We start from the raw sequence: 124218 nt of genomic DNA, 5'->3' as shown, positions 1-124218 counted from the left end.
ATAATAATAATAATAATAATAATAATAATAATAATATTGTTTCAGCCAAGGAGAAACCTCTATTCACCAGGAAGTTCCTGCAGTGGAATTGTTATTGTTACTGTTATTATTATTATCATCAAAAAGGGATATTAATGTTAATAATATTAATATCCCTTTTTTCTTTAAAAAGTGGCCCACCAGTAAAAGCAATACAATTTAAAACCTAAAAATATACAAACATTAAAATAGAATTAAACATGAACAGTATTAAAAAGAAACAAAGATCTGTTCATGGAGCAAAAACCACACCTATATTGTTCTAATTTTTGTGCACAGGGCCTTGGAGATGAAGATGATGCAGAAGACATTGAGAGCATCCTGGTGAGGATTGAGACTCCTGATGGACCTTCATGCCAGAGCCAAAGCAGGGTGCCCACAGACAGTCGGCCTCTGTTGTACGTAGAGCACAGGTAAGATATTTTTGCGTTATCCTGTTTGAAAACTTCATCACTTCATGAACTGTCAGTCTGAACAAACTGTCAGGTTCCTGAAGAGGATCAGCTGTGTTTCTATTGGAGAGATGCTTTGTTGTTAAAGGATTCTCTGAGATGACACAGTTATTTTGCTGGTATTAAAGCATTTATTGTTCATACTAACAAATACTGCTCTAAGGCTCAACATATATATATAGCTCATACAGTAATTATACCAGGGTCATACGACACACAGATCTTCTGATCCCCAGGCCTTTGTTTCTCGCAAACCATGAACAATTGATTATTTATGTCAATAAAACTTCCCAGTTCCTTCCCATTTGGTCGCTACATAGCCCTGTGTTCATTTGTCAATATCCATTTGGGTTCACCTGAACATTAGGAAGAACTACCTGATCATGAGAGCTGTTCAACAGTGGAACTCACTGCCACGGAGTTTGGTGGAGGCTCCTTTGGAGACTTTTAACTAGAGTCTGGGTGGCCATCTGTCAGGGGTGCTTTGATTGTGCTTTTCGTAAATGGCAAGGGCTTGGACTAGGTGGCCAGTATCGTCTCTTCCAATTCTATGTTTTGTCAGTGTCATGCAGACTACACATGGGATGTCATAACCAAATAACTAATGGTTGTGGCATCAACAGTCTTACCATATTTTGCAATTGTTGGCTAAGGATTCTGGAAACTGTAGTGCAGGAAGTCCCTTTTATCAGTCTGTGCTTGTGTGAACCTGTTCCTCCCTTTGTGGGAGATAGTGTTTGTCTTCCCAGCCTACATGTCTTAAGTGGTTTTAATTCTGAGAAGGAATTGTAGAACTGCAGGCCGGGAGGAAAGCGCAGCTCCATCTGAGTTCAGTGGCCTAGTAAATTACTACACTGTTTGTCCAAGAAGGGGCAGTAGGAGTGTTTTATGTCCGGACCAGTAGTTCTCAACCTTTTCTTCACCAAGGCCCCCCTTTTAAATACATTTTAGGGCCGCAGACCCGCCAAAACTCAAGATTTAAGGCACTAGGCCACATCAAATAATGATTTCAATTTTCCCATGAGGGTCCTTCAAATTTATAGAGAAGGGGATATAAATTAATCTGTTAACGCCTACACTCGTAATATAATATTTTGGTTGTAATTATTCCATACTAATTCAAAATAATAACATCAACACTAGTAATAGTTAATAATTTAACAATACTAATAGTAGTGAGAGCAGAACAGTGATAATGTTTTGTAGTCTGTCTGTGCGATTTTCTTACAGCAGCTGAGGATATGATCCATGGTTTCGTCGGTTTCCTTGCACAGTCTGCATTTTGGGTCATCAGCTGATTTTTCGATCTTGGCCTTAATTGCATTTGTTCTGATGGCTTGCTCCTGGGCTGCAAGGATCAGGCCTTCCGTTTCCTTCTTCAGTGTCCCATTTGTGAAGCACAAGCAAAGCACCCCCGACAGATGGCCACCCAGCCTCAATGTTGTTATTGTGCTTTTGGTGCACAAAGGCAGAAGGGGTTGGACTAAATGGCCCAAGGGGTCTCTTCCAACCCTCTTTATTATTTTTATGATGATGATGATGATTAACATTGGGGCTGTATTTGTTCCCGTTTTGTTTGTTTACTTCAAAATAAGGTATGTGCAGTCTGCATAGGAATTTGTTCATAGTTTTTTTTTTAAACTATGGTCCGGCCCTCCAACGGGCTGAGGGACTGTGAACTGGCCCCCAGTTTTAAAAGTTTGGGGATCCTTGATGTAGCCTGTTATAAGTTAAGGGAGGCTCTTGGTATGCCTGAGGTTTGATCCTAGAAGAGGGCTACTCGAAGGCAGGAGAAGTTGTAGTTCCCCCATCTCCAGATTCAGCAGTAGGTTAAAAGGTGAATGGACATCTCTGAGTTCTGCTCTAACATCCCAGTTTATGTTCAAATAAAGCCCAGAGAGGGTGAAAAGAGTCCTTTGTTTCTAAGACCATAATAACGGGTTCAGCATAGTGCTCAAAATGTGCTTCTCTTCCACATTCCATCCCTCTGGTTTGCATGACAGCCTAGAAAATCCACAGTAAGGGCATCTCTCTGCATGGTGACAATGTTTTTTCCACAATGATTCAGGGAATATCATTCTGAAGTCTTTACAGTCAATATGTATTTGGGTTAATTAACTGAAAACACAATGGCACTGTCTAGCTCCCTTCTCCAATTCTCTGATTAACCAGTCTCAATTTCAGCATGTGGCCTGCAGCATTTCTATTTTTAGCACAAATTGAAGACTCTTAAATTGCTTATTTTCTGTTTACTAAAGTTTTTCTGTTTGTTCCCATGGAAACTGTGGCAAGTGTCACAGATAAACTGGTTTATTAAATGGACGGAAGCACAGTTGCAAGATTGGAAAAGAAAGGCCTGTTGGATTTTATGCACAACTTGTAGTGTCATAAATATGACACAAAAGGGGAAAAATACTAAATACATCATGTGAATCTATATTAGATCAGAGCATCCTTCCACCAGCCAGCAGTCTCTGGATATTTTAAACTATCAAATGTATATTATCCCCAGCACAACATGGCCAACAATGGCTCAAGGTGATGGTGATTGTTTTGCAACACATTTGGAAGTTGTCAGCTTGGAGCAAAACAAGAGTATATTTGAAACATGTTCTCCAGTGTGTTTAAATTTCTTTCCATTGGCACTGTGAAACCAGGTTTAAAGAACTCCATTAATGATTAATGACTATAATGGAATGGATAAATTGCAGATCATCTGCATTAGTTTCAGCCTCTTGTGATTATGGCCAGATAATTCTCTCACGGATGTATCCATGTACAACTGGGAGCTAAACTGTCTCTTGGTGCTTATTACCACAATCACATTACTATTGGAATGGATCTCTCCTGCTACAGAAGCAGTCTAATGGCCATGTTAAAATACAACTTGTACAAGGAAACATTTGAAAGTAAGGAAACATGGTTGAGATATTTCCTTTTCAACCATTTGATGAAGCATCCAGCGAGTTTGATGTAAAGGTACAAAATAAAAATTATTTGCTTTGACATGACTATATAATAGGGTAGAAAGGTGTGTGTGTATGTAGGTATCTATCTATAGATATAGATATGAGATGTGAAATAAAGCATATTTCAGAATGAGATATGGCAAAGGTTCTAGGAAAGAGACCCAAAAATGCTGGCAAAACACTAGCTGTAATTCTTTCCTTTTCTTGTTTTCTCCATTCGTTGAGTAGAGATAAGTTATAAGCAAGTTTACTCAGGTGTTTACTCAGCTTCCTGACCTGAAAAGCAAAACAACAGCTCTTCAAGTATTGCTTATCTCTAATCACTGGTTGGACATGACAACAGATGAAAGAAGAGGTTCCCGTGTAGGGACCACAAGCCAGAAAAATAGTAAACTATTGTCTAACATAGCTTTGCCTCTACATAAATCATATAGCCCTTATATAGATAATATAAGCACTTTGTATGAACCAAAGTAGTATGTGCAACACAGGGCTTGTACCCCTCCCTTCCTGTGGGCTGGTGACTTCCTTCAGGAAGTTCCAGAGAGAGAAGAAAGCTCAGAGTAAACAAGTTAGGTCATTGGTATCACTTGTGCCAAAGTAGGTGTGGAAGGTGAGGAAGACCCTCAGCCTTTGGTGAATTCTAGATAAGGCCAAGATATACAATTCTTTGTTTGCTACGACATGCTTTGCGATGGCCATTTGCATTGTACGGACCCACAAAAGTGGGTACTTATGGCTGTTTTGCCTTATCATCAGCTGTGATAATAAAAGGCTTGTTTTATTGCTCTCCTGGAATTCTCTCCTTTACTCCCCCGCTGGGCTAGTCTCTAACTCCCATGCCTGCATTATGTAGTACATTTCAATGATTTCAAGTGCAGATCATATGCTACGGTCTTTTTTTTCCCCCCATATCAACATTGGTAGTCTCCATGGAAAATTGGTGATATGCGTTTATAGCACAGCACAATCATTTATAGAGATTAGTTTATGGAGTTATTCTACGTAGTTTTGTTTATTGAAATCAAGCCAACTTTGAATGAGACATCACACAGTCTTTCTATCATAAACTGTTCTTCTCAGGTCTTGCAGACTCAGGGTCTTGGCCTTCTGTATTGAGTCTATCTATCTGAAATGCAGTGTTCCTCTTTTCTTATTGCCTTCTACCTTACCAAACATTTGTGTGTATGAATGAATTGTATCTTCTTATGATATGGTCAAAGTATGATAGCCTCGGTTTAGTCATCTTGACTTCTAGGCAAAGTTCAGACTTGATTTGCTCTAGGACTCATTTATGAGTCATTTTAGCAGTCGAATTTTCTGCAGCACCATCTTTCAAATGAGTTGATTTTCTTTCTATCATTTTACTTCACTTTTCAGCTTTCACAATCATACATAAACATGGGAAATGGACAGTATGACTAAACAGACCCATTGTCATGACTCTTAATCTGAAATGGGGCCTTCCTCTTTTTCTGTTGCCTTTTAGCATACCAAGAATTGTGACTGTGTGAATGTAAATTGTGTCTTCTCATGATTTGGCCAAAGTACAACAGCCTCTGTTCGGTCAACTTAGCTTCTAGGGAGAGTTCAGTTTGGATTTCCTCTAAGACCCATTTATGTTTCATTTTAGCAGTCAACTTTTCTCCAGCACCATGCATATTCTTTCCACCAGCTTTTTTCAGTTTCACACATAAATAGAAATGGGAAATACAATAGTATTTTTCACTTCCTTAATTGTTTATCCGTAAAATATTTTCTTGCATTTTATAAAAGGTAATATTATTCACTTGTTTCTAGCTATTGGGTGAGCTTTTGTAAAGAAGAAAAGAAACCAGGGAAGGAAGACAAAAGGCTACTATTACAGCACTAAAATAAAAAGTACAAAGACGTTAGTGTCAAAAATGACCATTATTGCTTAATGATATAGCATTTGAAGGTATTTTATGCATTTAAAGATTTAAGATTTTGCATTATAGATGTACTGAAGTTTCATAGTTACTTTATTGCTGTAATATGTGCTGGTGGCACAGTGCATTAAAGCGCTGAGCTGCTGAACTTGCGGACCAAAAGGTGCCAGGTTCAAATCCCGGGAGCGGAATGAGCGCCCACTGTTAGCCCTAGCTCCTGCCAACCTAGCAGTTCGAAAACATGCAAATGTGAGTAGATCAATAGGTACCGCTCCGGCGGGAAGGTAAGGGTGCTCCATGCAGTCATGCCGGCCACATGACCTTGGAGGTGTCTATGGACAACGCCGGCTCTTCGGCTTAGAAATGGAGATGAGCACCAACCCCCAGAGTCGGTCACGACTGGACTTGATGTCAGGGGAAAACCTTTACCTGACCTATGTGGCCATTGTAATTAATAAAATGAAATGAACAACAAGAAATCCAGTATCTAACCATTCTCACAATATTTATCTGGATGATGAGCAACCAACTGCTTTGTGGCTCACTCTCGCTTTCTCTCTCTCTTTTTCACTCTCTCACACACGTTTGTAAGCCTGTTATTGGATCATTAACAGGACATTGTCCCTGGATGGAACTGAAATCCTTAATAAGCCTATACTCTGACTAAAACTGGTGATGTTTCAAAAGACCTTCTCTGTCTGCAGGGCATATCAAAAGGAGCCTGTCTTTCAATCCAATCATTATTCTTGGAGTAGGTGAGGAAAAGAAGGTTGATAACAAAGGAAATAATTAGCTCAACAATGCTAGCAAAAATCTTGGATCAAGAGATGCACCAAATCTGTGTAACTGTAAAACATCTCTTACCCTCCATCCTCCAAAGAAAAGAAAAAAAACCCTGGAGAATAGTAAAGGAACACTGTGATAGGCATCTGATGGGACCTCAGAGGAGTCTTCCTTGGGCCACTGAGGATAAGATCACTGCTGTTTATCAAAGTGTAGAAACATGACCAGATGCTTCTCTGCCACTCTACCTACTCTCCACCAGCCAGTAAATGGTAGTAATGGGTGGCTGTAGCAAAGAAAGGTAATTTGGTGGAGAATTTTGCAGACTGAAAGGTCCCAGGTTCAAATCCCGGGAGCGGAATGAGCGCCCGCTGTTAGCCCCATCAGGGGCTAATCGCCGGGGGGGGGGGGGTGTGTGTGTCTGATGGTAACTTTTTTACTGCACTTATTACAAAATGAATTAAAGGGGCCCCTGGTGGCACAGTGTGTTAAAGCGCTGAGCTGCTGAACTTGCGGACCAAAGGTGCCAGGTTCACATCCTGGGAGCGGAATGAGCGCCTGCTGTTAGCCCCAGCTCCTGCCAACCTAGCAGTTCGAAAACATGCTAATGTGAGTAGATCAATAGGTATCTCTCAGGAGGGAAGGTAACAGCGCTCTATGCATTCATGCCGGCCACATGACATTGGAGGTGTCTACGGACAATGCCGGCTCTTCGGCTTAGAAATGGAGATGAGCACCAACCCCCAGAGTCGGTCACGACTGGACTTAACGTCAGAGGAAAACCTTTACCTTACCTATAGGTAGTACAGAATTTTGGCAACTACCAAAAAAGTTAGTCATGATGGCATAAATATGGACTTAACACCTTTTTGAGACGGTGCCCACCAGTATTTTTATGAAGCTCAAAAATAGAGTTGGCTGCTTGACTTTTTGCAATCAATCGTCCTTTTTTAATCCAACTAGTAGTCATCTGTAAAGACAACATTCATTCTAACATGTATAAATACAGTAGAGTCTCACTTATCCAAGACTCACTTATCCAAGGTTCTGGTTTATCCAAGGCATTTTTGTAGTCAATTTTTTCAATATATCGTGATATTTTGGTTCTAAATTCATAAATACAGTAATTACAACATAACGTTACTGCGTATTGAACTACCTTTTCTGTCAAATTTGTTATATAACATGATGTTTTGGTGCTTAATTTGTAAAATCATAACCTAATTTGATGTTTAATAGGCTTTTCTTTAATCCCTCCTTATTATCCAAGATATTCGCTTATCCAAGGTTCTGCCTGCCCGTTTAGCTTGGATAAGTGAGACTCTACTGTATGTGAGGGGAAGTCATAGGGAGGAGGGAGCAAGCTTGTTTTCTGCTGCTCTGGAGACTATAACGTGGAACAATGACTTTAAACTTCAGGAAAGGAGATTCCACCTGAACATTAGGAAGAACTTCCTCACTGTGAGAGCTGTTCAGCACTGGAGTGTGGTGGAGGCTCCTTCTTTGGAGGCTTTTAAGCAGAGGCTGGATGGCCATCTGTCAGGGGTGCTTTGAATGCAATGTCCTGCTTCTTGGCAGGGGGTTGGACAGGATGGCCCATGAGGTCTCTTTCAACTCTATGATTCTGTGATTCTATAAGGATTAAAATATAACATAAAATTAATGGGTTCCGTAGGGAAGGATGTACAGACAGCACCACAGAGAGCTAAATAGAAAGCTGTATATTTTGAGGCAGCATTTTCTATTTAGCCTAGTCCTAAATTTCACTTTTATACTGCTGACATTTAAGAGAATTGTGGGGCATTTTTCATACTAAGCTTCAACTGGTGATGGTGAATTGCAGGGGGTGTTTGACTCTGGATATTATCCCAGTATGATGCTATTATATGTGTCTTAAGGCTATCCAGTGAACAAAAAAGCCAGGGAAAATAGGGTACCATTTTACACTCACTTACTTAGGAATAATTCATATTGAATTCACTTAGCTTTGCTTCTTTGTGCATAAGATTAGAATGGCAGTGGTGTAAGAGCGCTTCTTGAAATTAATATACAGATCATGATTTGCCAGAAGTGAGAAGAATTCTTACCACTTTCAGTGAAACACTAATATGGATATTAATTCTAATATGGATATTCATACTAATATGGATGGAGCTGGAGAAGGATTTCACTCACTAACCTTTATTTATGTTTCTTCTCCTTTAGGGTCTACCTTCATTTGCAACACCCACATCATCCCAGTGAAAAATCAAGACGGAGTGGCCATGATGTTTATTATTAGCTTTGAATATGTAACAGATGAGGATAATATAGAGTGTCCAGAGAAACTTAACCAGATACTGGCAGCCAAAGTCACAAACCGTAAGTGCATGTTTGATTATTGTGGAAGCGGGGCAGAGGAAATGGAATATATTGATATGTTCAATTTATACCCTGTTTCCCCGAAAATAAGACATCCCCTGAAAATAAGACCTAGTAGAGGTTTTGCTGAGTTGCTAAATATAAGGCCTCCCCCAAAATTAAGACCTAGCAAAGTTTTTGTTTGGAAACATGCCCATCAAACAAAACACCAGAGCATGCAGGATTGGTCAATGTACATACCATAGATTGTTGTACATGGAAATAATGTACAAAATCTTGATAGAATTCACAGTTTGTCTGGTTATGCTGGTTTGTTATGACAGCTACTGTACAGTATATAATAAATGTTCATTTTTTTCAACGATAAATGTGAATTCTTCATGGAAAAGTAAGACATCCCCTGAAAATAAGACCTAACGCATCTTTGGTAGCAAAAATTAATATAAGACACTGGCTTATTTTCGGGGAAACACGGTAGGAGTCTGATCTCTAATGTGTTCCCTGGAAAACCTCAAAATCCATATTATAATAACACCTCTATTAAAGCAACTCATAGTTCCCCAAACAAGCTTTTGAGTTTTCTGGTATTACAAGATAGTAAACTAAAAGATGGAGACATTGTTGATGTTACAATAATAATATTAATATTATTATTAATAATAATACTTCATTTATATCCCCCACCATATCCTAAAAAGGACTCGGGATAGCTTACAGAAGCACACACAAGTGTCATAAACACAAAAAATACAGGCAAAATCAACATATCAGACAATGACAATATCAGTTCACATAAAAACAGCACATTACAAAAATAAAAGATGGATCATAAAATCAATAAAACATATTACAAATTGGCGTTAAAATGACTAGGACAACAAGTACTACTTGTTTAGTACAACAAGTACTACTTGTTGATCAAGTGTAGTCTGCATTTAGATACCCTGTCTCCACGAAAATAAGACATCCAGTGAAAATAAGACCTAGTAGAGGTTTTGCTGAATTGCTAAATATAAGGCCTCCCCTAAAAGTAAGACCTAGCAAAGTTTCTACTTGCAAGCATGTCCTCTGAACAGAACACCAGAGCATCAGGATCAGTAAATGTACGTACCATTGATTTTTGCACATGGAAATAATGGCAGTAACAAGAAATTCTTGATAGGATTCACAGTTTGTCTGGTCATGCTGGTTTGTGTTGACAACTACTGTGCAGTATTTAATAAATGTTCCTTTTTTTTGTTCAACAATAAATGTGAATTCTTCTTCATGAAAAAATAAGACATCTTTGGGAGCCAAAATTAATATTAGGCACTGTCTTATTTTCGGGGAAACAGGGTACAATCATACGGAAGAAAGTGCAAGATACTACCACAGGCATGGGAAAACTCTGGCCTCCAAGATGCTGTTCTATTGCAGCCCCCATCATCTGTGTTGGCTACATTTAATGGTATCTACATTTCAGTAAAATACAGAGGGCCACACATTCCTTGCTGTCATTTTACCATGCGCTGTGATGATTCCAGCAGGTTGTATCTTGAACTGTCTGTAAGACTGCTGGGATAACATGCAGGTGTAGCTCATATTTGAAGAAGTAGATGTGTTCCTTGCCATCATTTCTTCAGCAAAAGTATTGGGTCTGGAGATAGAAACAGCATGGAAAGAGTAAGAATAGGGTCCTACACCACAAACAGAAAATAAGAGATAGTCAATTTGTTTCCCCATAGCTAACTACAGTAGAGTCTCGCTTATCCAACCTTCATTCGTCCAACATTCTATATTATCCAACGCAGTCTGCCTTTTAGTAGTCAATGTTTTGTAGTCAGTGTTTTCAATACATTGCGATGTTTTTCGTAAGGAATTACTACATTACGCTACCATGTATTGAACTGCTTTTTCTGTCGATTTGTTGTAAAACATAATATTTTGGTGCTTAATTTGTTAAATCATAACATAATTTGATGTATAATGGGCTTTTCCTTAATCCCTCCTTATTATCCAACATTTTTGCTTATCCAATGTTTATGTTGGATAAACGAGACTCTACTGTAATTGTGAAATTAAATAACAAGACCAGGCAAGCCTTGCATAAGTACACAGGGACATTTTTAGAGACCTCCCAAAGGCATCTTCCATAATGCATCAGGGAATGACTATATATCTTACTTATATCCAACTTTGGGAGCCAAAATTACTTATTATTATTTTATTGTATGACACAGCAAACAAGATAGACATGCTGGATTTCATATCACAAAATTACAAGTCGAACACTTCCCAAGTGTTTAGGACTGTGTGATGTATTTTCGGATGATGCGCGCAGATCCCAGTAGGGTGGCCTTTTGCAGTTGGCAGATCGTAATTTTGTCAAATGCCGGCTGAGATCTTGTGCCAAATCACCACCGGGACCACCTGCACTGGTTTCTGCCAGAGTCTTTGAAGTTCAATCTTGAGGTCCTGATAGCGGTTTTAGTTTGTAAACAGCTCTAGTTTGTAGTGCGGTTTTTCTGGTACTTATTATTATTATTATTTCTCCTCCTCCTCCTCCTCCTCCTCCTCCTCCTCCTCCTCCTCCTCCTTCTTCCTGATACCAGAGGGGGTGGGGGCTTCTAAGACAAGCTTATCTTACTCTGTCCATATTCTCCTATTTTGCTTATCTTTGTCAGCTGTGTAGAATTGCTTTTCTGATTCCAATGTTGTCTATTGCATTGTTTGTATTGTTTATTGCATGGTTCTGCAACCCGACAGTAAATGTCTGTCCTTCTCCAGTCTTCTTTCAAAAACCTCTACAACCTGTGAATGCTGCTAAAAACCCTCTAGGCAGACAAAGAATAAAGGCTAAAAGTGGAGATGGGCAAGCATAAGACGCTATAAACATAACAAGCAGAATCTCTAAAATCTTTGCTAAAAGAAGCTTTTTTTAGCAGACATTATTAACTGAAATTTTATTATATAAACTATAGTTGATTGAGTTTTGAAAATTTCAAATCCTGCTGTTACTCAGAATTCTCCTCATCTTTATCTTTATGTGAAACATCTGTATTCTTGAACTGAAGTATCCTTGTTCACTTCTAGTAACCACAGTTGGGGGGAAAAAACCTGGTACACTGGCTTTAAAAGACAATACTGAACTATTAAAGAATGGAAATGTTTTATTGGCATTCATCTTTAATACATTTTCCATGATCACACAAGACTTCAAGCCAAAAATCCGCCTCTCAGTGACATGGATCTGACGTATACAATCAATACATTTATTTTGGTCACAGACCTGAAATGTCTGATGTATACAATCCTGTTTCTCCTGCATTTGTCCTCCTTCCTTACAAACCAACTTTCAACTTTTCAGAGCTCCAGAGGACTCACACCAGAAGTGACTTGCAGTTTCTCAAGTTGCTTCTGATGTGAAAAAGAACACTGAAAGATGGAGATTTTTTAAAAGGGAATAGGGGAAAGACATTGGAGCTCATAATGCCCCTACCTGACTGCCCCCCGAATGATGTGAAAACGCAGAATTATGGCTAAGACATCATATTTATTTATTTATTTATTTATTTATTTATTTACAGTATTTATATTCCGCCCTTCTCACCCCAAAGGGGACTCAGGGCAGATCACATTACACATATAAGGCAAACATTCAATGCCTTAACATAGAACAAAGACAAGACAAACACGGGGCTCCAAGCTGGCCTCGAACTCATGACCTCTTGGTCAGAGTGATTTGTTGCAGCTGGCTGCAGCTGGTTGCTCAACAGCCTGCGCCACAGCTCGGGCCCAACCTGAGAGCCAGGAAGATAGTTCCATCTTCTCTCCTGTGCCATAGCAACATGCTATGCTTATATATATATATAATATATATGCTTATATATATATATATATATATATATATATATATATATATATAAATTATAATAATGTATAAATATATAATATATTGTATATACATATAATGTTGATAATAATATTATAATGTAATACAATAGTATACTAATAATAATAGGTAAAGGTAAAGGTTTTCCCCTGACGTTAAGTCCAGTCGTGACCGACTCTGGGGGTTGGTGCTCATCTCCATTTCTAGGCTGAAGAGCCGGCATTGTCCATAGACACTTCCAAGGTCATGTGGCCAGCATGACTGCATGGAGCGCCGTTACCTTCCCGCCGGAGCGGTACCTATTGATCTACTCACATTTGCATGTTTTCGAACTGCTAGGTTGGCAGGAGCTGGAGCTAACAGCAGGCGCTCATTCCACTCCCGGGATTTGAACCTGGGACCTTTCGGTCTGGAAGTTCAGCAACTCAGCGCTTTAACACACTGCACCACCACCAGGGGCCCCCACTAATAATAAAACAATATAATAATATTAATTATATATTAAATGTAATATTACTAATAATATTACCATATAATGATATAGTACAATATAGTAATTTAATGCTTATATTGTGCTATGCTAATAATATATTGTATGTTCATTTGATTTGTAAGCCGCTCTGAGTCCCCTTCGGGGTGAGAAGAACGGGATATAAATGTAGTAAATAAATAAATAATTGCAGCCAAACATACCAGCATTATAAAGTGGTTGAAAACACTGGTTTGAAGCTGGTTTATAATCATTGCTTGCTTTGGTGAACTGAACCATAACATTTCATTCAAAAGTCACTCTTAGCATTTCTTGCCTGGTTTCTTGCTTTTCTCATATCAAGAGATGAACAAACAAGAGCACAACTCACCACTCCTTTTAAGAAGTCAGGGTTCCTGACTTTAAGAAACACAGACAGTGAATGACATGTTTCCATTCGTTGACAAAGAAAAATGAATTGAATGTATCTTACATGTGACAAATAAACATGATATGGGATCCATACAGTCCCATGCACTAGTGCATGGAGGAAAGGGGTAAATGTGGACTCTGCTTCCTATGAGGTACAATGAGAACTCCCATATCCATGGGGTCATGTTCTTAGCCAGATCACAGTACATAAAACCTGAGTCCCCTCGAAGCCACCCTGAGTCCCCTCGGGTGAGAAGGGCAGGGTATAAATGTTGTAAATAAATAAGTAAATAAATAAATAAAACCATGGACATAATTGAAAGTTTGGATGGTTCATGTTTCAGAAATGTTTTAGCTATGCTTTCCCGCATGGTGAGAGATTGGGCTTGGTGGCTGTAATGACGCCACCAGGTTGCAATGAGAAGTTTACTTTTCCTTTGATGTGTAGCGTAGCTTGACTTAAAAATATACGTAGCAGAGGCTTGGATGTAAGAAAACTGTAATAAGTTTATTGATGTACAGAAGCTTAACGTTTTCAATGTTTCTTCACTCTTAGAGGTACATTTCTTTAATGGTTACATTGATAACATTTCATGAAACAACTCTCAAGGGGATTATTCCTTCTACTAAACAGGTTTTAAACTTTTTTTCCTTTAAACTGATGTTTTTTGCTTTAACTGATCACTCTATGCACTAGCTTTCTCTATCTTTCTGTTAACTTTGTTACAGTACAGACTCCTACTGGGGTTTTCTTCCCTTTGTTGCTCAAACCCTTGCTACTAATCTAAATAAGTCAACTTGACCTATTTAAACTACACAGGCTAGTAGCCTAAACTTTCCTGATTCTCAACACCGTAGATCCAGCCTTCCCTGTGGTTCCCTGACCACAGACTGACTACTTTTTAAAAAAATGTGCCTCCTCTTGCCTAGTGGCAGTTGGCTCCTCCCTTGTTTCTATGGCAACCCATCTCGGAATGAACTGAGCTGGCTACCATCCCTCAAGTAATGCTATCTCAAATACTTACCCTTTTAAAACATCTACCTATAATTAAGCATAACTGTAAATTAAAAATCACACTTCACCATAGTGGCCCTTGAAGTCTCATCCAATTCTGATACTTCTGATATGGAACTTCCCTCCAGAATTTATGAGGTGTTCCTCTGGAGTAAGATACAAGCTTGGGAAGGGGCTTTGAAAGATTATTATCACTGGAAAAAGGAATCTGAGTAGCTCCCAACCATGAACAGATAAGTGGTTTCGTTGCTCTGGATCTTGGTCACAATGCCATGCATGTTAAAAGTTGGGCTGATGGACGTCTTGGTTTTCAACCATACATACATACTTTCAGCTTAAAAAAATTAAAGAAAATGTACAAATGAAAGGATGTTGTCTGATCTGATTTGATCAGATACTTCGTAATGGGTATGTGACAAAGGAGGAGCATTTCTGCAGTCCTCTGCTACAGATTCTCCACAGGGTGTAATTTAATTTCTGTTCTGTGTCTTACAAATACTGTAGAAAGTCTTCATGCATTTCTGGCCATTGTACTTTTATTCCCTCTTGTTATAGGAAAGAATGCTTTTGCATGGTTATAGCTGCAAAATGCAAATCATAGCTGAAAGCAAAGACCTCATAGAAATCCAATTTTAAACTTACATACACAAATATCCATATCAGGAGCATATGAATGGTTATCCAATTTGCCTGCCGTATTCAAAGTTGGCCATTTTGGATCGGTGTACCAAGTGTGGTCCAGATCTGTCGTTAGCTTGTCATCGCCTGGCTGCTGTGCTCTCTGGATGGGGGCGAACTACTACAACTCCCAGATTCCTGGGGCAATTGTCCCAAAACATTTGTCAGTATCCACATTTGTCAGTATAGGCTATAGTTAGTCTGTGTGCCAAGTTTGGTCCAGATCCGTTGTTGGCTGGGTTCAGTGCTCTTTGAATGCAGGTGAACTACAACTCCCAAAATCAAGGCCCATTCCCACAAACCCCTGCAGTATGTTCAGTTGGTCATGAGGCTTCTCTGTGCGAAGTTTGGTCCCAGGCCATTGTCGGTGGGGGTCACTGTTTCACTGGATGCAGGTGAACTATAACTCCCTTTTTCCCAAACTTGTCCAATATGTTCTGTTGGTTATGGGGGCTCTGTGTGGTCCTGGTTTATCATCGGTGGGGTTCGAAGTGCTCATTCATTGCAGGTAAACTATAAATCCCAGTACCTACAGCTCCCAAACGTCCAGGCCAATTCCCCTCAAAACCCACCAGTATTCAAATCTGGGCATATCGGGTATGCATGGCAAGTTTGGTCCAGGCCCGTCATTGTTTGGGTTTATTGTGTTCTGGGTGTAGGTGAACTACAACTCCTCTACATTCCCCAGTAGGAGTCACAGTGCTCTGACTTGATACAGGGTGAACTACAACTTCCACCATGTGGAATCAATCCCCCAAATTAAGGTCCAAATCATTTTTACATTTATACAAGCCCTAGCAGAATCAATGTAGGTCAATGTGACTTGCATTGCTTGACTTTTGAACACTGTAAATGTTCTTTTGGATCTGCATATTCGGCATATGAAAAATCTTTCATAGTTTTGGAGAATAGATCTCCCACTTCTAAGAGATCTCTTACTTACCAAGAAACAGACCTGGTCTTTGAGACATCTATACTAGCATTGTTTCTCAGTTGTTTCCAATTGAGTAGTCGTGGTGTCTTTCCACCTGCAGTTAAAACCTTTTTGCTTCCCATTCCATTTTCTACACCATATCTAAGACCCTCTTTATTCTTTGATAGTGCCAATCACTCCTGCAGTTAACTTCATAGCCTCATGCCCTGCATTTCCTTATAAGAAGCCAATGTACCAGGAAATTAAAGTAAAAGATTGGACTACACTGTTAGTTCTCACAGACCACTCATTTTTCTCCACAGCAAAAAGAATGGATCATAGAATTTTATGTGACAAGCTGGGATGTGACAAGCCTGGCTACTTACAGGGAAGGAATAATCCCCAATCTCCCAGTCATAGACCTGCCTCCAGTAGTAATGAACATGATATAATAGTGATGGTTTTAATCACTTATCAAGTGCAATTTTGTGTGGGAAAAGGATTAAATAGGAGCCCCGGTGGCGAAGTGTGTTAAAACACTGAGCTGCTGAACGTGCAGACTGAAAGGTCCCAGGTTCAAACCCCGGGAGTGGCGTGAGCGGCCGCTGTTAGCTCCAGCTTCTGCCAACCTAGCAGTTTGAAAACATGCCAATGTGAGTAGATCAATAGGTACCGCTCCGGCAGGAAGGTAACAGTGCTCCATGCAGTCATGCCGGCCACATGACCTTGGAGGTGTCTACGGACAACGCCTGCTCTTCGGCTTAGAAATGGAGATGAGCACCAACCCCCAGAGTCAGACATGACTGGACTTAAAGTCAGGGGAAACCTTTACCTACCTAACGCCTGAATTATAAAGATCACAATTTCTTGTCTTCTGCTACCATTTGCCAAAATAATTCCCACTTTGGGAGAACAGTGCGATGTTAATGAAATAAATGAAATGATATGAACAAATTTGGCAGGGCTGATGAGCAGAAACACCACAGCCCAACAACAACTGCACCAAACTCTTGGACTCCTTCCTTCCTTCCTTTTTTTAAAAATGAGGCAACAGTCACTTCCTACCACAAAAGGTCTAAATGTGACTTCACTAAACACTGTCAAATCAGGATGAGTTAATACCTTACTCCTATGTATGTTTACTCAGAGGTAAATCTCAATGTTTTAAATTCAACAGGAAATGTCAGTCATTGCTATGAATTAATCCACTAACTAGATAGTTTAAAGACTGGCACTAGGAGTAGTCTCAGAGAGTATAGCTGGCTTTCCACATTTTGCGGATTTGATTATTCATAGAATTGGGTTGTTGTATGTTTTCCGGGCTGTATGGCCATATTCCAGAAGTATTCTCTCCTGACGTTTCGCCCACATCTATGGCAGGCATCCTCAGAGGTTGTGAGGTATGCCTGCCATAGATGTGGGCGAAACATCAGGAGAGAATACTTCTTGAACATGGCCATACAGCCCGGAAAACATACAACAACCCTGTGATCCCAGCCATGAAAGCCTTCGACAACACATTCATAGAACTGATTAATATATTCTCTCCACTGGAAGTTGTCCATAGCGTCATGCTGGAAGATTAGAGATTCCTAGAGAAATGTCTCCCAAAAACAGTGGCTTTGTTTATGTGCTGTTTTTGCCCTTTCCCCTAATACCTCTCAAACTCGAATGCCTGCTGCTCTAAAATTCTTGTTGGGTGGTTGTTTGAGTGTTATTTATGTACAAGTACAATAAGGTTCACTGGAGGTGATGGGGTTGAGCATTGACACTAACCCCTCCTCAGATGCCCACTCTTTTTTCCAGAGTACAAGAGGACAGACTCTTGCCCCATACAATATTTTCTGATCTGCTTAAGAGGGTTCCAGGAATCAATAGAACTGTGACTATCCACGGCAACTGATGATCCAGAAGAGGTCTTCTCATTGCCTTTGAACTTTCTTTGCCCTGATTATTTGGCTTTGATTTGAAGGGACTGAGTTAAAGCAGGCTAGGAAAAACCTCTTATCTGAGATGATGGAAAGCTGCTCCCACTCACAGAAGATAGCAATAGGCCAGGTGGACTAACAGTTTGGCCTGTTAGAAAGCGGTTTCCTCGTGTATTTCCACGCACAAATGCTCCCTATTTAAGAGTGTCCTGTGGCCTTAAAGGATATTCCTGTTTGCAGTGATTATGCCATACTACCATTGATGCATTCCTTTCACTTATATCTGGATTAAACTTTCTATTTTTCTATCAATGAGTAACGGCTATATCTATAGAACAGAATGAAAATGAAGTCTTCCTTGTTTGAATCACAACTGGAATGAAGAAGCAGCTCAGCTGACAGTGTGCTAATGTTTTCAGAATGTTTTCATTGTATAGACCAGGCATGGGCAAACTTTGGCCCTCCAGGTGTTTTGGACTTAAACTCCAAAAAGTCCCAGCCAGCTTACTGACTAATAGAAATTTATTTATTTATATCAGTTATTTATACCTCGCCCTTCTCACCCGAGGGGACTCAGGGCGGCTTACAAGTGGCAATTGATGCCGTTACACCGTTATACAATGAACTAAAATGTTAAAACAGTTAAAACAGTCATAAAATACAATATACAAAGTTTAAAACAATGCAAAAAATTGTGGCAGTTGAAATCCAAAACACATGAAGGGCCGAAGTTTGCCCATGTCTGGATAGACTGTGATTCGCTACAAAAAAGGCTCTGTGCATAGAAGGGATGATAAGGACCATGGTACCATCCCAGGGCCCTTTCACACAACCATATAATCTGGAACATCAAGGCAGAAAATCCCACCATATCTGCTTTGAACTGGGTTATCTGAGTCCACACTGCCATATATTCCACTTCAAAGCTGATAATGTGGGATTTTATTCAGCTGTGTGGAAGGGGCCCCAGGTGCTATGTGGCTTTCCAGCTTCACTCACAATATCCATGTGTTTGTGTTGCTCATCCCATAGACACCATATTAGAAATCAAGATACAGTACACATACTCTTTCCCTAGTTTGATTTCCCACATGCCCAGTAGGAAAAGGCCTACCAAGCAGAAGTGTTTGAATTGTATACTTCATCATATATTTTCCACCTAATTTCCAGGTGTCCGGAGCTACACTACAGTCTCGGCGGAGGGGCCACTTGAATTTTATATCTGTACTATCCATCTTTTTTGTCAACCAGATTGGAAGAACAGTTAAATTGCTACATATTTTACACTGACAGGTTCCGATAGGGTCCTGGCACTGACTGTTACAAAGAAACAAGTATTCCTATGAGCGCAAAAAAAGTACTTTTGATTAAGGAGAGCCAGAATACAAAAAAGTGGCATCTTTTCCTTAATGTTTTTAATGAATTTAGAAAGGGGAATTGGGGAAAGATGGTAGTCCCTCAGAAGAAAGTATTAAGTGGTGGACAACTTAGATTGCACATGTCTCCTCTATATATAACTTCTATCCCGCCACTATCTCCCCGAAGGGACTTGGGGTGGGCCAACAAAATACAACAAAGTATTGCATATAGATAATACATAAATCTGAAACAATAAAAACCACAGAATTACAACCACACATGTACATAATTACAATGTGAAACATGAACATTCATAAAATGCAGCCATAGCTGCGGATAAAAACAAGTTGCTTCAATTGACATAACCCAGTGCCCTGGAGTTAGATGGGCTTCCTTGAAGGTAAATGTGTATAGGGCTCAGCCTTCATTTTTCTATATATATACAGTAGAGTCTCACTTATCCAACACTCGCTTATCCAACGTTCTGGATTATCCAATGCATTTTTGTAGTCAATGTTTTCAATACATCATGAAATTTTGGTGCTAAATTCGTAAATACAGTAATTACTACATAGCATTACTGTGTATTGAACTACTTTTTCTGTCAAATTTGTTGTATAACATGATGTTTTGGTGCTTAATTTGTAAAATCATAGCCTAATTTGATGTTTAATAGGCTTTTCCTTAATCTCTCCTTATTATCCAACCTATTCGCTTATCCAACGTTCTGCTGGCCCGTTTACGTTGGATAAGCGAGACACTACTGTTATTTTACTCTATCTTAGTCTGTGGTCCCCTGAGGTAGCAGTCTTTTTATATGCCTCAGTAAATCTATGAACCCAGATACAATGATGATTTTATTTTCCTCCTTCAATCTCCTTCTTGTTTGGGTTGCTATGAGTCTTTCGGTATGTATGGCCATGTTCCAGAAACCTTCTCTCCAAACAGCCCAAAAGACTTACAGCAACCCAGTGATTCTGGCCATGAAAGCCTTTGACAATCCTTCTTATTTCTTTGAAAATTATATTGAAGTGCTGTTTTTGCTGAAAAGGTGTTTCATGGGTTTCAAGAGATTTTCAAAGGGGGTCCACGACACCCTCAAAATGTAAGAATCATTGGGTTAAAGGCAGCCTATTATTCTTACTAAACTCCAAAACAAATATAATTGTGGCCTCTGATATGAACTACTGGAGTTGGAAAGTGACCATAGGTACCGGTAAATAGCAACATTTTTCCTCACATTGAGAGATGCTTCATGGCCCACAAGGAGGATGCAAGGAGAAAACAGACAACAGTGCTCTGCAGTTGCCCACTCCAATGTGAATGGATGGAAATATAAACTTTACTGTAGAGGGAGTCCACAGGGCTCAGTTCAAGGAAGGGATTTCAGTGTAGCAGCATCTAGGAGATTTTCTTGTGAACATCTTGTTCCAACAAGATCTGATTCCATTCCTGCACACACACACAACTCCACATCTTTCTATGAGGTGAAAACTTTAAAAGGATAACTTCTGGCTTGAAGCCTCACATTCCATCTCTCAAAGAGTTCATGCCAGACATAGTGCTGGTATTGACCCACTGGCTCTGTGGATGGTGGAGCTTTTGGAGATGCATGTACCAACAGAGTACTGAAACTGATCCAGGATGAAGTTGTTTGTCCTGGCTTGACATCCAGCTCAAGAGTCTGTGTCATCTCAGGGTTGATTTCATACAGAACCTATCTGTTGGCCCCACTGGTGATGCAGTTTCAGCATCTGACCTCGTAATTGCAGTGTAAATATAAAATAACCCAATGACTAACTTTGCAAATAAGTTACTAAAATAATCAGGTGAAGAATCTAGACATCCAAAAGGCATGTTCCTATAGGTCCACATTGGGTTCCACCATAGGTAGGGTGTGAAAACATGATTCAAAGTTCGATATGTTCACACAATTTATAGATCACCATGCATTCTCTACCGCGATAATCCACCGATTCCCTTTCAAAGCAGGCAAGTGAAATCACATTATGGATGTAAAAATATGTGTTTTAGGCAACATTATGCATTGTCTGGTGCAGGGTGGTGTTCAGGAGATGGGAATTTGCTTCCATAGAGTCTAAACAGTGGTGGCAACTTTTTCCATATCAATCAATCTTTGTTAGAAACAATATGAAGACCTGAACCTATTTTAGGGATAGGGTTCAGCACCTTGGATAGTTCCATTTACATATACTTTGCACTCTGCAAACCACTAACTGCCTCTGCCTATACATACTTCTGGCAGCTCTATGTGTATGAATGTGTGGCCTTTCTTTGGCTATGCCAGGGCTCCTCTATGTCATTGAGTGTATAGAGTGAAAATATCAGAAGCATCCTAGTAGCTGCTTAAAAGCTGACTTAGTGTATCTCATGAAGAACACTCTTTTCTGAAGTTTTTAGCTACTTCATTATACTCAGCACCACCAGCTTTTCAGAAATAGCTGAACCCCAGTTCAATTGCTTGATTGGAAATTTCAGATTTCCATGCAATGACAGTGGTCACTTTTTCAGTACTTCCTGATTATCTGAATCCATCCAAAGACCTTCCTGAATCTGGAATGGTATATATGTTTGAAACATTCAAGTACAGTAGAATCTCACTTATCCAAGCCTCGCTTATCCAAATTTCTGGATTATCCAAGCCATTTTTGTAGTCAATGTTTTCAATATATCATGATATTTTGGTGCTAAATTTGTAAATACAGTAATTACAACATAATATTACTGCGTATTGAACTGCTTTTTCTGTCAAATTTGTTGTAAAATATGATTTTTGGTGCTTAATTTGTAAAATCGTAACCCAATTTGACGTTTAATAGGCTTTTCCTTAATCCCTCCTTATTATCCAAAATATTCACTTATCCAAGCTTCTGCCAGCCCGTTTAGCTTGGATAAGTGAAACTCTACTGTATCTGAATTTGAGATTTCACTTGGGAACTCTAGATCAGGAAAGCAGACTGTTTCTGCTGCTACTGTTGTTAATTTGATGTTTGGGGCTAAACATTAGAACTAGGTGTTTTATTATTATTATTATTATTATTATTATTATTATTATTATTATTATTATTATTATTTTGTGGAGAGGTGGGATTTGGATCCTGCTCTCTGGGGTCATAGTCCTACACTCGAACCACTGCTTTTCCACAATCTGTCACGGAATGGGATCCAAACTAAGAAAGGAAACCCTTTGGGACTACAGCTGGCCCTCAGTGTTTGATTTTTGCAGATTAATTATTCACGGATTTGACTAAAATATTGTCTTTAGGAATCTTTAGGTCCTCTAGTGCAACTCTATGGTCAACTCCTCCTGATCATACTGGACAATCTAGAGCAGACCTGCACAACTTGTGACCCACCAAATGATTAGGCCTCCCAACCCCCAGAAATCCTGGCCATTGGACAATCTGGCTTGGGCTTCTGGAAGTTGGAGGTCAAAACAGCTAGAGAGCTTCAGGCTATGAAGACCTGATCTAGAGTTTTCTAGGTAGTTTTTTTTTTTTTTTTGAATCTCAAAAGCCTCTAGGGAAATTTGATGGTAAGCTTCCAGCAGAAGTTGGTCATAAAGTTATGCTAAAAATTCCAAGAGAGGTGTTCTTTTCAGTAAAAAAAGAGCAAGTTCCTTATTCACAGTTTTTCACTTTCATGGGAGTCCTGTGCCCTTAACCCCAGTGAATGTGGAGGGCTGACTGTATAACCTCCTGCAGGCTTCTTGTGATTGTGGGAACTGGAAATCAAAAAGGTAACTTTTGTTAACTCTGGCTAAGGTTTGTGACATATGAAAAAAGAAATTGCTGAAGAGAAACTGTCTAACAGCCAGGCTATTCCTTTTTGTTTTAATTGCACAGCAGTATAACATAACAAAATGTACCAGGCCTGCAAGTTAGTCTATATCAAGAGAAACTGTATCTCAGTGGGAAAGTGCAGTCTTTGCACAGTGGAAAAGCACAGAAGGTTGCAGGTCAAATCCCTGACATCTCCACTGATCCCTGACATCCCTCCCTCTTGGCCTTCAAAAAGAAAGCAAAGACATAGCTGTGGGACCAAGCCTTTGGTCAGTAAAGTGATGCAGTGCAAGAAATGAAGAGGGAATATTCGCAACTGACAAGTGGAATAGCTTTGGTTTACGATTTTGGATTATGTGATTCTAATGTTTATACTAAGTTTTAATTCTATGTCTTAATGTCTACATATTTGCTTATGTCTCATGCTTTAATATGGTTAATAGTTTTTAATTTCATAGAGATATGTTATAGTTTAGATATTGTGCTTTGGTTTTCACGTGTATGTTTGGCATTATTATGTTGGAAACCGCTTTGAGTCCCCACTGGGGTGAGAAAAGTGGTATAGAAATGCAATGAATCAATAAATAAAATACACACTTAGATCTAATCTAATGGTTCTCCTACACCTCTCTAGAACCCAGGGTTCTGTCCTGAGCCCGGTTTTGTTCAACATCTTTATTAACGACTTAGATGAAGGGTTAGAAGGCACGAAGTTTGCAGACGACACCAGACTGGGAGGGATAGTTAACACTCCAGAAGACAGGAGCAGAATTCAAAACGATCTTGACAGATTAGAGATATGTGCCGAAACTAACAAAATGAAGTTCAATAGGGACAAATGCAAGATACTTCCCTTAGGCAGAAAAAAATGAAATGCAAAAATACAGAATGGGGGACACCTGGCTCGACAGCAGTACCTGTGAAAAAGATCTTGGAGTCCTCATGGACAACAAGTTAAACATGAGCCTACAATGTGAAGCAGCGGTGAAAAAAGCTAATAGGATTTTGGCCTGCATAAATAGGGGTATACGTCTAGATCCAGGGAAGTCATGCTACCCCTCTAGTCTGCCTTGGTCAGACCACAATTCTGGGCACCGCAGATGAAGGGAGATGTTGGCAAGCTGGAAAGTGTCCAGAGGACGGCGACTAAAATGATTAAGGGTCTGAAGAACAATCCCTATGGGGAGCAGCTTAAAGAGCCGGGCATGTTTAGCCTGCAGAAGAGAAGGCTGAGAGGAGACATGATAGCCATGTACAAATATGTGAGGGGAAGCAATACGTGAGGAGGGAGCAAGCTTGTTTGCTGCTGCCCTGGAGACTAGGACATAATGGGACAATGGCTTCAAACTACAGGAAAGGAGATTCCATCTGAACATTAGGAAGAACTTCCTCACTGTGAGAGCTGTTTGGCAGTGGAACTCTCTGCCCCGGACTGTGGTGGAGGCTCCTTCTTTAGAGGCTTTTAAGCAGAGGCTGGATGGCCATATGTCGGGGGTGCTTTGAATGAGATTTTCCTAGGTCTTGCAGGGAGTTGGACTGGATGGCCCGTGAGGTCTCTTCCAACTCTATGATTCTATGACTCTATGAACCTATATTGTAGGTGCAGAAGAAATGGATGCAGAACATTTCCTTTCCACTAATAGAATCAGTTATGTCTGCAGAAAACAAAAGTGGATCCTAGGCCGGGTTAGCTTGAGCTTTCATATGAGAAACACAAATGCTGTACCAAGATCACACCAACTAAAATGTTAATATTTCCCTTTTAGGAACTGATTAATACACAGCCAGAATGGAAAAAGAAATGGAAACAAATAAGTTGGAAAATGGATCCCATCTCCAGTTCTTTATGGAAAAAAAGACTCCACCCAAGATCAGCAAAACAGCAGTGATAAAAAGCCAGCTGAGGAAAAACTGTTCCTGTAGCAGGGAAAGAATGAAAAAAACAGTCATGGACTTTTTCCCTGTGTTACAGTGGCTTCCCAAATACAAGTGTAAAGAGTATATTTGGGGAGACATTATGTCAGGCTTGGTCATCGGAATCATTTTAGTGCCGCAAGCAATAGCCTACTCCCTGCTAGCAGGCCTGAAGCCAATATACAGTCTTTACACATCTTTCTTTGCCAACATTGTCTACTTTCTCATGGGCACCTCCAGACACGTTTCAGTGGGCATTTTCAGTTTATTAAGCTTAATGGTTGGACAAGTTGTTGACAGGGAACTGCTGTTGGCAGGGTTTGACCTCAACGATGATCCTCATGAGGTCACTGGTGGCAGAAATCCTTTGAATGTCACCGTTCACAATTTAACCCTCGGCACAATGAGCATGGAATGTGGGAAAGAATGGAGTCCTCGTGGACAACAAGTTAAACATGAGCCAACAATGTGATGCAGCAGCTAAAAAAGCCAACGGGATTTTGGCCTGCATCAATAGGGGAATAGCGTCTAGATCCAGGGAAGTCCTGCTCCCCCTCTATTCTGCCTTGGTCAGACCACAACTGGAATACTGTGTCCAATTTTGGGCACCACAGTTGAAGGGAGATGTTGACAAGCTGGAAAGCGTCCAGAGGAGGGCGACTAAAATGATTAAGGGTCTGGAGAACAAGCCCTATGAGGAGCGGCTTAAAGAGCTTGGCATGTTTAGCCTGCAGAAGAGAAGGCTGAGAGGAGACATGTACAAATATGTGAAGGGAAGTCATAGGGAGGAGGGAGCAAGCTTGTTTTCTGCTGCCCTGCAGACTAGGACACGGAACAATGGCTTCAAACTACAGGAAAGGAGATTCCACCTGAACATCAGGAAGAACTTCCTCACTGTGAGAAGGGCTGTTCGACAGTGGAACTCTCTCCCCCGGGCTGTGGTGGAGGCTCCTTCCTTGGAGGCTTTTAAGCAGAGGCTGGATGGCCATCTGTCGGGGGTGCTTTGAATGCGATTTCCTGCTTCTTGGCAGGGGGTTGGACTGGATGGCCCATGAGGTCTCTTCCAACTCTACTATTCTATGATTCTATGATTCTATGATTCTATGCTATGCCATTGGGGTGGCTACAGCACTGACCTTCCTGGCTGGAGTTTATCAGGTAATGTCCTCCTCTACCACTTTCCAATACTTAGGCATTTGTTTATGTATGATGGTTTATATTTTACTTCTGAGAAAGAGGGTTTTTCAAGGTGGCAGTAGAGGAAAAGAAGAAAGAACTGCTGTTTCGTTTGTGTTTCTTTTTTTAAAAAAGGGATTTTTTTCCCATGTCAGGAGCAACCGGAGTTGCTTCTGGAGTGAGAGAATTGGCCGTCTGCAAGGACGTTGCCCAGGGGACGCCCAGATGTTTTGATGTTTTACCATCCTTGTGGGAGGCTTCTCTCATGTCCCCGCATGGAGCTGGAGCTGATAGAGGGAGCTCATCCGCGCTCTCCCCGGGTGGGATTCGAACCTGGCAGCCTTCAGGTCAGCAACCCAACCTTCAAGTCACGAGGCTTTTATCCCCTAGGCCACTGCAGGCTCCTGGCTAAAAAGGGGATTAGATTAGTGTAACTTATCATACATTCTTCTATGTATTTACGGCATATGATGCTAATAAACAATGATCTGGGAGAAGCTGCATCTTTATTTAGTGTACAATTAGCCCTCCATATCCATTGATTCTGTATCCATAGATTTCACCTGTCTCCACATTCCAAAAGGTAATGCTTGATTTTGCTATTTTAAACAAAGGGCACCATTTTATGATGCCGCTATATGCAGGGTGTTTGAAAAAGAACGCCCTAGTTTTAATGTACTTAAAACTAGGGAGTTCTTTTTCAAAACACCCTGTATAATCAGCAGCCAGATTACTAAGACTCCGTACAGGGAAAGAACCACTCCCATGTTACAGCAGCTCCACTGGCTGCTAGTCCACTTCCAGACTAAATACAAGTGCTGGTCGTTACCTATAAAGACCTAAATGGTTTGGGTCCAGGCTGTTTGTCTAATCACGTCTCCCTATATAGTCCATCTCTTGCACTGCGGTCAGCAGAGGAGGCCCTACTCTCAGTCCCACCCCCATCACAAGCGCGACTGGTGGGAACGAGAAAGGGGGCCTTCTCCATGACTGCTTCTTACCTCTGGAACTCCCTGCCCAAAGAAATAAAAATTGCCCCCACCCTCCTCTCCTTCAGGGAACTTTTGAAGACACACTTATGCACTTTAGCGTACAGAGAGGAGGAGGACTAGCATAATTTAATTAGCACTTTACAACTGCTACGGTCTATTTTAATCCACAATTAATACCAAGTTCTGTTTACATTTTAGTGGTTTAACTGTCTAATATATATGATTTTTTTGTGTAACTGTGTTTTTTGTGCAATCATGCTTTCTTTAATGTTTTTATGTTTTATTACTTTAATCTTAATTTTATTTACTGTTTATTATGCATTTTTGTTGTGTGATCTTAACGATAGTATTGAATGTATGCCTTTTATATGTATGTAAACCGCCCTGAGTCCCCATGGGGAGAGAGGGCAATCTAAAAATAAAGTATATTATAATAATTATTATTATTATTATTATTATTATTATTATTATTATTAGAAACGCAACAAGATGAGTCCACAGCAGACACTCTGCTTGCTGTTCTATTGGATCACATGTCGGACATTTCCCAAGTGTCTAGGACTGTGTGATGTATCGGCGAATAATGAGTGCAGATCCCAGTAACATGGCCTTCTGCAGCTGGCAGATAGTAATTTTGTCAGCGCCGATTGTGTTTAAGTGCAGGCCAAGGTCTTTAGACACTGCACCCAGTGCGTTGATCACCACTGGGACCACCTTGACTGGCTTGTGCCAGAGTCTTTGTAATTCGATCTTTGAATCCTATTATTATTTTTATTATTATTATTATTACAGTAGAGTCTCACTTATCCAACGTTCTGGATTATCCAACACATTTTTGTAGTCAATGTTTTCAATACATCGTGATATTTTGGTGCTAAATTCGTAAATACAGTAATTACTACATAGCATTACTGCGTATTGGTATCAACTAAGGGGTCCTGGAATCAAATCCTAGTGGATATCAAGGGCTCACTATGCAACAAACATTTGGTGGGAGGGAGAAGAAATTCAAGAAGGCATAAAGATAGGAGAGACATTCTGTTGTTACCCAATGTTTCTCTTTCCCACTTGTTCTTGTTTTTCTTCCAGGTTCTAATGGGAATCTTCCACTTGGGCTTTGTGTCGATGTATCTTTCAGAGCCAGTACTTGATGGCTTTGCAACGGGTGCTTCAGTAACCATTCTAACAGCTCAGGTTAAGTACCTTGTTGGCATCAAAATCCCTCGGGCCCAGGGATACGGTGTCTTAATCACCACCTGGGTTAATATTTTCAGCAACATTTCCCAGGCTAATGTCTGCGATGTGATCACAAGCACGATATGCATCACAGTGCTGGTCACTGCCAAGGAACTAGGGGACAGATATAAGGACAGGCTCAAGGTTCCTCTTCCTACAGAGCTGATAGTGATTGTGATGGCAACACTGGTTTCCCATTATGGACAGCTGAAGGAAATGTATGGCTCCAGTGTTTCAGGCGAAATCCCCACTGGATTTATTCCTCCCCAGGTGCCCAGCTTGACTCTCATGCAGAGAGTTGCTGTCGATGCCCTCCCTCTTGCCATCGTTGGCTTTGCCTTCACCATTTCACTCTCAGAAATGTTTGCCAAGAAATATGCCTACACGGTCAAGGCCAACCAGGAAATGTTTGCCATCGGCTTTTGCAACATCATCCCGGCTTTCTTCCACTGCTTTGCCACTAGTGCGGCCCTGGCAAAGAGCCTGGTCAAGGCATCGACAGGATGTCAGACACAGGTATCCAGCTTGGTGAGTGCTGTTGTGGTGCTTCTGGTGTTGCTTTTCTTTGCACCCCTCTTTTTCAGCTTGCAGAAGTGTGTCCTGGCATGCATTATCATTGTCAGCCTAAGAGGCGCCCTCAGGAAATTCAAAGACCTTCCGCAGCGATACCGCCTAGACCGAGTGGATGCCCTGGTGTGGTGTGTTACCATGCTCTCGTCTGCCTTGATCAGCACCGAAATGGGCCTTCTAGTTGGGGTTGTGTTTTCAATCCTGTGCATAATTGGCCGCACCCAGCGCCCTCATGCTGCCTTACTTGGGCAGATTGAGAATACTGTCTTCTATGAAGACGAGGAGGAATACACAAACCTCCTGCCTGTTCCAAGGGTGAAAATATTTCGCTTTGAAGCACCGCTTTATTATGCAAATAAAGATTTTTTCCTCAAGTGCCTCCACAACAAAACGGGGTTTGACCCTACGATTGAAATTGCCAGGAGAAAAAAGGCCAAGAAGAAAGGGCAGCCAAATTCTCACAAAGGACTTGAACATGGAGATACAGGTTTATCTCTTGTCACTAAACCCAGAGACATTCAGGCCATCATCATTGACTGCTCTTCCATTCCATTTTTGGACACAGCTGGTGTGAGCGCATTAAAAGAAACATTCAAAGACCACCAAGAATGGAAAGTCACGGTTCTTCTGGCTTGCTGCAGCCCCTGCGTGATAGCTTCCCTGGAAAGAGGGGGCTACTCAGCCAGTGCAAACAAAAACATGCATGAACTTGTGTTTCATAACATACACAGTGCTGTCCAATTTGTAAAAGAGAGGAAGACTACAGCAGACGATTCAGTTGTATAGCCCAGGGTCCCCATATTGTATCTTCAATAACCAGCAGTTGTGAGGATTCAGCATTCACTGCATTCATGTTGTGGCCTTCAAAATGTTCAGACTTAGGATCCTACTTGAATCTCAACATACACTATGGATCCTATTCTGTTTTTTAAATAACATTTTATAGGTACTCAGTGGTATAAACATAACATGAGATAATGTAATCGTAAAATGTAGGTACGATGAACTGTACAATACAAGTGGATCCAGTTTAGACATAATATGACATCATTGTTGAATGTTACAAGAATGTGCCAAGACTAGCCCATGACTAGTGTCCTCCTAGCTCTTCCCTTCCAACTTTTTGGTATCCAGAGTTCAGTACAGCAGTCCACGAGTTACAAACATCTCACTTACAAATGATTCTTATTTAAGAACAGGGGTGAAACAACAGGAAGTGAGAGACATCTACCCTCAGGAAGGGAAAATCATGCCTGGAAGAGTTATCATGGGGAAAGGGTGTCTCCACTGAAGATATTAACAATACTTGTTTCCACAACAAGCCATTTTTTTTTCAAAATCCAATTATTACAGGGACAGAAAGTGAGGGGAAGTCTTCTGAACAGGGCACAAACAGCAAAACAAACACCACTTTGTGATATCCAAAGTGTGTGTGTGTATATATGTGTGTGTGTATACACACACACACACACATATATATGGCTGAAGTTATATTTAAAAATGTACCTGTTCAGCTTAGGAACAATCCTATAGAATCTATTTTGTTTGTAACTTGGGGGCTGCCTCTATTAAATGAGCTGGAGCTTCTCTCCCCAGTGCTAAACAAATCAGTTTCTCTGTAGTTCCAAACCTAAGAAACTGTTGTTTAATCAAAGTACGGTCAGCCAAAACAAATCTGGATGAAAATATAGCATCTAATTGATTAATTCACCATAACCCATTTTTCTATTGCAATAGCATTCTTTCATGTTACAGCTGAGCCAGGCCACATTGTCCCAGTTCTCTTTTGAATAAAATGTATATCAGTTTTTTAAACTCTCTCGCTCCTGTGTGTATGTGCAGATCACTAAATCACTTGTTCCTTAATCAATTTCATCATGCAAGGTGATTTATACCTATGTACGCTGATGCGCATTATGAGATCTATTCCAGAGTAATAATAATAATAAACAACTTTATTTATACCCTGCCACCATCTCTTCGAAGGGACTCAGAGCACCTCACAGAAGCACTACAAGTGCTTCACATAAAATAAACAATAGATAAATATATAGACTATGACAACCTAAATTTACAACAGCAAACATACATAAAATGACACATAATAAAAAAATTAAAAATTCATAAAATGCAGCGGTGCCTGCAGATAAAACTGGCCTAGCAATCCAAGTGCTGGAGTGAAGCAATCACGAAGTCCACACGGCTAACCATTAAAATCTACTCAAGGTCAAAGGCCTGTCTAAAAAGCCATGTTTTTAGACTAGACCGAAAAGCCTGGAGAGTGGGGGGCTAACCTAATATCTCTAGGGAATATCTCCCAGTTTTGCTCTTAATTCACATCGTTATGTGAGTTCTCACCGTGTGTCATTTTAAACACTGCATTTTCAAGATGCCTTCAATCCACATTAAGGGGTCAGTGTAGATGTATCCCAAGTCCTCAAATGAATATGGAAAAGCTAAAGCACATGAATTACAATGGCCCTGCCTAAATTGAATGCAAAAAAATCACATGCCCACAAAAAAGGACATCAGCCTTGTTTCCTGTTGCTCGCTTAAACAGTCACTAAGCACACTGAAAGTAGAAGGAGAAAGAAGTAGCAACAATAACTCCTGCTGAAGACCTCTCAGCTGAAATATATAATAGCTTCTCCAGTCCTGCAGAGGTGCAATATATGAATGGAGCAACTATTTTGCTACCCTCATACTAGGTTTTAAAGGCTTTCAAGAAATATGCATACAGTCTCCCTTCTGCCCTGTTCCTCCAAAGCTCAGTGAGAAGTCAAGAGCAACCCCATCTTAGGGTTGTTGTATGTTTTCCGGGCTGTATGGCCATGTTCCATAAGTATTCTCTCCTGACGTTTCACCCACATCTATGGCAGGCATCTTCAAAGGTTGTGAGGATCTTAGCCATCTCCTGCGCCTGAAAATGGGGGGAGCAGATGTACTTCCTGGAATATCCAAAGTTTGTGCAGGTATGTGTTCTGCCTGCATTGTCAAAATCACTGAAAAGCCTTTCAAGGCCAGGCCAGACTAAGGCCACAGAGCTGTACCCAAATTTAGAGACAGGATGTATGTTCTCTAGGCCAGGGTCCCTTAGTACTCGATCTAGGACAACATTTGGAAAAATTACATTTTGGAGTTGACTCTCCATATCCACAGATCCCATCATCCATGGCTTTGAAATATTAAAATTAAATTCCAAAAAGGAAATCTTGATTTTGCAAAGAGGGAACACCATTTTACTATGTCATTATATATAATGGGACTTGAGATCCATGGATTGGGGCCAAACTGCAGCTGGTACCAAGAGCTAACTAGGCCTAATCAGAACTTGGAAACCATCAGTTACAAGCCAGTTAGGTGCTTATGGTTTCCTTTTCAGTTCCTTCTGATAACAGCAGCACAACAAAGTGACATTTCAAAATTAACATGATGAGAGGGAACAAGGATGCCCCTTTTGATCCTGGTTACTTTTAATTTTGAATAGAATGTTTCAATGTTTGTGCCAGTCATTTTCAGGAGGGGAAATTCACCTGTTTTAGCACAGAAAAGGCAATTTGAGCGAGTTGGGGGGGGGGGTGTGTGTGTGGTGAAAACAGCTTTGTAAGGGGCACATGCAGCCCCAGGGATAGCCTTTCTCCATCCTTCATGTAGAATCACCGGGCGTTTGCTGCTACATTGGCCCTTAGAACAAATTCCTAAGCTCAGAAAACAGAGTCCTTCCCATTTGCTGGGCTTACAGATGCAGCAATCTTGTGAAAGGAAACACCACAGATAAAGAAATTGTTAGGTTTTGTTTTTTAACTTAAGAACACCTCTCCAGAAATCTCTAGATCTTCCAGCATGACTGGAGGACATTGACCAAAGTAAGGAGGACTTTCAGACTCCTAAAAATGATATTTTAAAATAAATCCAGCAATAATCATACATGCAAACCTCAAAAACGCAAACGTGGAGGTACAACTGTACTGCAATTCTAAGTGTTTGTCTTTTTTTTTTTAACCAGGCTCCAACCCCACATTTCTGGGATTCTAGTAGTAAGGTAAAGGTAAAGGTTTCCCCTGACGTTAAATCGAGTCATGTCTGACTCTGGGGTGTGGTGCTCATTTCCATTTCTAAGCCGAAGAGCTGGCGTTGTCCGTAGACACCTCCAAGGTCATGTGGCCAGCATGACTGCATGGAGCGCCGTTACCTTCCCGCCGGAGCGGTACCTATTGATCACATCTGCATGTTTTCGAACTGCTAGGTTGGCAGGAGCTAACAGCGGCTGCTCACGCCGCTCCCGGGGTTTGAACCTGGGACCTTTTGGTCTGCAGCTCTAGTAGACATTCTACTAGGATTTCTAGTAGAAATGGAGAACTCCAGAAGTCTATCTGCTCCTATCTTCAAGTAAAACCTGCCCTTCCCACAACTGAAACTCCAGGGGAGATAAATATATGTGATGATCAGGAATTTTTTCAGGGGAATTTTTTCATGTCAGGAGCAACTTGAGAAACTGAAAGTCGCTTCCAGTGTGAGAGAACTGGCCGCCTGCAAGGACATTGCCCTGAGGATGCCCAGATGTTTTACCATCCTGTGGGAAGGCTTCTCTCATGTCCCTGCATGATTAGCTGGAAGTGACAGATGGAAGCTCACCCCACTCCCCAGATTCAAACCACCGACCTTTCAGTCAGCAGTCCTGCTAGCACAAGGGTTTAACCCAGTATGCCACTAGGGGCTCCTTAGAGGAACTAATATACAGTTCCCATTTTTACATATACAGTAGTTTCAGGATGGACTCCATAGCTAGATAACCAACTTAAAAGAACAGATGTGATTAGCTTAGGAAACAGGACTGTCAAGTCATCCAGACAAGACCAGAAAGAAAGAGCAAATTATTAAATACACAATATTACTTACCCAATTTCAACAAGTTCCAAAAGCCAGTGAATTCTTATTTGTCTGATGCCCTTGTGTGGTACAGAAGAAATGTAAGCCAGATTAATTATCTGGTCTTTACTGAGATCAAACAGATCTGCCTGGCTGTGTGGCAAAGGAGGGCTGAAAAGATGAGGAAAAACAATATTAATAATTTACACAGTACGGGCAATCCCTGAGTCCACGCTCTGGTTACAGCTCGTTTGGACTACTGCAACGCTCTCTACGTGGGGTTGCCTTTGAAGACGGCCCGGAAGCTCCAACTAGTACAACGGGCGGCAGCCAGATTAATAACTGGGGCAGCTTACAGGGAGCATACCACCCCCTTGTTAAGCCAGCTCCACTGGCTGCCGATATGCTACCGAGCCCAATTCAAAGTGCTGGTCTTGACCTATAAAGCCCTAAACGGTTCTGGCCCAATCTACTTGTCCGAACGTATCTCCTCCTATAAGCCAGGAAGATCCCTAAGGTCATCTGGAGAGGCCCTGCTCTCGGTCCCGCCTGCCTCACAGGCACGGCTGGTGGGGACGAGGGACAGGGCCTTCTCGGTGGTGGCTCCCCGGCTGTGGAACACCCTCCCCAGAGAAATACGGCACGCCCCAACCCTTCTGAGTTTTAGAAAAGCCCTGAAAACATGGCTATGTGCCCAGGCTTTCAAAGATTAAATGATAAAAGACGACCCTGGACTGATTTACGGCTACAGCACGAGGATTTTGGAGGAATGGATTTTAATCATATGTTTTATATTTTTCTATTGTTTAATTGTTTTATTGGATTTTCATTGCTGTTTTAATTATGTGCAGGCATTGAATTGTTGCCAATTTGTACGCCGCCCTGAGTCCCTTCGGGTGAGAAGGGCAGGATATAAATGTTGTAAATAAATAAATAAATAAATAAATAGTTCTCAACCTGGGGTCCCCAGATGTTTTTGGCCTACATCTCCCAGAAATCCCAGCCAGTTTACAAGCTGTTAGGATTTCTGGGAGTTGAAGGCCAAAAACATTTGGAGATCCCAGGTTGAGAACCACTGCAATACGTGATTCCTCAGAAGTAACTCTGCTGTATTCAATGGGGCTTACTAAAAGTTATATCCCATTTGCAGACGAAGTCATACCACTATGCAAATTCTGCTTTTTTGCAAAATAAACATTTTACTGTTTTCTTAAGCAACCTTTATTTTTTCTTTGTTACAATTATTTAAATAAGAATACTCTCCATTGAAACATGAATATGCTGGCCCATAAATGTGCTAGATTATGAAACATGAGAGGTAAAAGGCATGTATTCTATTTCAGGGCTACTCAAATTAGTGGTCAATGCTGTGTATTCTATATCAAGTGTCAGTAATTAGCAAGCCTACATGTAAGAAACAAACCATTATAGTCAGTGGGTACAAATGGACACACTGCATTTACCCTGGCTCACTAAATAATAGCATTGTTGGTCCCTACAACAGGTTGCTTGGGAAGTGCTAATTCGTATACAGGCAGTTAAAACATCCGACTTATAAATGACTCATAGGTGAAAAACAGAGAGTGAGAGAAATCTACTCCTCAGAAGGGAAATTCACTCCTGAAAGTTATCATGGGGGAAAACTGTCTCAGCTGAAGCTTCATCACTAGTCCTTGTTTCCACAACAAGCCATTGTTTCCATTTTCCCAAATGGACCAGATTCTGCCAATACACAGCAGACAAGCTACAATTTATCCTTTGGGTCCCTATGATTCTCATAGTTGCAGCGTATTTCTGTGGCTTTTGGAAAGACATCATTGCAATGTATACCTGCCTGCAGTTAAGTTTCACAAAACCAGTGGGATTTCTGAGCCAACAGAAACTACTGTTGGCGGAGTGCTATTTCAATTTCAGTATTCGGTATGCTCTGCAATGGGAATTATGACATCAACCTGCATAAAATGGGTCCTTTGCACAAAAGGAAACACAGAATCTGAAGAGCCAGAAGGGGCCACAAAGGCCATCTAGCCCACCCCTCATCATGAAGGAAAGTGCAGTTTACTCAGTTTTCCAAACATTTCAAGTCTGTGACATGTCTTGTTTTGCAACACAGTAATGTAGTTTTGCTAGTGAACTAGAGGTTAAATCAGGCATGGGCAAACTTCAGCCCTCCAAAACACCTGGAGGCAGGCCTCTACGGGGGTTAAAAAAAATCTGGTTTACTCATGAATTTTAACTGGTTAACCAAATCCCCATGCTAAGTCTATGAAATGCAAAAAAATAGGGGTCCCTCCAGAACTGCAAGCACTATCTCACGCAAATATTTTTTTTATCTTAAAAAAGAAATTTTTACTTTTTTCTTTTTTAAAAAAGAAAAAAAGCCCCACAAAATCATGACAATCGAGTTGGTTACTGTATTTGTATGTCACAGTCTGTGTTTTGGGGGAAATAACAGAAATGGTTGATTATTAATTTAAATCACACACCAGAAATGAGACTAAAAATCAGTCTGGGCACAAACTGTAATTCAAACGGCGGCCCGCTAGCTCTTTGGGCCTCCAACTCCCAGAAGCCTTAGCTAGCTTGTTCAATGGCCAGGAATCCTGGGAATTGGAGGAGATGCAAACAGATAAAGGGGCGGGCCTTAAACCCTGCGCGTGCTGTGTTTTGGCCTTCTCCGGATAGACCAATCAGCGCTCTGCCACTCCCTCTCCCCGTCACTCCAGCTATCTTCGACGAGAACGCCTCGCCTCCTAATCCCGCCGCGCGTTGTGATTGGTGGACCCATCAGGAAACGCTTTTGAAAAGCCTGGCGCACGTCGTTGTCCTTCACTTTGAGTTTTGGCGGCGGAAGTGGTGTTGGGTTTTTTTTCCTCTCTGAGGCGACGAGTTTTCAGATGCCGAGGCCGGTGAGAGAAAGGTAAGCAGATATGTGTTGTCGAAGGCTTTCATGGCCGGGATCACAGGGTTGTTGTATGTCTTTCGGGCTGTGTGGCCATGTTCCAGAAGCATTCTCTCCTGACGTTTCGCCCACATCTATGGCAGGCATCCATAGAGAATGCTTCTGGAACATGGCCACACAGCCCGAAAGACATACAACAACCCTGTAAGCAGATATGTTTGAGCTGCGTGGGAGGCGGGGCCAGGGCACGCTGGGCGGGAGGCGGGGCACCGCCCTGACGGTGCCCCGCCTCCCGCCCAGTGCGCCCTGGTCTAGCTGGCACCCCATTTTTAGACACACCCCATTTTTAGTTTGTATGGGAGGAAAGCATGTCTTAAAAGCAAAGAAACATAATAATAACAATAATGATAATAATTGTTGTTTTATGTTTGACGTTTTGTTCCTATGTATACACGCTACTGTAAGAAAATTGTGAGTTCGTTTACTATTTCTCTAAGGAAAGTAAAGCATTTAATGAGAGGGAAGATACAGTATTTATGTATTACGATACACAAACAGGAAAGATATTTCCTAAAATTCAAATGTCACATGTAAACATAAAAAGTGTTATTAATTATAATTAAAATTCCACTTTCATCTATATATATAAAAGAGTAATTAAATTTCGGCCTAGGACAAAACAACAAAACTACACATCCTAGAAACACTAAACTTGGCAGCACAACCCCTCATCCATGCCTCTACGTTCATACAACAAAAAGCTCCAGCTACTCCAGAAAATGGCCAGGCTTTGAGACTGCAAGGCTATTCACTGCTATTCCACCTGGCCAACAAAGGATTCCCATAAGGCACAGCAACGCGTGGCCAGGCAAAGCTAGTAATATATATTAATAGAATTTTAGATATATACAGTATTACATATTCCAGAAACTTGGTTACTTATTGGGATCTGATGAAAGAAACACAATCTACCTGTTTTGAAAAAGTTGTACCAGCACTCAATTCAGCCCCAGTATTTTGAAACCTTGAAACCGTCTGTCTATGCATATACACTTGAGAGCAGACATACTGTAATTCTATAGGACTTATTGCGAAGTAAACACACATAAGACTGCACCACAGATGTCTATCTATGGATAGACAGAAATCCATAGTGTTTTTTTTATTGTGCCAGAAGCTAACATACTACAAGTTGCTTCTGGTGTGAGAGAATCGGCTGCCTGCAAGGGCATTGCCCAGGGGACGCCTGGATGTGATACCATTCTGCTGGGAGGCTTCTCTTATGTCCCTGCATGCTAGGGCTGACAGATAGAAACTAACCCTTTAGGTCAGCAGTTCAGCCAGCACAAGGATTTAACCCATTGCGCCACTGCGGCTCCATAGGAGTGGTGATGCAAGCCAATTTTCCTTAAATAACTTCAAAACCAGACCACCCACCACATACATTTGTTTACTGTTAGGACCTACATCAAAGGTCTTTTTGTAGATCCCTTTGCTGCATTTGGATAGGTATGCCATGACTGATGACAGGGTTTTAGCCACTGTGGCCCCTTGTCTCTGGAACATTAGCCAGTTGATTTCCCCCCCTGCTATTTACCTAGGCTTCAGATGAGGAGCTCTGGTGTCCCTCCACATGTTTTGGCCCATTTCCTAAACCAGTCCTGGACAATACAGTCAACACTGAGCAATTAAGGGAGCCACAACAGCCAGTGTACTTTAGTGATTTGTGCACTGGACAACAACTCTAGAGTTGTTCCTGCTGAACAGCAGATTCAGTTCCTGCTGATCCATGGAAGCCCACTGGGTGACATTAGGTGAGTCACACTTTCTCAGCCTCAGTGATACATTGGCCTTAGGGTTTGCCATAAGTTGGAAATGGCTTGGAGACAACGCAACAAACAGGGCCACAGTTGCTCACTATAAAGAATGCTTTTAGTACATATGATTATTGTACTTACAATATGAATTTGCATTTTATTGTTGCTAGCCTTTCCATTACTGATTGAATTTAAATGCTATCCTTAAAATTTCTGTAAATGGCTTTGGGATTCTGTTTATACCTGAAAAAGGGTATACAGAAGTGTTAAGCAAGCATGTCTGAAATAAATCACAGATATATTGTACAAGACTCTGTTTTTCAATTTGCCAGGGAAGACTCAGAAGATGGTATTCACTCTTCTGGCAACATAAGATATGTTTGCACCTGGAACTTTTTCGTATGCAAAGTGGGTGCTGTGCCAGGGAGCTACAGTACATTGGGAAATGTGGGTGACAATACTGTAGTCATCTTTGTAGACTTATGGAAGATCTACACCACAGAATGAATGGTCTGGTACTACAGTACTTTAACTGCCATAGCTCAATGTTATGGGAAGTGTAGTTTGGGCAACAAAAGGAACCAGCATTCTTTGCAGAGAAAGCTACTTTGTAAAATCACAACTCCCATGATTCTATACCATTGAGCCATGGTAGTTAAAACGGTGTCAAACTGTATTACTTCTACAGTGTAGAAGATGCACTCTAAGTCACAAATAATCCTTAATTGTTTCTGATGCTTCCTCACTGTAAACGAAATAAAGGTATGTTGTCAAAGGCTTTCATGGCCAGAATAACTGGGTTGCTGTGTGTTTTCCTGGCTGTATGGCCATGTTCCAGAAGCATTCTCTCCTGACGTTTCACCCACATAAATGTCAGGCATTCTCAGAGGCTGTGAGGTCTGTTGGAAACTAGGCAAGTGGGGTTTATATAGCTGTGGAATGTCCAGGGTGGCAGAAAAAACTCTTGTCTGTCTGAGGCAGGTGTGAATGTTGCTATTGATCACCTTGATTAGCATTGAGTAGCCTTGCAGCTTCAAAGCCTGGCTGTGTCCTGCCAGGGTAAATCCTTTGTTGAGAGGTGTTAGCTGGCCCTGATTGATTCATGTCTGGAATTTCTCTGTTTTCAGAGTGTTGTTCCTTATGTACTGGCCTGATTTTATTTTTAAAAATACTGGTAGTCAGATTTTGTTCAATTTCATGGTTTCCTCCTTTCTGTCGAAACTGTCTACATGCTGTTGTTGAAGGCTTTAATGGCTGGAATCACTGGGTTGCTGTGAGTTTTCCGGGCTGTATGGCCATCTTCCAGAAGCATTCTCTCCTGACGTTTCACCCACATCTATGGCAAGCATCCTCAGAGGTTGTGAGGTCTGTTAGAAACTAGGCAAGTGGGTTTATATAATAATATCCAGGGTGGGAGAAAACTCTTGTCTGCCTGTGGCAAGTGTGAATGTTGCAATTGGCCACCTTGATTAGTTTGTGATTCCTTTATTTTATCACTTTTAAACTTATTTATCATGCAATTCTTTTGACACAAAATAAATAAATAAACCTTGATTAGCACTGAATAGCCTGGCAGCTTCATGCCTGGCTGTTTCCTGCATATGGGAATCCTTTGTTGGGAGGTATTAGCTAGCCCTGAATGTTTCTGAGTCTGGAATTCCCCACAGAAATGCTGGACCACTCTTAACAACCACAGTGTCAGTCTACACAGAGAAGCGATTGATATCCACAAGCATTTGGACAATTTCAGCAGAAAGGAGGAAAACATGAAACATGAAAACATTTCCTCCTGACCTCACAACTTCTGAGGATAGAATCACTATGCACAAACCTCTTTATTCCCCCACCCAGAACATTCTACATATATATAAACCTACTTGCCTAGTTTCCAGCAGACCTCACAAACTCTGAGGATGTCTGCCAGAAATGCAGGCGAAACGTCAGGAGAGAATGCTTCAAGAACATAGTCATACAGACAGGAAAAAACACAGCAACTCAGTATCCACATGCTTGTGTGATAATAAAATATAGAAATGTGTGCGCAAGCATGGAAACAATTTCCTCGCCTCATGTACTTCCAACTCTTCTTGAAGGCTACTTCCAACGAGTTGGGACTCTCGGCAAGCAGGACCCTCTCCGAATAATTTCAGAACGCCAGACCACGTTTTTCCACCGCCCAGGCTGCCTGGCTGCCTCTGGCGCAGTGTACTCTACCTTGCTTCCTACCCCCCCCCCCCCCGCCCCTCTCCCTGGCTGGTCCCGGCTCTGCTCGTGATTGGCGAACCGGGAGCAGCTCCAAAGGCGTGCAGCGCTCTCGTTGGCCGAGCCTGCCGCCCGTCTAACGGAGGGTGAAGGGGGAGGATCTGCGTGAGCATAGGCTGCAGGGCGGCCGCTGCCTGTGCCTGTCGGTGTCGGGGGCTGGTGCGCGAGGGGAGGAGGAGAGGGGCCGCGCACGCGCTCGGGTTTGGAGGAGGAGGAGGGGGGCTGCGTGCGCGCGCTGACTGGCTGGCTGGCAGGCAGGCTCTCGTGCCCTGTCTCGGCCAAGATGGCGGCAGGGGCGGCAGCAGCGGCGGCAGTGGCCCAGCTGGAAGGCCGCGAGTTCGAATACCTCATGAAGAAGCGCTCGGTGACCATCGGCCGTAACTCCTGGCAGGGCTCGGTGGACGTGAGCATGGGCCACTCCAGCTTCATCTCCCGGCGGCACCTCGAGATCTTCACCGCCCGCCCAGGCCCCGGCCGTTTCCAATAACAGCAAACGGGCGAGGGTGTGTAGCGCGGGAAGCGGGGCCAACCCTGGCCCCGCCTCCCACGGCGTCGACAGCGCCCCCTAGCGGCTGCGCCCGAGGCCACGGCTTTACGGGCCTCATAGGTCAAACCGGCCCTGGAATTCATTGAGATTCTATCAAATATTCATTAAAACTTATAGCAAAATATGCTGCAGATGTCCTGCAAAAACAAAGTTTTTGCAGTTTAATAAATTTTTCCATGTTTGTATGACAGAACCAATTGGGAAATGACATTTATAACCCAGGAACAAACATTGACTTACCTAGTGGTGTTGACGGCTTTCATGGCCAGGATCAGAGGGCTGTTGTGTGTTTTCTGGGCAGTAAGGCCATGTTCCAGAAGTATTCTCCTGACATTTTGCCCACATCTATGGCAGGCATCCTCAGAGGTGTTGAGGGTGAGATCCACTCCCTTGTTCAAGGAGCTCCATTGGCTGCCGTTTATTTTCCGGTCCCAATTCAAGGTGCAGACCATCACCTATAAAGCCCTAAACCAGGGGTCCCCAAACTTTTTAAACAGGGGGCCAGTTCACAATCCTTCGGATCGTTGGAGGGCTGGACTATGGTTGGCCACCGAGCAATAATAATAATAACAACAACAACAATAATAAAAAGAGGGTTGGCAGAGACCCTTTGGGCCATTGAGTCCAACCCCCTTCTGCCTCTGTGCACCAAAAGCACAAGCAAAGCATCCCTGACAGATGGTCACCCAGCCTCAATGTTAATAATAATAATAATAATGCAGGGTTTTGGAACACAATACTCCTGACCTCACAATCGTGTTAAAAAACAAAGTATAGATTGTCGATGTTGCAATCCCAGGTGACAGCAGGATTAAGGAGAAACAACTGGAAAAGCTGACATGATATGAGGATTTAAAGATCGAATTACAAAGACTCTGGCACAAGCCAGTCAAGGTGGTCCCAGTGGTGATCGGCACACTGGGTGCAGTGCCTAAAGGCCTTGGCCTGCACTTAAACACAATCGGCGCTGACAAAATTACCATCTGCCAGCTGCAGAAGGACACCTTACTGGGATCTGCGCGCATTATTCGCCGATACATCACACAGTCCTAGACACTTGGGAAGTGTCCGCCGTGTGATCCAATTCAACAGCCAGCAGAGTGTCTGCTGTGGACTCATCTTGTTGTGTTTCTAATAATAATAATAATAATAATAGGTTGTAAGAGAAGAAGAGACCTCTTGGGTCATTTAGCCCAACCCCCTTCTGCCCTTGTGCCGTAGGGGCCGGATAAATGGCTTCGATGGGCCGCATCCGGCCCCCGGGCCTTAGTTTGGGGACCCCTGCCCTAAACGGTTTGGGACCCACCTACCTTCGTGACCATATCTCCTATCATAAACCTGCCCGATCCCTTCGATCGTCAGGGGGAGGCTCTCCTGTCACCACTGCCAATATCTCAGGCCTGCCTTGTGGGAACAAGGGAGAGGGCCTTCTCTGCTGGATAAAGGTGAACTACAACTCCCAGATTCCCAGGTCAATCACCCCCCCCCTGCTGTGGCCCCCCGATTGTGTAACTCATTGCCCGGTGAGATTAGGCAAGCCCCCACACTAGCAGCCTCTAAGAAAGACCTGAAAACATGGCTCTTCCGTTGTGCCTTTGGAGAGTAATCACTACATACATCCCTTTATGCTGCTCTCCTTCAATATTTGTCCTCCATATCGCACCGCCACTTTATGACTCTGTCCTCTGTGGTTTTTACTCCTACTTCCTTTCTCACCTCGAGTTTTAATCTAGTGTTCATGTGGCCTGCCCATGGTTTTATTGTTCTTTTGATCTTGTTTAATGTAGTGTATAGTTTCTTTTATTGTGTTATAATTTTTCCTTTTTCTGGGGCATTTGTCTTTGTGACTTTGTGAAATTGTGACTTATCCAAGCTTACGAAATGGGTTGCCATAACTGAGCAGAAATTTGAACTTTATTCTTCAGAGTTGTAGTGCACTACTCTCTTTAAAGTTTTCTAAGACATAATCAGCTAGACAGTTGTAGCATCCATTATCTTGACTGAGTACTTACCTTGTTATCCATAACCTCTGAGGATGCCTGCCATAGATGTGGGCGAATCGTCAGGAGAGAATGCTTTGGAACATGGCCACACAGCCTGGAAAACACACAACAACCCAGCTTCATTAGCTTTCTCCTATAAAAACTATGTTCCAAACCTCTTGGTAGGGATCTGAGGCAGCAAAGATAATGATTATAACTTGATTTACTGTGTACTGACGGTGCTTGTTTATCTTATCTTAAGGAAACAAAGTTATAAGTGCTCAGTTGATGATCTGCCATCTGTCCAGAACATGCAAGATGAAAACAATTCCAGTCACAAAACGACATCCTCTCGTGCAAACAAGGTATTGCTCTCTTCTGACAAAGAAAGGCTAAAATTATCAAGGGCAAAAAATGTTCATTTTTCTTTTCCATCTCTGAGAAGGCACTAAAAATGTTCATACTCTTCTGACAGATCATACGACCATTCAAAAACTTCTTCCAGAAAAATCAACTACTCAAACCTTCAGGGTCACCAGTAAATAATAGTGTTAAACACAGCACACCCACTAGACCTCCCACCAAGGTAAGGAGGACTTCTCTCACTTGCTTTTAATAATATTTGAAATCTTGTTGGAGAATCACAAATGCATAAGAACTATAGTCATGGTGTTACACAGTGACTCCTGTCCTAATCTCAATGCTCACTTACTGGGCAGCAGGAGCTGCAATTGACGCGGATCTGATGGGGATTGGGAAGCAGCTGACTTACCAAACTCCACGGGTGCATAAGACAAAAGCAGGGCCCCTATTATAGTTCCCTCAAGCCAGAGATTGCTCATGCGAGAGGGCTGGACAATCAGACTGGTGCTTCCCAATAGAAACAGGGCACAGCAGTTGCTGGCTGAGAAGTAGGAGTTGCGAGGCTTTTATGATCCCTATGGCTCCCCTAAATTAGAGACTATGTAGGTATTGTGAGAATCAGAGTGGTCAGAAGTGTGTAATTCTTAGTCCTGCTACAGAAGACCCATTTAAGTTAAGTAATTTCCCTGATAATATCTTTTATATTAAGCCGGAATGCTTTTGGCCTGTTACTACTGCATAACCTAGATTCGTACACTCCTGATTGTTTGTTTCATGATCCCTGTATGTATATCTGGGAAGTTGCTCAAACTAAAAGGGTCTTTGTAGCAGGATTAAGATCTTCACATGAGATTCTGAAGAACTGCAACAAGATGTACATATATAGCATCAGGTTAGTGGACTGCAGTCTTACTTCACAGAAAGTAGCTTTGCAGGCTTATAAATCATTGGACTGGTTTATTGTAAGATCAAGATTAGCACTGTAAATATGGCCAGTTGAGGCCAACCAGCAAGAGAACCACCTCCTCTTGTAATGTGGTCTGATCTGTTTACCTTACTACTTGGGAAACAAAGTTGGAAGACAGGCCACAATAAATCTGCAAGAAAATACTTCACCTTGTTCAGACTCTTCTCTTGTCTGAAACAGAACTAAACTCTTTTTCATGGGGTGAGGTGAAGTCCAATAAAATAAAATTTAATATTGAAGACCATTTTGTCCATTAATCCTAGCGTCTTGAACATCACTAAGGCAGCAACTAGAGTTTGCCTTCAGCCTACCTCTCCCTAAGTTACTACTGGTGAGGTAAAGAAGCCTCTTATTTGGGCCCAGTTGTATCGTACCATTGTATGTGATCATTGTTATAATTTTATGTGTTACTGTTTTTATAACTTATGTACTGTTTTATGTTATATGCTGCACCATGGAGTGCCTTTGTAAGCTTCCCTGAGTCTCTTCGGGAGATGGTGGCAGGATATAAATAAAGATGATGATGATGATGATACTTCACCAAGGCAGAAAGAACTACTTTTAAGTATGACTTGGCTAGCTAGCACTTTGATTTCCCTAAACGGAACAATTTCATCTTTCTTTTTTCATATTCATCCTACAAAGGGCGATTTTGTTGTAAGTAACTATTTTTTCTTATTTTGTGGGTTGTGAAGCTTGTATGGTGAATGGTTTCTAAATACATGACTTGAATGCAGACCTTTTCTGGGGTGTTTCATGTTTATACTGCTACACCACTTGGTTTCTTTTAACTCACAGCAGGGACATTACTTAAAATATACTGTGCTGACTCTTGGGAGTGTATTGTACTGTAATCTAACCTTTTGCATATCTTAGGAAAAACAGCGACGGCGTCTGGAAAGTCTCAGGAAAAAGCAGGAAGCAGAGCAGCAGAGGAAGCAAAAAGTGGAGGAAGAAAAGAGACGACGATTGGAAGAAATAAAATTGTAAATAACGGTATCTAGATTTGCAATATAATGTAGGTGAATGCAGCTACTATTGGCACTAAGGTGACAGTCATTTATCTGAAAATATGACAGGATTATTCATACAACACTTTTGATAACAATAAAATTATATTATAATTACTATGTGAATTTTGCATATCCTACAGAAAGCGTGAAGAAAGGCTAAGAAAGGCACTCCAAGCCCGAGAGCGGGTGGAGCAGATGGAGGAAGAAAAGAAGAAGAGACTTGGACAGAAGTTGTCTCAACAGGAGGAAAAGAGTGAAAAGGTAAAAAATAATCCTAATCTCCTACGCACAAATCTCATAGTTTGTTCTTTTTATTAGATCTAGAGGCAATTGACTGTGACTTTACATACATGACAGAGCTTCCCCTCTCAAATCTACAAATTCCAGAGTCTTTCAGTTCTCAGGGCCACTACTGAAGAATAGGACACAAAATACTGAAACAACGCGGGGAGGAGCTATGGTAATGCTGCCTTACACAAGCAGAAATGATGTTCTGATTGCATAGCACATCATTGGGTTCCAGCTTTTGTATTTATGTAATTTGTTAATATCTTTGTCTGGGGCAATTATTATCCAGCAAAGGTGCTTTGGGAGCATCTCCTGTCTCTTCTTGAACCAATCATTGTGGCTTTGTGGTGTGCCTTATTTCATTTCTTTCTATCTATTATTTGAAACAGTTCTGTACAATGTAGGGAGTGCAAGCGAAAAGGCTTCAGTGTGCCAAGGAAAAGAGATTTTATTTCTCTGTTCCTTCCTGGAGAGATGAAAAAAGGTTATATGCTATGTCCAGCTAAGAAGTAACATGTTAAAAAGAACATGTTATGTCTTCGCTCTGGTCATGTTAAAAATAACATGTTGCCTTTACTAAGTTGTCCTCTCAAGTCGACACCAACCCCACCTTAGTAATAAAAGGAAAGAATAACTACATCACAAAAGTAATCAAACAAGTGAGGACAAACCTACTTTATTGATATTAAGACTTTCTCACTCAAAATATTTTTAACAAAATTAGCCTGAAATGAGACAAATATGTTACTCACATTATGTAATGAGAATGTATGGCTTTATCTACCAGAATGTTTTTGCATCAAAGATGCCGGTGTCATGTGGCTGTTATTACTGTTTCAGAGACAATATATATTGCCATCTTTGTTTTAGAAATCCTCCCTGAGTCCCTTTGGGGAAAGAGGGTGGATTAAAAACAAAGTTGTTGTTGTTGTTAATAATAACAACAACAGTAGTATATGGAATCTCCCAAATTAGTCATTACTGTCTGTCCATCTTTAGGATGTATATAGGAAAAATACAGACCCCACTCCTGATTTCACTCCATGAAGGATGAGAATCGAAGGGTATTTCTTTAATTAAGATCTTTACATGGAGGATGCAAGATACTTCACTTCGGCAGAAAAAATGGAATGCAAAGATACAGAATGGGGGATGCCTGGCTAGACAGCAGTACGTGTGAAAAAGATCTTGGAGTCCTTGTGGACAACAAGTTAAACATGAGCCAGCAATGTGATGCGGCTGCTAAGAAAGCCAATGGGATTTTGGCCTGCATCAATAGGGGTATAGCATCTAGATCCAGGGAAGTCATGCTCCCCCTCTATTCTTCCTTGGTCAGACCACACCTGGTGGGAGGTTTTAGCTGGCCCTGATTGTTTTCTGTGTGGAATTCCCCTATTTTCAGAGTATTGTTCTTTATTTAGTGTTCTGATTTTAGAGATTGTATTGTTCTGTTTTATTATACCACATTAATTTTTATATATTCTGATTTTAGTGTTTTTGAATACTTGGAGCCAGATTGTATTCATTTTCACGGTTGACCGCAACACAATAATAATAATAATAATAATAATAATAATAATAGTAAGGATAGTAATGATAGTAATAATAATGACTCTGGTAATACATAGTGCTTCACTGCCTTCTCAGCTTCCTTTCTGGAAGAATCCTTTCTTGGGAGGTGTTAGCTGGCCCTGATTGTTTCCTTTGTGGAATTTCCAATTTCCTTGCTTTATTTACTTTCTTTATTTCTTTATTTCTTTATTACTATCCTGGTTTTAGAGATTATATTGTTCTGCATTATTCTATCCTAGAAATTATTTCATATCAAAGTAGAATCTCACTTATCCAACATTCGATTATACAATGTTCTGGATTATCCAACACAGTCTGCCTTTTCATAATCAATGTTTTTGTAGTCAGTGTTTCAAATTCATTGTGATATTTTACTGGTAAATTTGTAAATACAGTACAGTAGAGTCTCACTTATCCAACATAAGTGGGCTGGCAAAATGTTGGATAACCGAATATGTTGGATAATAAAGAGGCATTAAGGAAAAGCCTATTAAATATCAAATTAGGTTATGATTTTACAAATGAAACACCAAAACATCATGTTAGACAACAAATTTGGTAGAAAAAGTAGTTCAATACGCAGTAATGCTATGTAGTAATTACTGTATTTATGAATTTAGCAATATATCATGATATATTGAAAACATTGACTACAAAAATGCGTTGGATAATCCAGAACGTTGGATAAGCGAGTGTTGGATAAGTGAGACTCTACTGTAATTACTACATAGCATTACTGCGCATGGAACTACCTTTTCTGTCAAATTTGCTGTATAATATGATGTTTTGATGCTTAATTTGTATAACGATTACCTAATTTGATGTTTAATCATCTTTTCCTGAATCCCTTCTTATTATCCAATATATTTACTTATCCTGCCGGCCTGTTTATGTTGGATAAGTGAGAGTCTACTGTATATTGATCATCTTATATTATCTGCTTAGAACTGGATTATATGAGGCCCCTTCTTCACAGCTGTATAAAATGCACACTGAAGTGGATTATATGGCAGTGTGGAGTCAAGATAATCCAGTGCAAAGCAGATAATATAAGATTATAAATGGGTTATATAGCTGTGTGGAAGGGCCTTGAGTCTACACTGCCATATAATCCAGTGCAAATTAGATAATCTGTGGAAGAAGTCTAAGTGAGGCCTAAATCGGCCTGTCCCCTAACTGAAACCTGGCTGTCCCTTGGTTGCTAGGCAACCAAGTGGGCAGAGATTAGCCCTCTAAACTGGCAGCAATTGGATAAAAAAAATTATTGCTCTCCCTCTAATTAGGACTTTATTTTTCTTTTCTTTTTGTTGTATCAACCTTGAGGCGTGGATGATGGGTTGTGTTGTCAAATTTTGAGGTTGGGGGGCCTGTACTTTTGTTGTTTTGTGAATTGCCGTGATGCCATCACTCTTTTATATATATAGATATACACATACAAATACAGAAATTCCCATATTTGGCCCATCTTTTTGTCTTGTCAAAATCTATCTCCAGTACTTTCCCTATTTGGTTTGCTTCAAAATAAATCTGGAGGCTAGGTACTCTCCACTCTCCATTTTGCTGCGAAGAGTAATATGCCGAATTGGAAATTTTACCTTTATTAGCCCGTACTACCCAAGTTTTAATTGATTTATCCCATTTCTTAATTACAGTGTTTCCTCACTAATTTGCGATTCACTTTTCACGGATTTGCTGTTTCACGGTTTTTCAATAAACTCTAAAAGACTATTATAAATCATAAAAATTACAATTTTACAGCCTAAGTAAGGGAGGAAGGAGAAGCCAGAGGGAGAGAAAAGCCCAAGCGGCAACAGGAGGAGGAGGCGATTTATCAACACACGATTGGTTGATAAAGACTTAAAATAATGTATAACTACTAAAATAATGTATAAATATTAAAATAAATATAGTGTCCCTACTTCGCAGATTTTCACTTATTGCGGGTGGTCCTGGAACCTAACCCCCACGATAAGTGAGGGAACACTGTATTTTGGTTGGAATACTATATGGTAAAGCTTGGAAAAGGAATAAAAACTTCGGTAAAATCATAATCTTTACTATCTTAATTCTATTTGTTATATCCCACTTACATTTTTTTCCAATTTTGCATTTGCTTGTTAACTTTTTTCCATAATTGGTTATAATTGGTTTGTGTTATATTGTTAAGGTTCTTGAGGATACAGACTCCCAAATATTTTTGCTTCTATATGCTCAATTTTGTGCCCAGAATGGTTTGAACTTCTTTTAACTCTTTTCAGGGTAGGTTTTTGTGTAAAATCTCAATTTTCAATTTTTATTGCTAGACCTGAAATATTTTCTAACTTTTTAATTATTTTTGTTACTTCCTTTACCTATTTCTTTGGAGAACCTAGTAATACTATAGCATCGTCTGCAAATAAATTTATTTCTATTTGTTCATCTCCAATCATACACGGTTTAATTTTTTTATCCTTCCTGATTAAGTAGGCTAACGTATTGCCATAGCAGATAGGACTGGGGAGAGAGGGCATTCCTTGCTTTGTGCCCCTTCTAATTTTGATGGTTCTTGATTTTGACCATTAATTTCTATTTCTGCCTGGTTGTCTTTATGTAGTTCTTTAATTACTTCACAAATATTTTCTCCCAATTTAAAGCCCTTGCATACTTGGTATGAATATTGATGGTTTACTGAATTAAAAACTTTATATATACCCAATTTTATCAATAAATTCTCTTTTTTTCTTGTTGCATGGTTGATTACGTTTAATATGTTCCTAATTGGGTCTTCTAAGTTCCTTTTCTGTATGAATCCATATTGGTCCTCTATTAAATATGGAGTAATATCTTTCAATATATCGGCTAAAATCTTTGTAAAATTGGTATAGTTCACATTGCATAGTGTTACTGGTTTATATGAATTGGGATTAGGACTAGGACATGAGCAATTCATTCAAAATTCAGGAAAATATTCTGCCTAAACATTATGAAGAACTTCCTGACCTGGTTGGCAGTGGAATATGCTGCCTCGGAGTGTAGTGGAGTCTCCTTCTCTGGGGGTTTTTAACAGTCTGGGTGGCCATCTGTTGGGAGTGCTTTGATTGTGTCTTGCTGCGTAGAATCATAGAATAATAGATGGCAAAGGTTTGACTAGTCTTTTCCAAGTATGATTCTATGATCATTATTGGAACAGTTGATACACATAGGTTTCTTCTGTCAAAGGCTGCTTCTTTAAAGGTGGCAGGCAAATATTCTACATAAATAAAATTATGGTTGAGTAGCAGGGACGATACCTGAAATCCACAGGTTACATTGAGCCTAACAGGCCATTTGTCCTGTTCACTAGAATTGCTGTATGGGAGTCATACAGCATTTGAGTATTACAGCTATCAGAAGTTCTCTTCAATAAACTGTGCTGGATTGGGCTTCTGGGAATTGTAGTTCAAGCATGAAGACTACGTCCGCTCTTGGGCAGTAAATAATCATATGACAAAACAACTAAACTAGAAAACTCTCCTGAAAGAGTGTTTAATATTTCTTTCTTTTTTAAGGTTCCTTGCATTCTTAATTTAAGAGTAAAATTGTTTTTATAACAAGTTTTGATCTGTCATAAGATTGTGTTTAACTATGTTTCACTTTATATGGGGCTATGCTGAGAATGTGTTTGCCTTACAGCATGCTATTGAAACCATGAGGACAACACCAAATTCACAGAAGGCCAGCATGACTGCAAATCTCCAAGCTCAAGAAGATCAGCAAAAAGGAGAACACAAGGGTCAGTGGATCAGGAATAATGGAGTTCACTGAGTAACGGAGAACTACAACTTGAGTTAAAAGAGCATCTTTAAGGAAGGGGAAGCTTGATATTTCCTAGAAGATGCTGGTTTGATAGTTAGGGGAAAGGATACATGTTGTTCACAGCTAGGACACAGATGGCGGATACACAGCCTTGTACATGTTGATCAGGTACTATTTCTCATCATTCCACATTTATATTCAAGCTGGCTGCTGCTGATGAGAATTGGAATCCACTGGTAGCCTTTAATTGTAGAATCTTGACTGAGTACTTACCTTGTTCTTGAAGTTGACTATGTAAAATGGAGCCAGTTGCTGTCTCAGCTGAAACTTTTGCAGAACTTTTTAAATCAGTGTGGACTGCTATGAATTCTAGGAAGAGATAGATAAACATGTAATAAAATCTCTACTATCATGTTTCACTAGGAAATAGTAATACTTTTCATTCCTTTTTTCTGGCTGAAAAGGTGAGTGTGTGACTATTGATGCCCTGGGTTCCCCAATTTGTTTTTTTTTTAACTGTCTTACCTCTGAGACAAAGAAGAAGGGGGGAGATATCAGTGCTTGATTAAGCAAGGAAAGGGTGAAAAAAACCATTTTGGGACCCAAAAAGGGGTGCAAATATTATAGAATCAGAGTTGGAAGAGACCACATAGGCCATTTAGTCCAATCCCCTGCCATGCAGGAAATGAGCACTCAAAGTACGCTTGACAGATGGCCATCCAGCCTCTTGTTTAAAAGCTTCCAAGGGAGGAGCTTCTACCACAGTCCGAGAAAGAGAGTTCCACTGTTGGACAGTTCTCTTGGTCAGGAAGTTCACCCTAATGGGTGAATCTCCTTTCCTATAATTTTCTCAGACTCATTGCTCTGAGTCCTGGTCTCCAGGGCAGCAGAAGACAAGCCTTCTCCTCCTTCTTTATGTCAGCCTTTCAAATGCGGTAAAATATGGTATATGCCACCCAAATAATAGAGGAATAACTGCACTGAGCCTATTCACTTCCTTCATATACATAATCATAACTCATATATTTGAATATGTAACTTAATCAAAATTCAATTCTATTTATGGGTGAATCAGTTTTTAGGATTGCATCTTCTAAACATGGCATTGATCTGAATCTTCAGAAGTGGATGAACTGTTTTTCCCTTTATAATGTTTGCTAACATAAAATGTGTTGCTGGTTTTTTTTTTAAGTAATCGTAGCCCAGTTGCTTTGCTTTGTTTGCCTTATAAACACTTAGGTAAAGGGATTAAAATAAGTTTTTTAAAAACCTCTATAAAATAGTAAATTATAAGCATATCTGTCCTGGCAATTACAAATGTTCATCGTCTTGATGATACAGTTTTCACCTCATGCTTTTATCACATAAAATAGTTCAGTGACCAGTAACTGTAGTTGCTTTTCTCTATGCAGTGGGCAGCCCTGAAAAGACTGAAGAAATTCGAAAACCATCCCAGAACGTTGGGTATGTTGTCTGTTGGGTCTTTTGACAAACTTCATGACCAGTATTCTTTTCTTAACCTTGGTATATTTACTCTTGTATCTATTGTTTGTGTATATGCCTGTGCATCACCTATGAGTAAGACTACCAGATCATTTCTATTTGTTTGTTACTGGGAGCAGGAACAAAGCTTCATTGCTTGTTATCTCACATGAGTGACCCAGTCATACACAGGTTCAAAGTGTTGGAAAATAAGATGAATGGAGGTACAGGGAAAGAAAAGAATGGGAAAAACATAAAATAGTATTCCTCTTTGTAGTTGAGGAAGGGAGAATTTTCAGGCTGGGTTACAAATAAGAGATAATGCCAAATTAGGTTCATGGATTTGAATCCCCTTCTATGTAAGGGAGACTTGGCTCCTTCTACACAACTGTATAAAATCCACATTGAACTGGATGATATGGCAGTGTGGACTCAGATAATCCAGGACCCTTCCACACAGCCATATCACCCAGAATATCAAGGCAGAAAATCCCACAGTATCGGCTTTGAACTACACATATGCCATATATTCCTGCTCAAAGCAGATAATGTGAGATTTTATTCAGCTGTGTGGAAGGGGACCCAGTTCAAAGCAGATATTGTAGGTTATCACTAAGGGCCCTTAGTGAAATCGAGATATATCCTTGAGCTGACATCTTGGTTGGGTTGCTGACCTGAAGGCTGCCAGGTTCAAATCCAGAGAAGCCTCTCACAAGGATGGTAAAAACATCAGGGTGTCCCCTGGGCAACATCCTTGCAGACGGCCAATTTTCTCACTCCAGAAGCAACTCCGGTTGCTCCTGACACACACACACACACAAAAGCTGACATCTTACCTAAGGATTCTTTTAAGCCCCTTAAAGGACTCAGAAAGAAGCCAAGGGATGGAAGATGCGTGGTGCTTTCAAGAGGACCGATGATAGAATATTGTACTGGTGTGTTCTGTATAATGAGTCCTCCGTTAATTTTTATATACAAAACTAAATTTACAGGAGACAAGCAAGTTATAAAAGAGCGCTTGGTGATCTAGAGGATGAACAAGAGAAGCTCTCTCCACCAAGAAAAAAGGTTCCGTCTCCTTACCTTGCCAGCAGTCTAGAGGCATAATCCTAAAACGTTTAGCTATGCAGCCTCTAATTATATTTCATGGAATTATATATTTTGGTTGGTACTTTCTATTCACATTGCTTATTTGAAGGCTGAGGCCTTATCAAGACACTCCTTTTTAAGGACTATTGTGATCTTACGTTATGTTTTTTATATGCTCAATTTTATGAAATATGAATATCATATCTGATGGCTGAAGAAATGCAAAGTATAATGCCACCAGATGTCTGTCCCTTAGACCAGGGCTTCTTAAACTTTTCCATTCATACTCCCTTTTGCCTGATAAATTTTACATGACTCCGGGTATATAGGTATATATAAAATAAGTATGAAAATCTAACATTTACTGATAAGAAATCAGCATTTGTAAGGTTTGCTAAACAGGCTGATTTTCCTTTTTATGAAGTACAGCTGACGCATCTGCATAGTCCACTGTAAACACTGCACAATAGATTTGTGTAAATGTCAAAAATAGCTACTATGTGGTGTTCAGAAAACTTATTGTTTCCAAATTTTTCAGTACCCCAACATTGAACTAAAGGGACCCCATTTGGGACCGGGAGCCACAGTTTAAGAAGCAGTGCCTTAGACTATGTGCAGAAAGCTTTCTCAAATTATAGATGAGTTTGGGTACATTGCCCAGGTCAGGAAACAGATAAGTATAGGTAAACATATTTTGGGTTCATCTACACACTTGACCATTCACAGGATGGCTTTCTTCCTTCAGGAAACAGTTAAAGACCTGGATGTTTCAGTTGGCCTTTGGTTAGACAGTCATTAGATAATCAGTCCCAGATGGTATTATTCTATCCTGTATTTTATTAGGTCCTTATTATCTATGCACTTAACTCATTATTTTATTCTTGCATTGCTGCTCCAGTTTCTCCACCTAAGTAGATGATAGAATTGCGCCTGGTGGTTGACTGATAACTATCAACTGTTTTAGTATTCTTGTTTTATACTGTATTACTGTATTTATCTTTTATACTATGAATTGTATTTATATTGTTTATTTTGTCAATGTTGTTTGGGCCTTTGCACCATGTAAGCCGCCCCAAGTCCCCACGGGGAGATGGTGGCGGGGTATAAATAAAGTTGTTGTTATTATTATTATAATAATAATAATAATATATATATATATATATATATATATATATATATATTATAATAATAATAATAATAATAATAATAATAATATCTCGTAATATCTATTAGCTTTACTTTTCAGTACACTTGTACCCTATCATTTTTCTGACAATGTCTTCCTTTTATTAGATTATCAAAAAGAAATGGTAACCAGGCAAGTCTGCAACATGAAAAAGATCTGACTATTTTTGCAGAGAATATATCACCTTGTTGCCGTGTGACTAGGTCTCGTGCTGCCAGGTCAGCCAGGACCTCAGAAAATTCTGTTAAGAAACCTACGGTTCCTTTAGCTAAAGGGAGGATAGCACTAGTGGAAATTAGTGCTAATGAGAGGCACAGTGCTGAATTGCACTTTAAAAAAACACCACCCCCGGAAAAGAAGGTTTCACTGAGCATCCCATTGTCATCTCAAGAGACCTCTACAAACAGAGAGCAACCTCTGTCCAGAGTTTCTTTTATTGTGATCCTAGCTACCCCTGAAGCACAAATAAAAAAAAAGGGGCGAGGAGCCTACAAGCTGAAAATTGCTAATGGGTCAATTGCCAAAACCACTAAAATTAAAGAACCCATCACAGATGAGAAGACTGCATGTGCTCAACAACAAGAGAATTGTCAACCTTCTGATATGGAAGTCAAGTTGTACCTCAGTGAAGATCCATGGACACCCCGAGTACCAAAAGAAAAACGTCAGTCAGTGCGGCGAAGCCTAATGGGTAGGCCATCCCTGAAACGACGCAGCACCTTTCTGGTTGCACGGTGCTCACTAAGTGCCAAAAGGAAAAGAGCTGTCCAGAAATCTATGTTGAAGCGTAAAGCATCCCAGCAGTCATCCAGTGCTTCTGGGCACCCAAGCTGTAAGTTTGTACACCATGAGATAGTATTACTTTTCTTCACTCCCTCTATTTTATCTGCCTGTCCATTGATGTGTTGAATCAAAATGTTGGGAAACTGAAATTATTATTATTATGTTTTAAGTAACCATGGATTTTTCAAGGAAGAGAATCCTCGTGTTAAAATATCTGTCTCAGTTCAAGGTCTTTGAAGCACTTTCAAAAGTAGAAAAAAATGAGGCCTGATAAATAGAGAAAGTCTTAATTTTTGGCAGGTTTGAGTGAAATGTGTGCATTTAACTTGCTGCTGCATTCTGCAACATAATGGGAACCATTAGATTTCACAGCATTCACATTCTAATATTCTAGAGTGCTAATAAGAAACATGAATTAGGATAGGATGTGTTAGAGGACAGAAGTCTTTTTGAAATAGGAATCCACCTACTGATCTATGATTTCAGAATAATCACAGTTTGTGATATATAATTTTTATTAAATGATTTTATATCAAGTGTACAGGGAAAGAGTGAGAACATAATTTATAGAAAAGTCCAGAAAAGAGTAGAATAGATAGGGAACTACATCTAGAAAAAGAATTAGAATAATCACAATTTAGTCATATTTTCTACTGCAGCTTGCTCCATTCAAATTTCTCTCAAGAAGAGAGGTCTTAATCTAAGTGATGGATATAATGTGTGTGTAAATTAGGAAGAAAGTTGCTGGGGTTTTTTTTCTAATTGTAGAGTTGTGTCCATTCACTAGTCTTGGAAAATATTTTCTTTTCTTTCAATTGGACCTTTTTTGTGCTTAAAAGCATTGTGACTAGCGTTGTAATCAAGATTCTACAGATCAAGAAAACAAATGTTTAAGTCTGTTACTAGTTTATTTTGTGTTTCCCTAACTTCCATCGGTTTTTTGGTTGGAAATTTAGAAAATTAGCATTTTGTTTCCCTTTTGGGGAGGACAGAACATCCAAACTGGATTGATTTGCTTGCTTCTCTGGAGGCATAAAACTGTGAGGTCACTCTAGCCCCTTCTACATTGCCATATAAAATCCAGATTATCTGTTTTTAACTGGATTATTTGACAATGTAGACTAATACAGTCCAGTTCAAAGTAATTTATGTAGATTATTGGATTTGATAATTTGGATTATATGACAGTGTAGAAGGGGCTTCTGTAGGCAGAATACTCCTACTTGCCAATTCAGTTTTGTCCCTGCCTTCTCTCTATTGGCATGTTGTGGCTAGTCTCCGCTCTGCCGTTTTACTTTATTTGATTTCCCTTTGTTCTATTTCCTTTCTATCCTTTCAAAGGAAACCTTTTCTGCGTCCGCCTCTCTTGAGTAGCCTTTTAAAAGTCTTTTTCTTAGCCTCATTCATTCACCCCCTTCCCCCCTCATCTGTCTGGGTTGCTACATGGATAAGGAAAAATAAGTCTATATGTGGAGTTGTTTCCTAAAAGTACCAAATCCATCTGAACACATTTTACAGGAATTAAAAACACATACTGAGGATATGCATTCTTTTGCTATAAATTCCTTTTTCCAAGCCCTGTATAGTAGTCTCGCTTATCCAAAGTAAATGGATAAATAATAAATTAGTAATAATAAATAATAATAATGGATAAATAATAAATGGATAATAAGGAGATATTAAGGAAAAGCCTATTAAACATTAAATTAGGTTATGATTTTACAAATTAAGCACCAAAACTTCGTGTTATACAACAAATTTGACAGTAAAAGTAATTCAACATACAGTAATGCTATGTAGTAATTACTGTATTTACGAATTTAGCACCAAAATATCACGATGTATTGAAAAATGCGTTGGATAATCCAGAATGTTGGATAAACGAGTGTTGGATAAGTGAGATTCAGGGCCGTAGCCAGAACAAAATTTCAGGGGGGGTGAAAATTTGGGGGGGGTGAACCCCTAGCACCCCCCACCCCCGCTACAAACCTGTCAATATCTGCTGGAGATAGTGCCTGGAGGGGACTCTTAATGTTTTGCGTCTCATAGATTTAGCATGGGGATTTGGTTAACCAGTTAAAATTCATGAGTAAACCAGATTTTTTTTTAATAACCTGAAAAATTTCGGGGGGGGGGGGGGTGAACCCCTAAATCCCCCCCCCCTCGCTACAGGCCTGGTGAGACTCTATTGTAATTTGATATATGCTCATAGTTTTGAGCTGTTCATAACATTTTACACTCCTAGCCAACAATGTGCTGCAGTCTGTAACTCATTTTCCAATTTATTTGGATTTGATAACATTGGGAAGCAAACTCCACATATGAGTTTCTTGTGTTTTTCTTGCATAGGCCAATGTGGTCCAACCTTTAGTTACGGAAGGGCCAATCAAACTTTAGTATAGGAATTTGAAGGCCAGAAACATTCCAGAAAGTAAACGAATTCTTAAAAACTTAAAGCAGTAAGAAGGGTAAACTATTTTTTTTCCAAATGTTAAATTAAAATATTTTTCCAGTAAAAAGGGCAAGGGCCAATAGAAATGAATTGGTGGGCCGCATGTGGCCCGTCGGTTGGACCACACTGGCTATGATAGAAATGAACATATTTATGTTTCTTGACCTATAGCCCCAGCAGCTGTGCATTCAGAAGATGAAGAAACATCAACCGAATCTACGTAAGTTGACTAAAATTTTCAGATTGTATCTAAAGTCTACAATAAAACTGCTGGCAACATTGTTCTCCCCTCTTTGCAGCCTTTTCAAGCCAACTCGGCTTGAAAAGGGGCCGGGCTGTGGCGCAGCTGTTGAGCAGCTGCCTTAAATCACTCTGACCATGAGGTCATGAGTTCGAGGCCAGCCCGTGGCGGGGTGAGCACCCGTCAATTAAAAATAAAAAATAGCCCCTGCTCGTTGCTGACCTAGCAACCCGAAAGATAGTTGCATCTATCAAGTAGGAGATAAGGTACCACTTATAAAGTGGGGAGGCAAGATTAACTAATTTACGACCTGGAATGAGGAAGTGTCGTCAGTGTGGATGATGAAGCAGCTGCTCCCCCCTGTGGCCAGAATCGAACATCCCCTCAGAAGAAGGTTAACTTGCCTCTGCGTGTGTCTCTCAGTCTCTGTTTGATGTGTTTATGGGCATTGAATGTTTGCCCTATGTGTGTTATAATGTGATCCGCCCTGAGTCCCCTTCGGGGTGAGAAGGGCGGAATATAAATACTGTAAATAAATAAATAAATAAACTCCCCAAGCTGCAAAAGCAGAATCACTGGGCTATAAGAGGGAGGGGGCTAAAGAAATGTGCTGTTGGATAAACTAACATCTGCTTGTGCACTGCTGAATGTAATCCGTTGACTTCTGAGAGTTCCAAATTCCCACATGAAAACAGGACAGCTGTTGAGCTTTTATAGGGCTTTGTGTAGTCTAATACAGAATGTGGGTAAGAGTTTAGCTGACAACGCTGGTCACTTCATTTCATTGCGTTAATGTATTTAGTGACAGAATGATAAAAAGGAAATAGTACTGTTTTATTTATATATTTATGTCTTATGTTTTTTCTCCCTAGGTCAGAGCTAGATCCCTCTTCTGATTCTCAAGGGGTAAGTTCTGAAAAGAGGGTAAAGTAAAGCTTAAAGATATAATTCTATATTGTACCTCCTTACCTAGAAGAATCAGATTAATCTAATCTTTTTAAAAATAAAATAGAATTACAAGCTTGGTAGATGAAGGGAGTTCTATGGCTATAGCATAACTTGATTTCAGTAAGGCCTTTGACAAGGTTCTCTATGATATTCTCATGAAGAAACAGTAAAACGTGGGCTAAACAATGCTTCCCAATGCTTCCTCATCATCCTGGAAAGAAGTGACTAGTGTGGTACCACAGGGATCTGTCCCGGGCTATGCTATGGAATCATGGGAGTTGTAGTGTTGCAAAGTCTTTCCTCTTCTCTGCCAAAGAGTGCTGCTGTCTCACCAAACTACAAATCCCAAGATTCAGTGGCATTGAACAATGGCAGTTAACATATCAAATTCCATTCATTCTATGCATCCTTGGACACAGAGCAACAGTTTCAAATTGAGAAAAACACGCCACCTAAACATTAGAAAGAATTTGTTAGAGTTGTTCAACAGCAGCATTTGGACTCTCAGAATATGATGGAGTGGTTTAGGAAGCTGGGTATGTTTAGCTTGGAGAAGAGAAGGCTAAGGGCACATGTTAGCCACCTTTCAATATTTGAAAGGATGTCACATTGAGGATGTGGCAAGTCGTTTTCTGCTGCTTTTGGAGACTAGGACATGAGCAATTCATTCAAAATTCAGGAAAATATTCTGCCTAAACATTATGAAGAACTTCCTGACCTGGTTGGCAGTGGAATATGCTGCTTCGGAGTGTAGTGGAGTCTCCTTCTCTGGGGGTTTTTAACAGTCTGGGTGGCCATCTGTTGGGAGTGCTTTGATTGTGTCTTGCTGCGTAGAATCATAGAATAATAGATGGCAAAGGTTTGACTAGTCTTTTCCAAGTATGATTCTATGATCATTATTGGAACAGTTGATACACATAGGTTTCTTCTGTCAAAGGCTGCTTCTTTAAAGGTGGCAGGCAAATATTCTACATAAATAAAATTATGGTTGAGTAGCAGGGACGATACCTGAAATCCACAGGTTACATTGAGCCTAACAGGCCATTTGTCCTGTTCACTAGAATTGCTGTATGGGAGTCATACAGCATTTGAGTATTACAGCTATCAGAAGTTCTCTTCAATAAACTGTGCTGGATTGGGCTTCTGGGAATTGTAGTTCAAGCATGAAGACTACGTCCGCTCTTGGGCAGTAAATAATCATATGACAAAACAACTAAACTAGAAAACTCTCCTGAAAGAGTGTTTAATATTTCTTTCTTTTTTAAGGTTCCTTGCATTCTTAATTTAAGAGTAAAATTGTTTTTATAACAAGTTTTGATCTGTCATAAGATTGTGTTTAACTATGTTTCACTTTATATGGGGCTATGCTGAGAATGTGTTTGCCTTACAGCATGCTATTGAAACCATGAGGACAACACCAAATTCACAGAAGGCCAGCATGACTGCAAATCTCCAAGCTCAAGAAGATCAGCAAAAAGGAGAACACAAGGGTCAGTGGATCAGGAATAATGGAGTTCACTGAGTAACGGAGAACTACAACTTGAGTTAAAAGAGCATCTTTAAGGAAGGGGAAGCTTGATATTTCCTAGAAGATGCTGGTTTGATAGTTAGGGGAAAGGATACATGTTGTTCACAGCTAGGACACAGATGGCGGATACACAGCCTTGTACATGTTGATCAGGTACTATTTCTCATCATTCCACATTTATATTCAAGCTGGCTGCTGCTGATGAGAATTGGAATCCACTGGTAGCCTTTAATTGTAGAATCTTGACTGAGTACTTACCTTGTTCTTGAAGTTGACTATGTAAAATGGAGCCAGTTGCTGTCTCAGCTGAAACTTTTGCAGAACTTTTTAAATCAGTGTGGACTGCTATGAATTCTAGGAAGAGATAGATAAACATGTAATAAAATCTCTACTATCATGTTTCACTAGGAAATAGTAATACTTTTCATTCCTTTTTTCTGGCTGAAAAGGTGAGTGTGTGACTATTGATGCCCTGGGTTCCCCAATTTGTTTTTTTTTTAACTGTCTTACCTCTGAGACAAAGAAGAAGGGGGGAGATATCAGTGCTTGATTAAGCAAGGAAAGGGTGAAAAAAACCATTTTGGGACCCAAAAAGGGGTGCAAATATTATAGAATCAGAGTTGGAAGAGACCACATAGGCCATTTAGTCCAATCCCCTGCCATGCAGGAAATGAGCACTCAAAGTACGCTTGACAGATGGCCATCCAGCCTCTTGTTTAAAAGCTTCCAAGGGAGGAGCTTCTACCACAGTCCGAGAAAGAGAGTTCCACTGTTGGACAGTTCTCTTGGTCAGGAAGTTCACCCTAATGGGTGAATCTCCTTTCCTATAATTTTCTCAGACTCATTGCTCTGAGTCCTGGTCTCCAGGGCAGCAGAAGACAAGCCTTCTCCTCCTTCTTTATGTCAGCCTTTCAAATGCGGTAAAATATGGTATATGCCACCCAAATAATAGAGGAATAACTGCACTGAGCCTATTCACTTCCTTCATATACATAATCATAACTCATATATTTGAATATGTAACTTAATCAAAATTCAATTCTATTTATGGGTGAATCAGTTTTTAGGATTGCATCTTCTAAACATGGCATTGATCTGAATCTTCAGAAGTGGATGAACTGTTTTTCCCTTTATAATGTTTGCTAACATAAAATGTGTTGCTGGTTTTTTTTTTAAGTAATCGTAGCCCAGTTGCTTTGCTTTGTTTGCCTTATAAACACTTAGGTAAAGGGATTAAAATAAGTTTTTTAAAAACCTCTATAAAATAGTAAATTATAAGCATATCTGTCCTGGCAATTACAAATGTTCATCGTCTTGATGATACAGTTTTCACCTCATGCTTTTATCACATAAAATAGTTCAGTGACCAGTAACTGTAGTTGCTTTTCTCTATGCAGTGGGCAGCCCTGAAAAGACTGAAGAAATTCGAAAACCATCCCAGAACGTTGGGTATGTTGTCTGTTGGGTCTTTTGACAAACTTCATGACCAGTATTCTTTTCTTAACCTTGGTATATTTACTCTTGTATCTATTGTTTGTGTATATGCCTGTGCATCACCTATGAGTAAGACTACCAGATCATTTCTATTTGTTTGTTACTGGGAGCAGGAACAAAGCTTCATTGCTTGTTATCTCACATGAGTGACCCAGTCATACACAGGTTCAAAGTGTTGGAAAATAAGATGAATGGAGGTACAGGGAAAGAAAAGAATGGGAAAAACATAAAATAGTATTCCTCTTTGTAGTTGAGGAAGGGAGAATTTTCAGGCTGGGTTACAAATAAGAGATAATGCCAAATTAGGTTCATGGATTTGAATCCCCTTCTATGTAAGGGAGACTTGGCTCCTTCTACACAACTGTATAAAATCCACATTGAACTGGATGATATGGCAGTGTGGACTCAGATAATCCAGGACCCTTCCACACAGCCATATCACCCAGAATATCAAGGCAGAAAATCCCACAGTATCGGCTTTGAACTACACATATGCCATATATTCCTGCTCAAAGCAGATAATGTGAGATTTTATTCAGCTGTGTGGAAGGGGACCCAGTTCAAAGCAGATATTGTAGGTTATCACTAAGGGCCCTTAGTGAAATCGAGATATATCCTTGAGCTGACATCTTGGTTGGGTTGCTGACCTGAAGGCTGCCAGGTTCAAATCCAGAGAAGCCTCCCACAAGGATGGTAAAAACATCAGGGTGTCCCCTGGGCAACATCCTTGCAGACGGCCAATTTTCTCACTCCAGAAGCAACTCCGGTTGCTCCTGACACACACACACACACAAAAGCTGACATCTTACCTAAGGATTCTTTTAAGCCCCTTAAAGGACTCAGAAAGAAGCCAAGGGATGGAAGATGCGTGGTGCTTTCAAGAGGACCGATGATAGAATATTGTACTGGTGTGTTCTGTATAATGAGTCCTCCGTTAATTTTTATATACAAAACTAAATTTACAGGAGACAAGCAAGTTATAAAAGAGCGCTTGGTGATCTAGAGGATGAACAAGAGAAGCTCTCTCCACCAAGAAAAAAGGTTCCGTCTCCTTACCTTGCCAGCAGTCTAGAGGCATAATCCTAAAACGTTTAGCTATGCAGCCTCTAATTATATTTCATGGAATTATATATTTTGGTTGGTACTTTCTATTCACATTGCTTATTTGAAGGCTGAGGCCTTATCAAGACACTCCTTTTTAAGGACTATTGTGATCTTACGTTATGTTTTTTATATGCTCAATTTTATGAAATATGAATATCATATCTGATGGCTGAAGAAATGCAAAGTATAATGCCACCAGATGTCTGTCCCTTAGACCAGGGCTTCTTAAACTTTTCCATTCATACTCCCTTTTGCCTGATAAATTTTACATGACTCCGGGTATATAGGTATATATAAAATAAGTATGAAAATCTAACATTTACTGATAAGAAATCAGCATTTGTAAGGTTTGCTAAACAGGCTGATTTTCCTTTTTATGAAGTACAGCTGACGCATCTGCATAGTCCACTGTAAACACTGCACAATAGATTTGTGTAAATGTCAAAAATAGCTACTATGTGGTGTTCAGAAAACTTATTGTTTCCAAATTTTTCAGTACCCCAACATTGAACTAAAGGGACCCCATTTGGGACCGGGAGCCACAGTTTAAGAAGCAGTGCCTTAGACTATGTGCAGAAAGCTTTCTCAAATTATAGATGAGTTTGGGTACATTGCCCAGGTCAGGAAACAGATAAGTATAGGTAAACATATTTTGGGTTCATCTACACACTTGACCATTCACAGGATGGCTTTCTTCCTTCAGGAAACAGTTAAAGACCTGGATGTTTCAGTTGGCCTTTGGTTAGACAGTCATTAGATAATCAGTCCCAGATGGTATTATTCTATCCTGTATTTTATTAGGTCCTTATTATCTATGCACTTAACTCATTATTTTATTCTTGCATTGCTGCTCCAGTTTCTCCACCTAAGTAGATGATAGAATTGCGCCTGGTGGTTGACTGATAACTATCAACTGTTTTAGTATTCTTGTTTTATACTGTATTACTGTATTTATCTTTTATACTATGAATTGTATTTATATTGTTTATTTTGTCAATGTTGTTTGGGCCTTTGCACCATGTAAGCCGCCCCAAGTCCCCACGGGGAGATGGTGGCGGGGTATAAATAAAGTTGTTGTTATTATTATAATAATAATAATAATAATAATATATATATATATATATATATATATATATATATATATATTATAATAATAATAATAATAATAATAATATCTCGTAATATCTATTAGCTTTACTTTTCAGTACACTTGTACCCTATCATTTTTCTGACAATGTCTTCCTTTTATTAGATTATCAAAAAGAAATGGTAACCAGGCAAGTCTGCAACATGAAAAAGATCTGACTATTTTTGCAGAGAATATATCACCTTGTTGCCGTGTGACTAGGTCTCGTGCTGCCAGGTCAGCCAGGACCTCAGAAAATTCTGTTAAGAAACCTACGGTTCCTTTAGCTAAAGGGAGGATAGCACTAGTGGAAATTAGTGCTAATGAGAGGCACAGTGCTGAATTGCACTTTAAAAAAACACCACCCCCGGAAAAGAAGGTTTCACTGAGCATCCCATTGTCATCTCAAGAGACCTCTACAAACAGAGAGCAACCTCTGTCCAGAGTTTCTTTTATTGTGATCCTAGCTACCCCTGAAGCACAAATAAAAAAAAAGGGGCGAGGAGCCTACAAGCTGAAAATTGCTAATGGGTCAATTGCCAAAACCACTAAAATTAAAGAACCCATCACAGATGAGAAGACTGCATGTGCTCAACAACAAGAGAATTGTCAACCTTCTGATATGGAAGTCAAGTTGTACCTCAGTGAAGATCCATGGACACCCCGAGTACCAAAAGAAAAACGTCAGTCAGTGCGGCGAAGCCTAATGGGTAGGCCATCCCTGAAACGACGCAGCACCTTTCTGGTTGCACGGTGCTCACTAAGTGCCAAAAGGAAAAGAGCTGTCCAGAAATCTATGTTGAAGCGTAAAGCATCCCAGCAGTCATCCAGTGCTTCTGGGCACCCAAGCTGTAAGTTTGTACACCATGAGATAGTATTACTTTTCTTCACTCCCTCTATTTTATCTGCCTGTCCATTGATGTGTTGAATCAAAATGTTGGGAAACTGAAATTATTATTATTATGTTTTAAGTAACCATGGATTTTTCAAGGAAGAGAATCCTCGTGTTAAAATATCTGTCTCAGTTCAAGGTCTTTGAAGCACTTTCAAAAGTAGAAAAAAATGAGGCCTGATAAATAGAGAAAGTCTTAATTTTTGGCAGGTTTGAGTGAAATGTGTGCATTTAACTTGCTGCTGCATTCTGCAACATAATGGGAACCATTAGATTTCACAGCATTCACATTCTAATATTCTAGAGTGCTAATAAGAAACATGAATTAGGATAGGATGTGTTAGAGGACAGAAGTCTTTTTGAAATAGGAATCCACCTACTGATCTATGATTTCAGAATAATCACAGTTTGTGATATATAATTTTTATTAAATGATTTTATATCAAGTGTACAGGGAAAGAGTGAGAACATAATTTATAGAAAAGTCCAGAAAAGAGTAGAATAGATAGGGAACTACATCTAGAAAAAGAATTAGAATAATCACAATTTAGTCATATTTTCTACTGCAGCTTGCTCCATTCAAATTTCTCTCAAGAAGAGAGGTCTTAATCTAAGTGATGGATATAATGTGTGTGTAAATTAGGAAGAAAGTTGCTGGGTTTTTTTTTCTAATTGTAGAGTTGTGTCCATTCACTAGTCTTGGAAAATATTTTCTTTTCTTTCAATTGGACCTTTTTTGTGCTTAAAAGCATTGTGACTAGCGTTGTAATCAAGATTCTACAGATCAAGAAAACAAATGTTTAAGTCTGTTACTAGTTTATTTTGTGTTTCCCTAACTTCCATCGGTTTTTTGGTTGGAAATTTAGAAAATTAGCATTTTGTTTCCCTTTTGGGGAGGACAGAACATCCAAACTGGATTGATTTGCTTGCTTCTCTGGAGGCATAAAACTGTGAGGTCACTCTAGCCCCTTCTACATTGCCATATAAAATCCAGATTATCTGTTTTTAACTGGATTATTTGACAATGTAGACTAATACAGTCCAGTTCAAAGTAATTTATGTAGATTATTGGATTTGATAATTTGGATTATATGACAGTGTAGAAGGGGCTTCTGTAGGCAGAATACTCCTACTTGCCAATTCAGTTTTGTCCCTGCCTTCTCTCTATTGGCATGTTGTGGCTAGTCTCCGCTCTGCCGTTTTACTTTATTTGATTTCCCTTTGTTCTATTTCCTTTCTATCCTTTCAAAGGAAACCTTTTCTGCGTCCGCCTCTCTTGAGTAGCCTTTTAAAAGTCTTTTTCTTAGCCTCATTCATTCACCCCCTTCCCCCCTCATCTGTCTGGGTTGCTACATGGATAAGGAAAAATAAGTCTATATGTGGAGTTGTTTCCTAAAAGTACCAAATCCATCTGAACACATTTTACAGGAATTAAAAACACATACTGAGGATATGCATTCTTTTGCTATAAATTCCTTTTTCCAAGCCCTGTATAGTAGTCTCGCTTATCCAAAGTAAATGGATAAATAATAAATTAGTAATAATAAATAATAATAATGGATAAATAATAAATGGATAATAAGGAGATATTAAGGAAAAGCCTATTAAACATTAAATTAGGTTATGATTTTACAAATTAAGCACCAAAACTTCGTGTTATACAACAAATTTGACAGTAAAAGTAATTCAACATACAGTAATGCTATGTAGTAATTACTGTATTTACGAATTTAGCACCAAAATATCACGATGTATTGAAAAATGCGTTGGATAATCCAGAATGTTGGATAAACGAGTGTTGGATAAGTGAGATTCAGGGCCGTAGCCAGAACAAAATTTCAGGGGGGGTGAAAATTTGGGGGGGGTGAACCCCTAGCACCCCCCACCCCCGCTACAAACCTGTCAATATCTGCTGGAGATAGTGCCTGGAGGGGACTCTTAATGTTTTGCGTCTCATAGATTTAGCATGGGGATTTGGTTAACCAGTTAAAATTCATGAGTAAACCAGATTTTTTTTTAATAACCTGAAAAATTTCGGGGGGGGGGGGTGAACCCCTAAATCCCCCCCCCCCCCCTCGCTACAGGCCTGGTGAGACTCTATTGTAATTTGATATATGCTCATAGTTTTGAGCTGTTCATAACATTTTACACTCCTAGCCAACAATGTGCTGCAGTCTGTAACTCATTTTCCAATTTATTTGGATTTGATAACATTGGGAAGCAAACTCCACATATGAGTTTCTTGTGTTTTTCTTGCATAGGCCAATGTGGTCCAACCTTTAGTTACGGAAGGGCCAATCAAACTTTAGTATAGGAATTTGAAGGCCAGAAACATTCCAGAAAGTAAACGAATTCTTAAAAACTTAAAGCAGTAAGAAGGGTAAACTATTTTTTTTCCAAATGTTAAATTAAAATATTTTTCCAGTAAAAAGGGCAAGGGCCAATAGAAATGAATTGGTGGGCCGCATGTGGCCCGTCGGTTGGACCACACTGGCTATGATAGAAATGAACATATTTATGTTTCTTGACCTATAGCCCCAGCAGCTGTGCATTCAGAAGATGAAGAAACATCAACCGAATCTACGTAAGTTGACTAAAATTTTCAGATTGTATCTAAAGTCTACAATAAAACTGCTGGCAACATTGTTCTCCCCTCTTTGCAGCCTTTTCAAGCCAACTCGGCTTGAAAAGGGGCCGGGCTGTGGCGCAGCTGTTGAGCAGCTGCCTTAAATCACTCTGACCATGAGGTCATGAGTTCGAGGCCAGCCCGTGGCGGGGTGAGCACCCGTCAATTAAAAATAAAAAATAGCCCCTGCTCGTTGCTGACCTAGCAACCCGAAAGATAGTTGCATCTATCAAGTAGGAGATAAGGTACCACTTATAAAGTGGGGAGGCAAGATTAACTAATTTACGACCTGGAATGAGGAAGTGTCGTCAGTGTGGATGATGAAGCAGCTGCTCCCCCCTGTGGCCAGAATCGAACATCCCCTCAGAAGAAGGTTAACTTGCCTCTGCGTGTGTCTCTCAGTCTCTGTTTGATGTGTTTATGGGCATTGAATGTTTGCCCTATGTGTGTTATAATGTGATCCGCCCTGAGTCCCCTTCGGGGTGAGAAGGGCGGAATATAAATACTGTAAATAAATAAATAAATAAACTCCCCAAGCTGCAAAAGCAGAATCACTGGGCTATAAGAGGGAGGGGGCTAAAGAAATGTGCTGTTGGATAAACTAACATCTGCTTGTGCACTGCTGAATGTAATCCGTTGACTTCTGAGAGTTCCAAATTCCCACATGAAAACAGGACAGCTGTTGAGCTTTTATAGGGCTTTGTGTAGTCTAATACAGAATGTGGGTAAGAGTTTAGCTGACAACGCTGGTCACTTCATTTCATTGCGTTAATGTATTTAGTGACAGAATGATAAAAAGGAAATAGTACTGTTTTATTTATATATTTATGTCTTATGTTTTTTCTCCCTAGGTCAGAGCTAGATCCCTCTTCTGATTCTCAAGGGGTAAGTTCTGAAAAGAGGGTAAAGTAAAGCTTAAAGATATAATTCTATATTGTACCTCCTTACCTAGAAGAATCAGATTAATCTAATCTTTTTAAAAATAAAATAGAATTACAAGCTTGGTAGATGAAGGGAGTTCTATGGCTATAGCATAACTTGATTTCAGTAAGGCCTTTGACAAGGTTCTCTATGATATTCTCATGAAGAAACAGTAAAACGTGGGCTAAACAATGCTTCCCAATGCTTCCTCATCATCCTGGAAAGAAGTGACTAGTGTGGTACCACAGGGATCTGTCCCGGGCTATGCTATGGAATCATGGGAGTTGTAGTGTTGCAAAGTCTTTCCTCTTCTCTGCCAAAGAGTGCTGCTGTCTCACCAAACTACAAATCCCAAGATTCAGTGGCATTGAACAATGGCAGTTAACATATCAAATTCCATTCATTCTATGCATCCTTGGACACAGAGCAACAGTTTCAAATTGAGAAAAACACGCCACCTAAACATTAGAAAGAATTTGTTAGAGTTGTTCAACAGCAGCATTTGGACTCTCAGAATATGATGGAGTGGTTTAGGAAGCTGGGTATGTTTAGCTTGGAGAAGAGAAGGCTAAGGGCACATGTTAGCCACCTTTCAATATTTGAAAGGATGTCACATTGAGGATGTGGCAAGTCGTTTTCTGCTGCTTTTGGAGACTAGGACATGAGCAATTCATTCAAAATTCAGGAAAATATTCTGCCTAAACATTATGAAGAACTTCCTGACCTGGTTGGCAGTGGAATATGCTGCTTCGGAGTGTAGTGGAGTCTCCTTCTCTGGGGGTTTTTAACAGTCTGGGTGGCCATCTGTTGGGAGTGCTTTGATTGTGTCTTGCTGCGTAGAATCATAGAATAATAGATGGCAAAGGTTTGACTAGTCTTTTCCAAGTATGATTCTATGATCATTATTGGAACAGTTGATACACATAGGTTTCTTCTGTCAAAGGCTGCTTCTTTAAAGGTGGCAGGCAAATATTCTACATAAATAAAATTATGGTTGAGTAGCAGGGACGATACCTGAAATCCACAGGTTACATTGAGCCTAACAGGCCATTTGTCCTGTTCACTAGAATTGCTGTATGGGAGTCATACAGCATTTGAGTATTACAGCTATCAGAAGTTCTCTTCAATAAACTGTGCTGGATTGGGCTTCTGGGAATTGTAGTTCAAGCATGAAGACTACGTCCGCTCTTGGGCAGTAAATAATCATATGACAAAACAACTAAACTAGAAAACTCTCCTGAAAGAGTGTTTAATATTTCTTTCTTTTTTAAGGTTTTTTAAGGTTTCAATCAAGCACAGATTTTGCTTGGTTGAAAGAATTCCTTTTCAGGTTTTCCCTTTTAAAAAAACAAAAACTAATAGTGATCTTTGAGTTGCAGTTTTCAAAAACAAAACCGAACATTTTGGTTGTGTTTGTTGATCCTGTGTGTCTCTCAGAACTGGCCCCAAATCTGCCAATGTTTCCCACTCCTACGGTTGCGTGTGTGAATGTATGTTTCTCTTTACACTGTGTCTGGCCTCAGTAACACAAGTCAGCATTTGATATTTATTTATTTATTTTATTTCCAATATTTATATCCCGCCCTTTTCACCCGAAGGGACTCAGGGTGGCTTACAACCCTGGCACAATTAGATGCCTATACAAAATCAATCAACAGTACATAAAATCAGTTAAAAAGCAATTAAATACAATATAAAATTACAATATATAAATTTTAAAATAACCAAATCTGAATGCATTGCAAGAATTGTTACATTGTGTTTTCATCTCATACACCTGACTCCAGGACATATGAAAAGAGTACAATTCATTAAGTCTGTTTCTCCTACAGACCAAATCTGTTAAATTCAATCGGCACAGATATTCTCCTTTGCTTCTAGCAATGATTCTCTAACATTTTCAGTCAAACCTGCATATTCTTTGTGACTTCAGTCTTGGTTGTCATTGCAGCCTTCTGTGTCAAACCGACTTGAGGGGAAAAGGACAAACTTTTTTTCTAAACTGGTTGGGGAAAAGAGAGACTGCAGATTAGGACGCGGAACAATGGCTTCAAACTATAGGAAATGAGATTCCACCTGGACATCAGGAGGAACTTCCTGACTGAGAAGTGTTCGGCAGTGGAACTCTCTGCCCCGGACTGTGGTGGAGGCTCCTCCTTTGGAGGCTTTTAAACAGGCTGGATGGCCATCTGTCGGGGGTGCTTTGAATGCGATTTCCTGCTTCTTGGCAGGGGGTGGACTGGATGGCCCATGAGGTCTTTTCCAACTCTACTATTCTATGATTCTATGCAATAGGTATCAAAAATAACAATTGCCAATCTGTTAGGGTTTTTGCTTTTCTCTTATTTGTTGATAGCAGATATGTTAGCCTATCCATATTCATGATTTCCATTATTTTCAAAATCCATTGATCCATTGCCAGTACTTCTTTGTCTCTCCACAATTTGGCATAAACTATCCTTGCATAAACTATCATTGTTCAAAGACTACTTAAAAATGAAAAGATGAAAATATTAATTTGAAACAAGAAAGAATGAGGATAGAAGAAAAATAGTTGTTCCTTAAGTGAAATGGTTAAAGAAAAGGGATGCCCGAAGGAAAAATATCAAATATACCAGGACTATGGAAAGTTTTTACCCAACACCATAAAGTAGATGGAAGTCAATAAGTATATCCTTTTTTAATTTTTTATTGTTATTACCACTGCTTTTTTGTAACACTCAGCAACTTCTTTTCTTTTTTGTTTTTCTTTTCTCTTTTTTTCTCCCTTTCTCTTCTTTTTTTCTAAGCACTTGGGTTTTTATATTTTATTTATTTGGAAAATTTCACTCTAATAAAAATATTTCAAAAAAGGTATCAAAAATAAAAACATCAACTTAATTCCATTAATGTCATTAAAATGGGGCAAGATGCATGTAGTCATTGGCTTATGGAACAAGAATGCCACTAGCAGACTACCTATAAAGATTGTGTATAAAGTCTAAAAGAAGGTATGCTTTTCTCAGATTTGAATGCTTGGAACATTGAAAGATACATCTTTCAACACACACACATACAAGCACAAAAATTAGCAATATCCAGCACAAAGTGTAAGGTGTGTCTTATATAGTCACTCATGAAATGCCTATTGGAATAGAAAATACTTTATTTGCCTTTTAAAAGAAAGTAGCGGTGGTGTCAGTCTAACTTTACTGGAAGAGAAAATAAGTAACTTATTGTTTGAAAAATGATGGAACCTCTCAGAAGCATGCTTGAGATTCTACCATGTTGCTACAACTTATCTAAGATTATCTGGTCTTAAATACAGTAATCAAATGTACCTTTCTGTCCAGAACTCACCTTGTAATTCATATGAGATGACACCACAGAGCCACAAGCACCCCAAGGTTAACATTGACGATTATGGGATGGATTTGAATAGTGATGACTCAACAGATGATGAAAGCCAGCCACGCAAGCCAATCCCTGCATGGGCTTCTGGTAAGTTTTTAATTCATCTGGTACTCATTTGCATGGTGGCAGAGCATTTCCCTATTTTTATTGTTGCTGCAATAACCACAATCTGATGATAGACAGATTCATATAGGATGTGTCTACCAACTGACATTTACCATGAAATCAAAGTAGGCTCCCTGTATATTATATCACTGAGGGACAGTTCTGGAGAAACAGTTTTGGGTAAGGCATTTGTTCTTGACAGCTTTCTGGAACCGTGTTTGGGTTAAATGAGTGTTCGGTGTGATCCAGAGCATTTTTAATGTTTAAATGTATGAGTCTCCAAATCTGGTCTTAACAATGCTTACTTAGAAGAAAATCTGGATTTACTGAAATTTAATATGAGAATTTAGGTAAGGTACTTTTCGATGATAACTCCCAGAAACTTCATAACCATGACCTCTAGCTCTGTTTAAGGTATTCAAAAGACTACAACCTTAGCTAATATAAGAATATATAAACATGTAATATTTGTCATGGGTTAGAAAATTAGACATTTTATTTTATATATTGTGTTTGAAATTTGTTCTATTGGTAAAGTGGTTTTTTCTTTTTCAAAATTTTCAAAACAATTTTTAAAGGGTTAGAAAGTAGCTCATTCATGCATTACGGCTTTGGGGGTTATACATGCATGTGTTCACTTCTTAATGACCAAATCTGAATGCATTGCAAGAATTGTTACATTGTGTTTTCATCTCATACACCTGACTCCAGGACATATGAAAAGAGTACAATTCATTAAGTCTGTTTCTCCTACAGACCAAATCTGTTAAATTCAATCTGCACAGATATTCTCCTTTGCTTCTAGCAATGATTCTCTAACATTTTCAATCAAACCTGCATATTCTTTGTGACTTCAGTCTTGGTTGTCATTGCAGCCTTCTGTGTCAAACTGACTTGAGGGAGAAAGGACAAACTTTTTTTCTAAACTGGTTGGGGAAAAGAGAGTTAATTCTTCCTTTTTTCTTCGTGTACTCTGTGAATGCACACTAATGGAGAACGCTGCGCCTGCGCAGGCTCCAACGGATACTCTTCCAAGCTAAAGTTTGAAATTTGGCGGTAACCCCGCCCCTCTTCCCGGAGGGTATAAAGGGCGCCCTCCGCGCCCGCTCTCCAGTTCCTTTTTTTCCGCCGCAAAGCTCACTTCGGACTCTTCGTTCTTATGTCAACCACGCGTTTTAAACGGTGCACTCAGTGTGCCGCTAAGATTCCAGATTCCGACGGCCACGCTAAGTGCCTTTTCTGCCTTGGCGAAAGCCACGTCGTCGGTACCTGCCGTTTTTGCCTGGCCTTTACAGCTCAGGCCAGAAGAAATAGAGCTGTGAGGCTCCGTGCAGCTCTTTACGAAAGAACTCTTGCTCCTGAGGCTTCCACTTCCACCTCAGCCTCGATGGCGTCCAGGCCTGCTCCGTCGGTATCATCTAAAACCTCGAAAACCTCGAGACCGCGACCGACCAAACCGCCCTGCACGGTGACCACCGCTACGGTATCCACCCGATCGGGCAAGATGGGCCCTTCATCAACTTCGAGTTCGGTGGCTTCGGCCGTTTCCACTCGATCCCGCCTGGCTGCGCCGCCATCTTCTTCCGCCATGAAGATTGCCTTCAAGAGGGCTCAGGAGGAATCCAGACGGGCTCAATCTGACTCGGCAGCTGTGTGCCCGATTCCCCCGACGCCGGGAAAATCGCTGAGGGTCGCGTCGAAACAACCCCCAGCAAAGAAAAGAATGATCCAGAGGTCGTCCTCCTCAGCGTCTTCGAAGAAGGACGTCCCCTCCTCTGGGCCTTCCTCTAGGAGATCCTCTCCTATCCAACCGGCACAACGCCTCCGCTCCTCTTCCTCTCCTCATGGTCAGTCCTCGGATGTGGACGCTCAAGCCTCCCCCGACCGGTCGGTCAGGACGGTTATTAAGGCTCCCCAGCCGGCACCATCTCGTCTTCCGGCTCGACAAGAACTTTTCCCCCCGGCTCAAACACCTGAGAGGGGTAGACAGATGACGCGCTTAGCCCGCGCCGCCCAGGCCTCCGCGTCCAAGAGCGTTCCTCCGCAGCCGGCTCTCCCTGCTCCTGGGGTTATGCCTCATCAGGACTCTGTGCTCGTTTCTCCTCCCCGGTCCCCTCAAGGGCCCGAGGAGGATGACCCCGATATCGAACGCCCCGAGTCGATACTCTCCGCCTCTGTGGTTTCTCTCGGTCTCGACCTCTCCCCGCCTCACGACGCCTACGAGGTCGACCCACCTTCCCCGACGGATAATATCCGGGCTTTCTCCGACCAGATGGTCAGAATGGCAGACGCTCTGGGGATGGAAATTAAACAAACTTCAAAGGCTGTTACCGACCCCGTTTTCAAGAGGGTTCAAGCCCAAGCCCCGCCGGCCACCTTGCTGCCTTTTCTTCCATACCTCCTGGACGTCATCCAGGCATCTTGGAAGACTCCATCTTCGATACCTCCAACCTCTAAGAAAATAGAGGCCTGGTACCGAACCGATGACGAAACCCTGGAATGGCTCAAGCATCACCCTGACCCAAACTCCATGGTGGTAAAGGCCTCCCAATCGTCGGGTCGACAATCCAACTCCCCGGCCGACAGAGAGGGCAAACGCTTCGATGCGGTAGGCCGCAAGCTATACTCCGGTGCTCTCCTCCTTTGCCGCATGGCAAACTACGGGGCCTGCATGGGCGCTTATCAGCAGATCCTCTGGGAGAAAGCCCAACCTTTCTTCGCCAAACTTTCTGACGAAGACCGATCAGTCCTTTCGACCCTCCAACAGGAGGCGGACTCTCTCGCACACCACCAAATTCAAATGGCTAAGCATACCGGTGATACCGCCGGAAAAATGATAGCCCACGCGGTCGCGATCAGACGGCATGCATGGCTTCGGTCCTCAGGACTCTCTTCTTCCTCTCGACAAGTGATCGAAGACCTTCCTTTCGACACCCAGGGCCTTTTCAATTCTGGTACTGATGACAAACTTAAGTCCAATCACGACTTCAAGATTCTCGCAACAAAGTGCGGGACCGATCAACCTCAGGCTCAGCGGACCCGATGGTTCCCGCAACGGTACCGTCGCTACCCTCAGCCTTTTCGTCACCAGCCGTTTCGACGCTCGTCGAGCTCGAGTCACCACAGTCATCAGCAACAACCTCACCGCCAGCACCAGGTCCCGAAAGGTCGGGGCAAAGGTCCTGCAGCCATGCCACAACCCTAACGCCTACTCTCTCGGGGATCTTTCTATCTCCACTACTACTGCCACTACCATGCCGTTCCTAGGCCCCGACCAGATCCTTCCTCTCTGCTCTTTCCTCGACCGCCTAGCTCCTTTCTACCGCGAATGGGAGTCTATCACCTCAGATGCCTGGGTTCTTCGCATTGTCAGAGACGGCTATGCCTTGGAATTCGAAACTTTGCCACCCACGGGTCACATCCTCCACACCGACCCTTCACCGGAAATATGTGCCGAGGTCGACTCCCTTCTGGCGAAGGGCGCAATCCAGCTTTCTCCTTCCGAGCAGGACACTCGAGGTTTCTTCTCGAGATACTTTACGGTTCCCAAGCGGGGCGGAGGCCTTCGGCCTATCCTCGATCTCCGGGCTCTAAACCTCTTCATTCTGCCTTCAAAATTTCGAATGGTTTCAGTAGCCTCCATCCTCCCGATGCTCCGACACGGAGACTTCTTCGCCTCTATAGACTTACGCGACGCGTATTTCCACGTCTCGGTGCGAAGATCCCACAGACGCTTCCTTTCCTTCAAGCTCCTGGGACAATCTTACCAGTTCACAGTTCTCCCTTTCGGCCTCGTCACGGCCCCAAGGGTCTTTACAAAGGTGGTCGCCGTGGTGGCAGCGCACCTCAGGAAACAGGGCATTATGGTCTTTCCTTATCTGGACGATTGGATGATTGTCGCGTCCGATCCCTCATCCCTTCAAAACCATGTCTCACAGACTCTTTCTCTCCTGCAACGGCTGGGCCTTCAGTTGAATGTCTCAAAGTCTCAACTCCTCCCAACCACAGAAATCCGTTTCATCGGAGCTCTCTTCAACTCCATCACGGAAACCGCCTCCCTACCGAAGGACAGGTTCCTAGCCCTTCAACAGCACCTTTCCCTCCTCCTTCGCAACCGCAGGATCCGAGCCCACGCGGTCCAAGTTCTCCTGGGTCACATGGCCTCCACGGTCATGGTTACTCCTTTTGCCAGACTACGTCTCAGACCTCTCCAAAGATGGTTCATAGACTCTTTCAAACCCCATCGGCACCCGAGCTCAATGTTTCTCACGGTACCGAACCAGGTTCGCCTCTCCCTTCGCTGGTGGCAGGACCCAGCGAATGTTTGTGTGGGACTTCCCTTCCATCCCTCCCTTCCGTCAGTCACCATCACGACCGACGCCTCCAATTTTGCCTGGGGAGCCCACATGTCGAACCTCACCGTCAGGGACCTGTGGTCCACCCAAGAGAGGTCTCACCACATAAACTTTCTAGAACTGTTATCAATCTTCAAAGCCCTCCGGGCGTTTGCCCGCTTTCTTCCCCACAAGACCGTTCTGATCCAAACGGACAACGTAGTAGCCATGTACTACATCAACAAACAAGGGGGTACGGGCTCGAGAAAACTCATGGCTCTCTCGATGGACATTTGGCTATGGTGCATAGCGAGACACATAACCCTGTCGGCAGTTCACCTTCCGGTGGCTCAAAATACTTTAGCAGACTCTCTAAGCAGAATAACGACCTCCCCCCACGAGTGGCGTCTCGATCCCGAGATCCTGAAATCCGTCTTCGACGATTGGGGCTGGCCAGCTCTGGACCTTTTTGCCTCCCCCTCGAACGCTCAACTTCCTCGATTCGGAGCGAGACTACCTCCAAACTCGACTCCGGGCTGTCTCGGAGACGCGTTTCTCCTCGACTGGACTCTCGAACCCGTCTATCTTTTTCCTCCCTTCCCTCTCATCTCGAGAGTGATAGAGAGACTCTATCTAACACCGACATCGGCCATCCTGATCGCCCCTGCATGGCCACGCCAGCCGTGGTATCCCACGCTGCTCCGGATGTGTGCGGATCCCCCCCGCACCCTCCCAATTCTCCCTCATCTACTATCTTCACAGAAGGGACAGGTTCTCCACCCCGACGTCCCATCCCTGCACCTGACTGCCTGGAGGATACTTCCTTAAACTCTCTCCACCCAGACCTGCAGGCGATCCTTCGCGCTGCTCACAAACCGGCCACATCGAAAGCCTATGCTTACAAGCTGGCAAAATTCCAAACTTTCCTTCGGGACTGACGCGTCGATCCCGCCTCTACTTCGATCCCGCTGGTCATGGACTTTCTACTTTCCCTTGCGGATCGTCAACTTTCTCTGGCCTCGATAAAATCCTATCTCGCTGCTCTCTCCTGGCATTTCCAACGTCAGGGACAACCCTCTCTCTTTTCTAACAACCTCATTAAGACCTTCCTTCGAGGCTACAACAACTTGCATCCTCCAGTCCAACCTCCGACTCCCGGATGGAGCCTCGAACTCGTCCTTTCTCAACTAGCTTCAGCTCCCTTCGAACCCATGGCCTCTGCAGACCTTCACCTTCTCTCTTGGAAGACTGCCTTCCTCATCGCTATCACCTCTGCCCGCAGGCCTTCGGAACTGGCTGCTCTCCGGGTGGACGAACCCTACCTCCGTTTCCACCACGACAGGGCTGTCCTTCGCCCGGACATCACCTTCCTACCTAAGGTGGTCTCTGCTTTTCATCTGAACCAGGACATAATACTTCCTGCTTTCTTCCCCAATCCTTCTTCTTCTCTAGAACGGAAACTCCATCTCCTCGATGTCAGGAGAGCCCTCCTTTTCTACAAGGACAGGACTAAGGACATACGTAAGTCACCTAGACTCTTTGTGGCCTACGCTACCCACAAACTGGGCGAACCTCTTTCTTCCCAAAGACTCTCACACTGGATTGCTCAGACCATTGAGCTCGCTTATCAGCTAGCCAAACGCCAGCCCCCCTCTTCGATCTGCCCTAGATCTACAAGGGGCCTTTCCACCTCTACGGCCTTCCTGAGGGGCGTCCCTCTCGACTCCATCTGTCGAGCGGCTATCTGGTCCACTCCATCCACCTTTGTTTCACACTACCGGATGGACTCAAAGAACCTCAAGGACTCGGCTTTTGCCAGGTCCGTCCTCTCCTCCTGCCTTACCTAATGTTGTTGCCTTACTCAAACCCTTTTTTTTCGGGTTTATCCTTCTTACAGGCTGACCGTTGTCATCCATCCCGTTTGTATTCAATGTGCTCAGGGTCTCTTTAACATAGTGCTTGTGTACTATACTTACCCACTGCACTGAAACTTAATTTTTGAATGCTTCTCCCTCTGTTTTCTGAGAATGAGTTTATGCCTACCTCTGTATTTTCTTACAGACTATTGCCTACTTACTATATTATGATTGTGTTATGGATCCTAACACAAGGATCGGTTTTATTGCACTATATGCTATTGCATCGCTTACTTGACCATTGCATTTGCCTGTTTTTTTGCACCTTGTGCTCAATAAATGTGTTTGGACACTAGACTGGTTATCGGGTTTGCTATCCCACCTACCTACACCTTAGCTTGCTAGTCTCCATTAGTGTGCATTCACAGAGTACACGAAGAAAAAGGACAGGTTGCTTACCTGTAACCGTGTTTCTTCGAGTGTACTCTGTGAATTCACACAATCCCGCCCTTCCTTCCCCACAGGCAAACCTCTCCCTTTCTCGCTGCCTTTGCGGCGTAGGAACTGGAGAGCGGGCGCGGAGGGCGCCCTTTATACCCTCCGGGAAGAGGGGCGGGGTTACCGCCAAATTTCAAACTTTAGCTTGGAAGAGTATCCGTTGGAGCCTGCGCAGGCGCAGCGTTCTCCATTAGTGTGAATTCACAGAGTACACTCGAAGAAACACAGTTACAGGTAAGCAACCTGTCCTTCAAATTTGTGCCGCCTCCTTTTAAGAGCTCTGAAACAATACAGCATGCATCTTAGATAAATAATTCCTAATGCTAGTAATATTGTGTTGTCTTCTCCTAGGAAATCAACTGACCCAAGCTGTCATGCACCAATATTACAATCCATCTAATGTCAGGAGGTTATTTGGTGTTGTGAAATGTCCAAACCTGGAAGAAATCTTCTATAAGAGCAAACCACGCTATTTTAAACGCACCAGTTCTGCATTTTGGAACTCTCCACCATTCCCAGACTGTATCATCTAATTTCAAGTGATGGTGATATATTTCAGAGCTGTTTGATATTTTAAACATTTTAAAACTGATATTTTAAACTGGTTTCACCTTATAATGTTAATAAAGTTTTTTCTATTTGAAACTCTTAAGGTTTTCTATGATGTTTTGTCTTTATTTGTGAGAGGAAGAGAACAAGAGCCTTTTGTCCAGTTTAATTTTCAGGGATGAGTAACTAAAAATAGTATTACGACCCAAATTCAGTTCATTCAGCCCTCATGGTATACAAGAGTATATTATCATTACATTTATTATTCTACTCTATTTATTATTACATGTATTATTTTCCTGTATTTAGTATTATTATTACATGTATTATTTTACTCTATTATTATTAAAAGGATACATAAGCACATTGAAATTGAAGAAGATGAGAATAATGATTTAATCAGAGTTGGACAGTCTTATCTTAAATTTGAGCTTGATGTAAATATTCAAAAACATTTAACCTACTGAGGCCTCAATTAATGTAATTTTTTGGGATCTATTTTTATTTCTGAAATTTACCACCCTCGGCTTATACTGGAGTCAATGATCTCCCAGTTTTTTTTTGTGGTAAAATTAGATGCCTCGGCTTATATTCGGGTCGACTTATATTCGAGTATATATGGTGACTTGAGAACATACCGCAAGTCGCTTCTGGTGTGAGAGAATAGGCTGTCTACTGAGATGTTGCCCAGGGGACGTCCGAATGTATTACCATCCTGCTGGAAGGCTTCCCTCATGTCTCCGCAAGCTAGAGCTGACAGATGGGAACTCACCCATTCGAACCGCCAGTCTTCAAATCAGCAACCCTATCCTTCAGGTCAGCAGTTCAGCCGGCACAAGTTTTAACCCATTGCGCCACCGCGGCTCCATGACACGCTGAAGTTGCATGAATTATTATGTACATGTATATGAACACATTGCACGCTTTCTTTCACACACAGACACACATGGAAGCAATCAAAAGGCCCCGACTTTCAAGCCAAGAGTTGCTTAATAATTGTGTTTACTGCTTCTCTTTCTTCTTCCCATACAGAAAAAAACAGGGCTTCCTCCAAAAAGAGACATAAGCAAGTAGGTGGCAGTGAGAAGTGGGATTATTATTATTATTATTATTATTATTATTATTATTATTATTGCAATTTTGGAACCCATCGCACCCCAATGCTCAAATGTTTCTTCTCTTTTTCAAGAACAGGCATTGTGCCTCCAAAAGCGTGGAAGAGCTGGACATCCTGGTCGAAGTCCTCCAGGAAGATTTAAATGCGAGCCAATCCAAATTTGGATTACAGATGCCAACACCGTACGGACAAGTGTCGGCCCCAGAATCTCAGAGTCCTTGGATAGAAAGGGTTGGAAACCCACCATCAGAAGAGCATTGGGAATCTATTCCATTTCAACCACGTTCCCCAGACATTTCGTGGCATCCGTTTGGTTGTGGAGCGATGGAAGGATGTCCAACTCCGACCAACATCTTCCGAAATCAATGCGAGGAAGAAAGACGTTGGCAGAAGGTACGTTTCCAAGTTCTGACCAAAGACGATCCACCTGGGAATCTCATCTTGAACAATGAAGGAAGGACACAGAAGCCATGCGCCGGGTCATTTTTGAAGCAGGAGGTTCCAAAGATATCTTTATTCCAGTTCCAGCTCCAACAGGAAGAAGCCCGGCTGAGGAACATCTCAATGGAGAAGCTTCTTGAGCCAGATCCACATGGAAATAGGTGAGACGATAGGTTTGGTTTTGCTCCTCTTTCAATAACTCACAGTAGAGATACCTTCATAAATAGTGGCTTCTTTACCATGGAGACTCCATTCTGGGTTTTAGTCTGAACTTCAAGCTGACACTGAACTTTCAGAGCCTTGAATAGTCCTGACTGTTGGAAGCAAAGAGGCATCAATGCTTGTATACATTGCCAAGTGACTGCCCTTTTGTTTCATCTCTCTGTTTCTTTCTTTGGACTTTTGCCCTCCACACTTTTGTCTTCCTGATGTTTTGGACATCATCTCCCAGAATTCCTGACCATTAGCCAAACTGGCTGGGAACTGAAGTCCAAAACAGCTAGAGAACCAAAGTTTAGGAACCATTGATCGTGGATCAAGGCTATTTCCTTGCTTCCTTCCTGCAAAACCTCCCAATTCTTCCAAAAATTAATCATTTGTAGCCCTTTGTCTGGAAAGGAATACTTCTCTCCTAATGTTTATCCCTGGTCCTTTCTCTGCCTGTTTTCTCAAACCTCAAGCTGTGAGTAACTCTGCACAAAGAGATCATCAAACGGCATCAAACAGGTGCAAACAGGTGGCAGATTTCTGCAGAACGAGGGACAATTGATTCACGAGAAGAAGCATCTGATAAGCTACTTCGGCTCAACAAGGCGTGTTGAGAAGGCAAATATTTGTCTCCTATATGTGCATTGAAAGGAAATCGCTCACTGAGCCAAATGAATGGGAGACAGTGGCAGGAATGGAGGCTTTGGAATGCTTGGCACCTTTTGGGAATGACATTCCAGACACAGCCTTTTTGAACCAGGATCAGGGATAGTTAGTAGACATGTCCAAAAAATCGTTTTGAATCGTATATCGGAATTATTTCGGATTGTTCTCGCTTTTTGATACGCATTCCGAGACATTGTCTCACAGCATAACAAGCAATGTAATTCGAACCATTGTTGGCCCATTCTCTAATTGTCTCTTAATGTTTTGTTATTTCCCCCCCCCCACACACACACACCAATTTTTTTTACATATTTTTAAAAATATTTTTTTTAAATTTTGTTTCTGCAACCTACCTTGAATGGGAGCTTAGCTCAGCCTAACATGGTTCTTTCTCTTAGCAAGGGAATTTCTAGTTTTCAAATTATCTTTGCATTCCTTGCCAGGGCATTGCTTGGCGTGGTGGTCACTGGTCCATTTCTAATTGAAGGCATTGGTTTGAGGCTTGTGGGATTACATAGCCAGAGACACCATTGATTTCCAGTGTCCTTCTTGCTTACAAATATAGCAAGGGAATTTCTAGTTTTCAAAGTATCTTTGCACAACTTGCAAGGGCATTGCAAATTTGATGAGGATAGCTCAAGAAATGAGGGCGGGAGAGCCCTGTAAAAGTCCCCCCCCCTTGGGTTCCCTTTTTTTTTTTTGGCGATTGCGCATGCGCATCCACTATTTTAGAAACATTTAGAATCATTACGAATTTTCGGAAATATTCGAAATTTTTGGGTGAAAAAATCGGAAATACTTTCTATATTGAAGCGCCAGCGCCCCCTACTTTAGAAATGAGAATTGAAACATTTTTTCATCGATCGGACATGCCTAATAGTTAGATCCCAAATTACAAATTGTATAAATTATGAGATGCGTCTCCATTGAGACATACAGCAAATCTTTGTCCTGTAGCAACCCTTCACGAATTATCTTGGAATGTTGCCCAATACACCCCGAACTCCAGGAAACAATCCCTCAAATTATCCAAATCCTTTTACATTGAACCAGGGAGACTCTGGAAAAACATACTACGAGCCTGCATCAGAACCACTGGGTCCTTTTCAATGTTTTGCCCATCCTTGTGACACCCATTGAGATAGCTGTCACCCTAAAGCACCCATTGTTTATCTGGATTAGCACCATTGTATCCACAGGAACTGGAATATTAAACCCATTATTGATTGCCCCACCCCATTCCTTTCTGATTGCAACCCTCTAAGGGGTGGATCAATAAGTTTTATTTATTTATTTATTTATTTATTTATTTATTTACAGTATTTATATTCCGCCCTTCTCATCCCGAAGGGGGCTCAGGACAGATCACATTGTACACATATAGGGCAAACATTCAATGCCATATAACGTAGAACAGAGACAGACGCAGAGGCAATTTAAACTTTTCCAGCTTCCAGCTTCCAGCAGATATGCTTGATTCCAGCCACAGGGGAGCAGCTGCCTCATCATCCAATGCAATGGCAACTTCCTCATTTCAATGGCGGCTGGATGATTTTTATGGTGTCATAAATTAGCCTCCCCACATATAAGTGGTACCTAAATTTCCTACTTGATAGATGCAACTATCTTTCGGGTTGCTTAGGTCAGCAATGAGCAGGGGCTATATATATATATATATATATATATATATATATATATATATATATATATCCAATATTTCTATCCCGCCCTTCTCACCCGAAGGGACTCAGGGCATCGTCGAAGGGACTCAGGGCCCAATAAAATTGTCAGGTGCTCACTCCGACACGGGCTGGCCTCGAACTCATGACCTCTTGGACAGAGTGATTTATTGCATGGACTCTTCCAAATAATCCAATGCCAGACCAACCAGCAATGATGTTGGAGGAAATCCCCAACCAATCAGGGAGCGGATCCTAGTTGGACACTTCCTGGGCGAATTAGGAGCTAGCACAGGAATCTTGAACAGCTCTCAAAATGTAATAAATATTTTCTATATTCACAATTGTAACATGTTCTTTGGAGTGCTTTCTCAGCTGACATCCTCTCTTGCCATTGAGAATTAAACTCTGATTTTGCCTTCCTCCTGATTGTGTCTCATTCACTGTCTGGGAAGGTAGACACTCTGGGCCCCAAATCTCCAAGGTTGCAAACCAGTGCTCAAATGACTACAATATGCTGCCCGTCATGTTCCTTCTATAACACTTTGAAGATGCACTGTTGGTTTATTTTGGGTGTAAGGATGAAATGATGAATCAAGTGTTTTTACTGTTTGCAACTGTGTATACCAGACATGTGTTCCAGCATCTTAAGTGTTAACGGCAGGACAGTTTGAGTGATAGCCTGAAACAACCTATAGGTCGTGACTTCCAGCCGGAGAGGACTTTCATCATTCTGTGCGGAATAATAATAATAATAATAATAATAATAATAATAATAATACTTTATTTATACCCCGCCACCATCTCCCCAACGGGGACTCGGGGCGGCTTACATGGGGCCATGCCCAGAACAGTACAATATAGCAAAATATAAAACAACATATCACAATACAATTAAACAATACAATAAATAATCATATACACTGTAACACAAAATCTATATATATTTTGTGCTCTCAGCAGTAGTGTGTGTGCTTTGCTGAACGGCAAGGAGAAAGTATGTCTGCAACGAGCGATGGATTTTGTATCTTGTAAATATCTTGTATATATATTTGGAATAAAGCCTTTGGACCGCTGTGTTCAGCTGATTTGCGGCTGAGGTGTCATTTGTCAGTACTGCTTCTCTGGACAGGCAAGCAGTCTGGCCAAGGATGAATTGGTGAGGGTCAAAGGATCACCAATAATCAGGGTGCTGCGGAGCTGATGTTTTTAAATCCCACCCTGTCATACACAACTTCTGTTTCCCCCCTTTGCTCCCCTAGACCTCTGCACGGGGCTGTGACACAAGGGAGAAGGGCTCTGGCCTATGCGCTGGCGTGGCGGATGGCATATCTGAACAAAATTGATGAGAAGGACACAGCAAAACAGGTGAGGATTGAAGATCAGTGTTGCAATGGAACCATGACTTGCAGGGTCAATGCACCAGAGATGACGGTGGTGGTGGTGGTGATGATGATGATGATGATGATTATTATTATTATTATTATCATCATCATCAAGAATTATTGCATCTTCTAACATGAACATACACACAGTCTTCCTTCCTTATTGTCTCTACAATCTTTACAATCATAGTTTCTGGGTTTTGGCCCCGAAATCCCATTCTTGTGGATCATCATGAACTAGGCTGAGATGAACTGCATTGGCCATTAACTTCCCCAAATGACATTATTAGAGGATTAATTGGAAGAGTTGGTAATAGAACTGGCAACACTATATCCATAATTCATGTTTCTCATCTCTCTATTTTTTTTTTTCTTAACCCCTTCAAGACTGCATTGCACATCGCAGCTCGGAAGAACCACCAACTTATCGCCGGTGATTTGATTGCCTTGGGAGCCAACGTCAATGCAAAGGACATCTTGGGAAAGACTCCGTTGCACCTTTGTGCAGAGAAGGGCAACCTGGCAGTCCTGGAAGTAAGCGGACCAGAAACAGGCCTGGTTGAGTTCGACACCCCATCCATAAATGCTGCTCCACAAAGCAATACAATACAGTAAGATACCCATATCCATGAGGAATATGTTCGTGGTTGGACCACAGTTACCAGAAATTGTGGATATGGCCAAGTATCAGTCAAGTCCCAGGATACTATAGAACTGCATTAGGAGACCTCGAGATTCCTAGAAATTTGTATGTTCTCTGGGAATTCGTTAGGTCCTCTATGGAATAATACCATAGAATTATCTGGAGGACCTATCAAATTCCTAGATAGATATGTCCAATTGTAAAGGGCTATGTATGTGGCTGACTGGGAGATTTGGGGAACTGCCATTCAAAAAATGAACTTTGGCAAGCTCTGTGGAAAGAATATATCGTTGGGATGGTGATTGAAAAGAGTAACTTCACACGTCAGAGTTTCAAGTTCAAAATGAGAACCATTATAGCTGCAGCCGCAAGATGGAAAGAGATATAATTTAACTATCTCCCTCCTTCTTTCCTTCCTTCCTTCCATCTCATTCCTGCCCTCCCTCTGACTCTCTCTTCCTTTATATCAATGATAGGTCTTGCAAAGCTGCCAGCAAAATGGCACCCACGTCGAGGTGGACGTAACCAACAATCAAGGTAGGTTAAGAAGGGGTTGTGGTTGGGATTGAAGTCTAATAATAATAATACTTTATTTATTATCCACCTTGCATTGGAATAAGAAAGTTTATCTATAAAATATTGCCAAGTGTAGAGCAGGTGAGCTGAAGTCCTGACATCCTCAGAGCAAACAGAAGGAATCTTAGGGTGAGAGCACCACCTTGAAAATTACATACAGTAGAGTCTCGCTTATCCAACATTCACTTATCCAACGTTCTGGATTATCCAACGCAGTTTGCCTTTTGTAGCCAATGTTTTCAATACATTGTGAAGTTTTGGTGCTAAATTCATAAATACAGTAATTACTACACATTAATTACATAGTAATTACTGGGTATTGAACTGCTTTTTCTGTCCATTTTTGTAAAATTATTATTATTTCCGATATTTCTACCCCGCCCTTCTCCCCAAGGGGACTCAGGGAGGCTTACACAACTGGCAGGATCACTACCAGTATATCATAATACAATAAAATAATACAACAATTAAAATAGTTTAATAACATAGTAAAATAAAATATATAAAAGATTTAACACAGTGCAACGCTGAATATATATGCCAGTCATCCATCAGACCTTGTGCAAGAGCCTTAATCCAATCCATGTCAACGCTGAGTTCATTCATTAAACGCTTGCGCACATGATGTTTTGGTGCTTAATTTGTAAAATCATAACCTAATTTGATGTTTAATAGGCTTTTCCTTAATGCCTCCTTATTATCCAACATTTTTGCTTATCCAACGTTCTGCCGTTCCGTTTATGTTGGATAAGTGAGACTGTACTGTACCTATCCCTCTATAACTGTGTTTGGATCCCCTGCGGCTTCGGGTTGCTATACCAAACTGGAATGTCCAGTTTTTGGGATGTCTTCTCCAGTTTCTGGGATGAAGGCGAAGAGTCTTAGCAAGAGGACATCTTCTGGAAAATTGCACATTTGTATCTCAATCTAGACCAGCGTGGTATAGTGCTTTGAGTCTCAGACCAGGACTTTGGAAACTTTAATAGTTTTGCCTCTCTGTGTCCAATGAATTAAAGTACTTTCCTTCCCCGTTCAACCTCACCAATCAGCCATCTTTTTACACTGTTTTGCACAGGATTAACACCGTTACAGGGAGGGGCTCTTGCTCATGCTGCACTTGTGAAGGATTTGGAAATCCCCGGCCTCTCCCTTGACATTAAGCAAGTTCTCGCCCTGCGTAAGGACAGGATTTTGAGAGGCATCTGCTGCTTGGTGGAGATGGGAGCTGACCCGTGGGTGCAAGTAGGTTTTCCATCTCAAAGGGATGTCTACTAGACATGTCCAAAAAATCGTTTTGAATCGCATATCGGAATTATTTCGGATTGTTCTCGCTTTTTGATACGCATTCCGAGACATTGTCTCACAGCGCAACCAGCAATGTAATTCGAACCATTGTTGGCCCATTATCTAATTGTCTCTTAATGTTTCGTTAATTTCCCCCCCCCCCCAAATTTTTTAAAAATATATTTTTAAAAATATTTAAAAAAAATTTTTTTTTGTTTCTGCAACCTACCTTGAATGGGAGCTTAGCGCAGCATAACATGGCTGCCGCTCCCCGGCCAATCAGAAACTTCCATGATGGACGCAAAGGTGGGGACTAACGTCCTCTGCATCCACATGGAAGATTGCCATACAAGGCTGGTGTGTAGCGATTGCGCATGCGCATTTGCCATTTTAGAAACATTTAGAATCATTACGAATTTTCGGAAATATCCAAAATTTTGGGGTGAAAAAATCGGAAATACTTTCTATATCGAAGCACCAGCGCCCCCTACTTTAGAAACAAGAATTGAAACTTTTTTTCATCGATTGGACATGCCTAATGTCTACATTGGTTTTATGACATGGTTGGGCTCTGCTGGCCACCTTTGCTGAGGAAACAGTATGATTGTTTATTGGACTAACATGGTGTTGTGGTTTTAACCTTGGGCTGATGAGGAACTGAAAAATATGGATTTTTAGACATATATTGTATGCACATTAGAAGCAGTGAAATGTAGAAAAATCAGACTCTCTCTGTGTTAGATTTTAGGGAAGCACAAGCTGACAGGACAAGCTGGGAGAAGGGTGGCCTGTTTTCTATACATTCCAGTGTGAATTGGTTCCTAGTACAGCTTGACAGGCCAAGAACGGCCTCTTGATGGATCTCTCTTGGGATCTGTGACTTGCTACAGGCTTTTAGAGTGCTTAAGATAGGAAAATGCTGATCGTGCATATTTATGCCCATGTATGTAAACATGTGAAGTGACGTACTAATGACGAGATGTATGTAAAAGCATGTTCTTTGCCTGAAAATGTATAAAAGGCAAGTCAACGCCTTGATCGGGGCTCTGGTTTTCTTTCGGAAGAGATTCCACTTCCAGAGTCTTCAGCTGAATAAAATAAAATCCTTCCCAACCTCAACAAAAGGATCTCTCTTGGTGTTATCTCTCCCGTCATCTACAACAGGGCTATAGCTCTGAACCCAGTGGGTAGCTTTAGGCAAGTCACACTCTCTCAGCCCCAGAGGAAGAGAATTCACTCTGAATTGATCTTCACAAGAAAGCTCTATCTGGGGTTGCCTTAGGGTCGCTCATAGTCTGAAGCTCCTTGAAGGCACACAGCAAAAACAATCCTAATGACCTTACACCAGTGGTCCTCAACCTGGGGTGCCCAGATGTTTTTGGCCTTCAACTCCCAGAAATCCTAACAGCTGGTAAACTGGCTCGGATTTCTGAGAGTTGTAGGCCAAAAACATCTGGGGACCCCAGGTTGAGGACCACTGCCTTACATAGAATAATACAGTTGGAAGAGACCGCATGGGCTATCCAGTCCAACCAAGAACAATAAAAAACGAGGAAAGTGAGATGCTAAAATGCTATTTGCGGGCCTAAGAGGTTTACGCTATCTAATTTTGGCCCGGTACGACTCCAACGTTGTGCAGGCGTGGTCTAGATGCACACTTGGTTGTTCACATATATATAAACTAGCTGTGCCCGGCCACGCGTTGCTGTGGCGAAGTCTGGTGGTATGGGAAATAAAGTATTGAGGAATTGGTGGTAGTTAAGGTAAAGGGTAAAGGTTTTACCTTACATTAAGTCCATTATAAATGGGTTATATAGCTGTGTGGAAGGGCCTTGAGTCTACACTGCCATATAATCCAGTTAAAATCAGATAATCAGATAAGGGCCCAGGCTGTGGCGCAGGCGGGAGAGCAAGCCAGCTGCAACGAATCACTCTGACCAGGAGGTCATGAGTTCGAGGTCCGCTCAGAGCCTATGTTTGTCTTGTCTTTGTTCTATGTTAAAAGGCATTGAATGTTTGCCTATATGTGTAATGTGATCCGCCCTGAGTCCCCTTCGGGGTGAGAAAGAAGGGCGGAATATAAATGCTGTAAATAAATAAATAAATAATAATAATAATAATAATAATAATAATAATAATAATAATCTGTATTTTATATGCAGTATGGAAGAGGCCTAAGTGAGGCCTAACTCTGCCTGTCCCCTGGGCTGAGTAGGTTGCTAGGAGACCAAGTGGGCGGAGCTTAGCCTTCTAACTGGCAGCAATTGGATAAAAACAATTATTCATCTCCCTCTAATTAGGACTTTATTTTTCTTTTCTTCTTGTTGTATGAACGTAGAGGCATGGATGAGGGGTTGTGATGCCAAGTTTAGTGTTTCTGGGATGGGTAGTTTTGTTGTTTTGTCCTAGGCCGAAATTTTTTCATCCTTTCATCCTTTTTTTCATCCTATAGATTTTGCCTTAAATTGGTTTTGAGTGTCATCTCTCTGCCTGCCAATGAAATGACGTCCATACAGACAATGGTCTTCTTCTTCTTCTTCCATAGGGCACCACATCGTCCGATCAAACGTCACATTGTTTTGCAAAGATGCAGGAAGATAAGGAGCTGATGAATGCGTTCCAGATTTACGGACCCAGACGGACCCAGGTAATTCTATTCAGCTCATAAAAAAGGCAGGCTGCACCGTTGCTCTGCCCCACTTTCATCCATGGTATTATTCCTAATGCAATCAATATTAATATTTCTAAATTGTATTTATGTTAACAAACAACCCAAGCTATTGCTCTGGATCCTCTTTCTACACCTTCTGTATCTCCACGAATATTCATTCAAATCCATTATGATAAATTGCAGAGTGGAATTAAATAGATTTGGGGATGTATGCAAAATGTTTGCTTTATTACTTATATACTCGAGTATAAGCCTAGTTTTTCAGCCCTTTTTTAGGACTGAAAAAAAAACCCCTCCTTGGCTTATACTTGGGTGAGGGTCCTGGTGGGCTTATATTCAGGTCAGCTTATACTCAAGTATATATGGTATATTTATTATTTTTCTCTATTATTATTGGTATTGTTATATTTATTATTTTACTCTATTATTGTGGTTACTTTTACATGTATTTTACTCTATTTTTATTATTATTAATACATTTATTATTTTACTCTATTTGTTGTCGAAGGCTTTCATGGCCGGGATCACAGGGTTGTTGTATGTCTTTCGGGCTGTGTGGCCATGTTCCAGAAGCATTCTCTCCTGACATTTCGCCCACATCTATGGCAGGCATTCTTAGAGGTTGTGACAATACCTCACAACCTCTGAGGATGCCTGCCATAGATGTGGGTGAAACTTCAGGAGAGAATGCTTCTGGAACATGGCCACACAGCCCGAAAGACATACAACAACTCTTTACTCTATTTATTATTACATTTATTATTTTACTGCATTTATTATTATTATTATTATTATTATTATTATTATTATTATTATTACATTTATTATTTCACTCTATTATTATTAAAAGGATACATAAGCACATTTACATTGAAGAAGATGAAAATAATGATTGAATCAGAGTTGGACACTCATATCTTAAATTACAGTTTGATGTAAAGATTCAAAAACATTTAAACTACTGAGGCCTCAATTGATGTAATTTTATTGGTATCTCGGCTTATGCTGGAGTCAGTGTTTTCCCAGGTTTTTTGGTGGCAAAATTAGGTGCCTCGGCTTATATTTGGGTCGGCTTATACTCGAGTATATACGGTATATAAAATTTCTGATTGCCTTGTATACTGTTTCTGTCTAGGAATCTGGCTCTCTCCGGAACAGAGATGCCCTTCAATGCTTGCAAGCGGAAAGGATAGATTCACCCGCGGTTTTATTTTCCAAACTCTTGGACCAATTTCTTGGTCCAAGTCTCATGTAAACAGGAGGATCGGTGCAAGCTGGGTGAGCATGGCGTTCCATCAGTATGGACCTTGATGTTCCCAATGTGCTTCGGTGCGCTGGTCTCACCAACTGGACAATCCGAAATCCAAGGATGGTAATGATGGACACCAAGCTTATCATCAATAGTTGGTGCAAATCTTTGAAAACAAGAATCATAGAATCATAGAATCATAGAATAGTAGAGTTGGAAGAGACCTCAAGGGCCATCTAGTCCAACCCCCCGCTAAGAAGCAGGAAATCGCATTCAAAGCACCCCCGACAGATGGCCATCCAGCCTCTGCTTAAAAGCCTCCAAAGAAGGAGCCTCCACCACGGCCCGGGGGAGAGAGTTCCACTGCCGAACAGCCCTCACAGTGAGGAAGTTCTTCCTGATGTTCAGGTGGAATCTCCTTTCCTGTAGTTTGAAGCCATTGTTCCGTGTCCTAGTCTGCAGGGCAGCAGAAAATAAGCTTGCTCCCTCCTCCCTATGACTTCCCCTCACATATTTGTACATGGCTATCATGTCTCCTCTCAGCCTTCTCTTCTGCAGGCTAAACATGCCCAGCTCTTTAAGCCTCTCCTCATAGGGCTTGTTCTCCAGACCCTTAATCATTTTAGTTGCCCTCCTCTGGACGCTTTCCAGCTTGTCAGCATCTCCCTTCATCTGCGGTGCCCAAAACTGGACACAGTATTCCAGGTGTGGTCTGACCAAGGCAGAATAGAGGGGGAGCAGGACTTCCCTGGATCTAGACGTTATTCCCCTATTGATGCAGGCCAAAATCCCATTGGCTTTTTTAGCTGCCGCATCACATTGTTGGCTCATGTTTAACTTGTTGTCCACAAGGACTCCAAGATCTTTTTCGCACACACTGCTGTCAAGCCAGGCGTCCCCCATTCTGTATCTTTGATTTCCATTTTTTCTGCCGAAGTGAAGTATCTTGCATTTGTCCCTGTTGAACTTCATTTTGTTAGTTTCGGCCCATCTCTCTAGTCTGTCAAGATCGTTTTGAATTCTGCTCCTGTCTTCTGGAGTGTTAGCTATCCCTCCGAGTTTGGTGTCATCTGCAAACTTGATGATCGTGCCTTCTAACCCTTCGTCTAAGTCATTAATAAAGATGTTGAACAGAACCGGGCCCAGGACGGAGCCCTGCGGCACTCCACTTGTCACTTCTTTCCATGATGAAGACGACGCATTGGTGAGCACCCTTTGGGTTCGTTCGCTTAGCCAATTACAGATCCACCTAACCGTAGTTTTGTCTAGCCCACATTTTACTAGTTTGTTTGCCAGAAGGTCGTGGGGGACTTTGTCGAAGGCCTTACTGAAATCTAGATATGCTACATCCACGGCATTCCCTGTATCGACCCAACTCGTAACTCTATCGAAAAAAGAGATCAGATTAGTCTGGCATGACTTGTTTTTGGTAAATCCGTGTTGACTATTAGCAATGACCGCATTTGTTTCTAAGTGTTTGCAGACCACTTCCTTAATGATCTTTTCCAGAATCTTGCCTGGTATTGATGTGAGGCTGACCGGACGGTAATTGTTTGGGTCGTTCTTTTTTCCCTTCTTGAAGATAGGGACCACATTCGCCCTCCTCCAATCTGCTGGGACTTCTCCTGTTCTCCAAGAACTCTCGAAGATGATTGCCAGTGGTTCTGAAATAACTTCCGCTAGTTCCTTCAATACTCTGAATAGCTGAAAGTGTAAATAATCTGTTCAGAAATAAATTGGGTTATAATATCCTGAAATTGTGACCTAGTTTGTAGAGTTTCTGCAGAAGTTGAAATAATGATGGAAAGAACGAACATTACCCATTAGTTTCATTCTGAGTAGCAACCTTCTTGGGCTGATTCTGCACAGCACCCTGCTAGGTGGCAATTATTGGTGGCAAGTTTGTTAGTGATATGTTAGCATTAATATCTCAAGACACAATTTGTTTCTCAGTCTCTGGCTATACAGCTACGTAATGTTTTCTTTTGCCTTTTAGATATACTATTTATTCACCCAAAGATGGACAACCATGCATGGACCATGACAGACAAACTGGGGAGGTAAGAAATATTTAACTTCTAATGACATACTGTCTTTGAACTTAGAAGGAACTGAGAAGGAAAAGCAGGGAATGGCTGGATCTGTTGCACCTCAGCGGGGTTTCACCTTGCTCACAGTACCCACCAAGAAACCAAAAGTCAAAGTCAAAACAGTTTTTTAAGAAAACACATATTAAAAAGGGCAAAACACCATGGAGGAAGTAAAGGGCAAATACCAAGAGTTAATATAGAAGACAAATGTCACTGCAAAAAGCCCGGTCAAACTGTTCACAGAAAACAATCCAAAGGCAGGATAAATCCCAAAACAAGGCTTAAAACAGGAACATGAATCCTTAGGCAAATCCAGAAAACAAGGAGCAAAACTTGAACATGAATCCCAAAATATTCCATGAAACAAGGTGCCAGAACATGAGCTTAAACCTTGGGTCTTGAACTAAGGCTTGAACAAGGAACGAGATTGGAGGACTTCACATGAATAGTGACGTTGTTAGATCTAAAATCCCAACAAAGCTCTCTCTGCCTTAAGGACTACAAAGCATGAACATATTCCTCTGACCTTGAGGGGCCCGCTTCTGTCTAGCTCTCTCACAAATTCTTTCTGATCTTCTGTACCTGAATGCCTCCCTCCTCAGAGCTGGTCTCGAATGTGTATCCAAGTCAACTATTCCCCCGATGAGCTTTCACACTGAGACTCAAAAACAGCATTTTGCTCTAACACCTTCTCGGCTGCATCTGATTCCAGCATTCTCTCAGGCCCTGAAACTGCATCTGGTCCCAGCATTTTTTCAGACTCTGAAACCCCAAACCCCTCATCTTCATCAGGTTGAACCACAACAGGACGTTAACGTGTACCAAATAGAAAACCATGGGAAATGGTACATGGACTTGTAAGAGGAAATGAGTTTTCAAGGAAATCATCTCCACATTCTCTTTGACTGTTGGGTTCCATTTCTCTTTACATATGGTACAATGGCTTTCATTTCAGTCAGGGTTTGGACACAGTTTTAGCACTGAGTCACTTTGGGTTTTCTTTGAAAGTTGACCCTGTATTGTATTTGTATTAATGTTCCTTGACCTCTCAGTGACTTTATATACTACCAATTACAGTATTCTTCTGGAGTGGATTTCTGAGTTGGGAATTATGGCAGTCTTTACAGTAGTTCTGCTCTTCCTTACAAGGTTAGCTGTTGATGGAACATATTGTTTGATCTCACTGGAAGCTTCATGCAGGCTTCCATATGAAATTTTGGGTTTCTGCCCTTGTCCTCCATGCTGTTTAATATCATCATGAAAGGACTAATTTGAAATCATCTGCATGTTTAGTTTCTCCCTTACGTTGCAAATAGATGTGATGATGAATATCCTGAGTTTTGCATCCTTTGTTAAATATGCTTTCTAATCTTTGGATAAATGGATCATGTATGTTTTTTATATACTGCTTTTTTGGTATTTAATTTAAAAAACCAGTACAGAATGAGATAAACATAATGTGGAAAGAACAAAATAAACTACACCAACATTTTATGGTATATTTCTTAAATATAAATTAATATTTGCAGAAAGACAAGTCTGGCCTGAACCTGTCATACCAGAATATATTCTTATTTATCTTTAATATCTAAAAGAGAACCTAAAGGGGATTAGGCAAAATATACATATAATATTAGGATCTGCATGCTGAAATTTTAAGAGTTTATAAGTAGATACAGGCAGTTCCTAAGATACAAATATCCGACTTACCAAGGGGTAAGTCGGATATTTCTATCTTGTTTAGAATGGGGTGAGGCAACAGGAAGTGAGAAAAATCTATCCCTCAAAAGGGAAGTTCGCTCCTATTAGAGTTGTCATGGGGAAAAGGTGTCTCAGCTGAAGCTTCCTCACCAATCCTTGTTTCCACAACAAGCCAAATTTTTCAAAATCCAATCATCATAGGGACAGAAAGTATGAAGAAATCTTTTGAACAGGGGCACAGACAGCAAAACAAACATTGCAAAGGGGTTAACCCTTCCCTATGGTATCCAAAGCATGTATATATGTATGTGTGTGTGTGTGTGTGTGTGTGTAAAAGATGTGCCCGCCCACATGTTGCTTGGCATAGTCCTAAGTGGGTTTTTGTTTGTGGAAGCAAGTATGAATGTTGTAATTAGTCACCTTGATTAGGATTGAGTGGCCTTGCAGCTTCAAAGCCTGGTTGTTTCCTCCTTGGGGGAATCTTTTATTGGGATGTGTTTATTGGCCCTGATTGTTTTCTGTCTGGTATTTCCCTGTTTTCTGAGTGTTGTTCTTTATTTACTGGCCTGGTTGTAGAGTTTTATAATGCTGGGTGCCTGGTTTTATTCATTGTAATGGTTCACAGCAACCCAATAAAATAATTGAAATAATAATAATAATAATAATAATAATAATAATAATAATAATAATAATGACTCTGAGGTGGAGGTGTGCAGAGAAAGAGGGCAATTAGCATTGAATGGCCTTGTAGTTTCAAAGCTGGGCTGATTCATTCCTGGGGAAATCCTTTGTTGGGAGGTGATTAGCTGGCTCTGATTGTTTCCTGTCTGGAATTCTCCTGTTTTCAGAGTGTTGTTCTTTTTTTACTGTCCTGGTTGCAGAGTTTTGTAATGCTGGGTGCCTGGTTGTATTCATTGTCATGGTTCACAGCAACCTAATAATAATAATAATAATAATAATAATAATAATAATAATAATGACTTTGAGGTGGAGGGTGTGCAGAGAAAGAGGGCAATTAGCATTGAATGGCCTTGTAGTTTCAAAGCCTGACTGATTCCTCCCTGGGGGAATAGTTTGTTGGGAGGTGTTAGCTGGTCCTGATTGTTTCCTGTCTGGGATTCCCCTGTTTTCAGAGTGTTGTTCTTTATTTACTGTCCTGATTGTAGAGATTATATTGTTCTATTTTATTATAGCACAGTAATTTTATATATTATATTTATAATCTTGTATTATTTTATTTAAACTGGATTATATGAGGCCCCTTCTGCATTGAACTGAATTATATGGTAGTGTGGACTCAAAATAATCCAGTTCAAAGCCAATACTGTGGATTATATGCCTTGGCATTCTGGGTTAGATAGCTGTGTGGAAGGGCCTTGAATCTACACTGCCATATAATTAAGTTCAAATCAGATAATCTGTATTTTATGTGCAGTGTGGAAGAGGCCTAAGTGAACCTTCAGCCATTGTGGCTGAGGGGGTTGCTAGGACACAAAGTGAGCGTGGCCTAAAGGGGGCGGGGTCTACCCTCCTGACTGGAAGCCAGGGGGAGAACGGCGCTTCCTTGTCTTCTGTAATTTGGACTTTATTTTTCTAGGTTTTTTGATGGAAAGACATAGATTTGATGACTATGTCTTTTGTGGCCAAATTTGGTGTGATTTGGTTCAGTGGTTTTGTTGTTTACTCCATGGGAAAACGCACATTACATTTTTTTATATATAGACTAGCTGTGCCCGGCCACGCATTGCTGTGGCGAAGTCTGGTGGTATGGGAAATAAAGTATTGAGGAATTGGTGGTAGTTAAGGTAAAGGGTAAACGTTTTCCCCTGACATTAAGTCCAGTCATGTCTGACTCTGGGGGTTGGTGCTCATCTCCATTTCTAAGCCGAAGAGCCGGCTTATCCAACATTCACTTATACAATGTTCTGGATTATCCAACGCAGTCTGCCTTTTCGTAATCAATGTTTTTGTAGTCAGTGTTTTAAATTCATTGTGATATTTTAGTGGTAAATTTGTAAATACAGTACAGCAGAGTCTCACTTATCCAACATAAACAGGCCAGCAGAATGTTGGATAAGCGAATATGTTCGATAATAAGGAGGCATTAAGGAAAAGCCTATTAAACATCAAATTAGGTTATGATTTTACAAATTAAGCACCAAAACATCATGTTAGACAACAAATTTGGCAGAAAAAGTAGTTCAGTATGCAGTAATGCTATGTAGTAATTACTGTATTTATGAATTTAGCACCGAAATATCACGATATATTGAAAACATTGACTACAAAAATGCATTGGATAATCCAGAACGTTGGATAAGCGAGTGTTGGATAAGTGAGACTCTATTGTAATTACTACATAGCATTACTGCGCATTGAACTACTTTTTCTGTCAAATTTGTTGTATAATATGATGTTTTGGTGCTTAATTTGTATAATGATTACCTAATTTGATGTTTAATCGGCTTTTCCTGAATCCCTTCTTATTATCCAATATATTCACTTATCCTGCCGGCCTGTTTATGTTGGATAAGTGAGGCTCTACTGTATATTGATAATCTTAAATTATCTGCTTAGAACTGGATTATATGAGGCCCCTTCTTCACAGCTGTATAAAATGCACACTGAAGTGGATTATATGGTAGTGTGGAGTCAAGATAATCCAGTGCAAAGCAGATAACATAAGATTATAAATGGGTTATATAGCTGTGTGGAAGGGCCTTGAGTCTACACTGCCATCTACACTTGAGTCTACACTGCCAGTGCAAATTAGATAATCTGTGGAAGAAGCCTAAGTGAGGCCTAAATCTGCCTGTCCCCTTGGCTGAGTTGGTTGCTAGGAGACCAAGTGGGCAGAGATTAGTCCTCTAACTGGCAGCAATTGGATAAAAACAATTATTCCTTTCCCTCTAATTAGGACTTTATTTTTCTTTTCTTTTTGTTGTATCTTACTGGAGCCGTGGATGATGGGTTGTGTTGTCAAATTTTGAGGTTGGGAGGCCTGTAGTTTTTTTGTTTTGTTGGTCGCCATGATGCCATCACTCATTTATATATATAGATATATGCTATCCAAAGTGTGTGTAGATATGGCTGGAGTTACACTGAAAACTGTACTTGTTCTGACTTACAAACAAATTCAAGTTGACAACAAACCTCCAGAATCTATCTTGTTCATAACTTGGGGATTGACTGTAGCGGAGTTAGTTATTCAGAGGGAAAAGAAAACTTACTACATTATAAGAATACATGCTTTGGAGGGAGGCTGTTAGAATTCTGGTTTCTGTTCTCATATCTGGTACATTCCACTTTCTTCATGAGACATGCTGAAAGTTTTGTTTTTTGAAATAGATGGGCCATTCCTTAAGTAAGCAGGCATTCATTAGAAGGATTAGAACTGAGTTGGTATTGAACACATTGATTTTTCCCTCCTTTAATAAATGAAAGCTAGTTTGTCTGATCAGATTCTGAAGTACCCATGGATGCCGGAGATAGAAGTCTTGAACTCACTGTTTGTCTATTGGCCCTTAGGGTGTAGGACCTCAAGAATATACCCTGATCAAAATGAAGGTGGTAGAACCTTACCCTGTGAAGTTAAGGTAAGTTTCTAGGGTAATATTTGTTCTTCAAATTAGGAAGAACTCTCAAATACTTTGAAGTTTTTTGTAGAAATTTTACAAAATGTATGTATTGAGCTATTTCCTACCCCTGATAAAATCTTACTTTTTCTAGATAACAGATAAAAACACACGCAGATAAAAACTTACAAAAATCATTGTAGAAATGTAAAATATTTCTAGCATTTAAACTGTTTAAAGCATATCCTTGAGAAGGTAGAACATACACTTCTTGTGAGGGTTACTTGCGCTGAATTGAGCTGTAGTGGTCGTTATGTAGGGAGCTCTATATTCCAGACCCCACTGAGCCATAAAACTGGTGGGGGTCATCTTAGGCCACATTGTATCTTAGCTTGACCTACGCCCTGGCGTGGTTGAAAGATCAATCAGGAAAAAGGAGAGCCGTGTATGTCACCTTGAGATTGCCAGTGGAAAGATGAATACAGCAAAACAAACATTTAAACATACGGTATATTACTTCTGAGTAGGTATGCCAAGGAATGTACTATTTAGTATAAGTCAGACCAAGAACAATGCTTGATTATTGATTGTGTATACAGACTTCTGTATAATTGTCCCCTAATTTTCGAAATCTCTCTTGTTGTCACTCTTTTAACTGTTCTAAATTATATCCTGAACTATATTTTCAACATGTGATTCATTCTTTTGATTGCATGCTGCATTTTTGTCTCTCATCAATTTGGCACACTGTTTTTCCCACCTCAGGTGCCTTCCCAATCCTTTTAGTTGACTCAGCACCATCTTTATTCTTTTAGTTGACTCAGCACCATCTTGTGTACCGAATTGCATTTGCAAACTTAAAAAAGAACTAGATTCTGTTTATCAACCATTTCCACTTTTCGACTGTGCTGTGATCCTTAATGTGTTGAATAAGTGGGGGATATTTGTATATGTGTATTCACAGAAGTTATGTTAGTTGAGGAGAAAAATGGACCAGATTGTTGTGGATGGAACCAACTAGATTACTGCTTCTTGGTATTAATCTGAATATAAATTAGTATATCTTAGTTGCGTTCCTAGATTAATTGAAACAAATTTAAGAATGCTTGCTTCATAGGTAATGACACATATAAAGGGACTAGCTGTGCCCGGCCACGCGTTGCTGTGGCAAAGTGGTGGTGGTATCGGTTAAAACTTGTTGTGGAATTTTTATTTGACGTTATTTGTATTTTTTTAAATTAATTTTATTGTCACTTATCTTTTTTATTTATTATATTTTATTATTTTGTTGTATTATTTTTAGTCATTTTGTTATAGTATTTTATTGTATTAATTATTTTAGTGTTTTTTATAATTTTTTATTGTCTTATTTGTATTTTTTTATCATTATTTTATTAACACTGGGCTGAGTGGGTTGCTAGGAGACCAAGTGGGTGGAGCTTAGCCTTGTAACTGGCAGCAATTGGATAAAAACTATTATTCCTCTCCCTCTAATTAGGACTTTATTTTTCTTTTCTTTTTGTTGTATCAACCTAGAGGCATGGATGAGGGGTTGTGATGTCAATTTTCGAGGTTGTGGGGTGTTTACTTTTGTTGTTTTGTCCGCTGCCCTGATGCCATCACTCTTTTATATATATAGATATTGGCACTAGATTATAGAATTTGTTTTTTGTAAAATGCTGGATTTTGTTCTTTGAGCATTGTGTTTTTTTCTAAACTATTTTCCTGAACTCCCTTTCCTTTCTTTTGCAGTGGCCTTAAGGGAAAGAATATTTTTTTGGTAGCTGCAACTCTCAGACCAGAGACCATGTTTGGGCAAACTAATTGTTGGGTTCGCCCTGACATGAAGTATATTGGTTTTGAGACCCTGAATGGGGATATTTTTATTTGCACGCAGAGAGCTGCCAGGAATATGTCCTATCAAGGCTTTACAAAGATAAATGGAGTAGTGCCTGTTGTGAAGGAACTGATGGGAGAGGTGAGCATCATGACCAAAGTGATTTAAAGGGCTGGGGGTTGTGTCCATGGATTGGGAAGAGAGTGCTGAAGAATGTTTACAAAGGAATGCTGTGTGTCATTTCTCACCTTCACCTTGAAATTTAATTCCCATGGTCTCTGCCTCATATCATGGTATCACAGTATTCACCTTGAAACATGGTATATGGGTTGTTAAAATATATTGTGTTAAAGGACAAATTCCTATGCTGAAACATAACATTTTGCAAAAAATGTTTAGGGAGAGAAATTCACCATTTAATGCTTCACTTTGCCCTTGTGGCTGCATTATAATCTGGTCTGATCTGTGGGTGTTTTTCCTGCTGCCTCTGACCTTTTCTGTGAAAAGAAGAATCAATTAAACCTTTGTGAATAGAAAAAGTTGAACCTAGAGCTGATATGGAAAGCACTAGGACATTTCCTTTCCCTCCTTTCCCAGTCTTTGTGCCACTTCCTGCTCCTATGCCTGACGGATCTTTTGTAACTGGATAGTCCATCCCATTGCAATACATTTTGTGAGAATCCACCTGGGAGCAATGAGAAGTGTGTAACTCCTATTTGATATGTACATTTTATGTCTTGTGATCTAAGTTTTTATACTACCCTCATTATATCTTAATTACAAGTATTTATAAATGGCTTACATTACACAGTATGTGGAATAAATAATATCACATATACATACAACATGAAACACTATGCAAAATCAGTGTATCATGCCCATGTTATCTAATAATATATAGCAGACATGGGCAAACCATGGCCTTGGGCTCCTTCCTTTGACCCTCCTTTGCCTTGACCCCCCTCTCAGCATGTGTATGAGGCATCCTGCTATATCTCCAGGCTGAGAGGAGGGCCGAGGCAGAGACACGTGACTGGTGAGAGTTCTCCTGAGCCACGTGTCTCCTCTCAGTCTGGGCCCACGGCAGTCCACTGCATCCACATGCTGAGAAGAGGGCCGAGGCAGATGAGGGCTGGAGGAAAGGGCTCAAGGGGCTGCCCTCCGGAGCTCTTGCCAGCCATGTGTATCCTTCTTGGAGTCTGGGACTACAGCAGGTCGCAGGAGAGCTGTGACTGGTGAGAGCCTTCTGGAACTTGCCAACTGCATGTCTCTTTCCCCTTTGAGTCTGGGGCTGCAGCAGGCCGCAGTGTCCCTAGGCTAAGAGGAGAACTGTCCTCCACAACAATCCCCCTGGTCTCTCCCCCCCCCCATGGCAACTGCCCTCAGCCTCCCCCTCCCCGCTGCCCACTGCACTGCCCTGCCCCGCAGGGCAGCATCCCAAAAAAGTTTGCCCGTGCCTGATATATAGTATACATTTACTTGTTTCTGCTTCAACTACAAGTAATCATTTAATCTTAACCTGTTTCAATTCTGCTTCTCTCTTGTGTAGGACATTCTTGGGGCTCCACTTTCTGCTCCTCTAACATCCTACAAAGTCATCTATACCCTTCCTATGTTGACTATTAAGGAAGACAAAGGTGAGGTTGCTAGATCTTCATCTATATTATTTTCAGGTTTTGCGTTAGTTGGGTTACTTTTTACTGAACTAATGAGCATCAAAGTGATATGTTTTGCAAGCACCTTTCTGTATTGCCATTCTTGTAACAACATTCTTCCAGTACTTTGCGGTGAACTGTGAACCCCAGTCCGATATTGTCCTCTTGGGGCACCCATGAAGGCAATAGGCATGTTGTATTAACATCTTCACCAACTGTATGCTTGGAATCTTTTTTCAGTGGCACAAAGTGAGACTGTTTAGAGAACAAGTCCATAATAGTCCAGATAGTAGTGAACCCTTTGCTATCAGGTAACTCCACAATGAAGTCGATTGCAATGTGTTTCCAGGATCTAGAAGGGTTGGCTACTGGTTGCAGTAATCCCCTTGGTTTCCCAATCAGCTGTTTAGCCCTTGCACACATGGCACACTCTTGTACATAGCTCTTTACATCTTCCCAGATTTTCAGCCACCAAAACTGCTGAGACACTAATTGCAATTGTTGTAGACATATCATTGCTTCAGAACAAACTTAAAATAAGAGCTGTATTAAGTTGTGAAAACTAAGATGTGAGTGAAAGATACAATATTCTTAGCCCTCCTGGTCTACTTAAAATTGTGGCTGGTTTTCTCTTTCCATTTCTATTTCAAACATGTATTAAGCTCTATAGAAATAAATATTAGCCAGTGATATTTGCTTCAAAATGCAATTGTTCTTTTATGTGTGTGTTGCTCTAACAGAAAATTGGATAAAACCTATGTTTTGTCAATATTTCTTGTAAGGCACCGGTGTGGTTACAAGTGTCCCATCTGATTCTCCAGATGACATTGCAGCCCTGAGAGACTTAAAAAAGAAACAGGTGAGCCTCTTTAAACCTGAAAAGGTCTTGATTTTCGAGAAGCTGGTGAGTGAGTCATACAGATTTTAGAGATACCAGCACAAACATTTTAAAAATACAATAAGCCCTCTGGCTCTGTGGGGTTTCAGTTCCAGAACTATCAATGGAGGCAAAAAAAGAAAGCGGATGATGGCATCCTGTATTATTAAATGGCACCAACTATTGTGTTGATACTTCAGCACATCCTTATTTACATCACCCCCATTTTATGTATATGATAATCTGTAGTTGATGGAAATTACAGTTACCAAACCACTGGATCTGGGGTGTCCAATGTTAATACACCATGAGTAAAATGTTATTTTAATAGTCTGAAGGTTGAATGCATCTTCTGTCAACAGAATCCCATCTCTTGAGCAGGTATACAATATGGGCTAGACTGAATCCTGAACCTACATGTAGTACAACAAAAAAGTATGCTTTAGCTTGATTGTGGCAAATATATTCATTGTTGTCTTAGCTAATTAGCTAATAATGAAAATAGTGTGCACAGTGTTTTTTCAGCTGAAAAATTGTGGGTGTTTCTTGAACATACAGTTTAGCAGGCTAGTAGGGCTTTCCATCCTTCAGAGCATTAACCCTGTTAACATTTTAGTCATTGGGATATCTTTATTTATTTACAGCATTTATATTCCGCCTTTCTCACCCCGAAGGGGACTCAGGGGACTCACATTACACATATAGGCAAACATTCAATGCCTTTTAACATAGACCAAAGACAAGAACAACATGGCTCCGAGCGGGCCTCGAACTCATGACCTCCTGGTCAGAGTGATTCATTGCAGTGATTCATTGCAGCTGCTCTCCAGCCTGCGCCACAGCCCATTTTTGTTTTTGGAAGTTTTTTTTTAATTTCAAAAAATGTTTGGATGATGTAACCTGAAAGAAATCGGAATAGCCAGTTTTGGGGGGAGGGGGAATGTTCTAAAGGCTTCATGTAGTCCATGAGTCACACAGTTTTCATGCTTGGAACAGAAGAGTGATTTCTCCCCTCTGAATAATGGTATGTTATTATCTGTAGGCTTTTTAAAAATGCAGCTGTTCTACAGTTTATTGGGCTTCTTTTTGTTGATGAAAACATCAATTGGTTACCTTAACAAAAGCCCACTTTATATTAGATTGTTGTAAATTTGATTTTTACATTTGATTTCTAATTTCTTCATAGCCCTTCCGAGCAAAGTATGGCATTAAAGATGACATGGTCCTCCCATTTGAACCAGTAAGTGCAGCAGACAATGATTTTTGTTGAATGGTTATCAACATTATCTCTAATAGTAGATGTATATTTTCGTGTTAAATCCTTTGTGCACATAATCTTTACATTCTATGTAGACAAACCAGCATGGCATTCATTTATCCCCCTCCCACAATAATCATAGTTTAGATCAGCGCTTCATAAACCTTTTCCATTCGCAACCCCTTTCCATCTGAGAAATTTTTTTGTGTCCCCATGTATATAGGCATATGAAATAGGTATGAAAATCAAATATTGGCTGATAACAAATCAGCATTTGCAAGGTTTGCTAAACAGGCTGATTTTCCTTTTTGTGGAGTATAGCTGAAGCATTTTTGCAGAGCCCATTGTAAGCACTGCACGTTGTTGCTAACAAATTTGTGTAAATAGGTGGCATTCAGAAAACTTCACAAATTTTTCGTGACCCTAATATTGAGTTAAGGGGACCCCATCTGCGATTAGATCCACTGTTTAAGAAGCAGTGTTTTACGTGACTAATCTGGTTTGTTTTAGGGGCTGTTCTTTGAAGAGCTAGGGTAGGGAACTTGCAGCCCTCTAGTGTGTTGGTGAACTAATACTCAAGGGATCTTTTAGCTAGACTGGTTGAAACTGGTGGAAATCGGAGTTATAAAACACCAGGAGGAGTATAAATCTCACAGCTCTAGCCTAAGGGAGGACAGATTTATATACTAGCCAAGAAGATCTGGCTAGGGAAATCAGAAATGGGCCCCAAAAATTTGGGAAGAAGCATCTGCTGGTACAACATGTAGTTGTTGCCTGTGATTCACATTTTACCAGATCAGTAATTCTGAAGGACTGAGCAATAAGTGCACAAGAAAGCAGAGTATTTTAAATTTGGCATTTTAGGTTTATTTGGTGTTGAAAGTACATCCCCTAAGCCTCTTGTGTGCTCTGCTTGATCTTCCAGCTTGTTGCGGATATGCTGTCTTGAAGGACTCTAATTTTATAGGTTGGCAATTGCTTCATTTTGTAATTTGGAAAGAGTCTATACGAAAAGTAGCTTTATGGCAAGGATTGTTGCTTCACTGAAATGTTGGTGTCTTCTTCCAACTTTTGAGCAGATAAAGGCTGTTCAACCTTAACACAGTTAGACGACATTTACAAATTGTTTCAGATCCCAAAAATTATATCTGTTAGTCCATCCAGAGGACTAAAGAGAAAGTCAGTACTAGTTGTTCTTAAAAATCTGCTGAGCAATCCCATTTGAAAGTCATATCTGTCTGTATGATCTGAGACTCTGTTTTCATTCGGTCTTCTCTTTTTCCTTGTATGGTGCAGGATTAGGGTCAGCAATATTTCATGATGCAAGATTAACAACGAGTGTTACTCTTGAGTAATTTCTGAAACGTGCCTTAGTGATTGTTATATAAGATATTGATTCTTCCAACAATTTTTATCACCAAAGACTAACTTGGTTAGGAAATAACCCTGCATTTGGGTTAACAAAATGCCTGTATTCTAGTTTTACACATACACATACACATCTAATATTCACATTTTTATGCACTATAGATCTAATACAATTATTCACTGGAGTGGAATTAAAATTGGTTTCATTTATCCCCTTCATTTATAGCTTCAGGCCACAGGACTGTAAGCAAGATAATGTACTGTTGATAAACCATCAAGTACAGATTTATTTGAAGGCTACAAGGGTCAACACAGAATTCTCCATAAAACTCTTGATTCACTTGCATGACTGAGAATGACTGCTTTACTATGCTTTTGTATGTTCCCAGGTGCCTGTCATTGAGATCCCTGGCTATGGCCAACTTTCTGCTCCAATGATCTGTGATGAGCTGAAAATCCAGAGTCAAAATGACAGAGAGAAACTAGTCGAAGCCAAGGAAAGACTATACCTAAAAGGATTTTATGAGGGTGTAAGTAAGGTTTTCACAAGGGACATAGAGGAGTTCACTCTTGCACTTTTCTCCTTTGTTGCATTTTGCATTTGCACATATGGACTGTTTCAAGGCTTTACTTGTTTGTTTGGTTGCTTACTTGATCTTAGTCTCTTCCTTCTCATTCTTTAGTATATGACGTGCTCTATTAAATGTCAGGTTTGTTCAGAAGGTCTTTATAGAATAGTGCACTTTGTTCTCTGTTGTTCTTTCTCTGGTAATTTGGGAATATATCAACCCAGGGTTACTCAGTGGTATTCCATTGCCAAGTGGGGATTTGTGCGATTCTTTCCAGAGTTGTAGTCCAACATTTAACCACAATATGACACTTTTTAGCCAGGCATTATAATAAAATGGGCAGGCAACTGATTAAGTGCCAACAAGAGGTTAAAGGCACAATAATAGCAGAGAGGAAGTGGTTCATTAGGATCCTTATAGGATCATTAAACCAGGGAACTGCTCCATGCTTTATTGTATTTACTATATTTGTCTTCTTCTCTTCCCTTCCTGAACTGGAGGAGGTTAGTGTGCATGGCCGTTTCAAGTTGAGTGTCCATGCCACCAGATCTTCCAGACTAGGTTAGTCTGGTAGGAGTCCCCAGTGGTGCACCCTGTTAAACAGCTGAGCTGCTGAACTTGCTGACTAAAAGGTCGGCAGTTCGAATCCGGGGAGCGGAGTGAGCTCTTGCTGTTAGCCTCAACTTCTGCCAACCTAGCAGTTCAATAACATGCAGATGTGAGCAGATCAATAGGCACTGCTTTGACAGGAAGGTAACGGTGCTCCATGCAGTCATGCTGCCACATGACCTAGGAGGTGTCTATGGACAATGCTGGCTCTTCGGCTTAGAAATGGAGATGAGCACCAACCCCCAGAGTTGGACACAACTAGACTTAATGTCAGAGGAAAGCCTTTACCTTTAGGATTGGGCAAAGTGTGGCTGGTGGGCTGCATGTGGCCAACAGTCTGTATATATAGTTCCCTTTATAGTTCCCTGGAGGTCAATGTTTTCCCCTCAGATAGGGCATTTCCATTACACTCCTCCCCCCCCCCCCACAGCAAATGTTGCAGGAGAGGCCTTTCTTTGAAACAAGAAGAGATAGGAGAATGGCTTCCATTTACTTAATGTTGTTCAGTCTAGCCTGGCCTGACATGTCCTGGGACCTAAAAGCATGGCAAAATGCCTCCCTACACCTCCCAGTGGGAGGTGCAGCTCACTAAGGTTTCTGGGAGGGTCTATATAGCTACCCCTGGGCTTTCCCAGCTGTTCATCCTTGGCGTAGGGAACGTTGATCCAATTTGCCAATCCAAGGTGTGAATCGGCAAATGTTTATCTGGGATATGATCAGGGGATTGCTTTAATTTATTATTTGGAACCCTGTAACATGGCAGGCATTGTTTTTTGTCTCGCCCAAAATGTGCCCTTAGCAAATGTAATATGGTCTTTTGTAATATTTGGTAATCACCTTCACGTCTGCATTCTCCTTTTACTAATAAATAACACTTCATATGAGAGAAATTACTTGGCTGTCTTAAATTACACCCAAAAGGAACCTGAATTTTGGGAAATAATGGCATCTGCATTTGTTTGCTGAGAAAGATTCCCTTTCCAGAGAAAACTGAGATGTCCATGGTTGGGCATTCTAAAGAGAGAATGTGGATTGAAGAAGACAGTAATTGTAGAAGGAGCTAGGAAAGCAAGCCAGAGGTTGTGAATACTATGTTTTGGGGAAAAGATTTATTCTAGCTTCTAGGGACGGACTGGGACTGGGGGTGGATTGAATCATTTTTGGGAGGGATCTTCAAAGTGAAGAAGAGTCTTGATGTGCTTGCTGTGGTTTGAGATCTTTTGAGGACAGGAGATATAATGGGGAGAACTAAGAAGACACTGGATTATTGGATTTTTGTGAAGGTATACTGTATATGAACATATGAAGCCATCTTTTAGCAATAAAAGGGAGTAAGGTGGCCTACCTACAAAGCTACAAAATATCCTAAACAAATTGTAACCTCTGGAATTACCACTTTTCAGATAATGCTTGTGGCTGAATTCAAGGGCCAGAAGATTCAAGATGTAAAGAAGATTATTCAGAAGAAGATGGTAGATAATATGTGTAGTGGTTTGTACTGCTTTTTAAAAATATGATGTAGTGACTTCCACAACACTATTTTGTTGGCTTGTTTTTTTTTTTACAGAGTACTGCTTGATTTCTTGGGACAGAACCACAGCCACAAGAATCAAAGCCATACTAAATCAAGTGCTTTGGTTTTGTTGCAAAAAACCCTACAACTTATTACACTTAGCCTATCAAACAGGACAAATACACACAAGACAAATAACAAATAGAACTGAATACAACACTGACAGCAACAAAGCAAACACTAATCTTTCTCACCACCCCCATCCACAGAAACAAGTGTTTAAAAATGGGCTTTCCATACTCCAAGTCACCAATAAAAATAAACATAACACCCACTTCATTTCTTAACTGATATTTAAACATCTGCCTAATACTCATTCATATAAAAATATCAGCTCAGTATTCAAAACCCACAAGTGTTGTCTTCTCTTCTTTTGTGTATGAGATAAAAATTGTTCCCAATCTTTCCTCCCCAGCCCCAAGTACAAAGGAAATAATTATCCAAAGACTTATATCTAATCAAAGTGGATAGTTTGTCCATTTCTGCCATTCCAACTTCAATATCCTATTTTCTTTTATTGGTATTTCCCCATTTTTCAATTTCTGAACACCCAACAATATTGCTGTCAAAGCTATATAGTGTAAATTATTTTGGTTCAAGTTCTTGATCTGAGAATTTGGCCATCTCTATAAAAACAACTCTTGTTTAAACTGTTTTGTAGTCTTAATAATATCTTGCATCACCAATTTTATCTACTGTACTTCCAATATTTTTTAGCTTTGTCACATGTCTACTACATATGATAAATAATTCCTTATTGTTTTTCATATTTTCAACATATATTCCTGGACCCTAAAAGCCCTGTAATCTTGAAAGTCTCTTTTTAGGATCATTGGAAAAAGGAATGTAGCACCACTGCAATAGTTTGTGGTGAGATTTCAGTCTTTAAAGCAGTGGTTCTCAACCTGTGGATCCCCAGATATTTTGGTCCTCAACTCCCAGAAATTGTAACAGCTGATAAACTGGTTGGGATTTCTGGGAGTTGTAGGCCAAAACACCCGGGGACTTACAGGTTGAGAACCACTGCTTTAAAGATTTTGAAAGTAAAATATCATTATAGTTTCCAGAATTTGTCAGTTCTGAATTCTTAATGTACAGTATGATGGTTGAACTGATGCACTTACACATTTTACTCACAAGAGGGCAACTGAAATACTGAGAAGACTGATTCTTTGTTATGAAGGAGGCATCCAGCAGTGAAGTATCTCCCACCAACAAATTCTACAAAAACAACAAAACTGCTCTATTCTTTCTACTTATCATCTACCTATGGATGTTTGGTAAAAGGACAAATATGTTGTGTGTGAGTTGTGTGCCTTCTATTCATTTCCCACTTATGGTGATCCTAATATGACCCTACCACATGTTTTCAAAACATGGCATACGAACGTCCCCACACACTTCATTTTGCTCCCCTAACTTTCATACACATCTTAGAAACATGCCAGCTCCCACCCCCCAAATCAGCTGAAAATGGGCCTGAATTGAAATAGAAAATGAATAATGCCTGGAAAAAAGAAACCAGATTTTTTTTTACAGGGTCTGTGTGCTTTAGCAAGGCAGTCAATATGCAGTTAGTTTTGAGCGGGTTGTTTTGTTTAATAAATCTCCTAGATCTTATTACTTTTAAAGAATCTGAAAACTTGGGGGGATTTCAAAGACTACATGTGTACTATAGTCTATTTCTCTAAGAATACCCTTCGTTCTGGTGGACTTCCTTGTGGCTACTGCATCACCCAGAATCGTATCATAATTGAACATAGTCGTAAATGTGGACAGCATGATCCTAATCTTTGTTTCTACATTTTCTTTCATGCCTTCAGTATTCTACAATACCAATCCTTTCTTTATATTGACAATAACACTTGATTTCACAGGCCCTAATATCTTTACATCAATTTATTTTGTCTTCCTACTCCTCTGGATTTATTTGGCCCAGCTGGATGTAGTCGAGGTGGTTGAGGTCTACATGTCTCCTGTTATGGCGCGAAGAACCAATGCTTATCTAGTTAACTTTATCAATCACTTATTCACAGCCTTCTTCACTGACATGCCTCTTTCAGAAATACATACCGCCTAGACTGTTCCTGATAATGCCATCAGATATTGCAGATGAGAATCTTTTGCACCTGTGGAGGCGGGCTTTTGCAGAAGAGCACTACTGCCACTTCTTCCGTTTTTCTGCCAGTTTTTCACCACACATCCTCTTAATTTAGGTTAGCTTGTACATATCCCATGATTAGATTCCTCCTCAATGAACAGAGAGTGGAAAGTTATGATCCCTTCTGGTTTAGTCTGGTGGAGGCATCCAAGCCACATCCTGATTCACATGTGGTCTAGTCTGAAGTCTTAGCTTTCGCAGCATCTGTCCTATTGCACCTGGAGCTAAGCCCAATAAAAGATCAAACTCTCTGTCCTGTTGCCATCCCTACAGGTTATACTTGCTTCCATGCTTGGTCCTGGGGTGGTACATGGTAGAAGTGGAATGTATGAGGAACCATGCAGTTCACCCCATTTCCTTTTAATGAATACCATTATTAATAGAGGTGGTCAAGTGTACTAACAGTTTAGGTGACATGAACTGTAAAGGTCTGGGGTCTCTTTTGCTCTGTCAGTGCACACTACACATAGCACTTACACCAGGAGCATATGAAAAGTTTGGCTGTTCATAATTTTGCCTGACAACTCCCATTATTCCCTCTCAGTATTGTTAGAAGTGAGGTATTGTAGAAATTGTAGTAGAGGGCCACCTCTGACTTCCCTAATACAGTTGTAGAAGGTATAAATGTTAATAAGTCCATTTTGTGAGGGTTAGCCGCTTTCACTTTTAGAATAATTGATCTTTGCTATCTGTAGGTCTGCTGAAAATATAGTAGAGAAACTTTCACGTGCTTCCACCCAGTGAATTAGATTTGTTTCCAGCATGGGCTGGGTCCTAGCTCACTGTTTCTTTTTGTTTGAACTGAGATTTAGAAACCTAGTCCTACCTCATATACTAACAGAATTCAATGACACAATTTTGAAATCCTAAAAAGCATCCCTTTAGGGCGATGGGTAGTGGATGGGAAGATATTTGAAGTCAGATGAATAGCCTTATTCAAAACCAAATCAAGTTTGCTTTATCAAGTCAGATTATCTATGCCCATGCTTAGGGGCCCTCACTGGCACAGCGGGTTAAACCTCTGAGCTGCTCAACTTACTGACCAAAAGGTCAGTGGTTTGAATCCAGGGAGCAGAGTGAGCTCCTGCTGTTAACCCCAGCTTCTGCCAACCTAGCAGTTCGAAAACATGCAAGTGTGAGTAGATCGATAGGTATCGCTCCAGCGGGAAGATAACAGTGTTCCATGTAGTCATGCCAACCACATGATCTTGGAGTTGTCTACAGACAACGCTGGCTCTTCAGCTTAGGAGATAAGCACCAACCCCCAGAGTCGGACACGACTTAGACTTAATGTCAGGGGGAAACCTTTACCTTTTTATGCCTATGCTTAACCTGTTTCTCTCTGTCCATGTGCCAAGAACATGGGAGGGCTCTAGATATTCTTGATCCATAGCCAGCACAGAATTCCCCTCAACCTCTTTTTTTTCTTCTTTTTTTTCTGTCCCCTGAGGTCAGGAAAACACTGACTGAATCCTCATGGAAGCTTGATATTGGAAGCCTTCCCCTCTGGATGTGGATGTTACTCTTTACTCTTAGGTCCCTTCTATGCTGCCATATTAAATGTAGATTATCTGCTTTGAAGTGGATTATATGGTAGTGTAGACTCATATAATCGAGTTCAAAGCAGATAATCTAGTTTATCTGATTTGATTATCTGGATTATGTGGCAGTGTAGAAGGGGCCATAGAGGGGGAAATTTGAAATTTCCTGTAATTCCTCAGTTGACCTCTCATGATAACCTCAAGGTAGCACCTGAAGAAGCTTATTAGTTAAATGGAATTGAGTGTATTTGCTTGGCTAAAGCCACTTGTTTATTCTGTAAAACATATTTTTGTTGTCTCACCTTTGTAATCCTCTTCCTTCTAGGGTGAAGCTATGATCTATATGGAGCCAGAAAAACAAGTCATGTCAAGATCTGCCGATGAGTGTGTGGTGGCTCTTTGTGATCAATGGTGAGTTGGGAATCAACATACAGCTACGTTAGTTGCATGTTTCCCACTTTGCTGTAACTGTTTTCCCCTGACTTTAGGTACTTGGATTATGGTGAAGAAACATGGAAGAAACAGACTCATGAATGCCTGAAAAATCTTGAAATGTAAGTTATGGGGAGCAAGAACAGAAAAACCATGGATTAAAATAGAGCCAGGGGACACAGTAAAGATGAATGCTCTTTTCTTTTCAGATTTTGTGAAGAGACAAGAAGAAATTTTGAAGCTACTCTAGACTGGCTGCAGGAACATGCATGTTCAAGAACATATGGATTAGGTAGGAAGAGCATGCAATGTTGTTCAGGAGTACTACTGTTTGATATGACTCATTTCGTTTTTAAAAAATCTGCAATATACTGTATAATGACATATAGTAAGACAATGGATGCAGCAAAGTGAGCCATATGATGTCAGATCATGATGTTGCTCAGTTTTTCATCTATAGATTCCCAGCTCTTAAATGGAAGTGCAGATTCATTACTGATCAGGACATTATTAGTTCAACTTCCTGTAGAAACCAATCATGTTCCTTTCAGGTTTCCCTTCAGAGCAGCCTCACCTTCCAACATAGTGATTTTCAGATGATGCCTGGTGAACCATCTTAATCTGAAATGTAGAAAGTATTATACTTATTACTGATAACTAAGGCATTCAATAACTATCATCCCAATAATTGCTGTTTTAATTTCCCCACCCATGTCCCCACCTTGGTTAGCCTAGAAACCTAGACTGCTAATTCACAATTAACATACTTTGTCATCTTCTAGGTACTCGTTTGCCTTGGGATGAGCAGTGGCTGATAGAATCTCTCTCTGATTCAACTATCTACATGGCCTTCTATACAGTGGCTCATCTCCTACAAGGGGGCAATCTCCGTGGACAAGGAGAGTCTCCAATGAGGATCAGGTAAGAAGGAAGGGGAAGGAATTCTTATCATCATTGTAACCACTTTCTGTTGATTTAGTTAGCATAGTGGATGCAGATCTTCACATATGTTGGATCTCTGTTAATAGACACTTTTCAGGACACCTGTAAATCTAACCACTTTCTGGAAAAGATAGTCATCAGAATTAGCCCTTATTTTTTACTGTTACGTGTACTTTTGATTTCCCAGGAAGTGAATAAAGTGATTGAGAATTGGGGCAGATGGTTTATTGCGTCCCCCCCTTTCATCTGCCATAAATAAATTAGTAGTCACCATCAGCTGTCTTGTAAACAAGGCGGGGCCTAGAGAGCCGCTGGCGGAGGATTCAAAGAGCATCCACGGGCTAGAGCCTCTCTTAAGGCCTACTCCGCGGCAATGCGTGCAGCCAGAAAGTCCTTCTCGACCTGGAGAGTTGTTTCGGGTGGTCAGGGAGTTTCTCCATCCCCTTGAGGGGGAGGGCCCCCCTGATCACCTGACAACCCGATGTGGTGTGTTCGCACATCACTTTGCAGATAAAGTCACTCGAATGCGCTCCGACTTAGATGCCGATGTTAATGCAGTACCAGAGGATGTAACCAAGGCACCTGTCTGTCAGGTCTTCTTGGATTCGTTTCGACTTGTTCAGCCTGATGACGTTGACAAGGTTCTTGGTGCGTGAGGTCGACCACTTGTGTCTTGGACCCTTGCCCAACTTGGCTTATCAAATTGGTCAGTGGGGGGTTGGCTGATTGGTTCACGAGAATCATCAATGCCTCTCTTCAACAAGGGCATCTACCATCCTGCCTCAACAAACCAATTGTAAAGCCTATATTGAAGAAGGCAAATTTGGATTCGTCTCTATTAAACAAATACCGACCAATCTCCAACCTCCCATTTTTGGGCAAGGTCTTGGAGAGGGTGATCGCCTCCCAGCTCCAGGAATTCTTGTTTGAGACCATTTATCTAGATTTGTCACAGTCTGGTTTCAGGCCTGGTCATGGGACTGAGATGGCTTTGGTTGCCTTGGTGGATGACCTCCGCAGAGAACTAGATAGGGGGAGTGCATGCCTACTGGTTCTCTTGGACATTTCAGCGGTGTTCGATACCATCGACCATGGTATCCTTCTGGAGGCTCTCAGGAATGGGTCTTGGGGGCATTGCTTTGCAGTGGCTCCGCTCCTTCCTGAGGGATCACACCCAGTTGGTGAAGCTGGGGGATACCTGCTCGGACCCTTGGCCTTTGACCTGTCGGGTCATGCAAGGTTCCATTCTATCCCCCATGCTTTTTAACATCTACATGAAACTGCTGGGTGAGGTCATCCAGAGTTTTGGGGTGCGGTGCGATCTCTACGCAAATGACACCCAACTCTATTACTCTTTTCCACCGAACTCCAAGGAAGCCGCCCAGATCCTAAACCCCAGTGCCTGACAGCTGTGATGAACTGGATGAGGGCTAACAAGTTGAAGCTTAATCCAGACAAGAAAGAGGCCCTCCTGGTCAATCATGGGACCAATCGGGGTATTGGGTGGCAACCTGTGCTCAACAGGGTTGCACTCCTCCTGAGAACGCAGGTACGCAATCTGGGGGTCCTTCTGGACTCATCGCTGACGCTTGAGGCTCAGGTGGCCAGGAGCGCCTTTGCACAATCAAAACTCGTGCACCAGCTGCGACCATACCTCGAGAAGTCTGACTTGGCCATGGTGGTCCATGCCTTGGTTACATCCAGATTGGATTACTACAGTGCTCTCTACGTAGGGCTGCCCATGAAGATGGTCCGGAAACTCCAACTTGTTCAAAAGGTCAGCAGCCAGGTTTCTAACCAGAGCTGGTTATAGGGAGCATACAATGCCCCTATTAAAGCAGCTCCACTGGCTTCCGATAAACTGCCGGGCCCAATTCAAGGTTCAGGTATTGACCTATAAAGCCCTATACGGCTTGGGCCCTGCCTATCTCCGTGATCGCATCTTACCCTATGAACCGCCGCAGGCCCTGAGATCATCCGGGGAGGCCCTCCTCTCGCTCCCACCTTCGTCCCAAGCACGACTGGTGAGGACAAGGGAGCGGGCCTTCTCGGTAGTGGCCCCCCGGCTCTGGAATCTCCTGCCGAAGGAGATTAGGCAAGCCCCTACTCTGTCGTCCTTTCGCAAGGAGTTGAAAACCTGGTTTCAGTGGGTCTTTGAATAATTTTCTCAGGTGTACTGCCGACCCCTGGCCCGTAAACATTCTGAACAAGGATCATCTATCCCTAATAACAGTCCATGTCAACCCATCTGATTATGTATTCTTGTTCCTTCTGGTTATTGTGATTGTTTCTTATGGTCTTCACTGTTTTACGAGTTGTATAGGTCTTTAATTTTGTTTAATAATGAGTGTATTGTGTTGCTTGTAATGTATGCTTCTGTTTTTATGCTTGTAAACCGCCCTGAGTCCCTTTGGGGAGAGAGGGCGGTATATAAATTCTCTTTCTCATGAGTCATTTTTGATAATAACTCAAAGTATAGTATTAGCCTATTTATGGTCCACTACAGTTTGCAATTAATGGATTGGCCAGAAGAAGGTGGGGCAATGTTCTCTTTGAAATGAAAAGAAACATTGATATCATGATGAACTTCAACATACTATTGTATGTTTTTAAAATTTCATTGTGAAAGGTCAAACTTATCAGCCAGTTTCTAAACATCCTAAATCACTGCAGTTCTGGTTTTTATTTGGATGGGATCCCACCACTGAATATCAAATGCTGTAGACAAGGACTTTAAAAACTTTTTCTACTTGTGACTCCTTTCTGCCTAAGAAATTTTCCATGACTCCAGGTATATAGCTATATAAAATAGATATAAAATCAAGCATTTAATGATAATGAATCAACATTTGAAAGGCTTGTTAAACAGGCTGATTTTTCTTTTTGTGGAGTACAGCTGAAGCATTTTCTGCAGAGTGAACACTGTTTGTTGTTGCTGATTTCTGTGATTAGGTGGCTTTCAGAAGCCTTTTACTGTTGCCAAATTTTGTGACCCCCAACATTGAGCTAAGGGAACCCTATTTGGGGTCAGGACCCTTGGTTTAAGAAGCAGTGCCATAGACTATATTTCAAAGAAGGCAATGACAAAACCATCTCTGAGTATCTCTTGCCTTATGGAGCAGCCATAAGTTGACATGCAGTTTGAAGGCATATATGTGCACACACATAATTCCATTATCAACAGACAGCATGGCTCCAAGCAGGTCTCAGGTTGGAGAAGGCTACCACATGAGTGTGCCAGTCCCTTTTCCTCTAGCTAGCCTCAGCTCAGCATGGTCAGTGGAGGCCTGAGAACGCAAGACACAGATTTTCCTATCACTGGCTGGCTCACTCTGTTTACCTTGCTCAGCCCACGTGCCACTCCATTACTTTGCTGGGTGCATCTGTTCGTTTCTCAAAAGAAGAAGGAATCCTCATCCCCTTCATTGGCCAAGAGGGTGTGGGAAGCCCAACTATACAGGGTGTGCCATGTCTCAGTGGAGGAAGGAGTGTCCATCTCCTTTCGTGGCCAAGAAAGGGACCGGAAGCCCAGCTACATGGTGTGTCCCTGTCTTGGCAAAGAAAGGAATATTTGTACCCTTTCTTGACTGAGGGAAGAGTAGCATGGCCCCTTTCTTAGTGGAGGAAGAATTCTCTGTCTCCTTCCTCAGCTGAGAGAGTAACACGAAGCCTGGCTGTGCGGAGCATGCTCCTGTCTCAGCGGAAGAAGGAGACAGAAGGGGAACATGAAGATTGCATATACTGCAGCTGGGGCTTGCCATAGCTGTCACTGTTGTCTAGAGCCGTTTGTCATCCTGGTAGGAATAATGTTTATTTGTATGTTTTTTCAACTTTTGCAGGTCTCCTGTACCCCTAAACCCCACAAAAGTGAAAAATTGGCTGTAGTTAAAATCCAGCTGTTCCTGTGCCATATTTGGCCTGTTTATCCTATTACAAAGATGTTTGACCGACTTGGATATTTATATAGCTTCATCCTTTATTATAGCTTTCCATACCTGATTTTAGCTATTTGCTCAATAGCTATACTGACATGTTCTATTATTGCTACCTCACTTTTACCAATTTTGTATATAGTTCTCATTCCTTGTGGTTAGGAGTACAAGATCCTTCATGGAAGTAAATATCTGTGAGCAAAGGAATTAGTTTTTTTTTAACCTGAAAGTACCTCTCTAAGAATTTCTAGGTCTTCCAGCATGACTCTGTAAACTTACCATTGGAAGGATCTAGAGATTCCTAGAGAGAATAAAATCTGTGACTAACACTATGTGACACGATTCTTTCCTCTGGGTTATAGGTGTCCTTTCCTAATTGGTTCTATCATAAAAACATGAGAAAAGTTTATTAAACTGTAAAAACGTGTTTTTGCGGCCTGCAAAAAAAGGTCTAAAATGGCATATTGAAAAGTTAAAAATGGCTGCCACAAAAATTACGTTTCTGAATTATAACACCTACTTTCCAAGTAAGTAGTGCACAATTAAGGGAGCAAGCTTGTTTTCTGCTGCCCTGCAGACTAGGACACGGAACAATGGCTTCAAACTACAGGAAAGGAGATTCCACCTGAACATCAGGAAGAACTTCCTCACAGTGAGGGCTGTTCGACAGTGGAACTCTCTCCCCGGGGCCGTGGTGGAGGCTCCTTCCTTGGAGGCTTTTAAGCAGAGGCTGGATGGCCATCTGTCGGGGGTGCTTTGAATGCGATTTCCTGCTTCTTGGCAGGGGGTTGGACTGGATGGCCCATGAGGTCTCTTCCAACTCTACTATTCTATGATTCTATGATTCTATAAACAGGAAGTTGAGCCACGGTGATTCATTGGGTTAAACCCTTGTGCCGGCTGAAGTGCTGACCTGAAGGTTGGGTTGCTGACCTGAAGGTTGACAGTTCGAATCTGCAAGACAGGGTGAGCTCCTGTCTGTTAGCTCTAGCTTGCAGGGACATGAGAGAAGCCTCCCAGCAGGATGGTAACACATCTGGGCATCCCTTGGGCAACGTTTCTGTAGATGGCCAATTCTCTCACACCAGAAGCGACTTGCAGTATGTCCTCAAGTTGCTTCTGACGCAATAAAAAAAATTAAACAGGAAATAACACTTTCAAACTAGAACATAATTTTTTTTCAAATTTTGTTACATAGTGTAATTAAATCCACAAAAAGTCAAAACTGCAAATGAGAGGCAACAGTATAGTACAAGTTACGATATTCAACTGTATTGCATTCCCTTCTGCTTATGTTTTACACAGTATTATGTACTGTTTTATAAACATTTTTTGATTTCCTCTTTGTAGTCATCTGTCTTCCATCTATCCATCTGTGTGCCCTTCCTCCAGTTCTTTGTTGCTGTTTTGCTTGATAAGAAACTAGTTTATTATGTCTGACAGTTTTTTCTCTTTCATTATACTTCTATTATTTAAATTATCTATATAGGTTCTCTTGCTGCGTAAACCTTAAATACAATTTGAGATGTTCATTTCTGGATGCTAATCCTTTCTCTTTGCAACATCTCACATCTGTTTTCAATCTAGGTCAGTACTTTGTTAGGTGCTTCTAGCTTCATAATTCCCTCATATCTCTGTTTCTTAGCAACTGGTGCTATTGACTGCTATCTCCAAATGATCTCAGATTTTCCTTATCTGTTGCTAGATTCTCTTCTCCGCCATGTGTTTTCTTTTTCTTGTTGCTCTGCTGACTTCTCCCTATTTATTATAAATATATCTCGCTGATCAGACTAATCAACTCTTTGTGTTGACTAAAGGTGGGCAGCTTGTAGCCTTTTATCTGTTTTTGTGACCTCTTCTAGACTCCTTCCACCTTTTGAAGGTACAAAAAAGAGAATTGTCATTCCTGGGGAGTCTCCAATCATGACAATTGTCTTATCAAATAAGGGAGGCAAGCTTTTAAAAAACAGTATTGAAATATAACATAGTTACTTTTGGTTGGGGAGAGATGGGGGAAAACTGTATTTTAGAAGGAGGTGTCAGTGCATGGCACGTCCTAGAAGGGGCAAAATTGATCTCCAGATTCACAGAGATTGATCTGCCCTGCTGCAAATGAAGGTTTGTAGCTCTATGCTTGATACTGTTGCATCATCTTACAGATGATGATGATGATGATGATAACAACAACAACAACAGTAACTTTATTTTTGTACCCCACCTCCATCTCCCCAAGGGGACTCGGAGCGACTTACATGAGGACGAGCCTGGTCAACATCATAGAATATAATCACATTAAAATACATACACAGTATCATAAAATGGAATAAGACAACAATTATAAACAACATAGCAGTTGTGATAGAATAAAAACAATCTCAAACCCACCACCAATGGACCTGTAATAAAGTCCATTTCTAGGCATGGATGGGCAGGTGGGTGGGCAGAACTCATTTTGAAAATAGGGCTAATGGATAAAGTGCATAAGTCTGATGAGTAGGGGTGAGCAATGTAAGATGGGGGATAATATCTTTGGGTAGAGGACAACAGTAAAGTGAGAGTACAGATTTCAAGTCCTAATTGGAGCCAGGTTATTTAGGGGATTGATTCAAAATTGCTGCTTTCATCAGTGGTCACATATACTGTATACTAGTTCTGGCTTTAGAGTTCTTATGTTCTTGGTGTCACCTTCCTAACAGATCTTTCTGGGTTGCATCCTATTGACTTTCTTAGATAAATAGCCTTCTTTGAGTGTTATATTGCTTCCTTGCTGTCCTGCTTTAAGACTGGAACTTAAGACTGGAACTGCAGCCAGTTTTCTCCTGTATCTAATCTGAAGTTGCTTTCAGTTGAGAAAAGAAACTGGAACTCATTTTACTTCAGAGAACACTTGAGAGGTTTTTTAAATATTGTCTTGAAAGTTTAGGTGATGAATGAATGGTGGTTAAATTTTAGCCATGCTGGTCTGGCAAGCAGTATATTTTATCAGTCATTTGGGTTGTGTAAAATAAGACCCTTGTGGCAAGAGGTAGCTGAAATGAGACTGGAGTCCCTGAAGGCATGGATTCATTCCTTTTCTCCTCTGGATTTGTTTTGCTAGGTCAGCTTCAAGATCAGGTATCTGTTACCTCTTTGGAATTCACTGTGATAGCTAGCACAGCAAGAGACTTGTTTGTACTGTACTTAGCTGTGTCTACTATTGATTTTTTTTCTCTCTCCCACCTAGTTAGGTGGCTTCTGTATGACAGCTGGCTTCATGAAGAAGCACACTTTGTCCCAGTGCTATCTTTTCTCATGATTGTCCCCAGCACTACTGAGTTCCTGAAGATATTTATTTTTCCCAACAGTGCACTCAGCAGTATGCACTGCCTCTTGGCTAAAATCACATTTTGATGTTGTGCAGATAAGTGTTTTGTATATAAGTTTCATTGTTTCATGACTCACAACTGTCAGCTGATGGAGTGGGTATATAGAGAAGTCAGACCTTGGAATGGTACTATTTTAGAGTATAATTCCCAACATCTCCCATTGTCAAGGCTAGCAGAGAGATTCTCAGACCTGTAGTTAAAACTGTAACTTTTCCAAGCTCTGATATGAGTTTGACTTAGCAAGCCTTATAAATGCCACTTGATTTATTTATTAGAATATTTTATATGGTATTGCAGTTTATCTGTTGTGACATAACCTAAGCGGATTAACAAGCATCTGTTAATTGAAATCATACTGTTTTGTATTTTTCCATATATCAAACATATGCATATTTGTAAATGTACATATGCATATTAAAGAATTTGACAGCTGTGGTATATCTATTTTTCTGATTTGAGTTTGGAATTGCAGTTACTAGACATTAAATTTTTACTAAAGCAGTATCATCTCTTCCCTCTCTTAATGTTTAGGGGGAAGAGGAACAAACAAGCATCTGCCAGTTTATAAACTGGCTTGTTTGCATCCTATTAATATTTTAGGGTATCATTTTAATGCATTCCTTTTTCTTTAATGAAAGATTTCCTAGTTTCTGAGTTCTGTGCTCAGATGTTCTAGTTTTTTTTAAAGTCACATTTTCATAAGAAATTCCAGAAGTTGTTATGGTTTCTTCCGCCTCTTGATGATGCAGATTGCTTTGACAGCCACCTTTTTGAATACAAATAATTTCCTTTGCTCTCATGGTACATTACGTGAGTAATGCTTAGTGTTTATTTGCTCATAAAATTTGCCAAATTACATTTTAACCTTTAGTTACATCCTTATTTCCCTTTTGGATTCATTTCCTTGTCTTAAATATTGGCTCTGGTTATTTAATGCAAATTTTATTTAGTAATTTGTGTGCATTTCTTGTGAGTTTTTTTTTCTTTTTATTTCTGTAAATTAGATTTCTTGCTCAATTTCCTTCCTGTGTCTGGTCTGCTATTGGACTCAGTCAGGAGCTAACATAGTACTATCATTTAAAGGAAGCAAATAGTGGCAAAGTATACATGCATCATCCTTTGCCAACATACACATGCATACACCATTTTGCCTGTAATTTAGGATAGCAATCCATGTATAAGAGGTGCACTTGTAATACACAGATAATTATGTTACAATGAATATGTTAGTCTATATGGCGCTATAGAGCCAACATGATGTAGTGGTTTGTGTGTTAAGAGATCTCGGTTCAAATTCCTGCTCAGTCATGGAAACCACTAAGTGACTTTCAACAAATCACATTCTCTCAGCTTCAGCAGAAGGCAAAGTCAAATTGCCTCTGAACAAATTTTGCCACAAAAACTAGGGTTGCCATAAGTCAGAAAGGACATGAAGGCACACAACAACAACAGTGATGCCATAAGACTTATGTAGTTTTCACTTCAATAGACTTGCTTCTTCTGTTAATACTGTTATTATTTATTTATATAAATATTACTCTATAATATATTTTATATAGTGTTTTATTGCACTGCCATTTTACAGAATAAGAAAGGAGGACAAATGTAATTAGGAACTGAAATCCAAGGTATGAATGAGTTATGGAATGGAGGCAGAAAATAATAGTTTTATTTAAATTATATTTATGATCTTTAATTCATTATAAGTTGTGCCAGGATTTCCTCAACCTCTAATGTCGCACACAAGTTATAAAATGGAAGGAAGAGGGCTCCTTACAGGTTGCATTGGGGGGGGGGGGGTAGCCAGAGTTGTCTGCTCATTGAGTAACCCCAGTGCCCTTTCACATTAATATATAAACTCTACGATCAGTTTTTCCCAGCTTGGCAGCCCCTAGATGTATGGCTCACAGTGGTTATACATGGTGAGCATTTTGATCCACAATGTATCTGGAGAGTTGCCTTACGCCATCGCCTCCATGCATCTATGTAATCAGAAGAATTTGGATTATCTCTAAATGAAAAGAAACCAAACGGAGGGAGATGAGAATTTCTGAGTTAGAAAGAAGTGTTCCTTATTTGTGGAGGGTATATTTGAGAAGTGACTACAGAGCCAGATTTGTACAAATGTGTTGCATCTATATTTGGATTCTATAATTTCTTCTGTTGTGATTGCAGTCCATGCTTGATGGTTTGTCAGATCTCCCTAAGTGGTATGGAATAAAAGAAATGCAAGCCAATTGGCTAGGAGACTGCACTGGATGCTACTTTGAGTTTATTTTGAAGGTGAGTGCAATCACTGAAAATTGCAGTGACATTTCTCATAATCAGAGGTGTTAAAATATAACTTCAGATATTAGAAACAAACATCTGGTCTAGGTAAAATGGGAAACCCTCTGAATAGAATATTTTGAATCAATGAAATGCCATTTTAATTACTGCTGACTTGAACTCAGTGGTCCAATTCCCTCATCATGGTTGAAAGATCAGGCATGCCAATAGGTGACATGTTCTTCACTAGTGTCCATCTTTTGCCCAAATTCATACCTCTTAGTCATAGTTTGAACTAACTATTATGTGGTATTGCATATTACAAACCTTAATTAGGTATAAACTACCGTTAGTAATAACTAGAATTTGTTTATTTTTACTTAACTGTGGTTAGTCAGTGTATTTATGGATATACTGCAAGGGTAACCTGGTCGACCATAAAGCAAAACCCAGAATCTCCTAAGTACCTTTCTCAAGCCAGCCAGAAGGATCCGAATTCATCACACTAGCTTTCAACACCCATTGGCATCTAAATTAAACAAAGATGGTTTCTACATCCTATCAGTGAGAAAATGTGATGTTTTTAGAATCCAGATATACATCTTGCTTGCTTGAGATTTTATAAAAAGAAGTTTTACTCAGATGTTCCGACCTGGCCAACGCACTTTCACCCCCACCCCAAAAAGCTGTGAAATAACTGTGAAAAAAGCAGTA

The 124218-nt window shown here is 40.8% G+C and overlaps 6 protein-coding genes across 14 annotated transcripts in view; all 6 read left to right on the top strand.

The window, feature by feature from the left end:
- Positions 1-6577: 6577 nt before the first annotated feature.
- LOC134294716 (sulfate anion transporter 1-like) lies at positions 6578-26569 on the top strand. Its single transcript, XM_062966340.1, has 2 exons — positions 6578-8514; positions 24749-26569. The coding sequence occupies exon 2, from the start codon at positions 24772-24774 to the stop codon at positions 25366-25368; it is 597 nt and encodes a 198-aa protein (XP_062822410.1). The 5' UTR covers positions 6578-8514; positions 24749-24771; the 3' UTR covers positions 25369-26569.
- On the top strand, positions 25965-30685 carry LOC134294712 (sulfate anion transporter 1-like). Its single transcript, XM_062966327.1, has 2 exons — positions 25965-26054; positions 28154-30685. The coding sequence occupies exons 1-2, from the start codon at positions 25992-25994 to the stop codon at positions 29654-29656; spliced, it is 1566 nt and encodes a 521-aa protein (XP_062822397.1). The 5' UTR covers positions 25965-25991; the 3' UTR covers positions 29657-30685.
- A 5772-nt stretch (positions 30686-36457) lies between these two features.
- Positions 36458-79936, top strand: LOC134294711 (inner centromere protein-like). Of its 7 annotated transcripts, none has more exons than XM_062966320.1 (18): positions 36458-36659; positions 43512-43614; positions 43725-43835; positions 45225-45236; positions 45456-45565; positions 45733-45853; positions 51104-51203; positions 52639-52690; positions 55091-55815; positions 58390-58438; positions 59332-59365; positions 60798-60897; positions 62333-62384; positions 64786-65510; positions 68087-68135; positions 69029-69062; positions 72431-72578; positions 79636-79936. In XM_062966320.1, exons 1-18 carry the CDS (start codon positions 36637-36639, stop codon positions 79815-79817), a joined length of 2730 nt encoding a protein of 909 aa, XP_062822390.1. In that variant the 5' UTR covers positions 36458-36636; the 3' UTR covers positions 79818-79936. The 7 variants fall into 7 exon arrangements, with proteins under 7 accessions (XP_062822390.1, XP_062822391.1, XP_062822393.1 ...); XM_062966323.1 differs by lacking the exon at positions 36458-36659 and adding an exon at positions 41006-41123; XM_062966322.1 differs by lacking the exon at positions 36458-36659 and adding an exon at positions 41086-41223.
- Positions 79937-80288: 352 nt separating this feature from the next.
- On the top strand, positions 80289-91777 carry LOC103280842 (ankyrin repeat domain-containing protein 35). Of its 3 annotated transcripts, XM_062966329.1 has the most exons (10): positions 80294-80649; positions 80866-80903; positions 81023-81343; positions 81473-81552; positions 85206-85311; positions 85716-85862; positions 86448-86508; positions 87623-87789; positions 90377-90478; positions 91638-91777. In XM_062966329.1, the coding sequence occupies exons 1-10, from the start codon at positions 80514-80516 to the stop codon at positions 91755-91757; spliced, it is 1278 nt and encodes a 425-aa protein (XP_062822399.1). In that variant the 5' UTR covers positions 80294-80513; the 3' UTR covers positions 91758-91777. The 3 variants fall into 3 exon arrangements, with proteins under 3 accessions (XP_062822400.1, XP_062822399.1, XP_062822398.1); XM_062966328.1 differs by having other exon boundaries at positions 81023-81552; XM_062966330.1 differs by lacking the exons at positions 90377-90478; positions 91638-91777 and having other exon boundaries at positions 80289-80649; positions 81023-81552; positions 85716-85939; positions 87623-87759.
- Positions 91778-93752: 1975 nt separating this feature from the next.
- Positions 93753-113261, top strand: LOC134294714 (leucine--tRNA ligase, cytoplasmic-like). The gene is made up of 11 exons (XM_062966337.1): positions 93753-93811; positions 99071-99138; positions 100870-101095; positions 102504-102591; positions 103392-103468; positions 104673-104726; positions 106502-106642; positions 108694-108781; positions 112891-112976; positions 113054-113119; positions 113207-113261. Exons 1-9 carry the CDS (start codon positions 93785-93787, stop codon positions 112893-112895), a joined length of 774 nt encoding a protein of 257 aa, XP_062822407.1. The 5' UTR covers positions 93753-93784; the 3' UTR covers positions 112896-112976; positions 113054-113119; positions 113207-113261.
- An 8048-nt stretch (positions 113262-121309) lies between these two features.
- The window catches only part of LOC134294717 (leucine--tRNA ligase, mitochondrial-like), a 9719-nt gene continuing 6810 nt past the window's right edge, over positions 121310-124218 (top strand). Inside the window, exon 1 of the mRNA XM_062966341.1 lies at positions 121310-123519. Coding sequence (XP_062822411.1) covers positions 123415-123519 — 105 coding nt within the window. The 5' untranslated portion in view covers positions 121310-123414. The remainder of the gene's footprint in view (positions 123520-124218) is intronic.

The sequence above is a fragment of the Anolis carolinensis genome, unplaced genomic scaffold, assembly GCF_035594765.1.
Source record: "Anolis carolinensis isolate JA03-04 unplaced genomic scaffold, rAnoCar3.1.pri scaffold_19, whole genome shotgun sequence".
NCBI classification, from domain to species: Eukaryota; Metazoa; Chordata; class Lepidosauria; order Squamata; family Dactyloidae; genus Anolis; species Anolis carolinensis.
This window is presented reverse-complemented; position numbering and strand designations above follow the sequence as displayed.

Excerpts from the sequence above, each read along its gene's own strand:
- LOC134294711 (XM_062966320.1), top strand. The coding sequence starts at position 36,637 with ATGCCGAGGCCGGTGAGAGAAAG. Across the intron at positions 43,615-43,724 it reads CATCCTCTCGTGCAAACAAG|ATCATACGACCATTCAAAAA; the intron begins GTATTGCTCTCT and ends CTCTTCTGACAG. Across the intron at positions 69,063-72,430 it reads CCTCTTCTGATTCTCAAGGG|AACTCACCTTGTAATTCATA; the intron begins GTAAGTTCTGAA and ends CTTTCTGTCCAG.
- LOC134294716 (XM_062966340.1), top strand. The coding sequence starts at position 24,772 with ATGGAAAAAGAAATGGAAACAAATAAGTTGGAAAATGGATCCCATCTC.
- LOC134294712 (XM_062966327.1), top strand. The coding sequence starts at position 25,992 with ATGATTCTATGCTATGCCATTGGGGTGGCTACAGCACTGACCTTCCTG. Across the intron at positions 26,055-28,153 it reads TCCTGGCTGGAGTTTATCAG|GTTCTAATGGGAATCTTCCA; the intron begins GTAATGTCCTCC and ends TTTTTCTTCCAG.
- LOC134294714 (XM_062966337.1), top strand. The coding sequence starts at position 93,785 with ATGGACCATGACAGACAAACTGGGGAG. Across the intron at positions 101,096-102,503 it reads TGAAGGAACTGATGGGAGAG|GACATTCTTGGGGCTCCACT; the intron begins GTGAGCATCATG and ends TCTCTTGTGTAG. Across the intron at positions 103,469-104,672 it reads GAGACTTAAAAAAGAAACAG|CCCTTCCGAGCAAAGTATGG; the intron begins GTGAGCCTCTTT and ends ATTTCTTCATAG.
- LOC103280842 (XM_062966328.1), top strand. The coding sequence starts at position 80,514 with ATGTTGCCCAGGGGACGTCCGAATGTATTACCATCCTGCTGGAAGGCT. Across the intron at positions 81,553-85,205 it reads CCAGATCCACATGGAAATAG|ACCTCTGCACGGGGCTGTGA; the intron begins GTGAGACGATAG and ends TTGCTCCCCTAG. Across the intron at positions 85,312-85,715 it reads AGAAGGACACAGCAAAACAG|ACTGCATTGCACATCGCAGC; the intron begins GTGAGGATTGAA and ends AACCCCTTCAAG.